The following is a 144,179-nucleotide window of genomic DNA, read 5'->3' as shown; positions in this document are numbered from 1 at the left end:
CCTTGATTTGAAAAAAAAAAAAAAGATATTTCTCTTGTGATAGCTGTGTAAATTTCAATCTGATCCCCAATAAGAATCTTCTTTGGCCCTTCAGATAATTATTTAGTCAGTAATTTGATTTTGTCTTTCTTTGGTCTTTCTTTTGATGATCAAATAAATTTCTTTGTAAACTGCTTTGTGCTCTGTGCAGTACATGGGAAAGTAAAACTCAGAGTTTACTTGAAGAATGGATAAATGTGATTGCAATCCTGGTTTTGAACATATCAGAAAAAAGAAAATGCTATTTTTAAAATTCCTTTTTCTTAGAGTAAGAAACTAAAGTACTACATTTATGACTTATGATTTTCATCATTCCTTTCATAACAGTAATTTATAAGTGACATTTAAATTCTTGTATATCATTGGTTTTTGAAGATAACTGCATCAATTCTAGTGATTTTAGGTCTCCTTACACTCTACTTATTCTAGGCACCTCAGATGGAATTATTCATACTCATAACACATCCTCTTGGTTATTTCTGTTATTTAGCAGAATATGAGCATATTTGCACCTCTGAAGCCTAACATGATAAAGTGAAAAATAGGTATTAAACATCATGCTGCCTGAGTTGATGAAGCAAGTACACTAAAAAGGGATGTTTGCCATATTTGAAATTACTGTGACCATTATCCCTTTCAATAAAAAAACAACAAAAAACACACAAAAAATCCAGAAACAAAACCAAAACAAACAAAGAAAAAACCAAAACCAAAACCCCAAACAAACAAAAAACCCCCAAATAAATAAAAACCTGTAGAAAGAAATACTAGAGTCACTAAACAGTGACTTATTGTCTTGAGTATTATGAATAAGAGGATGACCTAAATTCCAGACCCTTGAATAATTCAGACACACCTTCCAGAATTACACAAAAAATCAGCAATATCATTATTTGTGTAAAAAAAATGAAATTTAAAAAATAGCATGGTCAAATTGTTGACTATCCTAAAGAGGACTTACTATTTGAATCCCCACAGGTATTATTATGCAGTTATATAAATATTATGTATCAACACAGTATGATTATATTATTATTCACTTATATTTGGTTGAGGTGGCTTTCACAGGAGCAAAATTTCAGGCAGACGTTTCTTGTAATTATGTTTGATGTTTTCTTTTGCTATTTCTTTCTGTCCACAGATATGTATGTAAGTCATAAACTACTCTTTAAATTTTTCTAATTATCCCAGCTTAGTATACAGGATATTGGCAATTAGGGATTCTTTACTTGCAGTACCCTTCCCTAGCAGTTAACTCTTTAGGAACAGGTATCTGTGTTCACCTTTCCTAGTCTAATGCTAAGACCTAATCTGAAAGAGCTAATTTAACAACCCACCTGCCCTTGCCTCAAAGCATGCTATTGGCATCTTCCAAAGACAGCTGAATCATTCATCCTTCCCATCACCTACAAAGTTTTTGTGGCTGTTTTTAGTGTAACAAGTGTATTGACCACAGTCTTTGGAAAGTCAAGTTGACAAAGGCTCTGCCCAGTATATTATTTATGCTGAATAGCAACTCAGCAGAAGTGATAACTGTGAAAAATATGACCTCAAATTGTCAGCAGCTGACCAAATGCCTCACATTGCACATAAAAACCCCATAAATTTGAAAAACCTTAAATCCCATCAGGAAGAGAAATTACTTTTCATATTTCTGAAGCCAAATAACTAAGTTGTTGCAGATTTGTACAAGAATAGATCCTCCTAGTTCTCATACATTTTACCCATCACTCTTCTCTTCATAATCAAACTGAGTTTTTAAAGTATCTCTGCAGTAAATAGGATCACATCAAACTGGGTAAGCGTAGGCTGTGAAAGCATTCACTGTTAAAATGAACTTAGAAACTATTATCTAACATTTATACGGGAAAATTTCCAAGTACTAACCCACTGCAGAAAGAGTTTGCTGAGCAAAATATACAGAATCCATAACAACTACAAGAAAAGTCTAAAACTGATAAACGGATGAAAATCCTTTAAACTCTGTAATCTTGAATGGTGCCTGTTTACTGAAAGGCTGATTACTGAATCTAAACATTATTTCACTCATTTTCATATTTCTTTTATCTTGTTAACCTTGCCAAAACTGCTCAAAAAAAAAATAAAAAAAGGTAATTGCACTGAGCTTTCTTCTCCCTGATCTCACTGACCTCACTTCTACCTATGAATTAATATTTGAAGAGGTAATATACAATTATATTTATCTGAAATCATGGGACTAGTTATTTATATTGATGTTGATGTTGTCACTGACACTAGCAGGCATTTTCCTAGTGACTTGTTATTGATGCAGGAGTAGATTATCTGAGCAGCTAAATATTAGAGAGCATTCTTGACTGACCAGGGCAAGAAAAAGAGTATTTCTATGTAGGGTACATTGACAGCATCTTCCAATTTTACTGTTTCAGGCTAAATATTAACTTTTGTTTATCCTCTTCATTTGCCACCTGATCTTTCTTTGTATCTCCAAATTGCTGCCCAAAATCAAGTTCCTAATACTGTCTCCAGGATTTTGCCTAAACTAAGAAATTCAGGTGGTTGTATTTATGTCTGCCCTGGTTATATTTTCTCATTTTTGATGTTCCACTGGTTACCTTGACCTTGGAGATATGTCACCATGACAGACCACAGCAGTGCTGACCCTGATTGTGGTCTGCACACTGGATCCTGTCTCTAACATTCTAACCCCACACCAAAGCTCCTTGCTAGTGAAGGCACTGATCATATAAAAACAGAACATATAAAAACAGATCCTAAGGAAAGGAAGGGCAACCTTCCAGCTTTTTTCATGATAGCCCCAAATCTTTAGATTCCTTCTGGATTCAGCAGAACTCCTAGAAGGTGAGATGTGCTCAGGCCACCACTGTTATTGCCTTCCCATCTCTGATTCTGACTGTGTCTTCATACACACTTCATACATGACCATGTCTTTTGTAGGCCTATACAAATAAACAAAAATATATTTTCTTTTTTTTTTTTTTTTTTTTTTGACAGGGTGAGGTTTTAGGTGATATATAGGATATTTTTCTCTTGCTCAGTTTATAAAGAAAGCAATCTTCCACCTGAAAAACCGTCACTTGCATAACCAATGCCTTGTTATTATGTCTAGTTGTCTTTACATGGCATTATTTGGGAATGTCAGCAGTCATTACTGCAGTTTAACAATCCAACTGATTTCTGAAAATAAGTACTGCTGGAAGTTCTTTGATAGTTTTGCCTGGAATCTACATTACTAATAGATTATATTTATTAGTTATTACTAATAAACCATGTTTCTCAGGTTTGCTTTGCTGAGGAAGGCCATTTTCAGAGGAGTCTTCTGGGCTCAGAAAAAGCTAAGGAAAATTGAGTGCTTGTGAGTCTTTATAAATTGAATAGCTAATGTGGTTTGGGGGCTGTGTGCTATTACTGCTGGTGATGTTATTGTGACAATCCCATTTCATTTGACTATAGAATGACAATATACAATAAGTTAAAATATTTAGAAAAACAAAATTGTTAATATTGCACATATCAGGAGTCACAGGTCTCATTTTTCTTCAGCTATATTATGTTGTACCAAAAAAACCCTATTTATCATTCTTCTCTTGATGTCAAGAGATGTTGCCTACTTTTTCTCATGCAGGGACAAACATATTTTTTATCATGCAGGGACATTTTTAAACAGCACAGCAAATTTGTGTAATTGAAACGTGAAGAGTAACAAATATTTGCAAGATTTCTATTTTTGTTATTGGATGATCTCATTGCTGAAAAAAACTCAGAGCAGCATCTGGTCTCTTAATCAGATTAAAAATGTGTTAATCTTGTGACAGTGAAGTGCATCAGATGTTTCTGTAAATTTTTAGTCCCTTATTGTTTTTCACTACTGAGACGTTTTCTTGATTAGGCCACTCAAACTTGAAAAACAAAAGGGATAGAGAGACATACAGAAGTAAAAGACAGGTGGAGAGCACAATTGCGCAGGATTTGTACAGACACAAGTTTCATCAAACCAGGCTGAAGACAAAGTGATGACTCCAGGATAAGGATGGCCCATACAGTCATTGTGAAAAACAAAAGTAACATGAATAAGAAGGATGCTCCAGGATGGCAGGTGTCCTCCTGAGGCTGTGTATGAGCTGCTTTTCTCTTTGCTTTAAAAATAGCAATCCAAGTATTTCTAAGTTGTGGTTTTATTTTTTTCTTCCAGGAGTTTTTATTGGAGTGTGGTTTTGGTTGTTGGGTTTTTGACTTTTTTCTTTTTTCAAACAGGATCTTAAAAGACTTGAAATGTTTTCAAGTTCAGTCATCAAACTCCTTTTATACAATGATTTAGATTATTCTTAAAAATAACTTTCTTGGGTTTTTTGCCTTGATGAGAGGCTGCTATCAGTATTTTATTTTTTTTTAAGAAAATTTTCTAATTCCTGATTTAAATGTACTAACATCAAGTAATTTTTTCTTTAAGCTCAGATTATTCTTCCTCCTTTCCTTCTCCTCCTCTCCATATTTAATAACAGTATCATTTGAATATACAAGACAAAAACTTTAACATCTTTGGAAGTGTATTATTTATTCCACCATTGTACCAAATTTTCCTGGTTCACAGGCATGTACAGGACAAATACATTTACTTTTTAAAATTTATTTTATTTATTTGTTATATGGATAAGATCTCAGCAGAACTATTTAAGATAAAGGAAACAATTTCCTGATGGACAATTTTCTGATGTCCTATACTACAAGCTATGGCAGGAATGTTCCTCTTTATATTCTGAGATAACATTTGCCATTTTATTACTGAATTATTAGGAATTTTATAACCTATCATAAGATTATGGAAAAAAACAGAATCTTTTCACACTAGTCAGTTGCAATTAGTAGGTTTGTAGCACAATTTGTTATTAATCCCCAAAGCCAGTGATCTTGTCCTCTATAATTTAAATGATTTTTTGACTCTGGTCATCATATTTATGTGGTTCTTCATGCATGGTATCTTAACATTCTTCTAAATCAGTTCCATGCTTACATTACCATAAACTTCCTGGGCTACTGCAGGTTAATATGAGTTACTGCTACTTTTAGGCAGTCAAAGTTTGATTTTTGATTGATTGTGGTTCAAACAAGAAATAAAGAACCACAGAGAGAAAGAGGAATCAAGTGGAAATTCCTCACCTTTGACAATAGTAAAGATTATTTTTAATTATATCTATAGTTGCATTACTATTTGCAACGACCACTGAGAGCCCTAACTCTTTCCCATGTGAACTGGCACTCGGTAAATTTGGGGTTCTTGTGGCAGAAGTGTTTACTGTAAGACAAAGCCACCTTTTTAGCCATAGTGTTTCAATGAAAAGTTTCCAAAAGTGCCCTGAATTATTAAAGATGCATAACACAATGGCAATATGAGGATTTTAAAATAATGACTGAGCTCTGAAGAAAAGAGAAGAATATTAATCCAGACTTTGATCATAATTGAAAGCCAGGAGGTTATAGATGAAACAGAGACACTTCCATTGCCACTGACAGTTCCTGTGATTAGATCCTGGCAATCATATTATTTATTAATTAATTTATTTATTAAGCTCATTAATTATTGAGTCATTCTCAGTGTGATATCTAGCAACACCTTTCATGCAGAAAGTTAGATATATCGATGTTCTCTTAAAAGAACTGCTAATTTGCAAATTATATTACTGAGATTTCTATGTGGTGAGAAAATTATTTGTGATTTTCATTAGTGTTTCTTAATCAACAGCTGTCTAGCATTTCTTATTATTATTAGTTTTTATTGACAAGACACTTTATTTTTGTCTTATTAAATCATACAAAAAGTGTTCCAATCAAAGTTATATTAAGTTTTTTAATCTAAGCATCTTATCACTTTTATTCTAATGGGTTAAAATTAATTCTTATTAGTAAATGTACCACTAAATATACTGTTTATATTTTTACTGAAAAAGAATATTTCACAAGAGAGAAAGCAAAATGCCAATGCCTTTGACACATGCATCATAGTCTTTATGTGATAGAAATTAAAAAATAATTCTCAATGGTACTTAAATATATCAAATTTATGTTTCAATCAGAAACCCCTAATATGTTGCAATTTCAAGTGCTGTTGTTGTCAGAAAACTGGCAAGAAGGATCAAAAATCCCATATAAGAAAACTTTTCTTTTGTTTTGACTTGTTTTAGGGATTTCTTTCCTTATTCTTTGATGGTAGAAACTTTTGATTGATGTTGTAGCATTTAGATGGTTTTTATATTAGGCTGCTATTCAACATAGGTGATACAGATATCAAATATTCCAATGGTAGTTAGTGGTTCACCTGACAAAATAGTTTGTTGTGTATTTCATTGTTAATCTCTTCTAAAATTTTGAGTTCTATGTAGTTCTTCTTCCACTGACCCCCTATTTCAGCATCTGTTATTATATAGCAACTCTTCTTTTCTTGCTCAATGCAATCACAAACATCCTGGAGAACAAAATCTGATTCTTCACATACACAGTTGTTACTGCTCAGTTTCATCATTCATTCCAAAACCAAGCACAAGAGTCTTAAAGTCTCAGGTAAGATTATTCCAGGTTGTGTTTTTTATTCTTCCACTATCCTTCTAATCCTCTTAATATTTTATTTCATATCCTTTCCACTATTTATATGCAGTCTTTTATTTCCAGATAGGCAAAAAGGAAAAAAATAAATCTGTAAACCTATAAGCAAGACCTGTAAGCAAGACACTAAATTTCTACATTTTCTCAAGTTTTCTCAGCTTCCCTGGATGAAGTGAGAGACAGTTTGTGGGTTTATGCAAAGTTGTTTACAAAGAGTGAGATTATAATAACATTGCTAAGAAGAATTTAAAAGAAATTGTCCAGAAAGTACTGACTTTATGTTCAAAAACTTTTTTCAAAAATTATAACCGCGGTAAAGAACAGAATGGTCTTTAAATGTGATTGTAAAAATCGAGGAATAAATCAATTAACTAATTTTTTATAAATTATTTCCCCCTTGTTTATGAAGACAGAACATTTGATTGGCATAGTTTATAACAGGTGTCTTCATGTGACATTCTATGGAAAACACAGCAAAAATTTCCTTATAACATTTCAGAACTTTTTGCTTTTTTGACACTTTTTTATCATGTCAGTCATGTCTGATGTCCACTGATGAGTGATGAATATCTGTGAATCCAGATGTACAAGACTGGCTAGGATTTGTTTCAATGTCACCTTGAAATTGGGCCTTCAGATGGTAATATTACCACTTAAATATCACACAGTGGAGCCTTAACTCTGAAATATATTCTGAAAAATCCAGAATTTTAACATCTGGTTTTATTGTAGTCAGTGCTTCTTTGACACTTTACCTATGGAACAGTCTGAGAATTATCTGAAAGAACTTGCACTGGTTATGGTTTGTACTGCCACTTCTATGAGTTGCTCCCAGCAATTCAGGAGCATTTGAAATAGGCCTTAATTGAATGCATCTGTCCATTCTTGTTGCAAATGGCCCCAAATTAGTTGAAAACTTTAATGATCTTTATTATCTTGATATGAAAATATGTATAAGTGTACAGATTATGAACTGGATACTATTAATCATTATTTCAAAAACTATCTATGTAGCAAGAAGCTATTTTATTCCCCGTTCTTTCTAGAACAATAAAGGACACAGCCTTTAGGCATATTATCTCCTCATAAAGAACATCACACTGAGACACCTGTATTGCATCTTACATAAATACCCAGAATCACATGTAGGTTAGCTGGAGTCTTCTGTCCAGAACTTCACTGTGTTCACAGTTATTTAAGATAGAGATTCCTGTCTTTATGTATTTGTGCCCATGTGTGTGTATGTGTACAAAGGTGAATGCTTAACTTGATCATAAATCTTCAACATATCATGCTGCCCACGTAGAATAGAATTAACCAGAATGATCTAAGTAAGAATCAAGAACATAAAAATGAATAATTTTGGAGTAGAAAAGAAACATACATACACAAGGGGGATTTACTCTGAATAACTGCAGAATCAAACAGGGTGAAAGGTTACACTGAAGTAAATAAATTATAAAGCACAAAGGGCAAACACAAACTATAAAAGATTATAGAAGCTAGTCAATCATACAGATATGTGCATGGAGATAGCTTAAAATTTATTTCCTAAGTCTGAAGCAAGTCTGCATTTGTAGATAATTATAATTTGACACTTCTTTAATTTGAATACATATCAGTTGAGCTTATATGATATCAGTTGAACTCATATGAGCATGATTCACTTGTGTAGATTACATTTAATTCAGTGTTCTGATTTAACAGAAATGCTATTATTTGTGCACATATCTCCATCATTCTGGTTGAAGTAGCTATCTGATTAATGACCTTCACTAAATTACTTTTATATCTTTGAACTGTTGTTTTGCCCTTCAGATATATTATAATATGATTACCTGTGTCTTAATTCAATTTTATACTGTTGAGAATTTCTTATTGATATCTCTACAAACATACTCAATATTCTTATATCTTTAATAGATGAAAAAATTCACTCATTCATTTATTGTTTAAAAATAAAAAAACAGTTCATCAGCCTATAAATAAAACAATGCTGAACATAATTTTTTTCATGGTTATCTCATGCTTTATGATTAAATACAATCAATACACAAAAATTTTCCTTTTCTGACTTGAAAAAGTCAGAAATCACGTTAAGAAACAAAACATAGAGACCAACAAGTACTAAAAAAGTTATTATTTAATTAAATTGTTAATTTAAGATTGTTCTATCTCCTCTTTCTGGTTTGGGGGTTGGTTCTTTTTTTCTTTTTTTTCTTTTTCTTGAATTGATTTCAAGTTCATTTCTTCAGTATTGATTTCCCTTAAAAATTCAAAGGCATGGTTAAAAGGATTCAAGAAATGTCTGATCCTCTGCCACAGTCTCATTTCTCATTTCACTCCAGCAACAGTTTTAGTCAGAACAGCTGCAGGATGCTGCAAACACACCGTGGAGAGGGAGCTTGTAACTAACTTTTGAAAGCTGGCAAAAAGCAGTATAACCACATGAGGGAAAAGATAAACACTGAGAAAAGAGCCAACACATGAGGAGTCTGTAAAAAAGGGTAAAGTTTAAATTTGAAATGCTTATTGCAAATATTGTCCAATGGTGAACAGTCTTTGTGTGTGTATTTACATACTACAGGAATTAATTGCTCTTGGGAGTGAGGAGGATGGATGAGGGTGAGGTGGTTGTAAAAGATAAAATTTATGAGTTGATAACATGAGAATTAAAGTTTATTTTACAGTTGTCCACTACTAGAAGCACTTTAATTATAATTATAATTTAAAGACCTCCAAAGTTGCTCACACAATCTGTGAAAAGACAAAACTGCAATTTTTCCTATTGTTCACGTAGAATACAATTGTGTTTTGGACCCAATACAGTGTCCTAGAAGGAATGTTTCAGCAGAGTTTCAAACTGGAATCTAAACAAATATTAATTCTAGGAGCCTACAGCCAGTGTTTATCAAATTCTTGTTACAATGTCAACACCTTTAAGTGATACATTCTGCTAACAGCTAGCTTTAGATTATAAATTTAGTAGTTTTAAAACGTTGATATTTTTATAAACTTTGATGCCACAAATAAGTTGCAATGATCTTCCAATTTATAGATGCATAATTGTATTTATATTGCATGAATATTAACACTTAAATTTTTATTTTGCTAAGTATTTTTAACAAGATCATTACAAATACAGTATTTTTGCTCTTTGTTTCTCATACATGACAGCTTATTTTATCTGAATTACTAAAATTTCCAACAACAAAACTTTTGACAGGAAATTACAGATTACTTAACAGTATAGTTTTTTAAGAACACTCCTATCTCCTATTGAGCAATCAGTACATTTCATGTTCCACATTCCTTATTGTGCAACTTCTTAAGACCAAGTCTACTTGTTTTAATAATTGCATATTTGTAATTTTGTTTGTGAACACAATCCTAGTCAGTAAATCTTGTCCCACATAAATATCTGGTTGTTAAAATCACAGTTCTGCCCAGACTGAAATGCCTCTTCAGTACTGTTACTAATGGAGGGGGAGAGTTTATACAAATCCCTGCCTTTCCAGTTTTCTGGCAGTAGGCAGAAGCTTTATTGAGGCAGCCAGCACCCCAAAACCTCTTAATTATCACTTATCAGGCCTGCTACAACATGAAATATTTATTTGAATAGGCCAAGGAAACAGAGATAAGACTTAAATAGATTACTTACTACACAGGATGGCACAAAACAGCTACTAGTAAATAAAAAATGCAGTTCACAATAACATTAGTAAAGGTACCTTATGTAACAGCTAGCAAATAAATAATATATATTAGGAGTCGATGTCACTTGCCAACAACAGATAGCAATGTGCAGAGAATCTCCCAGTTTCTCTCAATCCCAGGGAAGTAACTCAGTGCCAACATCTTAACATTGAGAACTCTCCACACACTCAGAGTGTGCATAAGAGATTTCTAATTTCATGAAAATCACAGTGGTCTTTTATAGTTGTAAAAATGTTTGTGTTCTGCAATCACTAATTTTAGGTTTTACTTTCTCTCCATTCAAGCCAGGACGTGTTTTGCCAGCTAAGGAGGTTCTCAGCTGAGATAATTCATCCCATGACAAATTATTCCAGCCTAACCTAGCCATATGTAATGGGGAGATAAGCTTTTGCTGTGCCAGGGGTTAAAGGTCCTGCCTCAGGTACCACCACCTAAGTAAAATTTTCCTCAATGACATCACTAATTTTTCTTGCAGTAATGTTTATGTCAGTGTCATGACTGCAGATTGTGCTCAAGAATATATTTTTCCTTATAGAAAAGCTAGCTACATTATGAAGCATGGAAGACTGAAAATATTGCAAAGCTTAATAAACCTCAAATTAAAAAAAAAAGCTTTATGTTACATTATTTTTCTTCAGTAACTCAATGATGTTAACTGTTACTGTGGAGACATCAAATCTTTCACTCAGAATGAAAATGACATTGTAAATAACATTAATTCCATGCTCCTACAGGAGCTCTTAGAAAAATCTTTAAGCATCATAATCATGAAAAATAATCCCCAAGATGAGAAACTGAATACTGACTATTTTGTCTAAAGACTGATTAAAAATATTTCATCTCTCTTCACTCACTTTTTTGCTATATGGCTACATTAGCTGTAGGTAGGTGTACAGAAGTAATGAGGTTACTTGTCTTCTAATCTTTCTTACCAGGTTGAGAGTGGGGTGGGAAGAGGGGCAAAGGTCATGCAGTCAGAGCCACTAACAAGTTGAGGAATATTTTTTGAAAAATATAATCTTATCAGGAAGATTTTATTATTAGCACCTTCTACACTATAAGTCCACTCAGGGTGTAGCCATTTATCTGATCCTTCCTAAGAAGGTGATAAAGGAAAATCAAAAGAGAATGTCAAGCCATCAGTGAGTTTAAGGGTGCACAATGAAGTGCAGTTTTCTTTTCTTACCTCTGAGGACAGCAGCCTCATGCAATGGAAAATGAAAATTGGTCATGGTCTGCTGCCTTCTGAACTGTGCTATTCTAAAACCCCTTCCTCTCCAGGGACGTACACTAACCAGAAGGAAACAGTGTCCTAGGAAGGAGGATCATATGGCTCCATTTTCCCTGTTAAGCTGAACTACTGCAAGTTTTGATGAACCCAAAGCTTTCAAGATTTAGCTCTGGCAATGTTAACTTGCTGATACCCTAAAAGCCTTATTCCCTCATTGTAGAATTTGATTGTCAGAAATTGCACATGCTCAAGTGTTAGAAGTTCCCAGATTTTCCCAACACAAAATGATTGAGGCTAAATCTCTTACATTTAAAGACAAGTTGGTGAAACCTTCCAATCATTGGATTTCACTGTGCAGTCACCACAAAGCCTGAAAATCCTCTACTGTCAAATATTTTTCTTCACTATTTTTCCTGATAAACTTTTTGTCTTTTGACATTTTTAAACAAAGGATTATACAGTAATGCTTGTCTTCCAACAATACTTAATGTGGATTTCATTAGGAATCTTAAAAACAGCAGATCACAAGCATCTATCCTGATTGTTATAAGGAAGTTGAGCTATAACAACTGAGCTTCTCTCAGGATTTCCACACTACTGGTAAGAACTGTGACCCCACCTCAGGTGATGTTCCTAACACTTGACAGTTTTCATAGTTGTCTTGAATTTGGTACAGAATTTTAGCTGTACTACATACTCTCTATACTAAAAACAGCCTTTCTCTGGTGTTCCTCTTTACTGTTTTTTTTTTCTTCTTCAAGGACAGTACAAGTGAGAATTTATGTGGAATCAAACTGCTGTCTTCTGTATTCTTTCAAGTTACTGATTAACAAAATTATAGAATTCATATAGATGTATATAATGTATTTTTTACTCTCAAATGCAAAATTTGCAATCACTCGGATTTAGCTCTATTAAAGGGGAAAAGTTTTGTTAGTTTGACTTACCAGTGCTTCCCTCATCAACCAGTGTCATTTAGCAGCCATGCTAGAAAGTTACCATGTCATATAGGTCATAGGTAAAAATTTAGAAGAAAAATCCAAAATATATTTTTTAAAAATATGCTTTACTGTTATATTTCTCTTTTGGATTACAGGGAATTGTAGTAAAATTGTAATTTTAAATTACATCTACTCATTGATGTGATAATTACACATAATACAATATTTTTTGAACAAAATCTAATATGCTACTCAAATACCTTGGAGAAATCAAAGTATATATCCTCACAGTAGTATTTATCAGGTAGACCAGGAATTCTATCTGTAAAAGTGTTTTGAAAAAATCTTCATTGTATTATTATTTCATCATGCTACAGACTTGTAACTGGTTTGTAATTCCTGAGAAACTTCTCTCATACTTAAATACATCTATGAATTTGTTTTCTTTCATGTTTTCCAGTTCTTCAGAATTTTCTCATATTTCTCGAACTGAATGAAAATTAAATAGTCTTGTTAATGTATCCTGTATTTTTTAATAATGGGTTTCATTTGGAAGCCTGTCTCTATCTGCATTTTTACAATGTTGGAACTAGGAAGTTCCCTGGATATACTATATGCCTTGACAAACCCCTTACCTAGTATGAACCTTGATATCATCACTGCTGTCTGTATAAGCAACAACACTGCTGTGACATTGGCAATTAGGACAGATTATTTTTATCAATATTTCAGTGTTACTCTAGTGAATTTTGGCGATTATGATGTTGATAGAATGCAAATATTTTTTAACAAAACATATTTTTAAAGAGAATAATTTTGAATACATATGGCACTTTTCAGTTCACTCCAAATTCTTAAAATATGAGCAGGTATACTGTGGATAATGAACAGCTACTTTAGATAAGACAGCTCACTCTGGAAAGCCTTTGGATTTTAGTCCTTTAGAACCATACACACAGGTACACTACTACAGTCCCCAAGAGTAGGTAATTTATAACAGTGTTGACAAACAGTTCTAACTGTATTGTTATTATATGTAACATATAATATTCATACCAAATCATAACCCTTCACTGACTTTGAAATGTTTGTCATATTTAGCAGTTCTGTTATTCATTCTGTTAAATCTCTGATAGATTGCAATAAAAAATGAAACTCATACATCAAGATCTAATTGAATACAAGGTTTGCTATTATATGAACATAATAACTTGAAGCATACAAAGCATCCTTCATTATTTTTTTGCAGCTTTTCTTGAAAAGCAGTTCATCTTCTTTATATGAAACCAAAGAAAATCCTGTGGTTTTGACTGACTCCACACATGTAGGTATAAAGCAGACAAAAAAATAGAATTTTTGTTCTTCCAAAGAAAAGAATTCTAACAAAGTTTAGGTGATTCTTTAATTCATTTTAAAGTGAATTTGAGTCATAGTAAATTTTTACTGACTGAAATACAGCCCTACAAACTAAACTGACATTCAATTTAGAAGCTGAATGAAATACACAGATGGAGTTCTTATGATAACTTTCAGAAGAAGTTATGAAATATGCTTGCAGTATTTAATCTATGACTAAAATTTTGCCAGGCAAATACTTTGTCTAGAGAGAAACTTAATCTTATTGCAGAAGCTACATTTTACCAGAGATTAAAGACACGACTCATCATTAATAGTTTTGCAGTTTTTACAAACATGCCGTTTCTAATACATGGTGATAATTTCATCAATATTTTCTAAACTTGAAAAACGAATGAAAAAACTTTATTACAAACCCATGCAGTATCACAGAATATTCTGAGTTGGGACCCACAAGATTCATTGAGTCATTGAACCCTTGACTTTGGCATTTTTATAGCATGCTCTAAATATATATCTCATAAAAGAAACTCCCTCTTTTTCTTAGTAAACCTGAACACTAAACATTTTTTTTCCTCATTATGTGGCCTTTAGACTTAACAATTATTCTTCCTAATAAATATATTCTTCTTTTCTAATACTGCAAAATTCTCGCTAAGCCCAGGCCTATATTTATTATTTGCTCAAGCACACAAATTAATGAACCTGAGAAATTAATTTGTCTTGTGTATGCCTCTGTCTCTGCATGGCTAGGAGTAACCCAAGACACTTAACTCTTTTAGATTGCTTTTGCCCAATGCAAAGGGTAGATAAAAAGTTTGAAAATAACAAGAGGAGGTAACTAAACAGGCTTTATGTCACTCAATTTTAAAGGAATTACTATCATTTTTAACATGTATGTGTTTGTTTGCCTGGGAGAAAAATACAAAGATTGTTTAAAGAATGAAGCCTAGAGTTTCACAGTACAAAGAAAAAAACAATGAATGATATGCAGCATCAACTCTAAAATTTGTGAAATCTAACTTGTCCTCTCCAGACACCCCTAAATCATGATGGAGTTTTAGATTTACCCAAATCCACACTAAGCTATCTACAAAGTGGTCCCAAAAGTAGGTGGATAAATCTGAAATGAAATTTATCTACAATCTGAAGCATGGTACTAAAGAGAGTTTAGTGCATAAAACTCCAGAAAATAAAAAATGAAGCATTAAAATCTTCAAGTCTTATGTTGTAGTTGTGAATTTTACTTTCTGCATCAATTTAAGAATAAAAAGGTTGTTTAGAAAAGTGCTTTGGTTTTTGTGTCTTATAACATGCATTTTGCTCTTTGCCAATAACAAATATGATCCAAACCATTCTAAAAATTACCACCGGGCTTTCACAGAGCAGATTTTGGCCAAAATTTTAGTTTAGCATCTTAAATACAGGACAATTATTAGGATGAAAACTTAGGATGCAATTTAAACCCACTCCATTTTTTTGCACAAGAAAGCATTGTCTTATTTTATGATATGATGAAAAAAAATGGATATTCCTGGGCTTGAGTACAAACCAATTTTAAATATTAGAACCTAAAAACCATGAAATAAAATATACAGTTCATAAACCTAAGGGCCAGTTATGCCAATATATAGTGCATTAATTATATGCACTTGTATTTTTTATCTAATAATAAAGTTTAAAAAGGATATCTCAGAAGTCAATTAGCCTTTTATCTTACCTCTTGTGTTTCTCCTTCTTCATAAACACTAGTTTAAAAGAGGGAAATAAACTTTTACCCTATGACTTCATTGTGTCAAACTGGGCCTTATTTTCTTGCAACTTTTAACTCACAACTTTGGAGGTTTCATATTGGTTTTCTTCTTTTTTCCTTTACTACTACTACTACTGTTATTATTATTATATGCTGTTGTCATTTTTTTAATATATTTTTAATTATTAAACTGTTTTAATCTCGATTCTTGTTTTCTTTCCCACTTTTAGGCTTCTGATTGTTTCCCCATCCTACCAGGGAAGGGGGGCATGAGCAAGTAGCTGAGTGCTCAAAGGCAGCAATACTACATATCCTCATCCTCTTTCTTGGATGAAAAAAAATCTATTCAATTTCTTTTCAATTCCTTTTGATGTTTTAAATTATTTGAAATACACCTAAATTTTCTCTTACACAATGCCTTCATCACCAAAAAAAGTTATTGTATCAACTCTTGAACTGTATATCAAAATACTAATGAAAATATTTGAAAATCAGACATCTTCAAGCTGAGTTTAACCAAATGTCATCAAAAAGCTAAACCAATATTTCTTAGATATATATATGAGAGATTATAGATGATAGATAGATAGATAGATAGATAGATAGATAGATAGATAGATAGATAGATGGACAGACAGACTAAATGTAAGACAATAGTCACAAAAAACTCCAAACAATCCAAATACTGCCAGGTATCATGGAGCAGTGTTGTGGTTTAACCCCACAGGTGGTGAAACACCCCTGTTGTCTCTTCATTGCTCCACGATGGAATGGGGTAGAGAATCAGAAGAAAGGTAAAACTTATGGGCTGAGAGAAAGACAATTTGTTAGGATAGAAGAGGAAGAAATAATGATAAAAATAATAATGATAATTATAACAAATACAATTGTCAGGCAGTTCCCAAGCACTCAGCACTACTCCCTGGCCAGGTCCTTCAGAATTTTTTTTGTTCTGCTCAGCCTGAGGCCATAAGGTCTGGGGAATCTCTTTGCTCAGCTGGGGTCAGATGTCCCAGCTGTGACCCCTCCCAGTTCCTTGTGCATCCCCAGCCCCCTCAGTGGAGGGGTGGAGGAAAAGGCAGAAAATCCTTAACTTATTGTAGGGACTTCTCAACAAAACCTAAGCCACTAGTATGTTTACCTATTTTATTCTCACCCCAAAATACAGCACTATACCAACTACCATGAAGGAAATTATCTCTATCCCAGACAAAACCAAAGGACTCTTATCACAAAACAGAAAATTAATCTCTTACAAGACAAATTATGAATAAAATGTACTGGTGTGCATTCAGATGTCTACATTGTTTTTTGACAGATGGAGATGCTGTTTTCTTGTAGTACATAGTTTAAAAACAAATTAGAATTTCCTGGTTTCTGCCTTGTTTAAAAAGTTGCTGATTAATCTATGTGATCTATGTATTTTTAATTATTTCCATTCCTCTTTTCTCCTTCTAATACAATTATGTGTTTTGACATGGTTTATAGCATACTCTCCCTCACTGAATTCTAAAATATAAGTGAATGCATCATAAAAAGTAAGCATAATTTATTGAAGATCATATTGAGGTTGTTTAGTGTGCAATTCATTCCTGTGTAAAGAGCAAAACCAAAGTCAAGCAGTCAAATAGCTTGACAGCTTTCCCTCCATTTTCCCCTAAAAAATGTGACTGGTTTAAATCATGGAATCAAAAAATGAACCTTTTAACTTTTGAGCCTTCAAGAAGCAATCACCTCTTGACCATTATTTCTGGTCATCTCTATGTCTGTGTTCCTATAAACACAGCATATTTGGCTTCTAACTACTCAGAAAGAGACAAGTACTTCCTTCCAATTTCCTTTTTCTATTGCTGTGTTTTTACGATTTGTGCCTTTCGTATTTTTAATTATTCTAACAGTTTAGACTCAGCTTCTCTTGCAGTTTTTTGTATATTCAATATTTTCTTGTTTTTCACAGAACAATCCCATCTTCTGAATCCCTTCAATATTCCCAATCCATCTTTTGGTTTTGTACTATATGCATTCTTCTGTTTTCTTAAAATTTGTCTAATTCAGAATATGAAAGAATGCAGCAACTTCTCCTGTCTGCCTCTCAGGGGGGTTTGGAGGGGAGACAGACAAAACCAACAGCAAAACCTCAACAAAATCTAAACAAAAAGAAGCAAACCAAAACCAACCAACAAACAAGAAGAGTCTTTCCCACTAAAAGTACATTTTTCAATGCAAATCAAAACATCTTGACAAAGATCACCTGTGGTTTTTTGAGATGGAAGGGCATTAGTACTCATTTCAAGAACAGTGAAACTTAGGACTTTAATGAAAATTGGAGTTTTGGGTAAAAATGAGTTCATGAGCTTAGCAGTTCTGTAAAAACTATGCTAACATTGAAATCAGCATATCTGTCAACTCTTGAATTATGTGGGGTTTTTTTCCTGATTTTCTTGCTTTTTCTTACTTAGTAAAGCTTCTCTTCATGTCCATGCAAACTGAAAACTACTAAAATAAATATTTTCATATCCAAAGTTAGTGTTATTCCAGAATCTCAGTTCTGAAAGAAATTCCTGTAAGGTATGTAAAATTTTTAATCACATCACTCAGTGAACACACATTATGGTCTTCATTTGAATAGTTTCACTGGCACAAATGAAATGCAGTCTTTGTAGCCATTAACGATCATTTAATAGGCATTATTTAACAGGTAAATAGTATTTTATATAGATTTTAAAGTACACTTCTAGAAATGTCTGTATTAGTTGTACGTCTCTCCTTTCCTAAAATATAATATTATTTAACAGGAAAATCAAACAAATCAAGGCTCATGCACCAGTGTAAGAAGTTTTCACTTAATACTATTTTAAAAATAGGGGAAAATGTGCTGCTGCCTTTGGATTTTGTAAACAAAACACTTCTGTGATATCTCATGTGACCAGACATTAAATTTGTGTTTAAACAAGATAAGCTATCATTACCACAGGAATTGCAGGGCTATCAAACCCTGAAGTCCAAATCAATGTTACTTTAAGAGAATAGAACAGCAGTATTTATAAAAGGATACACTAACAGTAAAAGCTTTAAAATAGAAATTACCACCAGAAAACACCAAAAAAAAAATACCATGGGAAAAAAATAATAACTTACATGATTTTTCCTAGACTGATTGTCATAGCAATGCCAAAGTGACTCTCCAGGCCCTTCACCAGCTCCATTTCCCTTCTCTGGACACCCCCAGAACCTCAATGCCTTTCAAGGTGCTGCCTCACCAGTGCTGAGCACAGGGGACAATCACTGCCCTGGTCCTGCTGGCCACAGGGCTGCTGACACAGGCCAGGTGCCACTGGCCTTCTTGGCCACCTGGGCACACTCTGGCTCAGGTTCAGCCAGAAGTTCACCAGCACCAGCTGGTCCTTCTCTGCTGAGCAGCTTTCGGCCACAGTTCCCCAGGCCATGGTGCTGCATGGGGCTGTTTGACCCAAGTGCAGGACTCAGCACTTCACTTTGTGGTGCCTCGTGGAATTTGCCTTGGCCCATTGACCTAGCTTGTCCAGATTTCTCTGTATGGAGCATCCCTACCCTCCAGCAGATCAACACCCCCACCCAACGTGGTGCAGTTTGCAAATGGACAGTCTGCACTCGATCCCACTCCAGGCTGGCAACAAAGATATGAAACAGGGCTGTCCATTTTTCACCCAGCAAAGACTGCACCCACCTATCCAACATAAGCAGCCAGTTTCTCCAGGAGAATGTTGTGTTAAAGACTTTACTAAAGTCCAGGTAGAAAACATACACAGGCTTTCCTCACTCACTAGGTGGATCACCTTGCACTAGAAGGAGATTGGTTAACCCAGACATGCCTTTCATGAGCCCATGCTGGCTGGGCCTGATACTAGAAAATAGGGCATTTTCCAGAACTTTGGGACACAGGTTTTATCCAATGAAGAAATTGAATTATGCTTTCCAGAGTTAATTTAAGCATATGAAATTTTTTGAGGAGGAATGTTATGAATTGAATGGAAAACAATAAATCATTCTTTGTTTTTTGTCCTGTATATACAGACCTGTACCACTAAGTGCAAAGAGCAATAAACATTGACTCATTTTCCTGGGGGACAGTTACCATCTGTTCTTTGAAGCACAGGGTATATTTTTCACATGGTTGGTATAGACCAGAGTGTCACAAAGGTCTGGGTTTGTGTGTATTTGTAGGAGGAAATGCAGAGTAACATATTCTTAAGGAAATAAAACTTTAGCTGTACTTGATCATGATGGATAGTGAGCTTTTCATGAAAGATCAGCTGTGAGTGAGAAAGGCAGAGGCTTCAGTTCTCATAAATGTTGTTACTTTGATGACAAAAATTATATTTGCTTTTTATGATAAAGCAGCTGAGAGCCACAAACAAAATACAGCTCAAAACTGAAATATATGAATCATGTTAATGTTAAGTTACACTGGTACATGAGATGAGACAAGGTCCCTCAGGTAACTTAGCTTCTAATATAGTAATATACATATTTCTCAGGAAAGCTGGTTGTTCTGGAATACTGAAGAGCTGAAGAAACAAAAATCCTTTGAATGTTTCTTTAAGCATCTATAATCTGCTTTTTTGTTTCCTTGTATTTACTGTCTGCATGTGTTTTTTAGGATTTTTTCTCTGGTATTTTTGAATTTTCAACACTTGAGTGGTTGGAAAACGTAAGAAAACAAAACACCTGTGGTTATTGACATAAAGGGCTTAATTTTCACTTGGACTTTTATGTAAATAAATAAGTGAGAATTAAAGTAAAGCCTTCTGAAGTCAGTCACTTTTCAAATTTTAAGAAGATCATAAATAAGACAGTAGCCTAGTTCACTCTTTAGTTTTGAAGGGGGATTATGTCTCCTTTCTGAAAACTTTTTGGTTTTTTTAAACATAACCTCTGTAAATAAGTAAATAAGAAGGTGCAACTAACAGCAAATATAATGATGCCTTAAATAAGTGGTTCAGCAAATTGAATGGGCATCACTGAAGCAGCAATGCAAAAAATTTCCAAAGTAGAGAGGAAAGCAGAAAGTTTTGCAGCTTTTCATAGGGTAAGGGAAGAATGATTGAAAAGATAGAAATTTTTCCATGAGTTCTTCTCTTCCAGAGATGCAATGTTTAGGTTCTAAACCTGAAAAAAATATAAATTAATTGAGAAATAATGTCTGAAAAATGGTCTGCTAAGGTAAAATTTCAACAATTTACTGATTTAATACTTTAGATCTACTTTATTCATTATCTTGATTCTATTTTAAGATATTGCTGGGCAGACATGGTTTTGGTTGGATGTATTTTCATATTATTTGTGAGCTGTTAATAAGTCTAGAAAAATGAAGGGAGATTTGACTATAAATATTTTTCCCTTTTTTAAGGTTTTAAGAAGATGATAAATGATGTGTGCTGACAGGATCATGCCCTAGAATGAAGAAGTGGGCTCCTAGAAGTATCATTTCACACTTCCTTTAATGAATTGATGAGATGTTATATAGGTCTAAATGTTATATAAGACCAGGAAGACGAAAAATTTACTAATGAATTGTCATACGTTCTCACAGAGAAGGAATTTCAACTCTGTATTTATGCTGACTTCCCCAACGAGGTACAAACCAAGGAAAGACAGAAATGACTGTTAGTTACCTCAAATAATATATAAAAGCCTTGAGTTTTAACAAGTATAGCTGAAGGGGGAATTTCCAGCCTCTTAACAAAAAATCACTAGTTAGAGAGGAATTTCTCTCTCCTGGTGAAAAAAAAAAAAAAAAAAAAAACACCAAAAAAAAAAAGCAGTAAAATTGACTTGAAAGTTATATTTTCTGTTTGATCTGCTGGCTGTCTAGCAATCCACATAGAGCAGCTGGGAGTCTGGTGGAGCATGTGCTCTACACCACAGAAGGCTAGGTGGAATTTGAGGGTGAAATTATCATATTGGTGCAAACTAGTCAATGTTAGGGGAAAGAGAGGAGCCAAACATAGCTTATTTCACAGGAAGGAAGGTCTAGAAAACAAATTTATAAGAAACAAGTTGTCATGTCTATTGCTCATCCAACAATTCATTGATTTTAACTTCGTGTAGCCTCATGGAACCTATTTTCCTGAAGTATCAGGTCAAGTGGGCTGAAGTACAGAAATGACTGTGTCAAGCTCCACATTCTGGGTGTTTGTATCATGTTGCAGTGATTTAGAAAACTCTGAAATTTTCCTAATGTTGCCTAATGTCATGATTATCGTAACCTGAAAATCAAGGATTGCACGTGGGAAGCCAGATGCTCATCTTAGTTGGAGTAAAATATGATTTCTGTAGAGTTACTCTAGATTTATGGTGGTTTAATCAAGACAAGACTCTGGTCTGGTGCAGCCTATAAGAGATCACATACTGGTTTTGGTGTTCTAATAGCTGGGGCAGGGTTGGGAGAAAAAGAACTTTTGTCTTGTTAGCATATCTCAGTTCAGCTTCCATCATGATGATAATTTCCTGAAATGTAGTTAATAACCAGTGAGTTCTGTCAGAGACTTTAAATGTTTTTTTTTTCTTGGAATCTTGAGACTAGAAAATAGCAAGGTCTCCCTGTCCCAAAGCACTAAGCTTTAACTGTGGAGTACACTGCATTTTGCATTTTCATCTCCTATGACCTTGCCAGCATGATGGCTGACATTGGGAAAGGAAAAGGTAGCCATGATGACCAGGCATTTTGGAACACTCAAAAGGTGAAATAAATTCTTAAAGGATTCAGACAATTCTTTCTTTTTCATTATCTATGTCTCTCTCATCCTCACTTCCCTTTCCCCCTCCCCCGTTTTATTTTCTTGAAATACAGTCTTTTTATTTGGTTCTGCAGAAAGCCTTGATGAAAGCCATACAATGCTATTCCAGGTATTCTATCTACAGGTTTAAATGAAATAGACCACATTTAACACAGCAGCTCAGAAAACTATCCTATCTACCCACCCAGCCAATGAAAAAAGCAGTGATCAATAAAGACTATTTCATAGGAACTTCAGTGGGTGAGAGGAAAAGGCTGTGTGAGTAATGCAGTGGGGGAGTAATGCACTATGGGAGCAATACATAAATCAGTGCAGGAAAACAATAAAAATGTGCAAGGAATAGTTTGCTTACCAATAACTTCTGACAGAAATACCGTTATGATAATAACTAGTATCATGAAAGCAGTTCTGTATAAGCCAGCATTAGCTTCCTTTCTTTTGTGTTAGAATATGAACTAAATGAAGTACGAGGGAATAAAATGATCGTAAAATTGGTTTTTATTTTTAGTAACACTTGCCTTATGCATGTGTTTTACTCATGCAAATGCATTTTCCACTGATTCAGGTTATGATGAAGTCCAATTATTCTGTATACTTCTTCTCTTCTTTTCCTCCATCTCTAGTCCAATCTTACACATTTTAACTTTATCATAAGCACAATAGGGCTTAAGTACCCTTTCTCTTTTCTACATTTTGATTAATTCCAATTTTGCATTTTGTCCTTCCAGAATCTTGCACACACTGATAACAGCCAATCACTCTTGAGGGGTCTTTTAGCAGATATTCAAGCTTGAAATTTTGTACATTAAAATTACAAGATTTTCCATCTTCCAAATTTTCTTCTATGCAAAATAGTTTGAAGTATTGAATAAATCTAGTAAATGGATTTTGGTGTCATAGAGCTGTCATCTTTGAATCACGTACATAATTGTAGAAAAGTTAAAAGACGCAGTTATTTCCACAGCTCTGTGGTATCTTTCCAAGTGAGATTGCAAAGTTTCAAAGTAAGAATTTCTACTAGTCATGAGGTGGGCTATAATAAATTAAGATACATTTAATGTCCCCAAAATAAACTGTAAATTATTCAAGGCAGGGATGCTGTCGTCCTTTCTAGTTTTGAAGTGTTTTGATAAATGATAAACAAGTCCACACGTTTGGGTGTTTTGCTGTATTGTGGCTAAACATCTATGTGTGGTTTTGGCATCAAAAGCTACTTTCACAGAAAGGTGATGGCACTGCCTTGCCCAGGAATCAAGACCTTTCAGCCTCACTTCTGCCTGCCACTATGTCTGTGTATAATTGTCAAAATTGTGGTGCTGTTCATCCAGTCAAGGTAGACTGTTGTGTGCTGTAACACTCTTGAGAATCACTTTAAGAGGATCAAAAATTACCTGGCCTGACTGCCTCATTTTATTTTCTAAGTGGTTTAGGCAATTTCCTCATCCTGCAAAAAATGTAGGACGAAGGCAACAAAAGGGAATAAGCTCCATCAGGTCACATATTATGGGTAGCCATCAGCCAATACTGCACCTGGTCTTATGTCCTTTCTTCCTACTGTCACTTTTCTTCTTACAGTTAAGGGTTCATCTGATCTGTTGAAAGTCATAATTTAAGATTATATATCTAAAATATATGGTACACTGTTTTAAATATTTAGTGCCACAAGAATCTTCTTCATCTTCTTGTATGTACCCAAATCTTTGGGCTGTGGTATCACTTTAATCAGTATCACAGAAGTTCTGCTTATATTGGTCAAAGATAAAGAAGTCATTAAAGGAACTTGATAGGCACTGGAATATAATTGAAATATTAAATTGCTTAAAATGTGACTGGTGCTGCCTTGGTCCAGGCCAACAAGAACTTCCCTAAGCAAATCCTGAGTAAATGATGGGATTTATCATGGAGAGGGAAGTTTCCAGAGGACAGTCTTCATGCAGCTGCTTCACTTTGGAGGATGAGAGCTGCAGCTCAAGCATGAGGACCTTTCTCTGCTATTTGTCTCAGTGCAAGCAACAGCCTGGGCACATTCCACACATCTACCTGTACCCACTCCTTTTCTAACCCAAAGAATATTGAAACATTTCCAGGAAAAAGGAAGAGCTCCAGCACGTGGAGTTGTGTGGCCTGCTTCAGAGTACTGCAGTCCTGATGTCTAGGCAGATAGAGACTGCTAATGTGGATTTGAATAGAGCTGTGAAAACACAGAGTTTGGCCCTTTAGTTTCTAATGAATTAACTGATCTGTTGGGAGAAATAAAGAGCAGTATGCTACATTTTCAAGTACTGACTTCCTGAGTGTTTCAAGTGCTTCTAACTTCAGAATTTAATTTGTTCAAGAGGAAAAATATTATTCAGTAGTACATGAACTCTTAATTTTTTTCAGCTATGAGATCTTGTGAGGACCAAAGCTGCAGTCTTTTTCTGGCACTTTGAAGGAAATGTCTGATGCAAGTTCCTAATCATCATCTTGTTGGGAGCAGGGAGTAAATTCCACTTTGAAATGCTCACTGGATATTGTGCTGCTTGGATTCATTACTTGAACATAATGAGTTCCAGAAGCTGTCAGGTTATTTTAAAAATGGGAAAAACCTAACACCTCCCCTAAGTAAAAAAAAAAAAAAAATAAAGAAAAAAAAAAGAAACTGTAGCAGTGCTAAACCACTCTTTTCAGATTTTAATTTCCTCATAGGTATCTAGCTCAGCATTATTATATAAAAATTAATGGGAAAAATCTCTGACAAGGTGAAAGTTCAGTTTGATTGTTTTATTCATGTGGGTCCTGATTCTTCACCACACTGCACAAGTTTTGCTTTGCTTTGACTGTTGACAGGAGTTCAGTTACACTGGCATGGAACCGGTTTAATAAGGCAGATGATTATGCCATCAAGATTCTTAAAAATATCTCTTAAGAAAGTAAGTTAAGCACTTTAATTAAGGGATGTTAGAATTTATGTTACTCAGAAATATTACCTAATACCTTTAACAGTGTTTTGTGATAGTCTGTCATTTCCTGAACCCCATAAGATCCACGATAACTTATAATAATTTAGTGCCAACTCAGAACAGAGACTGATATATGTTTCCCTGCATCTTTTCAAGGCATTCCCACTGTATTTACTAGTATTCATTGAAATGCTATACAATATATAGGTAGCTATTTTGCTTCCTGGAATTTCAAACTGTAGTAGATTTGACATCTCAGTTTTGGATGCCCTTTTTGGTATAGAATGACATTTCAGAAATGAAGACAAGCCTGAGCCAATAATTTCTTATGTGGTCCTGGTTGAGCAGCACATCTTAGACCTGTTGCCACCCAGCAATATGATAATGTGGATTGTTACCTGAGCAAGGCACTCACCCTCCCATTTATATCAGTCATAGGTGTGAATGCATGCCATTACATATATCAAGTTTTGGGGTTGTGCAAGATGTCATAAATGAGAGTTAAATCATTACCAAAAAGTAATGACAAAAGGCTTGCCATGCCATTCATAAGAATACCACAGTAAACTTGTGGCTGAATTTTTGTTGGATTTAAATAATGAGATTTAAATGAGATTTAAACTTTTGCTTTTGCAGTTTTACTTTATTATCTATGTAAGTCTCAATATCTAGAGAAAATGAAGTATTCTTGTCTACACCATCATTACATACGATGGCTTTTTACTCCTTTATCTGAAGCTGATTCTTCAGCATGTTGAATAAATCATGAGTGCTTTGGCTTAAAGCCAGCAGAAACATCAAGTATTATAATGTTTATGTCCAAAGGATTTGTATCAAATATTGCCATTTTTCTGCTGTAGTTTAACCTGAGTTGGTAGCTTAGCTCCACACAGGCTGTTGCTCACTCCCCCAGTGGGGTGTTGGACACAATTAGAAGAGTAAAAACTAGAAAACTCATGGGTTGAGATAAAGACAGTTTAATAGGGAAGTAAAAGCCACACACTCCAGCAAAGTAAAGCAAGGAATTAATTCACAAATTCACAGGTGCAGGCAGGAGTTCAGGCATCCCCAGGAGAGCAGGGCACCATCATGCTTAACATTGACTTGGGAAGACAAATGCCCCAGAGAAGCTGGCTTTAGTCACAGAGTGGATAGTGGTGCTGCATCCCACTCCTCCCCAGCCTCACTGTGACCTTAGAAATGTTTGTTAGGCCTTGGCCTTGACAAACTATAGCTGGACTAAGCCCCTCTAGAGCTTATGAGGAACACAGTCTGCTCCCTGGAACTTGTGCTGTCTAATGAGCATCTGTGTTATTTAACTAACAGCCTTGAAAAACTTATTTTTCTCACCTGAATAACAACCCAAGTGAAATAATACCTTTTTTTTTCTTTTTTTTTTTTTTTTTTTTTTTTAACTTCAGAGAAAGTTACTGACTCAAATTGCAGCCAGGATGGATAGATGCTATTACTAAATCCCACTGTCTTGCATTGGTAAAAACAGTGATGCAAAGTGAGACCCATCTGAGCTCTAAGTTCCCAAAAGGAAAAGGGGCTAATGTGCATATCTCAAACACCAATAGCCAGATTAGCTGTGGAGCCAACAAAGGTCTTTTAGTAATAACAGACATGAATCACTGGTAGTAACCATAGATAATTGGTATTAAGATGCTATGAAAAAGAACAATATTTGTCTGAAGAAGACTGAAGAAGGGGGGACACGTGGAGATAGGGCAGCAATTTTCTGTACAGTATATTGCAAGTGCAGGAATGAGTGGTAGGAAGTGGACATGGACAGTAGGGTGGAATTAAGACTACCAAAGTTCTCTGATCCATTTCCAAAAACACCTGAGAGAAAGGATTGCATATGATAACTAATTTACAGGGAAATCACGAAACTTGTCTGTTGGATGGACAAACCTCTCCATAAAAGGGGCCCTTCCAAGTTCAGGCAGCACCACAGGACCCTGGACAGCTCATTGGCCAGACTGATGCAGCTGGATCAATGCTAATCAGTTTATCAGTTGGATTGTCTCTGAAACCAGGATGGACATCTCACCAGCTGGATTGATGCTGGAAACAGGACTGATGATCTTTTTTTCTCTCTGTTTTCTCTCATTTTTCCTCTCTTTCTTTCTTTATTCTTCCCTTTTTCCTCCCTTTCTTCTTTCTTTCTTTCCCTTTTTCTTTCTTTCTATATTTCCTTAATTAATCTCTCCCTCTTTAATTTCTCTCTTCCCTTTCACCCCACTCCATTATCCAAAATACACTGCTGTATGCTTATAAAGTAGATCAAGGATTAATATACCAATTTCCATACCAAATTTGTAATTTACTAATAAAGTTTCTAATTGTGTGCAAATCCTCTGTCTTTGCCAGTCCTTTCCACCAAATCTGAGGTGCTTCCTTCCCCTTAAGGATAGGTCATCACAACACCATCACTCTGAACATCCTTTCCTTCCTTCTTGCCCCAGCTCTCCATGCTGGGTATGACACCACATGATCTGGAATAGCCCTTAGGTCAGCTGGGATCTTCTGTGTGCCCTCCTGACTCCATGGGCACCTCCAACCAGCTTACTGTTGGGGTGGGATGAAAGAATTCCTTGGTTTATCATAAACACTACTCAGCAACAACTAAAACATCAATATGTTACCAACATTATTTTCATCCTAAATCAATACCAGCAACTAGGAGAAAACTTAACTCTAATCCAGCTCAAACCAGGACACTGACTCTCAGCCATTTTAATCTATGTAGATTTTTGTAATTAAACATAACAAACATTATTTTTGTTTGTTATATTGAGCTGAAAGAGGTAGACACAAACCAGTTTGTACAGCTTTGGTGGAATGCTGCACACTTTAAAATTTTTTACTTTCTAATGAATGCACCTTTCCTTTTGCTGCATTGGCAGCTTGGGTCTCAGATGATCTCACCTATGGACTATGCAAAAATTTTCTCATACTCTCTCTCTGTGGTGACTGTCTAACTTGTGTCTGTTTATGCAAATATGTTTATAATATTTTTTATTTCTAATTTGTAAAAAAAGAGTGCAAGCCAAGAATATGAAATGAACCTTTTGTTAAGAAATTGTGTAAAGAATTATGCTAATCATAAATCTATGTTATTCTCCACATTATATCCTACTTTTTACTTGTAATTCTGTTGTATTTATTATCTGCATACAATAAAGACACTGGTTTCAGCTGTCATACCTTTTATTTTCTCTGCCATAGAAATCCAACTAAAAAATTCTTATTTGATAGGAGTACAGATGCTACGAACATAACTCACAGCTCCCACTAATAAAGAATACAAAGGTATTCTAAAGACTAAAAAGAGGTTACTTACTATTCAAAGTTGTTGAATAATCTGTGAACACTCTGCATAAATTTTTCATCTTGAAAATGTATTTTTAATCATAAATATTCAACAAATTACTTTGAATAAGCTGTTGACTTGGCTCTTCTCAAAGCAGTTGTTTGTACTTACCAAAGTCAACTCTATGTGCTTTACCATGTAAAACATGCTCATGTATTTTCTTCTTTTTTGGATGAAGAGTCTGTAGAAATTGCATGCTACATACCTGTCATGATATATGTGTTAGGAAAATTATTTACATGCTGTGCATACAAACCACATCCTATCATAGTGACATATATTCTCCCTGGAGTCTGAATACTAAGCAAGAAAATTTTAATTGATAATAGAATTTTTCAGGGTTCTCTCAATTTTGGGCATGCTTAAAACATCTATTAATACAATGTTTATTTATTTTAATAGCAAAAAATTCAAGAAAGAGATTTTTATAGGATTAATTTCTTTGAAACAGTTAAACAATGGAATTTATATCAACTTAGGACAAGTCGAAATACTAAAATCCTACTTGACAATCTTTAGGTTTAGAATTCATATAGAAGGCTGGTAATAAGTTCTGTTTCAAATCAGTACAGATTTTCAAGAGATTTTGAGCAAAACATGCATGAAAATTGTTCTCTGATTTACTTGGTCTTCAGAGGTCAGAAGAAACTGGTGATACAGAGCATAACACAGGAAGAATTTGGACTCAAATATTTTTCTGCTTCAGTTCCTCATCAATAGAACATAGCCAAGCACAGGAACACATTACCATGAGACTGTCATGATGGAAAGATCTGAGTATAAGGTGACAACTACCTACCAAGGGCTGTTGGCAAGTGTGGAGTTTTGTATTTTCAGGCACAAAACAGCAAAACCATTTGTTTTGGTATTTAAACCATAGCAAAACTCCTTTCAATGTGCAAATTTCTCTTCAAAGTCACCTCCCAGGACAAAAACATGCAAGCTCTAGGAATTTATTGCATATCCTTGTGTGAAGCATATGTCTAGTTTATTAATCTCAGTTTAGTATTAGGAAATAAATAATGAATGTAGAGTGCTGCTTCTGAATCCAAGTAGAGCACAGTTGCAGTTAATCATTCTTCAATTTAAAAAATCTGCTGTTTTGGTTTATGGCTGGGAAGTGGCTATCTTCCTTTCTCTTTGCTTAGTTGTTCTAATTCTTGTTGAACTGGTGGTTCTGAAGAACACTGGTATTAAATATAAAGTTTTTCTGTCCTCATGTATGGTTTGGTGGGGTTTTTAAACCAGCATTACAACAACAGGTCCTATCATATATTGACCCTGACCATGAGGTTTGCAATTTCCAAAGATGTACTGTTACAGAATTCTCAAGGGTCTAGAAATAACAATAAGTTACATAAGTTAATTTTCCTAAAAGCTGCTCATGATGTTTTTTCAGCCTTTATATGCTTAAGATAAATAGTGTTTTTGCTAAGCCAATAATATAAATCTAGATACTTGTATTTCTCTCTGCTAGTATTCAAAGGAAGAGAACATTCTCCAGTTTCCCAACAGAATAAGGTTTTAATTGTAGATTTAGCTGGTACAAAGAGATTATTATCTCACTGTATCCAGTGTAGGTGCAACCTCACCATGAACACTGTGTGCAGTTCTGGGACCTGCAATTTAGGAAGGAAGAGTAAATCCTTGAATGTGTCCTGAGAAGGACAAGAGAATTGGTGAGAGGGCTGGAGGGAACACCCCAGGAAGGACAGCTAAGGGCTCTGGGTTTGTCTGCTTTGGAAAAAGGAGGCTGAAGGGTGATGTCATTGATGTCATTGCTCTTTACAGTTTCCTAGGAGGAAAAATTGTGGAGGGAGGTGCTGATCACTTCTCCCTTTCATTCAGCAACAGAATGTGTGGTAATGTTCACAGCTGTACCAAGGGACATTTAGGCTGTGTATTTGGAAGTATTTATTTTCTGAGACATTGGTCAAACACTGGAACAGGCTTCAGAGGGAGCATGTCAATGCCCTAAGCCTGCTAGTTGTTAAGAGGCATTTGGACAATGCTCTTAACAACATGCTTGGCATTTTCATGAGCCCTGAAGGGGTCAGGCTGTTGAACTGGATTATCATTGTACATTCTTTCCAAATTAAATGGCTGAAATGGTTCTATTCTATTCCAAGTAGAGCTCTTCTATTTTTTTCTCTATCTTTTACCAATATATTTCTGTTTTGATAAAAAACACTGCTTGTCCCATGTCAAAAAGAATGTATTATTTTTATTTAAATTCCTTTATTGGGAGAAACTTTCTTTTGGCACTACAATATATGAGATAGTCCCTCAGAAAATGGAAAAGTTAATGGATTAGAAAATTTTGGGTTCTTAGGTATTTGTGCAAAAAGTTGGGACCATCATTAAAAATTCTATCTTTTTCTCCCCAGTAATATTTGACAGGATATATTTGAGATTTCAGTGCGTCTCTTCCATTTTTTATTAAGTTCATGGTGATGTTATTGTCATCCTTGGAGGCTCCATTGTAGCAAAAATATAATATTTTAAGTCACAACCACCATGTAATTCAATATCATTCCAGTGCATCTGAGAGTGTCAAATAAGCCACCACAACTCACTGCAGAGTTTGCTGAGTAAAAGTCCTCAAGTGGAGAACAAGGTCATCTGCAGATTAAAAATATTTCACTTGCTCTAATTCTGTGTGGGACTTTCATGTGTCTGTGAACCTGCTAGAATGATGACAAAATGTCTTGAAAAAGCCACTTAAAAATTCTAAAGCTCAAAGAGAAACAATTTGGTGTAGTTCTACATACCTCTTGCCACGAGTGATTGTGTTATTCAAGCAACAAGAAATGACAGATTATGCAGCAGTGCTGATTAATGGACACCTTGAGTGGGTAGTGAGGCATGAAGTGAAGCTGATGCAAACATGAAATACATTAAATCACAAGAAGTTCAGAATCCTGAAGCAACTTATTGTCACTCTATAATGAATAGTTTCTACATATAGGAAAATATTGTTTATGCTTTATTTTACTGCTGCCATATGCATTAAGGTTTTATGGCCTTTTTTCCTATTTTAAAATGTGAATTATACAAGTGGTTTGGAAACAGATTAATAGTTTTGAGCACATACATTTTAAATAGGTAGAGGTTAAAATCTTCAAGCCCTGTTGAAAATGTAATTGTATATATTTTCTACAGATATATTTATACATTGCAGTCTTGTAATAAATACTGTATTTACATATATTTAACAAAAAAAAAAAAAAAGTCCCCTACATATGAGATCGTACTTTAAGAAAAATGTAAGCTTGGCTAAGAAAGCATTAGCAGAATGGAGCCTTCCTTTCTTTTTTCACCTTGAGTGTTCCTTCTTTTTACTTGCCTATACATTTGTCTCCTACTGGCAAGTTGTGTTTATTTGATGGTGAAGTCTCTGCTTAATGAAAATCATTATATATATATCTTACCAACAGAAGAGGAACACAAATTATTTCTTAATTAGCCAATTATAATATTATAATCTTTTACTCACACCCTAGGGAGACCATTATGCTTTAATATATATCGTGCATTTATTTTTTTAATATTTCTCTATTATCTCTCTAAATAAGAGTCTGCTATACAGTTTTGCATACTAAATTCAGGTAAATATATGTACTATTCTATTCATTCTAGGGATGACATTGTCTACCCTAAAAAATAACTTCTCACAGAAAGGGTAAAGGTTCCTTAAATTCAGTCTCTCTGGCTCCTCTCTGATTCAGGAAATACTGAAAAATCAACTTTCCCAAGCAGAAAGAACATTCAAAGACTAAAGTCTGTGCATTGGCTCATGACAGTTTCATTCTAAAAAAGTGCTTCATGATTTTACAGATGTAATGTTCAAAAGTGCAGCTGACCATCTGCATGGCATGTTTTATGCAATAATGTTCCCTTACATCCAGCTCATGACATTTTCTGATGTTCTCCTTCCTATAACTGAGACACTTCTGTGTCATAAAAATGCATTTAATTTATTCCTATTCCTTAACACTGAACAAAGGGATTTGAAAAATTTTAAAAGAAGCTTAAGTTTCTACCTGGGAGCACATCTGTGCCATTAATATGTTCCTGTTTGTATCAGCAAGGTTATAGGTCAACACAGAGTTCTCTTGAGAAATTGCAGTAGATCTTACTAAGGTCACAAAGTTCACCACTATGGCAAGATGTTAGTCCTGCATTTGGGGATTATATCAGGGTTCTTTCATTGTGGTGCTGATAGATTTGGCTCAACCCATCTTACCCCTTGGCTGTACAAATCTTTTTACTACAAATATTTCTTTTCCATCCTCCTTTCACTCAGGTCAGTGTTTGTTTATTTATTAATTTTTTATGATATCTGTCTTAAAGATGAATGTTCTAAGGGAATTTAGATATCCTCTTCAAACACTTCAGCAAAGAATATTTTTTCTGTCAATAGCATAGCTCAGCTAACACTTTTGTCTTGGAATCCATTTTAGAAAATAAAGTTAAGTCATTTATTTAATTATAATAGGGGTAGAATAAGGTACATCAGGAAAAATATATCAATTACGTAAAGCCCTGAAACAAATCCACTCTTTATAGTGCAATTTTGTCAACCTGTATTCAACATTTTCACAATTCTATTATAATTTTATGTATGTTGTTTGTCACCTTCTATTAGTGCTGTCAATCCAATTTACACACTCATTAAGATTTCTATCCCAAAAAGCCTTAACACAAATAACTTCACAGTTCCTTAAATTTATTACATTATTAACATTTTAGGATATTTTCCTTCTTATATTTTCTCTAATTATTTTCTTACCTTTTTTTTTTTCATTGTACCAGGGAGTTTGGAAGTTTGAGGACAACTGAAGACAGTGTTATAAAAAGTCAACTTGCTTTTAGTGTTGATGCTCTCTGAAACTTCAATGAGTCCAGAAATCTGCAAGAGCAAAATTGTTTTACAGTCATAACAAAATCCTTTAGTGAGATTTGGTCCTGTCCTATCTCAAGCAATCTGCTAAAAATTGCTCCTAGAAATTGCTAATATCCAGTTGTGGGGTTTTTTACCACTTCCAAGCATTACAACAGTGTTTTGATGGAACTGCTTTCTGTCTAGTACATCTTTTTTGTTATAACTACTCTGGGACTTTTACCTTTCATTCAAAGAAAAGGGGTTTTATTCAAGTACATAATTGACATTTGTTGATGCTGAATTTAGTTTGATTTTATATTTTCAAATGTGAATTTGATAGTTAATTTAGCAAATATTGTCATGACTTTCCACTTACTATGACTTTATTAGTACTTTCAAAAGTAAAAGCCTTAGAACCAGTCCCTGTAGATCTCCACTGATGACCTCTATACTCTGTGAAAGCAGTGTAATTATTCCTATCCTTGATTTTCTTTCTTCTAACTAGTAATTAACTTACAAGACTAATGGTTTCCCCCTTTATATTTTTTCTCCATTTTTCCAAAATCTTTAATTGAAAAATGTTGCCAAGTACCTTTGAGAAAACTAATTGTACTTTTTTTACACTATCTCTATTGTCCTCACATTTTTTGACTCCTTTAAAAATTCTTTATATTCAGACTTTCTTTTGCAAGAACCAGGATGAGTTTCCCATAATATTAGCATTAATCCTTAGGAAAAATTATCTCATTGTTTCATTTTGTATTACATAGATATGTCTTTCTTGTTACCATTTCATCATGTTCTCCTCAAAGTATTTTGAAAAACAAACCACCAAACACCTTAAACATATTGTCACATTTAAAATTCAAATTTTCATCACATTCCTTGTCATATTGTCATTCCTACAGAAAAACAAACAAGAATCCCTGCACATTATTGATGAGATATTACCATTACATGGCAAATGGTGCTCAAACAAAGGCTCACATGTGCCTCAAAGAGATTGGAAACTACAGACTGAGACTTTGGGTACCTGTGGTCTAAAACAAATACTTAATCCATAAAATTATAATTTGGATGTACCAACAAACCCCCATATTAATGCAAATACAATCAAACCATCTTTTTTTGTGGTTGGATGGATGTGCTTGGGCACAAAGTCAGTGATTCTGTCACAAAAACAGTCTTGCCCCTGTCTACCTCTACAAGAATAGTGCAAGATCATAGAATAAGAGAATGTTAAGGGGCTGGAATGGACTTAAAAAATCATCTATTCCCAACTCCTTCTGTCATGGGCAGGGACACCTCTCACTAGACCAGTTGCTCAATGCTTGATCCAATCTGGCTTTGAGCATTGCCAGGGTTGGGACATTTGCAACTGCCCTGGGCAACATCTTCCAGTGTCTCACCACCCTCACTGTAAAGAATTTCTTTCTAATATTTAAATTAAATTTCCCCTCTTTCAATATGTACCCATTGCTCCTTGTCCTATCACCACAGTTCCTGATAAAGAGTCCCTCTCCAGCTTCCCTGTAGGTGTCTTTCAGATACTGGTGCTGAATTTCATTTGATTTTATCATTTCAGAGGTGAATTTGATAGTTAATTTAACAAATATTTTCATGAATTTCCACTTACTATGGCTTTATTAGTACTTTTTTCAAGATACTGGCAGGTTGCTGAGTGGTCTCCATGCAACCTTCTTTTCTCTGGGTTGAACAGCTCCAATTTTGTCTGCCTCTCATTGTAGGGGAGGTGCTCCAGCCCTCTCATAATCTTCATGGCCCTCCTCATTGCTCCAACAGTTCCATGTCCTTCTATGTTGGGGGACCAGAACTGTATGCAGTACTTTAGGTGGGGAAAGGAAAAGATTATTCAGAATATGTGGAGAGGGAGGGAGGGACCTTTAAAATGCTGCAATGAAATTAATAGTCTTGTGGGCAAGAGCTGAACCAATATGTAGTGGACCAACAATAGTAAGATTCATTTATATGTTAGAAATTAATCAAGGTGAGTACAGATTGGTCCCTTCTTGGCTCAATCCTGCCTCTTAGTGAATTTGGATAGTGAGAATTAAATGGCATTTCTACTTCACTTCAGCAGCTTTGAGGTTTGTAGATATGAATCCTACAATTTCTATAACAGCAACTCTACCTATTTGCATGCTAAGTCTTATGATGTTGGAGGCTGTTGAAGATACAAAAAGATTACCAGCATTTAAATAACGGAATTACTCTGCTTTTTTTTTTTTTTTTTTTTTTTTTTTAATTGAATAAACGTGTTCTAATATAGTCTCTTCAGAAATATGCTCTCTTCAGAAAGGTTCAATAGGAAATAAAAAAGTTGATAAAAAATAACTGCCAGTTTATAAATACAGCAGTTGTTCCTTGCACTTTTTTAAGCCAGGACAAGCAAAATGCATTCAATCATAAACTTGTCCTTTATAAATCATCCTCTGTAGGTGAAAAGCAAAGAACATACAAGTGACCCTTCAAGACTCATGAAGATTTACATTGGTCTCCTGGGGAGTATCATACAGGAATGATACCACCAACTGATATTATTTCTCCCCTGTGAATCTATAAATGAGGAAATAGAAAGGCATAGATTCAATTTTCAGTGAAGAGCTTCATGGTCAGATCAAAAATCACAAAAAGCATCCAAAGGTGAAAGCTGGATACAACACCACTACAAAAAAATCAAGGGATGCCAGATTAATTATGTATGTGCTGCAAGCCTTCCTGCTCTGGACTGTGACCTAGGCTGGATCCGTATTGTCTGTAGAGGGAGTTGGGAGAGAAGCTGTGATCCCTGCCCTTGATTTGTGTTTCATGCTATTGACAAAATGACATATCCAGCTAATCTATAGAGTTAAATGGCTTTATCTTATGAGGTGGCAGGAACACCTTTGTTTGGGTGTTATTTTACTGTGTGAAGAGACTTTGCAAGCAGAGATTACAGTACAGACAGGTAGGAGTGCCATGCCACCCATTTGCTGTTCACATCACACTGTCATCCTCCCTTGCCTTAAACTCTCTTCAAACAGTGATGTTGCATTGCTGTCTTCTGTTTGTGAGAGTTTTTTAGGGGTGTTCATCTTTTAATGAAGACCAGTATTTTCTTCATGAATCCTTGAGTCATTAGTACAATCTCAATGTCCCTCTACAATGAAATTCATCTCATGTGGCTCCAGGTTAAATACTCTTGCACTGCTCAGCAGCACTTTTTTTCCTGTGAGAATGAGTGAAGGTTACACAGCAAGGATTCATGAAATGAAACCATAAGTCACAGACAGGTTATGGTTTGCTGTAGAGCCATTCCAAAACCAAGTTTTCCTACCTCCTCTGGCCAGACTTGGTAGTGTGGGATATACCCAGTCAGCCCACAGTGCCAGTGAGGGCACACTTAGGCTTTTTCCTTTGTCATGTTTTAGAATTCAGGCACTGATTTTTTCTTGTAAAGATTTTTTAATTGTCCTCTGTGATTTCAATATATAATGCAAAACTAAATCTGAGCCTTTGCAAAGAAATATTTTATTTTAATATTTTTTAATAATATTTTAATATTTAATATTAAAAATATTTAATATTAAAAATATTTAAATATTTTAATAATTTAATTTTCACTAATCCCTAGTTTATTGTTTGGAAGTAATTATTTTATCCTATTTACTATTATGTTTTGAAACTATTTTATTTAATATGTCTGAAGAGCTTCTGTTTCATGATTATCAAATTCTTAGAGGAACCTGAATTGGTTTCAATTTTATCATGAATCAATTGACATCATGTATGGTGGGGGGAGTTATAACCTTTATATAAACAGTACAGAAATATCTAAACCCCTGTTTTATTGATCAGCACACTGTACTTAAATGTTTGGAAATATTTCAGCAATGCTGTTATGCAAAAGATGTGCCAACCCCAGAAGAAATCTGTTCCTTCCAAGTCATAGAAATGAAGTTACTTTCTGTAACAGTTCCATAGTTGATAGAAACATTTTGACAGAAAATATTTGGTGGTGAATGCCGTGTAAAACTATCTGAGAATAAATGTACTGTGACTTGGAACACAAGATACAATTTTCTTTGCATAGAGGCAAAATGAGGTGATGACAAGAGTTCAAAAAACCTATTCTCCTCCTAAAATTGCAATTTGACCTTGCTTTTCAAGAGGAGTCTTTCTAAAAGTTAAACTTGACAGTGCAAGAAATTTCACAGACTTGTGTCCATAAACTGTCAGTAGCAATAGGACAATGAACAAATTCTTTTTTAGTGTTCTGTATATTGGAGTTTTTTCCCTTTTGCTCTTCAGTTCTCTCCCCCATCTCACTGTGAGGGGGGTAAACAAGTGGTTGTGCAGGGTTTAGCTGCAGCTTGCATTAAACAATGACAGCTTTGTACCTGGTGACTCCCACTGCTCACATGAGTTCCTTGTAAAATGAAGTGCAAATTTCAAAGCAGGATATTACAAGTATGCTTAACCTCTGTAGTGCAACAGCTTATCAAAGCAATATAAATAGAAGGCTTTGTTTCCATACATTTCTAAGAGCTGCTCATGCCATTTAGATTGCATTTACACAGAGCAAAAATTCAGCATTGTAAATTAAGTCACTGAAATATTGAATGTTACATCTCTCAGCAAGACATATAACCTGTAGCAACCTCAAGAAATAATGAGTAAACTGAGTGGTTTGCATTATAGCACTGAACTATGCTTAAATTAAATTATAAAATACAGGCTATAATAATCAAGCAGACTGCTTAAATCCAATAAAAGGTAAAAACTTTGAATCTGTCTCCATCTCAGAATGTTAAATGTGTTGTACAAAGCATATTGAGGCAAATCCTCACTTTTGTGAAAATGTTAATTGGTGCAATTCCTAGAATTGAATGAATCTACCCCATCCAGTCAACTCCATCCACAAATATAAAATATAAATAAACATATATATATATATAAATATATAAAAAATAATTTTCTTTCTTTATAAGGAGAGCATTGAAATGCTTAGACCTCATATAAGATAAAAAAAAAAAAAAAATAAATAAATACTCTCAAGGAAATTAGCAAGCCCAGGGAAGGGATGAGGAAATAAAATTTTAACACTAAATAAAAAACCAGCCAACCAACCAACCACCCAAACAAACAAACACAAAAAAGGGGAGAAAAAAAAAAAAGAGAGAGAGTTTTCAACTATCTATTTCAAAATTCCAAAAAACTAAGTAAGGGAAGGCAAATATAGTACTGAGGTTGGTAGATTCAAATGAATACATTAAGGATCTGTAAAAGGTCATGCTGGGGTGACAGCTTTCTGATGGCACATTTAATTAGTTGAGTCCAGTATGTAGTGAGATTATGAGGAGTTTTAAAGCCACAGAACAATGGTACAGGAAGTTTTTTAACTTCAAAGTAAGGCAAATTGGACAGAACCTATTGAGCTACTCAAGAAAACCTAGGGGACCCTCTGTAACTGTAAACCCTCTTTAATTTCCTGAATTAATTTAGAAAAAGTCAACAAAACAAAGGATGAAGAATGGTTTGCAGCAAAACAAAAAGTATCATCAGCTAACCACAAATACAGAAAAAAAAGCTGATAACCAAAGCTCTCTGAAAAGGTTTTCTCCTAAGGTAGCATAGCTCATTCCAATGTTCCCCAGTGTAGTGTTTCAGTAAGTGATATATATTAGAAAATGTTGCTCCTGGCTATGTTTTAAGACCACATCTGTGACCATTGCTATCCCCATTCCAAGTATTGACTTCTCCATGTTCAAAATTGATCTTCTGAATTGCTCAATGAGTGCTGTTTTTCACAGGCTATAGTATTACAGGAGAGGGAGGTGAAGGGACTTTATTTATAGTTAATAAGCAAAGACAGAGTTTGATATGTTATGATGCTATTGATTTAAAAAAAAAAACCATCATGTATCAATGAGTGATCTATCCTCTATAGTTCCATATTGGGACTTTTCAAAATGTGGGGAAAAGTCATTTGGTTATATTTCTATTGTCCCTTTTCTCTTTTGCCTGCATCAATATTTGAATTGGGTGACTGTAGCAGGTGGGTGTTTGTCCATAAGGCAGCCAAGGCTGGGGGACACTGGGGCATGGAGCAGTCTGCAGCCACAGCAGCACTCAGGAAGATTCTGAAATCAAGTTTCACACATGCATTAATTGCTCCCACATTTTTATTCTTGCAAACAAGATGAATGACATCTTCGAAGTTCTTTTTCAGTTTTAGATTTTTTTAACATTTTTTTTTCCTTTCCCATTTAAAAAAGATGAAAAACAGACAAAGATATTTTAAAAAGCTGGGGCATGGTAGGCTTTGCAGGTTTATTGTTTTGTTTGCTTTTTAATACATTCTGGGCTGGAGCCCTGAATGCCAAGGTTTAGCCTGGAGCACTTTTTTTAAAACAGTTGAGTTATAAACTTCCACAGAAAGGGTTATAATAGAAACACTGACAGGCATTTAACTATAACAGTAGTAGCAGGGTTGTTATAATAATTGGATTTGGGGTGGAATACAAAGCTAAATTTACAGATTCTTTCTGCCTTGGGGGAGCCATTCATTTCTGTCTGAAACAGCTAAGGCAAAACTTAACATCAGCAATAGGAAAAAGACACTAGAAAAATGAATGGCTCCATCTCTATTAGCTCCAAGAAAACAATTTTTGCTTGATAGATTTAGTGATGCATGAAATATCAAAGCCTACATCTGGGAATCACCACAAAAAGAATAAATTGATTTATATTGACTGTCTTTCATTGTTGTTTTAAGCTAAAATGTGGAAGTTCATATTTGACACAATTTTTTTTTCATTGAAAAGTTCACTGAAGTGTTAAATTAAACAAAAACACCCAAACAAAACTGAAGAAATAAAGGTGGAAGCAATTAAGAGCTTAGCCTGCAGATCATCTGAGGGTCATATGGCTCAATTCAATTTACAGAAAAATACACCTTCTCTTTTTTTTTAATTGTCAAGTTTTGAGATCGTGATAACATCCTAATGTTTATGCAAGTGAATGAAATTGCTTCCCTCTTTCAGATAAATAAATGAGATAAAGTCATCAAAATTACAGCCAGCAGCAGTGTCAATATTGCCTGGGATAACACAGAAATCTTGTAGAAGAGTTTTCACATATCAGGATATGTTTTAGTGTTATATCCTTGTCAAGCCTCTAGTGTTTCTGTGTATCCCAATATCTCATAAAAATACGCATTATGCTGCCTCTTTACTGACTCTCCTTTAACTGAAAAAGTTTAATTTGTATTTGAACTAGGAAGGTATGCCAGGTCATATCAGAATTCCACCCAGTGGACTTCACTGCTCCAGACATGTAAGCAGAATGCACTATAACTCCTATCAAAAACCAGTTTTGATCAGTTGACAAAGGGGCATTTTATATTTCTGGAAATCTGAACTTACCATGACCTAGATTATGATGTTCAGTTATCAGTTAGGCTCACCAGAGCACTTCTAGTAAGATACAGTCAAGCATCTTTAAACTCAGCTTATACAGCAGGACTTGATGAGATAAAGCTAAAGTAAAATTTGTATTTAAGTATTCCAGCATTAAAAAGTGTCTGTAATGACTCTGCATTTTTAAAGTGTCTTTGAGCAGAAGAAAAGTTGTTCAGTGACTTACATGGGATCTGTCCTGTTTCCCTGGACTGGGCTGGCAACTTGTATTCCCTTCACTACATCACCAAGTAAAACAAAATTCTTGCTAGGCAGCATATTCTTTCAACTATAATTAAAAATAGCTGATATGAGCTTTATATGAGTCCATTTCAGTTCTACTCCAATCTTCTGAGAGCATAGCAATGAACAGACACTTGATTAGACTTTTTAAATTATTTGACAAGAAGAGGCATTTCTTGACTCTGTCCTGTTAATTTGGTACCCTACATGTGCTCACTGCCTGCACTGCTGCTGCCCATTAAACACTCAATGACAGATGTGAGACTCAGCAGGGGCTTCCTCCTGCTCTTGGACAAGAAGCTGGAGCAAAGGCAGAAGGGAATCTTCTCTGAGAACAGTTTCACCAATTCACCACAGGAGTCTGCATAATTTTTATAAGTAACTTAATTCAAGTATAGGTAGTGGAATTGTGAGTTGAAATTTTCCACATGATAAATCATGAATTATGAATTCCCTTCTAAATACTTTAAGAAGTAAGCTAAAATTTTTAGGTTTAGGATTAGTTTAACCTTGGTTATATAGGTGCCTGCTGGAGCAGCATAATCTGCCTTTGTATTGTATTAGTTCTGTCAAACTTCGTTTTTTAAATCAGTCTCTGTGTTTGAAGTTTCCTTTCTTTTTTTACTTGCATCCTAAGGATATATTCATAATAATGACAGTGTAGTTATCTGTTAGCATCCCCATAGTGCTCATCATAAGTGAGCACTGCCTTCCTTCTTGGGACTGAATAGCTGCTGCTAGAACAGTATTTCATTAGACAAGTGTTGCTACAGGAAACCTAACTAAAGAATTTTTTATATGGCATTTTCAAGTATCAAACTGCTAACATAGTTAGTTAACCAGAAATAGAAAAGAAATTATATTTATATCCTATGTAAATATTGACTGCAAGCAAAAAAACAAAAAAATTGCAAAAGTTCATTTATCTGACTGTTCATTTAAACAAGTAATGAAAATGGAAATATGTAAAAATCTTCCTGATAATTCTTTCTTATTTTTAATATTTTTCTATAAAGATTTTACTGTCATCTACTTTTCCAGGATTAATGTTGTAAAATGCCATAAAATTTTCTATTAGGAAGTCTCCACTAACAAAAGTGAAATATGTTTCTATGTTTAATCTCTTTTATTTTTCTCATGTTCTCAGTATTTGCCAAGACTCCTTCCTGTCTCATCTAACAACAGTGCCTTAATCTCTGATATTTCTGTGGGTTTTGTGCTTGGCTCTCATTTATCCACAGTGTTAACTTCTACTACAGCTGCTTTCACTGTTCTCAGAAACTATAACAGGAATAAGAACTATGTAGGCACTTTTTATTTTGTTCTTTTATTTCTGTTTTGGGTTTTGTTTATTTTTGGTTTGGTCTGTTTTTACAAAATAGTAATACTCAACTCCTCATCTACAGTTTTGTTTACTATTAGCATGGGCTTTTCACTTTGGATCTTGCAGCAAGACCATTTGTATAAAAGGAAGATAAGGGTCTACAGGAAAAAAACTGATCAGTTTTCTACAATCATTTATGTTCCCTCATTTGATTTGTCCAAAATAGTTCTATCTCAGAGCAATTTCCCAGTGGTTGCCTACCATTCTGAATGGCACATTTCAGTTTATTTCAGAATTAAATTCTCTCTAGATGAACAGAATATAGAATAGCCCTTGTGAAATACTTGGATAGATTCCCTGCATATGCCTTGGCTTCCTAGCATTCTTTAGTTAAATGTAAACTGCACTGTGTGTGTTCTGGTTGCAGAGAGCAGGCAGAGCACATGGGCATGGCCAGGTTGTTGTTCTATACCCTGCACATCACCTCTGGGGAACATGGTTTCAGGAAGAAAGGTGAGCACACTCCTGGAACTGCACCATTTTGTTTCCATCTCTTCCTAAGAGAGGCTGCCCTTGCACACCCTGCCCTTTCTCATCTCTCCTGTGCCTCCTGGTGCTCTGAGAATGCAGCTCTGCAAGTGGCACACACAGCTGGGCTGTGAATGCAGCCCCGAGATGCTGCTCCCAGAAAAGGGGCAGCGAGATCCAGCCCATCAGAACCTGTGCCCTGGGAGCTGGAGATAAAAAGGATCTGCTACACCACAACTGAAAAAGAGATCTTGGCAGCTTATGGAGGGGTTTGATCTATTTCAGAAGTTACCAGTACTGAAGAACAGCTCCTCTTGGCACCCTGACTGCCAGCGCTGGGCTGGATGTCCACAGGTAAAGTCCTTCCCACACATCATGCCACAGATGGCAGAAGGAGCAAGAGGATCTTTTTGTTTACACAGCAAGCTTGGATAAAAAATCCCAGTTATCCAGGGATCTCTAAGATCATCATGAATAGGCCTCAAAGTGAAAATTCCAGGTCATCAGAAAAGGAGGAGAAGGAGGTGGTGTGTTGAGGAGATCACACTATATAATCATCTACCTGAAAATAAAAAGCAATACACACTCCTCACTGACTTTTCCTGCCTTATCATAGGGGCAAATTGAAAATGGAAAGCTGCTGCATGGAGGAAGCCCTATGTGGTGAGTCACAGAAGCTATTGAGAGACAAGATGGATCAAGTCAGGTTGCAGAGCTTAAAGTTGTCCACTTGGCCTTAGATATTTCTGAATAAGGGAAATGGACAAGACTCTACCTCTAAACTGACCCATGGATGGTAGCAAACACTCTATCAGCCTGTGTGGAAAGATGGAAAAAAGCCAATTAGTGGCAGAGAAAAAATCCATCTGGGCTAATAGTGGTGAGACATCACTGGCAGGGTAGAGAAGCTGGCTGTAAAAATCCATCTTGTAGATGTGCACAAACCCAAGGGTCGAGTTACCAAAGAGAATTGCAACAATGGGCAGGTGGATCAAGCTGCCAAGATTAAAGTGTCTCAGACAGATCTTCACTGGAAATACCAGGGTAATAATTTCTGGCTCAGTGGGCTTGTGATGCCTCAGGTCATCTGGGAAGAGATGCTACACACAGCAGGTTGTGTGATCAAGGGGTGATCTTACCATGGACTGTATCCCAAGGTATTGTAACTGTGAAACCTGTGCTGCATTCAGGCAGGCCAAGCAGGTAAAGCTCCTGTGGTATGGGGCACAATGGTCAAAACAGAAATATGGGGAGGCTGGGCAGATTAATCTCATCACACTGCTGCCAGCCTGCCAAGGCAAGCACTATGTGTTGGCAGTGATGGAAACAATTACTGGATGGTTGAAGACGTACCCCATTCCTCACACCACTGCACAGAACACCATCTTGGGTCTTGAAAAGAGAATCTTGTGGTGATATGGCAGCCCAGAAAGAATTCACTTGGGCAGTGTGAATCATTTCTAAAACATAGTTTTCCTTCACTTCCAGATCACATCTTTATTTTTTATGTTGTGACACAATAACTTCCTAGGAACACATATGCACGTAGCAAGTGAACATTAAATTGCCCTTGATTGCTGAAATTTTCATGTAAGTTTTATTCCAGTGTTTCACTACTTGAAATCTATGCTTTCATGATGAGAAATTAGCCACACACGATTATATATGTTAAACTGAAGGTCTATTAAGACTAGAAATTAAGAGAGGATGTGAATAAAACTATAAGGATGGACTGACACCTTTCTGCTATGTATCACATGGTAGTTCTGTGGAAGAAGAAACTCTTTAGAGAGTGAGCCTCAGAAGTGAAAAAGTAGCTCATTCCTGAGCATTCCTTGGGTAGGCAGGTAAGGCTCACACTGAGCACTTAGATGCCTGCACCTTTTCTATAATGATGGAGGAAGCAAGTCCTCTTCAGAGAGGGATCATGTCTTAAATGTTCTCATGTCATGAAGAGCACTTCAGGGGTGATAGGATACCTTCTAATGATATTATTCCTAAATCAGGCACCTCAGGTAAGTGCTTAAAACACAGCAGGATAGATAGCTCCTCTCTTGGATGATTAGATAATCATCCTGTTAAGAGTCCAGAGGCTCTGTGGTGCTCATGGCTGTCCAAAAGCCCAAGGCTCTGAAAAATCAAGTTCCTCTGTGCTTTATTTCTAAATGGAGAGGGAAAGAAAATCTCCTGCAGAATAAGCAGCTGAAATTCTCAGAGCAAATCCCTTGTGGATTGAATTTTCCTCTCCTCTGAGAGTAGCAGGCTGGGGGGCTCTAGTAGAAACTGAGATGTTCAACTCCTCACAGGAAAAAAAAATCTCATTTAAAAGGGTAGGGAGTACAGATGAGGAGAAAAATAATTTGAAGAATTATGATTCTGAGTTGCTAAATGTTTGGATTGCCTAGATTAGAATTTATAGCTTTTATTAATCTGCACAAAATTGGAATATAAGATGATTCAAGATCTTTTATACCCTCTGACTCATTTTTTACTGTTTTCTTAATATAGTCTTTTTACACAATGCATTTTCTGACATTTTTAACATGAAATTTAATGGTTCAGTATACAAGAGTACACTTAGGAATCTAGTTTATCTCTAGAGTCTGGGCATGTGGGTCTGATTTGAACAAAGATAAATGGTCTCATTTTATTACAGGAACTTTCATTAATAACACCAGGTATGTCTTGTACATTATGACAGGTTCATTGCATTCAGTTCTTTTGACATTTTATGAGGCAATGGTAATGAAAGCTGTGAGCTGCTATATAGCTTTGTGTAAAAGAAAATAAAACTGCAGATTATTTACAAAAGTCTATTAAAAATGTCAGATAAATAAATGAGCTGTTTTTGTAAGATGTTACAAATTCAATAAGGAACTGAGAAGAAACTTTCTTAAAACTATGTAACATTTTATAGGACTTCTGAAAATTATTCATGCTAAAATTTTATTGCTCTATGATGAAGACATTTGTTGCAGTTATCAGTAGATATGGAATAATTAATAATCTGGATTTTGTGAACTGCATAGATAAATTCTTAAGTTAGGCTTTAGTGTGTTTCTATTTTCTCTTCACATGAAAGCAAATTTATTAACTGGTAGCTGCTCTGGGATTTAAACATTGCAAGTTTTGGTACTTTTTGTTATAGCTAAGTTCTCATCTTTGGTAAAATACAATAAAAAGAATCCAAGTCATACCCCTAGGAGTAGTACTAGGGGGAAATCTAGTCCTTTGAAATTGACAGAGTAATTTGTTCTTGTAATATTAGACTAAATCACCAATTGGTTTACATTCATAAGTAATGTGTAAGTAGTGAAAGAATGAGGATAAGAATATATTTAACATAAATTTAAGAGGTAAGAGTCTAGTTTTTAACATAGTTCTCTAGCTGACTAAAGAATTATACTGTACTATAATTGTACTATAGTGTTTATATATATGATAAGGAACATAATCTATCAATGTGCTATAATGATCTTTTCATTTAATATCTGTAAATTTCTGTTAAACTTAAAAGTGTTACATTTCAGGGAAGAATTTTCTGGGTTATGACAAAGTTCAACAACTCATTCCATAAAAGAAGCATGACAAGGTCTTGTCATGGCAATGGCTGCATCATTACAGATTGTGGATTAATTGTGCTTCCACTGCCACTTTAAACAAAAGAGAATAATTGTCTGGTGGGAGAAAAATCTTTGCTCAAATCTTGACAGCAAAAGGAAGCTATTAGCAAAATATAGAAGAGGAAATACATACATTACAGAAAATAATTATATTTCAGTTAAATTATGGTGTGTGGATTTGGAAAGTTTTCTCAGTCAGAAAATCTCCATTTAATAGACTGAAGAAGAATAGCAGCAGAAGGGTTTACAGAAATGTCTCTAGTGGGAACTGATATTTGAAAGCAAAGGCTAGTGGGACTGATTACTTTTCTCATTAGGCAGCATCTCTAACAAAATAAATCTAATGTTGCCATATAACATTTCACATATCTGTCAAACTGAAGGATATAATCTGCAAACACACCATGAAATTAGCATAGGAACATGCAGAACTGGAATCAACAAACATTTTTATCTCATGCTAATTGACAAAAAGCAGTGCCACTGCTGCACACAATTTCATCTGCAATTATTATTAGAGGGACAAGTGGAAACATTCTGAACTACAAATTTCTCCTCCTCTTTTAATGTCAAGTTCTGCCCAAACCAATGTCTGCAGGAAGTAGGGTTTCTTTCTAATACTGCACAATATATCCTTTGGCAGCATCTTCCCCTTCCCAGAGCAAAAGGTTAAACGAGATCCTTTCCCTTCATAGCTCCCTGCAAAGAGTGTAAATGTTTCTCAGGAGGGAGTGAGGAATGGTCTCAGCATGCTGCAGAGACTCCAGGGTGTGGAGAGCCAGGTGGGGACAGGACACAGTCCTTTGCTCCAGGGTCTCTGTGTGGGAGCAGGAAACCTCTTCCAGGGGTGGATGAGGGCTCCTGCTCTGAAAATGTTCTATGCTGAACGAGTAAGAAAATAATCACAGTGGGGTGATGTTGCATTTGGGGCTAGGAGAGTGGTGAAAAGGATGTAGCAACAAACTTCTTCATGCCATGGAGAAGCAAAAGCCCTTTATTTAAAGAAACACTACACTTGTATAGAGTAGTTGGTGGATCTGAGCATAGACATGATCTAATTGGTGCAAGGGAGGTGACACCCCAGTAAACATGTTGTCATGAAAACATCACATCTCTCACACACCCCACATGTGCATTATCATTGTTATAATTCTTTCTATGTTTTCCTTGAGCAGCATGAGAAATCCAAGCTGCCTCCCTGGTTCCCAGCAGCATCCAAAGGCAGGGTGAGGCAGAGGGAGAGGTAAAAGGGCTGTGCATGGGGCTGCTTGTACCCAAAATGAACATTTAATTCTTTCAAGCAGAACAGCATTGCTTTAACTGGCAACATGAAGAAAGTCTCTGTGATAAGTTATTTTGTTTGCACTACAAGCATTTTTGTAAGACCTGAGTTGAAATCACTGCTTTAAGTCAAGAAAAGGAGGAAATCTTGCTGTTTCTTCTATATGCTCTATGAATGCTCAGCAAAGTACTGTGCTTATATGTGGCAACACCAATTTGGCCATTTGGGAATGTAGCTGCTTTATTGACACTAGTTCTTCTGTTCTCAGCAGTGTACCAAACACTCAGGAACTCTGGGCAAATGAACAAAGTCTCTTTGTTATGTTCCATTTTTGATGTGCTCACCAAACATAGAAGCAGCAGCAGCTCTTCTCCCAGGCTTTCTTGAGTCCCTTCAGCCTCACCTCTCCTTAAATGTTTCCAGCTTTGGTAGAAGATACTGGGACTTGAATCTGGGTAGTGATTACCTCATTGACAATGGGTGACATTTGACAGATTTTTCGCAGTTGCTGTTTATCAGGCTGGCACATACCTGAGCGTTATGCAAGCTTTCTGGGTTGGTTGAAGGTTTTTTTATATTTTATTCTTTGTTACATGAAGCATATCTTTCTTGATAAATTAACTGTAAACAGACAATGCACTACACTCTCTCCATTATCAGGCTGTCCAAAGAAGCATGACATTCAGTTTCCTTGCAATTTCTATTTTAGCATAATTCATACTGAGTAGTCACCAGTGTTTTAGCCTTTGTAACGCTATCCACCTTTCTTCTATTTCTGCTAATTTATCCACCTTCTGTAGCAGAGAACAGTAAAATTTATTATGTACTGCCCAAGGGGCCATCTCTTGCAGTTCACTATGAGATTGGACTTCTTTTGTTTTGTTGTTTTCTTACTGAAAAAAAGAAAAAGTGCTATGGCAAAACATCCTGCTCCATCACAGCCCAAAGCATGTGTGGGTTGCTCTTATAGAAGGGGTCACATAAGTGACTACAAGGAAGGGAAGGGCTGCAGACATCGTTTATCTGCACTTCTGCAAAGCCTTTGACATACTCTCCCACAATAGTCTTCTCTCTAAATTGGAGAGATGGATTCAATCAGTAGATTGGTAGATGGATTACAAATTTATTGAATGGTTGAATCTGGAGGGTCCATATCTCAGATTCCCAATGGACACTAGTGACCAGTGTTGTCCCTTAGGACTTCATATTGAGGCCAGTGTTATTTAATATCTTCATTAATGGCATAGGGGAAGTGACTGAGTGCTCCCTCAGCAAATTTGCAGATGACACCAAGCTGAGTGGTGGTGTACACACATCTGAAGGATGGGATGCCATCCAGAGGGACCTGGACAGGCTCAGCAAATAAGCCCATAGGAAACACTTGAAGTTCAGCAAGGCCAAGTTCAAGGTGCTGTTCTGGGGTCAGGGCACCCCCCTCAATCACTCCAGGCTGGGGAATGAACAGATCCAGAGCAGCCTGGCTGAGACCTGGGAGTGCTGTGGGTGAGAGCTGGACATGACCCAGCCATGTGCCCTCCCAGCCCAGAAAGCCAAAAGTGCCCTGGGCTGCATCCGAAGCAGCGTGGGCAGCAGGGCAGGGAGGGGATTCTGCCCCTCTGCTCTGCCCTGCCCTGCTGAGACCCCACCTGCAGAGCTGCACCAGCTCTGGGTCCCAGCACAGGAGGGACATGGAGCTGTTGAGTGAGTCCTGAGGACATCACCAAGATGATCTGAGGGATGGAGCACCTCTCTTGTGAGAAAAGGCACTCTCTCATGTGAGAGTTGGGATTTTTCAGCCTGGAGAAGAGAAGGCTTCTGGGACACCTAATTGTGGCCTTCTAGTACCTGCAAGGAGCCCACAAGAAGGCTGAAGAGAAACTTTGTACAAGAGCACGTAGTGTCAGGACAAGGAGGAATGGCTTCAAACCAAAAGAGTGTAGGTTTACATTAGATATTAGGAAGAAGTTCTTTAATAATGTGAGGCACTGGAGCAGGTTATCCAGAGAAGCTGTGGGTGCCCCTCCTTGAAAGGGTTCAAGGCCAGGGTGGACAGGGCTCTGAGTGACCTGGTCTAGTTGAAGGTTCCCTACTCTGTTCAAGGGGTTTTCAACTAGGTGATCTTAAAACCCAAAATATTCCATTATGGCATGATCTCTTATTCACTGGCAAGGGGTTACTGAAAGGTCAATCCCAACTGCTTCATGTACCAATATTCTGTTTAGTGCATGCAAAGGTACATAATGAAAGAGAAGGCAATTATCAGGGTAACATTTCAGATTATAACAATTCTCACTAAATAATTAAACACCCTATTTACTCTAATCAGTGACTGTGCTGGTGGTATTCTACCATGATGCATCCTGTGGTTTCAAAGAAAAGATCTCCTAACTTAGCTAACATTTACAAAACATTGGCACAAGCTGTGCTGCAGTCAAAAACAATGTGTGTCCTCCTATGTAAAGGAAAAAATGCAGGATAGTAGCTGTATATATTTTCACTGGTAGGGAAAGAGGATAATTAAAAGATAACTAGGAAGATAATTAAATGAAAACAGAGACTAACCTGATGTGCTTTAGGCTAAGTGAAATAATTAATCTTGATAGATGGTATATAATAAGGGCTTTCAAATATAGTCTTCTACACTAGCTTCCTATTGTGAAATCACAGCCCTTTGTGCAGGAAATAATTGTTCTAAAGTGAAATGTTCCTGTTAGATTTAGATCCTGTTAGATCTTCTGTGGAGGTGCATTTTAGAGAGTAGGCAGGAAGAAGTGAACTACTCAATTAGCTATGGAATTTCCAAGGCTTGAAAATACACAGGAATCCTCTGCACCTTCCTGCTCCTGGCTTTAATGAAAAATGCTGGGGTGGTTGTTCTGGAGAGTGGAGAATCTCAGTGGAGGGAAAGGGAAAGGTCCATTGAACAGAGAGTGGCTGGGCACTGAAACAGGGTCCCCAGGGAAGTGGTCACAGCACCAAGTCTGCCAAGTTCAAGGAGTATTTGGACAAAGCTCTCAGGCATGTGATGTGATTTCTGGGGTGGTGTTCTACAGGGCCAGGAATTTGGCTCAAAGATCCTCCATGATTCTGTGGTTCTCTGAGCTGCAAGGTTACTTTAATCCTATTTTAGAAGGGAACACTTCTTGGGAGGAACACTTCTTTCTCCTCCAAAATATCAAAATATGGGCTTTGGGGCATTTTGCAGTTTGCTTGTTTATTTAAACAGATTAAAATATTCATAATCAGAATCCCTAGGCAGGAGAAACTGAGTGACACTCTGCCAGTTTGTACCAATATGGAATGCAGTTATACTTGACTGTCTTTGGCTTGCCTGGCCCCATGCAAATTGCTATTTTTCAAGTTGCAGTGACCTTTACCTCAATGCCACTTTACCATCTATATGGCATATACATGTAGGTATCCATATAATGGAAAGCAAAGGGAAGGCTCAGAGGATGCCCTGTAGCAAGGGAATGAAGGGTGCAGAATTCTGTCTGGATCTCGTTCAGAAAGGTGCAGCAGCAAATCATGTAATCAAATTGATTTAAGAAAAGATAGAAATAAGAAGAGAAATATAACTAGCACATCAGTCTTATGTCCCTTCAGATGCTGTCCCACTTTTGTGAAGCATCAGGGAAGTTCCACAGTTTGCTCCACAGATTCCACCTGTGGAGAGGTTCAGTATTCCTCACATACATTCCACACATTTATTGTGTGTTAAAACAACCATTTATCTTCTGGAAAGGTGGGACAATGTCCACCAGAGTGCCACTGAGCAGCCTGGGGCATGCCAGCACCTGCCCTACAGTGCTGCTTGCCGGGGCTGGGGATTCACCAGCTACTCCTGCTCAGGGTAATTCAGCCTTCCCAAGCTGAATGAAGCACAATACCAATAGGACAGGAGTGACTTACCTGAGACCATCAACTCCTCCAGTCCAGGGAACCCTCTACAGAGAGCTGGTTAGCTAGTACAATATTGGGTGGGACTGATATGTGTGTTACAGGTTATTTCACCTAACAAGATGCAGAAGACTTCTTGACTAAACAGATTTAGGTGTAAAGATAAAAAAAATTTGAAAGTTTTGCCAGCAGGTTGTGCTTGTATATCAAAACATGATTTCTCTGAACAAGTGAGGTTAGGGTGGGAAATTTATTTGGAGAAGATACAGATTAGATGGAATAATCAAAATTAGACACCTAATATAGAGCCTTACATACTCTATATATAGTCTCATGAACATGTTTCCTAGCAAACCACTTCTCCCAAGATTACAACTAATCTAGCCATTAATTAGACAGTTGTTATTTGTTTATTTACATTGTTACACTAGAAAACATCACAACTGTGATTTTCAAGGCCACAGGCAAAGTTCTAAATTCTTATTCTGTCATAAAAAATAAACAGAAAAGATGCCTGACTCAGAGTAATTGTTCTCCTGCATCTGATGGACCAAAATAAGAGAGAGGTGGGAAAAGACAATTGAACCTGAAATGACTCCTAACATTCACTATTTGAGAATATGTCACCAGTCAGTTAAAAGAAATCTTTATCAGTTACCAGAAACTTCCATCAAAAACACTCTTACTTGTATAGAGAATGATTTGTACTTCCTTAGTAATAAGCACTCCTTGCTCACCTCAAAGATCCAGGCAGTCTATATCCATGAAAGAGGAAGCATCCTCTCTCTATGAGGCTGAAATGCTCATCAAAATAATTGCCATGAAGCACAAACTGTACTTGAGATACACAGTGCAACCCCATTGGAGCCAATATTGATGCATTTTTTTTAATGACACACACTGTAATTTTTCTTAGGTAGAAGAGAAAGCCCTTATAATTGCATGAAATGCTTTGCATTTTTAGTATCAATATGCCTCAGTGCCATTCTACAGGTGAAGAACTGATACTTATTCATGTCAAAAAGATAAATGTAGGGATAAATACAGCAGCTGTAAGTTGTACATACAGTGATATTTATTGCTTGCATTACTGTATCATGAACGTTTGTATCATGAAGGCATTATTGTATTATGGAAAGATCCATTAGCTGGAAAAATAGAACAACCAGATGCAGTAATGTTATAATTTCAATATTTTTAGATGCTATAATTTCACTTGGCTTTACAATGCTCTGGAACATTTTCCTTTTTCTTTATTATTCCATTCACAATTTTCATTCAAAAAATTAACAAAGAGTTCATTTAGACTGACTTGTGGTAAAATAAAAATGATGAAAATTAATAAATTAAAATACAGTGTTGATGACTGATTTGCAGATTTGTAGCTCTGTATATTTGTTAATTAATTACTATTTGTTTAATGTTTTGAACATGACAAACACCATGAAAGCACTAAGAAAAATTAGTCATGCTTTTGAAGACTTTATTTGAAAGAATTAACTCAGAGGGATTAGAAGGGAAATAATCTGGCTAAGTAGATGGATTTAAAACACGGATTGGATTTCATTAATCGTGAGGATAAAAAGCAATTCTTGCTTCTTAAAAGTAGACATAAGGATCACAGAGGCAAATGAGGGACTGTTAAGGACATCATGTGTGTAGCATTGTCTTTAGCACCTACATCAGTAGATGCATCTCCCTGTCCCTATCCTGACCCACGAGCCTTTCGTGTTTTCTCTTCCCCACCCTGTCCATGAGGGGAGCAATGGAGAATCTTTGCTGGGCATCTGGAGTCCAACCAGAGTCAGCACCAACATTTTCCTGTTATGTGGCATGGCAACAGTGATGTGGCTGTGCAGCTTTTCGACTGTGCCTTTCATGTCACACCAGCCATTTGTTTCACTGATCTTGTACTCTCTATTCTTTCTTTAGTCCTGCTGCTGTGAGTGTTGATCCCTACTCTACTTATTCACCAACTCAGAGCAGTCACTGACATTTGGTATATGTAAGAATAAAATTCAACATCCTTGAGTTTAATCTTCTGCATCCTACAGCCCAGAGAGTTTTCCATGACTTGCTGCAGCCACACATTATTGCTGAACTGGATTTTCTACTTCCTTATTAAAATTGTGATAAAGAATATGTCTTTATCCTGTCCTCAGGATATTCTCAACAGAATACTTACTTAGCCTTATCACACTTAAAAAAAAAAATAAAAAAGACAGATTGCAGCTATCCCAGTACCAAATCAAATAATAAATAAGTGTATTTTCCTGTGAGTGTTAATCCAGAGTTTCTACAAATTCATTGTGAGAAGGATGTGAGACGAACGGCATGCTCTGGATGTTATCCTGGGTGGACAGTGTTATAGTAGGGAAAAAAATATGAAACTACATCTGTATTTAAGTGTAAACCACTGTTCTTTGTTAGAGAGAAAAGAAAGAGGCATGTATAAGGAATTGAAGAGAAAAAGACAAACTTTCCAAATACCCAAGACAACCACTGTGATTTTGGTTTATCTCTTTGTTTACTGAAACTGACTTATTAATGTTTAAAATGCCCTTATAATGTCTGCAAGCAGTTCACTAGAGTTTTAAATAATGTATATGGTATTTGGCTAGAGCTATACCCCATATTTCTATTTGATGAATCTAGATTATATTTCCTTCATGGTGAGACCATGGCTGAAAGTGCTATATTGATCAACCAGAGAAAAAGGAAATTAAATAGTACTCACCATCCTAAAGAATGTGAAATTACTGATTGGTGTTTTGCATCTTCCTACTTGTAATCTCCCAGGTGGTGGGATTCAGTGTTTTCATATAAATTTTAATCATCTGTTCCAAAATTACAGATTTATTTCCTTTTGGGAAAAAAAATTTGAATGAAGACCTCAGAATATTCATTCTTCTGGGCAGCCCCTAGGAGTCACTATACACTAAATGCTGCATTAGAAATGGTATCAACCTGCAAATCTTTTTCAGGATCAAATGCTAACCCATCCATGTTGATAATCTGCTCACTGTCTGGTGAGTCTAAAATAGGACAAAGGGTTTGTCTCACAAGAACATGCCACCATGCACAAAGCTTATCACAGCTAATTAAAACATTTTTAAGAACCACTTTGTATCTGAAAAATTAGAAATATGTGAGAGTTAGGTAGACACTGCTACACTATCATATGTCTGTGACTAGGAGGATTTTGTTTTAGGTGCTTCTGAATGAGTGTTAGGTCACAGGGAAAACAATATAGTAACATCTTGAATTATTTTTGCAAACTTTAAAACAATTACTTTGATTTTAAGTTGCTTGTCTTGACGTTGTTTATTCTAGCACAGATGTCATTACTGGCTGACAGATTGCTGACGTGTCTCTAACTCAGGATCAGCCTGCAAATTCAGCATTTATCCAGCACAGACAACTGACCTTCCCCTTTCTCAGCACAGCCTGTTCATTTAGAGATATCTATAAACAAACCTGATAGTGGGAGGCAATCTCACTTAACTGAAATTACCTCATGATAATAAAGCTGTCCTGCCAAAGCAGCCCTTGGAGTTGTCTCAGATATAAAAATCTTTTAATTTGTTTTATTAATCTTCATCAGAATAAATGGAAAATATCTGGTAACAGCTTTCTTTGCCAGTTACATTAAGTTGGTCTGATGTCTCTCTCATTGAATTGCTACAACATCAGATCATGCAAACAATATACATCAGTGACTGTCAGCACTGGGTGCCCCACAAAAAAATGATCTTATGAAAGAGTAGAAGCCAATAATTTACTACTGCTGTTCAGTGGGTGACAATGGTGCAAAGGAAAGAAGGAAAACAAGAGAACAAAGAAAAATATTACTTACTAGAGTCAGGTCTGCCTCCAAGTACTGGTGCTAAAGTCACAGTTTATTTGCCTTGCTGTAGCCAGTATCTTGCTGTCAAACTTGTTGCCTTATGTATGACTTTGTGTCATGGATGGAAATTGCTGTCTTGCCTGATGATGTAGCATAATTTGCAAGGATTTTGCAATATTATTAGCAGTTCTACAATGTAGTAGTTATCAAGTAAAACTGATCCCTTTTCCCTACTCTCAAAAGTCTGTTTTACCTGAAGAAACTGCACAAGGATCAGCTGATCCTTCAGAGGACTCTTGGAGACAGCTTAAGAGTGACAGAGTGGATGTTAACACATAGGAATAGACACCTCAAATAAAAGTCTCCACTACTGTTTTGTTCATAAGAGAATAAGATGATTATTTTAGATAAGAATAAAATTGAAGGAAATTTTCCATTTTTTGAAGTTTGATATATTTGTGTAAGAATTTTTTCATTGCTAAATATATATATAAAGAAATTATATTATTCAACTGCACAAAACCCCCCAGAAACTGATTTAAAATATATATGTACAGGCATATTTACTACCCAAATGGAAAGGATTTTGTTCATTGTTTTCAATTTGGAACAAGAACATCTAGCTGAGAAAAAGGTAGCATACAAGTGTAACCAAAATGGGAAATCATATTCCAACATCAGATCGGATACACGTGGCACTTAGAGACATGGTTTAGTGGTTGACTTGGCAGTATATTTTAGCAGTGGGGCACAATGATCTCAAAGGTTTTTTCCAACCCAAATGATTCTCTGATTCTATTAAAAATAAAATGTGTCATCCTCCTGTGATTGTCTGTTACAGTACTAGAGCTAATGGGATGCTTTGCATGCTCAGTTTGCAGTATTAATGCAGTGTAGCAGCTGTAATATGTGAGGTGGTCTGGGACTGCACCTGCCACCTGCAATGGGCCCAGAAACACATTTTGAAACAAACATTGTTAAAGTTAACTGCTGGAACTGCATTGCAGACTGGTGACCCAGAGGCATCAAGACTTCTGCATGTAAGTACAGAAAGCTCTGGCATGGAACTACTTTTTCTTAAGAACTATAATTTAAGAGAAAAGGCCATGCTGAATTTGGAAGATGATGAAAAATGAAAGGGAAAATTCACTGCACAGGGAAAAGGGGAAGTAAGGCAGGACAAAGTGGAGGCCAGTTGAGAGGCACAGAATCAATGTTTTGCCTCGTGGCTCCTATTTGCTCTTTACACTTGTCAGCCAAGCAGTGGAGTTCAGACTCCTGGATCCTGATTAATGTTCCAGCCCATCTGGAAAAACAGCACTTCAGGGGTGCCAAAGAAAAATCATGAGCAGCCCGGAGAGCTCTCACAGTGACCAAGAGCCTGTGTAAAGCAGCTGAGCTCTGCAGTGCTGTGTGCTGTGACACCTCCCAGAACTACACCACAGCCTCCAAAGAAGCAGGAGATGATGCATCAAAAGAGTGAGAATGAGACTTTTGTTGCCACTGACAATTCCTGGTGCTGGAAGGGAACCTTGGCACACTGTGCTGCACTGCAGAGCAGCAGCTCAGCACCAAGAACCAGCTGGGCACACCTGCAGTGCTGTGCACAGGACTGAGGTCAGACATTCCTTTCAACCCATAAAGGATATATGCTCTCAACCTATAAAGGATCTGGCAACAGAAGTGTCTGGGCAGCTAATGTACACCAACCTGAAAGGCAGAGGCTGCTCTTTTGCTAGTAAGAATGAGTATGCAGAAAAAAAGAAATTACTTTTCTGGAGTAGAGGCAAAAAGATGACATGACCAAGGTTGACAGATAAAATTATGTTCTATCTGAACATCTAATGAAGATGCCATCAGAAATTGATAAGAGATGAAACACAGCTTGAAGAATTATGGCTCTTGAGAACAGAGAATAATTGCAAGTCGAGGCATAAGATACTCAAGAGCAGAATGATGACCACCATCTCTTTTAAAAGAATATAAGTGGCTCAAATGCTGTGTGGGCTCTTGTTTTTAAACCAATCAACATTTCAGGATATAGAAATCACACTCTTAAAACTGCCAGCTAATTAATAAACTGACTGGGAAGAGGAAAGTAAAAAAAAAATAAAAAAATTAATCCTTCAACTGAAGGAGCTTACATTGTGAAAGATGGTCAGCTGGAAAGCCATGGTAACCCATGGATGAGCTAACTGTAGGCACACAAGGTTCAGACTTCAGTTTATAAACTAAATTGGTAGCAAGCATCTGGAGATGTATTGTTCCTATGCAAGGCATAGTCTTAAAGAGCAATCTGTTATTCCCCAAGGCTGTTCAACAGAAAGAAGATCCAGAGACACCACAGATGGAAAAGCAGATTGCTCTGGGTGTACAAAAGACATTATACTGAAGCAGCATACAGTGCATCTGCCTGCAGATGGGTAAGGCCCCAGAGAAAATGTATGTTAAACTATCCCTGTGATGGAGCTCACAGTTCATTAATCTGTGACTTGGTTGCATCTTAGTTGAGGTCATGAGAGGAAAATATCAGCAGAAGCTCACTGTGTTGGGGGATACACAGACAGACCATTCCCTGCTTCAAGAAGCAGGAATACTCATTTTGCAGAAGATAGAAAGAGTCTGAAAAGCCTTTATCAGGATAGTAATAATACCTTTGATTATAATTAGTTTTCTAAATAAGAATTAGTGTAGGGACAATATGTTGACTATTTCAGAATTAATTAATTTTTCTAGGAAAAAATACTGAGAAAACTGACCACAAAATAGTATTTGTCCTATAGATGTGAATGAAACTCAGTACAGAGATGTTTAATATGATTTGCCATTATTAGAATTATTAAGGTGAGCTATTTTTACTTCATTTTACATTTCAGATAATAAATATAGCTTGCTAAAAATAGACATTAACATGTGAAATTTACACAGACCAGATTTTGTAAGTTTTTTGATCTTGGCATGTTTTTAAAGATGTTCTAAATAAGTTTCTGATGCATATTAAAAAGGACAGGTATTCAAGGTTTTCAAGATACCTAAAGAAAAACCTTTTAAAGGTCTGATCACATTGAAAACTAATGTAACATTTTATAAGTTATATTAACAAAAGGTCCTTTCAAATCTTTAGAGAAGCCAAAATTGTTCTGCAATGGTCACAAAGAAAAGGAACACTTAATTTGTATGGAACTAACAGAGATTGTTCAGATGGACCCCATAGCCAACCTTAAATTAAAGATGTGGATTTAAAACTCCTTGGGATCCTTTGCACATTTTTTCCCCCAAATAGCTGAACACCACAGCAATTGAAGCTTGGGACAAGTTATCTACTTGCCTACTTTGAATGTTAATAGTCTTCTGATATTTGTGATTTTTAAATGTTTCAAGATTTAATAAAAAGGAGCATTAGTTGGCCAGGAAAATCCACATTTAACTCATTTAGTAATCCTGATAGTAATTTAGCCAAACCTGCAGCTTTAAAAAAGTTTATACCTAGTAGATATTGCTTAATATCTTTCACAGTTACTAATGGTCTGGAAAACTGTGCTTGTTTGTTGTAATCAATCATCCTGTTATTTCTTAAATTTTGGGGAAAAAATTATTGAGCACTTGTGGCTTTTCTGCTGTATTTTAAGCAATCTATGTCCATCTACTAATGAACTCAAATTGTTCTTAATTTTTACAATTCAATAAGCAAAAAATAACAGTTCCTCTTATTGTCATTACTAGTCATGGATTTCTTTGTTTATTTGCTTATTATGGGAAGATGACTGGGATTAAAATTAGAGGAAAATGAGAAATTATATTCACATCCTAACAAAGGTAATAATGGTACAGAAATTATGGGGTAAATTACAGTTGCTGCTCCCTGGATGGGATGCAGTTGCCATGCTCCTAATCTATTCCATGGTGATTCCCCACACCCAAAATCTGCAGCCACAGCTCTGCTAAAGGGGATGGAACAGAGAGTGGAGCAGAGCAGAGACAGCACGACCAGGCTCTGCTGGAATCCTCACAGGGGGGGAATTCAATGGCACTTTGAGCTGAAAACCACACAGCACCTGTCAGCCAGGGCAGAGAGGAGGAGATGTCCTGCTGCTGAGCCAAAGGCTGGGGTGAAATCACTCTCCTCAAATGGGCTTGGTTCATTATAACCTGATTGTGATATCAACACACACCTCCAACCCAAGGGTGCCACCTCCAAGGCACAGCCACTCCTCACTGGGCTCTGCTCTAGATTTTATTGACTGTGTCTTTCACAGCCAAGCAAGAGAATCTTACATCAATCCTTAAAAAAGTAGGTATTACTAGGATCATACATCCTCCACCTAAACACAAAGAAATAGGATAAAAGTAAGTTGAGAATAGAGAAAATTTAGGCAAGGCTCCATTGTTACTGCTAGGATCAGTCAGGGGGCTGAACCTGTCTCCTCCCTTGCAGGGACACCTATTGGGTAAAACCCACACTCTCTGAGTGCTGAATGCTTTTATTGGGGATTGCAGCTTCTCTGTGAGTTGCTTTGAACACGTTTTTGCAGTCAGATACTGTGAACAACAGCCCTTGAACCCCAACCTGCCACAATTTTATGTTGATAAAGAGTGTTATTGCATAAACTGTTGGTGTGAGCTCTTCATGAGTGCTGGCAGTCACTGGCAGCAGGGCACACACCTGAATGAAGAGAAAGACCTGCTGAGGGGTCATAAAGTGGAAAGAGCCTCTAAAGAGGGGTCATAACCCTTATGCTGTTGGGGTGTGCCCCAATAAGTCAGTGGAGCCTCCCTCCCACTCAGCAGGACTGTTCAGTGAGGTGTCCCCATCATGGGACACTGACAGACTGGTCATGCCCAGAGAGTCTCAGCTTTCCTGGGGTGCTGACAGACACATCAAACTCTACAGACACAGAAAATCTCTCCACACTAAGAGTCAGGGTCTCTCCTTTTCACATGACATTTGTCTTCCCTTATCAAAATATTAAAATCCTTAAACTTTAACTTATATATCTTGTTGAACACATCTCTGCCTATTTATTTCATAAAATATTATGATTCCTTATTGATGCTTTTGTTTAATTAAATTTTATCTCATGTTATCCTCTCCCCCGGTTATGGAGTTTTAGGTGTGAAGACATGCAATGAACTCTATCTAAAAACCTGAAAATTCATAATTTTTTTCCCTTTTTCTTGGTTGAGTTATCTCAAGATTTAGGAAGTTTTCCTTTTACAAGCAATGATCACATATTTACAGATTATTAGGATGTTTCTTTGTTAGTCCATTTTAAACACAAGTAGGTCAGGATCTCTTATTCCTAGGCAATACTGAACTGACCTTCCAAGCTATTAATGTGTCTTGACCTCTCATAATGAGATCCTGAGATGAGATTCAGTGGCAGAATGAGCCAAATTAGGCATATATCAGTTCCCAAGCAATATAGAAAATAAATGCATATTAAACCTGCAGCCAGCTTACTTTTGTCTGTACATGTGCACACTTGCTGGGCAGGAAAAAAGTAATGAATGTCAACAGAGAAGTCAAATTTTTGTATTTTTGTTTGGTTTTTTTTCACCCCTCAATACATCTTATTCTGTAATCTCAATCATATTCTGTAATGAGTAGTCATGAATTTTTATTATCAATAATTTCACCTATAACCTTTTAAACATAACTGCAAAAAGGGTGTTCTTATTACAAGGTCAAAAGTTTCATCTTTTACTGAAAGGAAATATGTCACTTTAATAAAGTCAAAATAATGATGGTTTAACCTACATAGTCTTGAGGTAACTCCATCATGGACTGCCTGATAGTTCCTGGCAGACTATTGTTATTAAAAAAGTATTGAATTAGAATATATTAAGGACTACATCATGCTACATCAAATGGATATTTTATATGTATAAAAATATAAGTATAAAAATAATATAAGAAGGTGCAGTGCTTAACACCTCCAAAACCTTCTCAGATACAAGGAACAAGTGATGCAATCTCTCTGTGCTTCATTTCCTCCACTGCAAAGATTTTCTTTTCCAGTTTGACTTGTCTATTTAGCTGGAAAGCTCTTCAGGGCAGAGGCTGTTTTCTGTGTACCTGTACTCACAAGCACAATACACCTTGATTTTCTGTATCTCTATGCTCTCTGATAATACTAATAATTAACTTATTCACCTGATGTTCAGTGAGAATGGTTTTGAGTTTTATAACATTGTTTCTGTTTAAATGAGTTTCTTGTACTTAAATAATCATCAAAACAACTTCTTTCCTATGTGCTGAAGCTTGGGATAGTTAGATGCCAAATTTTCAGCAAACTAAGATCTGATTTTTACAATAGATTAATTGCAGGGGCACAGTATATTAGAAGTGTTCTAAGGCAACTATAGGTTTTTTTACAAATAGCTTCACAATATTTTTAAAGGTTTTTTAAGAGGAGCTGCTATACTTTCCTTTTATTAGTAACTCATTGCCAAGTATTTGTGTAAAAATTTTGGGTTTTTAAAATTAATTTTATGACTAGTATGCCTTTTCAATATAAGGTGTAAATTTTAAGTCCATAAAGTTTTTTTTTTCTATTTTCCAGTTTATTAGTCATTATTTCCTTTCATCTAAGATATGCTAAGTAGTGACTTTTCAGAAAAAGAGCTGGACCCCTGACTTATGTCTTGAGAATGATATTTGCAAATCTAAGAATATTTCTCATATAAAGTGCCAACTTCTAATGGTGTAATGATGTATTTATCCCCTTGGCCTGGCACACAGGTCTTCTCAGATGGGTTCTGAAGCTTAATAGGGTCTGACTTTGTTATTTTGCTGCCCTTAGCTTCTTCTATGCATAATAAAGAGCTTAAGCTGTGAATAAAGCTCCAAATATGAAAAATTTGCTCTTGCTGAAAGTTACTTAGCCATATGAATATATATGTCAACAGCAACAGAACTGTTGCCAGAGCAAGGATGGATCAGCATATGGAATTGTTGCACTGCTGGCTCAGAACTACACTGAGAGTGTTCTAGTGCAAATGACTAAAAACATATTTAATTCTTTCAGAACATCTGACTATATCACTTTGTCCAACTGCAAAATTTCAGAGAAGATTTTTTGTGAGATTGTGTCATTAACAGATTATGAATTCTTGCAAGCTTTACTGAATGGTTGGGTCAGAGAAAACACAGAACTGTAGCAATAGTTCTAGACATCTGATTGACAGAGCCCTTTATTGTGCTGCTGATTTCAGGGGCTGAAAGGAAATATGCTAGCAGATGATACCAGATGTCTCTGTTTTTTCATACTGAATATTATTAAAGGTAATATAAATATTTCTTTTAATATTACTTTCCCAGCAAAGTAATTGTTGTAATTTCCTTTAGGCAGTGATAAGAATGAGACAGAGTAGATGGGTTCAGGGAACAATCTCCTTTTTAAAATATGACCCTCCCCGTAGAGAATGTGCCTTTGCAGCATAGATGGAGAAATACACAGTTTTAAAGTTTGAAAAATTTTCCCAGTCACACAGAAGGCTCAACTTCCAAGTGTTTTTACAAGGATATTACCACAGCTAGTCACCTCATTGCAAACTTAATTACTTCAACAGAAATCATTTCTGTTTTGTCCTTTTCTAGATGTATACAGCTTCTGCCACATCTGCACACACAATAATGTGCTTAGAGAGTGCCCATGCATTTTGAGCAAGGCCTAATTAAAACTGCTGGAATAATAGATGCCTCTGTACAAAAATTCAGTATAAATCCTAGTTTATAAAGTCCTTCTGTGTCAATGTAATAGCTGCTAGTATGGGAAATGTCACAGTTGGAGGTGAATCAGCAGCAGCCTGCAGCATGTCTACAGACCTCCCAATCACTCATAGAGACAAGACAAAACCCAGTAAAAAAACCCAAAACAACCCAAAATGTTTTCAGGGAAACAAGGCAACATCCATACTTTACAAATGAGGCTTTGCTTAAGGATCTGGAGTAATGATTCATAGCATCCTGGCAGGAAACCTCCAGGTGATGCAGCATGCTCCCTGCACAAGACTGAGAACAAGAGCTGCTTTAATAGATCTCTGGACTAAGAATCTTAGTTTTAAGACCTAGACCCCTGAAAGTTTGGAAGGGGCAAACAAGCAGCATGAATTGTTCTGTGCAGGCAATGCTACACTCCTAAGCAGATGGCAAAAGGCTCTTTATGAGATTTGACACGAATGCATCACTCCCAGTGAATCCATGAAACCTCATAACAGCGTGTGTGGCATTGCTATGAGAATGTACTTATCCTGGTACTGTCTGGGTTGAAGTCATTTAAAAAGAGCAATGTCACTTGTGCTCTCCTCTGTTGGTGCTGTGCTCTCTGAGTGCTCCAAGCACTATGATCAGTGAATTCTGGGCTTCTTCTGAAGCCAAATTAAGTTATTACAGTCTTTAACATGGAGCACCTCGGGACACACACTGTGAATGAAGATGGGACCTGGCCCTTGTTAATTAAGGACTTGATATATTTTCCTACTTGTCAGGAACATTTTGGATCAGTAAGCAATATTGTCCCTTTCTTTCTCTTTCTTGCTGTATTTGTAGGCAAAGACCTCTTCTCTTTCCCCCTCTATGTACTGCATAGTTTAATTTTGTGTAGTTACCAAGTTTCTAATTAACATGAGAGTCTGTGCTGAACTAATACATTTTATTAGATATGTTTTTCAGATATTTAATCAGAAAATAGTTTTTAAAAAACAAAATGTAAGTGCTCTCAATAGCCAAATTCAACCACAACCTTTTGAGGTCAACTTTATCTTCTGTTTTCCCCCTCTACATTTATCCTTATACCCCTTTTAACCCTCACTGACCAAATGATTCTATTCTACTCTTCTAAACTGCAACCAGCTGCAGGGATTTCAGTAAACAATTTTCTCTAAGTGCTTTCTCCTGTGATGCCTGCACCTTTTGTACACAGCTCCCAACCTTTCCTACTGAAACAGAAGGTTTGTGACCACTCTGCCTAACAAAAGCACAAATGACAAATCAAACCTCATTTTGACAGTGTGCTTGCTGTGGGAGATGCATGTTTTCAGAGACAGCTCTGCACAAAATCCTACTTCACCCTTACTTGGAAATAGCTCCCTGTAAAAAACCACTGCTGAGCTAGGGCATGGGTGTACTCAAAATAATTCTGTAGCAGCAGACTGTACAAGGATAATGTCTCTGTCCCGTGGATATCTGCAGTTCTCCACTGCAGCATAGCTAGAGCAAGCTAAAACAGCAGAGAATGTCAGTCTTGGGACATATTTCTATCCCAGATTCTCAAGTGATTTTGAAAGTTACATGGCAGTTTTGGCCATGCTGTGTATGAAGATTGAAAGATCAACCTGGATTATTTTGTAATATCCTTAAAATACTACTAAAAAGGCAAAAGTGTGCCTCTAAAATATAGTTTTGACATTATTTCTGGCAACAACTGAATTTCCACTATAGAAACCTATAGTATTCTCTAAGTATTGGTAAGAAAGTTAAACCATATTTCTTTCAAGTCAATCAGGTGTTTGCATTTGGATCTCATCCCAGTATTAAACCTTGAGGGACACCCCTTGTGCCAGCCTCCAAATCAACCCAGTGACACTGATTACAGTCCTTTGGGATCTGCCATTCAGCCAGCTCTCACTCCACCTCACTGTCTGCTTATCCCATTCACACTTTCTGAGTTTGCCTGTGGGGTTGCTGTGTGAGGCAGTGCTGGAAGGGTTGCTGGAGTCAAGGCAGACAATGTCCACTTCTCTCTCCTCATGACAGACGGAAATCAGGTTGGAGAAGCATTCACCTTTAGTGAATCCATTCTGATTACTCCTGATCACCTTCTTGTCATTCATGTGGATAGAGATGGCTTCCAGATTGATTCATCACATTCTTAACTGACTAGAAAAAAATCTGGATTATTTTACAAATACTGAATAGAAACTGACAGGTGTAAATGATTAACGACTGATGGGAATGACACTAGGATAATTTTTCAGATTTTTATATTATTCAGTATTATTTCATGCAATTTTTAAGGCTGAAACACTGGTGAAAAGCAGAAGATTAGAACCCAAATTAACATCCTTGTGTTATATTTAATGTTCTGATCCCTCCCAAGGGAAATACACATAATATGTAATAATAGTTGACTTCACTGGTAGTTTTCAAATTGCTTTGAATGTGGGGGTTTTCTTGGAATTATTTGAATCTAAAAGTATTCAAGTACATAATTCTGCAGATGCAGATTTACTGGAGGAAGGGGAGGAGAGATGGACAGGACAGGGATATTGACCTCCCCTGCCACGAGCAGCTGGTTCAAGCTATTTTGCTTGTGTTGTACTTCCATCCCTACTGTTGTAAAGGTCACTAGTAGCTGGCCAGTAGGCAGACAAACAAATCAAAGAAGTTCATGCTATTACACTCCCACATGATCTGCTGAATCAGGAACTTCAGCAACAAACTGTGCAAAACAAGTTTGAGGGAATGTGGGAAGCCAGAAATCAATGAGCCTTGAGTATGGGTCATAAATATTTTTGTAGTTAATATAATAGTACCTTGCAATAAAGCACTAGGCTGTGGTATTTTTTACTCTACCACCATGTGCTGCCACCTGCCAGACATTGCCACAGTTATCCTAACCAGCTGGACATTTCTGGAGCTGCTAAACACACACCTGCTTTTCAAGTCAAGGATTGCTTCCTTTTGCAGGTGCATTGACAAGATTGTGAAATCTCAGAGGATGTAGAAAAAGGATTTTTTGCAGGTTACTGGTCTCTGAATAAGCACAACACATGCTGTTTCCTCAAGTGTGTTTTAAAGGTCAGTGTCAAGTCAAAAACTGACTCAGATTCTCTATTTTTCTACACTGTTGCATTCACAGTCTTAATCTCATATACCTCTTTGAATGTAAGATGGTGAAAAACTGTTTGTAGGGATCATTTTTCATCTTATTGTGATTTTTCTTCCATGTTCCTTCTTCCACTCTTCATCAGTGAAAGAACCAAAAAATTATAAGAACCAAGCAGAGAAAGGGACTGTTACATTTCAAGTACACCAGGACACTATTTGCAGACACTGATTTGCCTTCTGAGAAAACTTCATGACAGCTGTGAAAGAAACTTCCTGTCCCTGTTCCCTTTCTCTTGCCCTTCCTGCCTCATGCTCTATGTGAAGAAGGAACAGAAATGGGAAGCCTTGTGCCATTTCTGTAATGTGTTGAATTCTGATGAGATGGCAAAAATGGAGCTCTCATAAAGTGTTTGCAACACTGCCACAACAGGTATACCTTGGAAGGGACCTGAGGATAAGTGCATTCTGGAGAAGGTACGTCTCAAAATACTGAGAGTTCACGTTGTAGCACCTTGAAGAATCAGTGGCTGTGTGTGAGACTAGCCCAAGGCAGGTCAGGAATAATCCTGGAGAGACTGCAGCTTATAGATAAAGCTTCACTTGGAGCAGGTACAACCCTAAGGGACCTACAGACCAGAGCAAGGGCAATGGGAGCAGCTCACTGCTTGTTAAACTCAGTCTGGTCCAAAGGGACCAGTGGTTGAGGTTTTAATGGATATAACTTCAAATGGTTGTAATCCATGATTTGATTCACATGTCATGAGAATTACTGTAACAGGAGCCACCTGAGCCCGTGAGGGACAAGCCTTACAGGAAAGAAATAGTGCAAGTGCAGCAGAAATGCCACCTGAGATGGCTTTGGTAAAACATTAAGAACTCTTCAGGCATAGAAATAGCTGTAAAGATGCCTACATGGTGCCTCTCAGGTGTTCAGATACTATGCATGGACCAGAGTTCTCAGGAGGGAATGCTTTGGGTTGAAGGGTCACAGTCCCAATGAGCAGTTTGATGTCCTCAGTGACTGAGAGAAACAGCATTTTGTCATGGGTTTGCACAGTGGACTGAAGAGAATTTTCAAAACTATGTGTTTTCTTGTTTTGGTTGGCATTGGGCAGGGGTTATAATTTAAAGGCATTCCAGCCAAATTTAGCACTATAACTACTCAATACTCTCTCACTTACCTGAATCTCACTGGTGAGTGAAAATTCTCATGCTCTGGCACATCCAACACAGTCATTGTGGTCTCTGCCCCTTGCTCATGTCTGAGGTTCACAAACCCATAGCAGTCCAATTCAGGCTGACAAATTCACGGCAGGATGAGCTGAAGCCTCTGTTGTTTATCCCTGAAGCTACTGTGATTCTGGGAGGGTTTGCTGACATCTGTGAGACCAGAGGGAGCCTTTTCCAACTTCAGCCTACCCAGCACCCTGCAGCACATAATAGTCCTCCATAGTATCCACACTGAAAGATTCTTTCAGGGAGAAAATTACCATTGCAAAGGAGCTGGCAGTTGGGAGACCTTAAAGTGGAACTCCAATTCACACCAGGCTGAATTTCAGTCTTTGAAACATTACTATCTTCCAGATTCTTTGCTCTCTGTCATTTATTGGAATAGTGTCTCTTCCTTAGGAAGTTTATTTATTGGATGAACCTGCTTTATTGTTGCAAAATTGTATTTACTTAATGTGTACCAGCCAAGAGAACCTCTGCTCAAATTATATTAAATAGTGGAAATTAATCCCCAAGGGATAAATTCTAGCAAAAGTCTGTTGTGAAAAACAAAACTTTTGTCTTAGAGACCATACATAACCTATTCATTACAGGGAATGAATCTTGGAATGACATATTTCCCTCATCTGTGTGACAGAAAAGCAAAGTTTTCTGAGCTTCTACTGATAGCTGGAAAACCTTTTGTGTATCTTCAAGAAAAGGCAAAAAATTGAAGCATTAAGAAAGGATTATCTCTTCAACTGCCACTAAATTGCTAGTTTAACTTGCTGTCAAGTTCATTAGAAGTCATGAGTCAGGCCTGCTAATCTGGTCTGTATTGCTTTCCTGACATAAAACATCTGCAAATCTGACTAAATTGATACTATTCCATGAATTATTGTTGAATAATTCAATGAGTGATACCAATTTGCTTTAGGGAAAACAGAATGATTTTTCCCTCGCTGATTAGTGAAAAAATATGTTATTTGCTTAGCCCTTCATAAATTAAAATAAAAACCAAATCCACAAGATCTCCTTGTGTTTCTATAACCTGAATTTACCTCATTCCACAGACACTTATAAAAAGAGAAGAGCATGAATTTCTGATGAATTCCAGTATCAAGCTTCATTCATGGTGTCTTAATCAGCATCACAAAGCTGTTCTTTTATGTGATTGTTAATTATTTTCTACTCTCATATTTGAGACTATTCTCCTGTCTTCTTTGCATACGATTAAAAGAAAAAAAATATGTTATTATTTTTCATTCTCCCTTTAAAGCCTTTCACAGGAAGAATGCCAATGTGATCACAATTCAAATGAAATGTTCAAGCAGAGCTCCTGCCTTCCACATCTCTGAGTGGAGCTGTGTAGAGCTGGCTGCTTTAATTGAAGTAATGAATTCAGCCTTGAGTATCCTGTGCAGATATTCCTTTACTTTAACAGTTATATTAAAGGTGTTCCATCAAAAATTCCATTACACTGAGAAATTTATTTGTCTGCATATTCTGAAATATCCATGTTGACTTCTCTAGTTATTGTCTGACTGTATCACAGTTTGTATTATTTACAGGAGCACTCACCAAGTGTTGAAAATCACAAGGATTTGTAGACTTTGGGTAGAAGAGCAATGTTTTTTGAGGTAAAAGAATCTATTTATCCTTTACATTGAATCTTACTGTGCTTTTTGTTTTCTGTGCATACTCCCTGCTGGTATTGCACTAAGCAGCACTTTGCTGGTAAGGTTCACAGAATGGCCCAGGGCTGAGGGCAGATTCAGCTGCTATTAAGCTGACATGATTTGGGCTGTGGCTGAGATGAGCTTTTTCTTTTAGAGTTTGATATAACTCATTTTTTAGTCAGGCCTACCCTGAAGGTCCAATTCAACTATAAACTGAATTCCATCAAAAAGCAGACATTGTCTCCAGCAGGGCTGGATTGGGTCCTGAAGGGCCTGCTAAGCATGTTTACACCATGGGCACAGAGCACATGTATTTTTTTCTTTGAAGAAATAGAGGACTTCAACTTCCAGAAGAGGCAGCTAAGACTGATGTTCGATAACACTGTATTAAAAAATAAAAATGTGAAATTGTTCTCTGAATAAAGTTGGAATCTGCTTGTTCTAGGGTTTTTTCAGATAAGCTTCTTATATAGATATCTATATTATTCATATTTATAAATGGAACTATTTAATTTGGCTAATTTGTTGAAGGAAAGAAACATCAAAAATCTTGTAAAATGTAAATCAAGCAAGTTTCTTAGTACATTTTTTAATGTAGATAGTAAACACCAATTAATTCAGAGCAAGATGAATTTATTTTTTAGAGTACAATGTATCTAGCTGACACAATGCAACTAAGGGATTTTATTTGACTTTACATTATTTTATATTATTTGGCATCCTGTGCTGCCTAAAGGCTATAAATAATCTCAAAGCTATGGTTTCTAGGAACTATACAACAAACATCAGGAACCAGAAGGCAACAGAAAATCTTTGAATCAAGGAGAATCCAGTATAAATAAAAGGATTTTTTTTTTTTTACTCTGTGGAGTGCACAAATTTCTGCTGTGATGTATGGGAACTAAATACACCAAAATTACTGTAATTCACAGTCTTAAAATAGCATCATGGAAATGCCTTGCTGCATTTCTTCACAGCTGTGTAGAAGTATATCCCACCCTCCCAGGGCTACCTAATTCTCTCCAGATATGGAGAGAGATGCACACCTTGTATATTGAGTTAGGTATTTGAAGATGATATTAAAAACTTGATCTGTAACACCAGCCACTTTTTTTTTTTTAAATTTTATGTGATTCACAATTCAACTTGGACACTTTTCTTAAATTAAAAAATAGGTATTTATTAAAGAGTGCAAAAGGACAAAAGAATCATGATAAACCTCTAAGCATTTAAAATTTTTAATGGAAAACTGAAAATTAAATTATTAATCACGCTGTATTATATTTATTGTATGTTCCTGAACTACTTTTTTTCAGTGTGATTAAATGTACTTAATATTAAAACATCTTCTCATTTTTTGATATGAGGACTTACATTCAGCTGCTTTTCATAAAACAATGTTATACAGCTTGTGCCATTTCCCTCATTTGCACCCAAAATTTTGTCTTTTTCAAATAACTTTTATTTCCATAAGGTCTTTGAAAACAAACAGAATAATATGCCTACTGTATTAATTAAGGTTTATTTCTCTTTGATTGATCAAATTCAAGAGTTTCTAGAAATTCTCAGTGTCCAGGATAAAAAATGTAGGATCTCGTTTTGAAGAGTGTTTATATTGCATTTTATACATTCAAAGCACAATTTCTGTTGACTGCATTTGCACTTTAATAAATCAGACCCTACAGACTCAAGTTAGACAGGTAGAAAATGAGAAATGTGTAGCTGGCACTGTTCTCTGAGTTTCACTGCCTTAAGTACAATCAGCAGATTTATTCCCATGCAAGTTCTCAGCTGCCTTGGTCACCAAGTAACTGCTTTAACTGTAAGACTCTTCTTGCTTTTTATACAGAGTTTTAAAGGTGGAAAATTTAGGTCCACTCTGTGGATCACATAAACTAATACAAAACAACTAGAGGCACCTGTGAGTTGTCATCCATTATGAAAATTAGCATGCTAGGCAGTGTGACAGATGCACACTCACTAAATGAGTTTCACAGGTATTTGCTTACAGGGGAAAGATGCTAAAGATGGCCAAAAGTTCTTAGGAATTATGCAAAAATCTAAGGACAATTCTGAGCAAACTGAGTAATTTCACAATTTTAGCAGATTTTAATGGGGAATTGAAGATTTTTCTTCAATTAAATTTCTCTATTAATACAGGCTGTCTTTAAAAAGAGAAGGAACCTGTTAGTAGAATCATATAATTGTTTCATGGCTTTATCTTTGTAAAAGTTGTATTGCTTAGGCTCCCCATTTGGGAGCAGAGAGTTTTTGCTCTTTTTAATAGAATGAGATAACATGCATTGAAAATGTCAATCAGGTTTTTTTTGTTTGTTTGGTTTGGTTTTTTTTGTTTGTTTTTTTGTTTTTTTGTTTTTTGTTTTTTTTTTTTTTTGTTAAACTGTAACCAAATATAAATATCTAGAGATCTAAATTTTTATTGTACCCTGATGACAATGTATTGCTGATGTGTGCCTTCCATGCTGGAAAGCTGGATGACTCTAGCATTAAATTAGGAGAGATGATTGGCAGTGCACAGCTTCCAGGCACCATGGCAAGCAGCTTCTAGCTCTTTCTTGAAGTTATTAGGAACAGCTTGATCACAGCTCCAAGTGGCACCTTATAAAGCTTCTGTTTTTGTCATTTCTAGTATTTTCTTGGGAAGTGTGTCTGGAGTGGGAAAAAAAATTTTTGAAGACAATATAGCTCTTTTATAAAAGCTACAAGAAAGTGCAGATGAAAACCTAGGACAGTGGCATGAGGTTATATGTGAACTGTTTTTAGTTAAGTTCAAATCTTCTCAGCAGTCTACATATTCCATCAAAGGAATAAAATCTCAGTATGGAAACTTGGTCTGCATTGGTCAAGTTTAGGGGAAAGAAATACTTCTCTCAGAGCTCTTCTTATATTAATTAATAATAGAAAGTAACAGTTAATATAATAGATTTTCAATATACAACTGGAAAATGATGGCAATTCAGCCACTGAAAACATCTGGGGACATATCTTGCTGCAAACTTAAAATATCAGGTGGCTCCTAGCTCTTGCTTATGTGAAGCAACATCATGAAAAAGAAATAAGATTATAATTTTATTTTATGTCTTCTGTTTTATTGAGTCTAATAAGTCTGTTACTCTAGGATAGAAAATAAATAGGATGTTACTCTTAGTTTCTATCTGCTGCTATTTATTGTCAGACTAGGTACCTATTATTTGGAGAAGAGCACTGACAATAGTCAATATCAAGTTAACTTTCTGATCTAACAATGGCTTTTTTATGTAATGCCTTAAAATTTAGGATCTTTAGTTTGATTTAAATATTGTGGGGTAATGTGGATAAACCTTTGATAATAATAGCCACTACCTACTGAAGTTTAGTCTGATGAACTATTCCTTTAGTGGCTTCTGGGAAGAATCAAAATTGTCTCCTAATATTCACTGGTAAGGACTTGCAGAAACAGCCTTGTGACCTAAAGGTTTACTTGTGTCATCAAGCATTGGGTCATGCACTGCAGGTCAGTGGTTTATTTTGCTTTTTCCTATGTTCCCATTACTGCTCTGTAATTAAAATAAAAAAAAATTAAAAAGATTACTTATAACAGTAAATTTATGTTCCTGTATTTATCAGCCCTATCTACATATATTCTACCTGTTTCTCTTTGTGTTCTCTGTACTCATTATGATGAATGCCTTATGCAAATCAGGAATTTCTAATCTCTTTACTTCACCCAGAAAGAGCAAAGTAACATTTCAGAATTCTCATAATTAGTCGCTTCAAACCTCAGAAATGGGCACATTTCTATTTTTACACAAAACATACTCAGCTTTCTGGAATTTACCTACCCAGAACATGTTCTTGAGGCTAAGCACTATCTATGCAAGATTCATGCAGCCCCTGAATTTTGCACAGCCAACCTAAATACCCACAGTGCATTTAATATATCTTTGTAAAAGAAAGGCTCTGGGGGAAATCTCATTTTCACTCCTTTATTATGAATTAAGGTTTTCCTCACTAAATATTTTTCCACCCAGTCCTGATGCAACCTCCTGAACTTTGTATGCTACGTCTGCTGTGATTCCACAATTAATAAGACACCACAGTGTTAGACAGTGTGAGAATACTGGTGCTTGCTGATCCCAAAATGCTGTCAGAGCTGTGCTAGTGAACACACAGCTGTCCTGGCAGAGAACATAGATCTGTGAAGAGCAGAGGAGATGTTTTGTGCTGGGATTGGAGATCCATGTGGTGTGGGAGCTAAAGGAGACCTGTGGATGATGACTGGGTTATCATTGAAAGGACACTGAGGGTGGTTAAGCTGGAAGGATGCAGAAGCTGAAGCTCAGGAGAGTGGTGGTACAGGAAATAACATGCACCCTATAAGAAAGCAGGAAGGAGAAGTACTAGCCACTGTATTGAGAAAATCAACAGGAGGATGAACAAAACATCATCCACTGCCAAGAGGTGGCTTACATGTATGGTTTGAATGATTCAGTGCTGTGTGTCAGTGTCCAGAAGCATCATCACCTGTGAAGAGCTGAGTGTGTTTATGGAGCTGGGATTCCCTTCTCTGCCCTAGGGGTGTGCCCCAACTAAAGCTTTTTCTCCCATTCATTTTTACAGTGCTTAGTACAAATCTGGATAAGAATAGTTTTGCTACTGGTAGCAGCTGGAGTTGTGACTTAACTATTCCACTGCACACGAATTACATGCCATACCATGTCTTTTTCTTTTCAATTATTTCTCTGAAAACATTAGAATTAACTTAATGCAGTCCATCTGAAGTATTTGCCCTTTCCAAACTGTTCTGAGAAAAGTCAGAACTGCTCTAATAAGATCCTAGCATTCAATCTTAGAATCATGCTAACAGCTACATCTGGTGTGATTTTTATTTTAAATATCTCTTGGTGCATTTCTAGACTTAACAACCTCCTTTCAACAATTTAAATTGCTGTTAGATGTAACTATGCTCCCACTTAATACAGAGCTGCTTGAGCAAGCAAGCACCCCATTAATGGAGCACACTCTTGGTCAGAAGTGGAACAGAATGTTCTTTATTTGAGACAGAAGTTTGGGCAATGCTGACTGGCCTACATTTCTGCATAGAAAATAGTAAAAAGGATACTGTAATAATTTGTCTAAGGGCTACACAGACTTAATTAGAAATTTTTAGAGCCCAAAGCTGTACCTGGAAACAGCTATTTAAATATTCATTTCTAACCCCTCAATAAAGGAAAGAAAAAAACAATTTAATTTTGTAAAAGTTTTCACATCACTGGAAAAAAAGATGATCATAAATTTACAAATTGTCTGTGATCATTCCAGCAGATATTTTAAAGTTAAACTCACCCTCTAAGTGGCATTGGATTAATAAATGTGAGCTGGAAACAATGAATGTGCTTTACTGTGAGGCTGAGCTTTTCTTTCTGGATTATGTGTAATATAAACAATACTTAATTTAAGAAGGGAAGGTTTTGTCACTTTAATCCCTTTAGGAGATGTTTTCCTTTTGAGCAATAACAATTTTGATATGTAATAACGGCTTTCCATAAATTGCTGATTTTTTGTTCTTCATTTGAATTTTTTCTTACAGGTGTTAAAATAACCATGACTGTTTTTGGTTTTCCTTTTCTTTTTTTTCCCAAATTCTCTTATGTGATGTAGACTGAACTGAGAAACTAGGAGGGAAAAGTGCTTTTTGAATAATTTCTATTATTTGCCAACAGCAAGTTCTTTTTCTTTCTGGTGATATTAAAAAGATAGTAGAAGAAAGCATATTATTTGATACTGAATGCTGTCAAGTAAAATTGAGTAGCAGCTGACAGATTCATGTCTTCTACTAGTTAGTAATCATACAGTCTAATTCAGCCACTAGAGTTAAATATGCAGGTAGCAATAATGTTGGCCTTGGTTTAATACTTCTATGACTACATTGTCAGCATTTAATATAAGACACTGTTAAGTCATTCCCTCTCACCAGCCTGTTTCTCCCCCCTCCTTCTTTCTTTTCCTTCCAGTATATTTACACTTTCTGTAATGACAAAAGTAAAAGGTAAAATGTGTCTCCATTTCTCTCTTTAGAATAATCCCAAGGAAATTTTATGTTTTAACTCAGGAGGTTTGTCTCCAAATTCTCAGTTTAAATTTGACCTCAGGCTTAATGGGGCTTACATAACTGTGGGAACAATGACCATAGGAGGCAAACAGTTTTTAATGATGCTGTTCATGGTGCTGGTACCATTAGGGGCACCATCCTTAGATTGCAGTGCTTCAAATGGTTTTGTTAAATGCTACATTTTACATAAGTCATGCCATCCAAATGAGGAGTAAAAGGAATTTTTTTGGTCAACATTTTACTGACAAAAAGCTATAAACCAGTGAGATCTGAGGGGGCTTTTAATGCACTGTAATTATTTCACCTTAATGTTGGCACTATGCCTGGGGTACAGATTTCTACATAATGAGGTGTTCTCTTATTATTAATTTCTTCTTCTTCATCATCATCTTCTTCTTTGTCATTTTCATAACCATCTATTGTGATTTGCAGGTGTTAGTTAACACTTTTGCAAAAAACAGTGTCCTTAAAGTGATCTTTCTTTCCCATCATTACATGTATTGCTTTCCATTTGAATTGACTCAATTTAGAAAGGATTAGATATGCTTGCAGTTTGTCTATAATAGCAACATCTCAAAATTTGCTGAAATCTCTTATTGACACTTTACTTTGTGTTTCTGGTACAGTTGCTGCTGAATTTAAAGTACAGGATTACACATGCTTGCATCAGAACACATTTGAAATTGTTGTGTATATTTTGAGAGGTTTTTGGAGAAAACTGCTTTCTTTCAAATAGATTTTTCCTTCCCTTGAGCCCTTTAAGTTTTCTTCTCAGAGATAGTCCCAAGAAGAATCAGGCTACTGATAACTTGTAGCCAGAAAAATGCCAGGGCACTGGTGCAAGTCTGGGAACTGGACTGTCCTGTAGGTGATTTTGGCACTGTAAACAGTTCTCCGTGCAAGGGTCAGTGTTGAGAGGTCAGGTAATTTTCCCAGCTTGTGATTTAAATGCTGGCACTTTCAGAGGTTAAAATACCTTTTTAAGTAGGCCACAGGTCCAGGAATACTTCAGTTTACCTTAAAGCTATGGCCCTTTTCTAGCAGAAAAACAAAATTCAAGTTGTTTTCTACCCGGACATGGGAACTGGTTATTGATATACTTAGTAATATCAACAGTACATCATATAATTATATGCTCCAAAATGTTAAGAGTCTAACAATCCTCTGAAAACATAATTGTCTATTTCCTGCTCCTACACCCATATCTTTTAAGGAAGGTTGAGTTATTCTGCAAGACCCTGTATAAGCCTGAGCTATCTACTCTGTGAGCAGCTCTGCTCGAGCCAAAAGAAGACCTGCTTTGCTGTGCACTGTAAACTGCACATGGACCAGAACACATCCTCCTCTTCCCAGCTCTTACTAAAGCAGCAAAGGAACTGATCACAGGAAAGAGCTTCAGCTTGAAGAATTTATAGATAATTAGGAAAATTACATGTGGTCATGGATGTGTTGCAACCTTGATCTCTTAACACATGATCCAAACAGGTTTATAGAAATGAAAAATTGCTGAATTCTTCTTTTTCCTCCTTCCTCTTCTTAACAGTGAATTCACAGTGTCAATGCTCAGTTTGAAAATAGAGGAATGATTAGTGCTACTAGCAATAAGTATAATGAGAACAAGATATTGAATAGATCAGAGGTTTTTTGTGTGCAGCACCTTTGATAAACCAACCATAAAACAGGGCTCTTATTACTGTGGCAACTATTTTAAGAAAAATGTTCCCCTGCTGAATTTGTCTTTTGACTTCAAACATAACAATAACCTCACACATTCAGCAGAATTCACCTCTCAAAGCCACAGCCATGCTTTCTGCTTCCAGAAAATAATACACTGAAGTGTTCTCATGGACTTGGCAATCAATTAGAAGAACCTATTCTCAGGGAATATATAAATTTATATATAAAAGCCACTAAGTTGCCCCTTTACTGTTCCTTTAGAAAAGTGTTTTATTGGTTACACTCTGATACTATGACAGGAAGCATTTTCTTTTTTTTTCAGTGTATCTACTTTTTTATAGACTTCACTTGCACATGGCACTCAATGAATGCCATTGTAAAAGAGCACTTTTTCAAACAAGAGCTTGGGTCATTAAATTTTCCACACCACAGAATTTCGGTGTAATGAAAACCACTTGGCTGCAGACATTTGGTGGCAATATTCATAGCTAGAGATGGACAGCAAATTAGGCCTGCTGTGTTACTTGCATTGTCCTGCTAGAGTGAGGCACATTAACTGAATTCAACTGTGCAGTCAATAGATGTCTTTCCTCCTCTTAAATGCATAACTCACTGGTGGGCAGCAGAGAAGGCAAGAAGCAGGAGGGCAAATGGAAAAAGAATCTAATAATTATGCACAATACATTTTAAATGCTTAATATCGATGAACATTAGCTCATTTTGCATTTTAGATCTCAACACCTAGTTTTGTAGTAAAAATAAGGTTTAGAGTTATACTTAAAAGATATATCTATTGATTATGATGTTCAGAAAAATATAAGTAGTCATATCTATCTAAAAACATTGCCATTAACAGAAGAGCAAAAAAATCTGTGTGAGAATAATATTAAAGCAACAAAAATTTCATTAAGTGGCTGAAGATTATTATTTGCTTTTTATAACTGCCTTAGAGAAGAAAATCTAAATTCAGATTTTTTGTTCAATTACACTTAGTAACAAATGATATTACATTTTGGAAGTTTCTAGCAGAATTTCTCAGTCATATATTTTCAAAATGAGGTATTTTAAATGTTTATAAATTTGCTAAGTTTGAGTAAATTTTCATGTCAAAGCAGACCTCACATTTCTTATATCAAAATGGCAGCCAGTCTCTCTTTCAAAGGTTATGTTCCTTCTCTAAGAATACACATAATTTTGTTTCTTATTGTTGCTACTTTCACAGTTTCAAACCAGTTTCACAAAATCTCAGATGGTGACTTGGACAATATCTTTCTATATCTATTGTTGGGCAAAGCTGCCAGCAAACAAAAAGAAATAACCATCAGAGAGAGAGTCAGGAAGCTCAGATATAAGAGAGAGTTTTTAAGACTGCCCTGCAAAATTCCATTGTGAAGTTTACACCAGCTTCCATCTTAAGGATATTACCCTACTAGTGGCTCTTCCAGATGCCACTTACCCATCCCTCTTGCAGTTAAGTCCCTTGAAAACCAGAGTGCAAACCCCCTGGGACACAGGGTTACCCTGTCAGTTTGTGTGCTGCTCACAATACTGGGAGCCATGCCTGGCTGGGAATTCCAGGTACTCCAGCAGTGGCTGTCAGCACAATTTGAAATAAATAAATAATACATTAGGGATTATTTAGTAATAATATTGCAGGCAGAAAATGTTGTACTTTTGAGGTCAGTTTGCCCACATAATATTCTCCTAAACAGCTTTCTTCTTTCCTCAGTGCATTTTTCCTTGTCAATATATTTCCTGCTGCAAGATCCACATGAAAGTATATATGAATATATGAAATCAATGAAAGTACTCATTTCATATATTTGATTGCTTTTCAGTGAACAAATAAATAAGAAAAATTTTTCAAGCCTGACTACTTGTACTATAAAACTAGATTTTAAGGTGATACAACTTGTGTAACATACGCAGGATGAAAAATATTAATTTTAAAATAAAATCCTGGTACAGGTGTACTTTTAAAAGGGAAATATTTTCCACTTATCAGCTTCTGGATAGATGTTTAGAGCTACAGATAAAAAAGAAACATTTTTATTAGTCTAATTTCTTTCATGAGTGCCATTTTACAGCATTTAATTATTCAAGCAGTGAAGGATCCTCTCACCATTCAGTTTACAGAATGGATGGTTGTCTCAGAAAGAATTAGAGGGGAAAGCATGACTCTACAAGGATTGGTCAATCTGTTATAGAAATTGAGTAAAACATGATTGTCATGTAGCAGAAATTCCATAATGTTGTTTGGTGACATAGCAGCTTCTAAATTAAGGATATCATTCATCACATAATTTGAGATATTAAGTATAAAGCTGAAACCTGTTTTGTTGGCCTGACTTTAGTAAAGTTAACTCATTCAGGACATGTGGTCATTTTGGTTCTTGAAGGTTTTTGAGCTCTTTTCTACAGACATGAGCATGCTGCAATTCAAAATGCCCTGGGAACCTCATGGTGTTCCATCAACAGGGGGGAGGGTGATTCAAGATGTACTCCTAAAAAATAGGGGTTTGTTCACCTCTTTTTCATCTTGGTTTCATCTCATGTGAAAGTAGGCACTTCTATCTGACTTTTTGTATTAATATAAACCCACTTCATAAATATACTTCAAGTACAGGTCTGCCAAAGGAATATATTGCTTCACCTCTCAGTATGAGCTATAAATAGTATAGAATTTCAGCAAATAAGACACAATGTTAGACAAAGACTGTTAATATTCACCATAAATCTTTTTGTTTTTTTCAGCTTTCTTAAGGTATGATTTTGATATTCATGTTGTTGCTATTACTCTAGTGATTTAACTATGGTTGTGGAAATAAATATACTGCTGCAACTACTGTTTCCAGCTTAGCACAGCAGTGTCTTTTTTTCTGGCCAAGGTATGGCTGGTTGTCTTCTGTTGAGGTGTTAGAGACATTTATAATGAATGAAGGCACATGTACGTCCTCAGTCTCTCTTCAAAAGCCATAGTGGGGCCCTCAAGCAGATGATGTACTGAGATAATTTGCTCTATATTAGGTTTTAGTGGCTTGAGAGCAGGGCAAAGCACGTGATGGCAGGATCAACACATGGTACTAACAGTAATTATGTGACTGAACCAATTATTTTATGAGCAAAATGTGAGCAATTTTTTCTTATCTTGATGTCACATTGCTCCACAATAGGAAAACTAGGTTGAGTTTAAATCCCATCCATGTTCACAACATTATGGACTTCCTCCACGATGATTACTCCCTGCTGACTATGATGAATTACTTCAATGTATTCAGAAATTAAGTTAGGTACATTCCAGACTCAGAAATGAGCTGCTTCTATATCACAATCAAGTTACACAGATTTGCTTGGTTAATGGTCGGACTCAATGACATTCAAGTTCTTTTCCAACCTATATGATTCTATCATTCATGAAAAAGTTGTTTTTTAAGGTCAAACTAAAAAGTATCCAGTTGCCCTTCTTATTTAAATTCAGCCAGACTGCAGCACCAGAGCATCCTAAAGTACCCAGCTGTGATCTAAACACTATCATCTTCTAAGTGGAAGGAAAGAAAGACAGAAAAATTTCTAGTATGGTTTATAATTTAAACTAGCATTGACAAGAGAAGTACTGTGCCCCTTCCTTCCTACCCCTTTTATTAGTGAGGGATTGAAACACCAGAAATAGGCCTAGGTCAAGAACAGCAATCCAGCTGTATCAGCATGATGTCTACACAGATATGTCAGCCTAGAAGGGCCAATGAATTGCTTGTGGACACTTGCTCCAGTGTCCTGTGCTCTGTGCACACACCAGCAGATTAAGCATCAGAAGGGACAACCCACTGCCAGAGCAATCCTTTACTGCTCCTGCCTCAGGTCAAGTCTCCCAAACAATTCATAGGCACAGGGACAGACTAAAAGTCAGCTTCAGAGACAGAAAATTGGCCTCTCAAACTGTTTATTTTACTATTATAGGCATATTTGCATAAGCCTGTTTAATAATATACTGAGAACTTATGAGAATCAGATGGGAAGGATTCTCTCATTTACTAATTCTGGGAATACTTCTTTAGCCATAAAACTGAACAAACCAATTTTCTTCCCCGTGGCTCTTATCTGTTAATGCCATCTCCCAAAAATGGAGAGTTCTGTTTGAATACCAACAATCAGTTCCTTCCTGTTAGTTTATGAAAACTGTCATTTTAGAAGTCCTCTGAAGGGACTCATGTTATTGAGAAGTATCAGGAAAATAACTTCACCAGCAGCAGTGTTGTCTGGGCTTGACATTAGACAAAAGAGGTCAGGAAGTCAAAACTCGATTCTCTGGGCTGTAAGTAAATTCAGTCCAAGCACTTTGATAGAGTGGTGGGTCTAGAGTTAGATCTGCTCCTGAAAGCTTTCAGCTGTGCATTTTAATGCCTCATGCACTCAATCAGACTCACTGAAGAATGAAGAAACCCTTACCTTTCTTTTGAAGTGAACCACAGAGGGTTTCACCATCAAGGTCTAGCAAATGGCACATGAGTTATTGAAAGACTTGATATTTTTCCTTCTCTTCCAACTTGAATCCTGGCTAAAGTAGTTATGAATTCCAACCCTTTATCTCTACCTGAGGCTTTGTCCTTTATAATTCTTAGAAATATGAAAGCTCCTATGGAACTTTTCTCTGTTGTTTCATCTCAAAGCTTACTTGTGACTAACCTGCTTTAATAACCCCCTTTGTAAAAAAAGCATTATTTTTTTACTACATAGAAAGAAAGGTTGAAAAGATATTAATACATTCTCAGATATTAATCCATTCTCAGAGATATCTATATAAAGCTGTAGGAATATTAAATGAAACAGTGAGCACAAAGACTTTTGTTTATGCCTTTAAATGTGAAATTAAAGTAAACTTGTGGAAACAGGTTTGCAACTCATGACAAGACATCTGTTTTTCACACTGGAAATCTGTTTAACTGGTAGAAGTCATTGCCTTAATATGTTACTGAGTTCAAGAGCTTGGTAAGCTTTAAAACAACTAGCCATTTACATGGATAATGAGAACACCCACTGTTACATTAAAATAAAGATTTTGTTCAGAATGGTAATAAATCTTCATGTTTTTATACTGAAACGTATCATTAGCTGTCAAGCAGTAAGAAACAATTTACATACAGCCCAGTTATTTTAAAAGAAATGTCCATATAACTAGGATTTTGGTTTGTTGATGATTAAAATACTCTAAAAAACAACAGAACCCCAAAGTATATCTGCAATAAGTCAAACATGAAAAACAACTGAATGTTTGGTGAAATGAAAAGAAAATGTGTGTGTATCAAACAGAACCTCCAGTTTTATTTGCAGCAACATTTAAAATTAAATAGACTGCTTAAGAATATTTTAAACAAAAAGAGTATTTAAAATATTGATATATTTTATATATCAATATCTCAATTATATATTTATTAAGTTATTAATTATTTATTATAGTAATGATAATATAATAATTATATATTACTTAATCTATATATTAATATGAAATATTAATTATATTCAACAAGCATCAACTCCTAGAGACCCATCTCTGAGGCTGACTGCTGAGGGTGCCTCAAGGGCAGGTTGCTGGCTCCTTCCTGAAACCAAGGCTGGCTGCTGTCACATGTGTCCCTCCCATGGCACACAGGATCCCCAGGGCTGAGGCAGCTACAAAACAGCCCAAGAGGCAGCTGGGGATGGGTGGGATCAGTCCTGCCTACCTGCACAAACTGCTCTTACACAGCATGTCATGCTTTATGTTGATTTACCAAAACATGAGCATTGGTCTAATACCAATACTCAACTGTGGCAGACAAAAGACTCTCTAACAATTCAAAGTTAGACAGTGAATGTTTATTCAGCTCTGGGCAGCAGGGTGAGGTGATCCTCTAATACACACTGCAAAATCACAGGTGATCACAGAGTCTATTTATTGACAGAGGGTTCAAACAAATACATATTCATAACAACAGCCCCTCCCATCCCCCACCCCCTATGGTAATTAGCTGGAATAGCTATTAAGCATGAGTGATTAACTTCCTAAATTAAGTTTTCATGGGGAGGGGTCTTAAAAGGAGGAAGTAAGGCAAGTCTTCCTCACCCCAAACTCTTGACCTTTTCTATCAAGGACAATACAAATGGTTTCTGGGGATAGTCCAGTTTTTCAAAGAATGGGTTTCTGGTTGCATTGTCCATGCTCCTTTGGGTCTGCTCACTAGTTTTGTCTTTTCCCATTGTAAGCACAGCTGAGCAAACATAAGTTGATAGGCAATCAATTATTTAAGTTTCAGATAACTATCTCAGGCCAAATTTTCTTCTAACTTCAAACTTTTAATTATTTTCAGCAAGGCCAATCTATCCATTTGCTTTTTATTTAATTCTAGTAAATAACTAACTTTTAACTAAAATCCTAAATTTTCTAAGATTATTAGGCACCTTAAGCAGATCAGTGGGACATATCCTAAATATCCTTATTCATCTGTACCATTTATAGAATTTAGGGTTATTTTAGAAAAGTACAAAAATAGATTTACAGATATCCACAGTGTTATTGCATGGCAGTGAACATACATATTCACTTTAATTTCAGATGCTTACTTTACTTGCTGCTAAGTAACAATTACTCCAGCACTAGTCTGGTTCTGTTTCAATAAGGTATCTTCAACCACCATCATGCATTCACCACAGTTTTGTCTGCATGAGAAGGCTGCAATGTACAACATTTTTAAAATGTAATTATAGGATCATCTGTTTATGGGTCATAGAACAATAATGAATTCTTCTTCAGCCAAATCAGTTGATACAAATTTTAGAGATGATATTCTGCCTGATTATTGTCTGACTGGTCACCTGTTACCAGTGTCCCCCTTCATGAGGTTGTCTCCTGATTCCTCAGTTCCTCAGAGAAGGCCCAGATTTGGGCCAGGATTTAGACATTTTAACATAATTTTCTTTAAGAACCCAGAGCTCAGTCAGGGATAGCATTGTATTCCTGCTAAAATTATGGACTAAAACAATCTAAATGTTAAACAATTTATGGTTAAGTAATTTCTTCAGGCATGAATGTGGTTTTTAAATTCTTATTTTAATTGGGTTTTTTTCTCTCTTTTCTCTTTGGTCATCTCAAAAATCGTGTGATTCATGAGAAGGATATTTATTAAACTCTCCATAGGAACATCAACTTGCAAAGGATCAAGCTGTCTCTTCTGGCATCTCTCTGAAGCTTCTCCAGTTAGATATTCACATTTAACCATAGTCATTAAAATAAATTAAATGTTATTGTGTTGTGGGGATTATTGCTATTGTTGTTATTATTATTATCATTATCATCATCATTGAAATATGAGGTAAAGCAAATTCTACATTGTTTGCTTTAACATATTTTTAGAGGAATTACATTGAGCTTAAAATGCTTGTGAAGTTTATATCCATCATTAGACTGTTCTTCAAGATGCAGTTTAATTTTCTTTAAAAAGTGAACAAACCAAGATCATTAGCATTTTGATGAAATTAAGAAGAAAGGTCAAAGAACTTGATTGTATTCTAATGTAAAATACAAAAATTTAAAGAAGAAAAAATGTGTTAGAATAAAAATTAGTACAGATTCAGAAGCTCAAAATTTGCACTGGAAAGGATCTATACTTCATTGTGCATGATATACCAAGTACCTTTATGATAAACTATTTTATAATTGGGTTTGAGACCAGGAGTCAGAACATTTTAAAAAATTAAACTAAATTAAACAAATAACAGTCCTAATCACCAAAGTCATTAAGTATAACTTAATTTCACTTTTGAAATAAAGTGCACATTTTAAAATCAGAACTGCTTCAAATAAAGTCCAGTTCAGCAATGGCTACATGCACAGTCCAAATCAAACATTAAGGAAATCACATTGTGAGAATTCTTATGTTTCATTACATACAAAGATGAACAACAGCGTACATGAGGGGTTTTTTTGCTTGTTTGTTGAATTTTATAGATGGTTTAATTTCACAGATGAACTAAGAAGTAAAAAAAACATTGCACTTTCATTTTTAGACATTTTTCTAGAACTTTTTTTGTTTCTCCCAAACATGAGAAAGGAGGAAAAATCTAGTTTTGTATGACAAAATTACCTTTGCTTCTTTCACCACAAAGGTAATTTTCAGCCCATTGGTTAAGACATTTTTCAGAGATGTTGAGAAGCAGGCAATACTTTCCTTATCTTTTACAAATCATGCCTGATCTGATCACGACTGTAGCCTGAATTGGCTTGTTTCACGTTCCCAAACACTGTTCTTTCTTCTAACTCAGTTTAAATTCAATATTAACTTCAGGCAACTCAAAGATACATTTGTTTTATAAAATAGTCATTGTAAAATATTTGTTCAGACACAATGCTGAGCCCTCAGGGTTCAAACAGAGCTGAAGACAAAGCAAGAAATATAGACAACATTAGTAACTCACTCTGCTGTGTTAAAGAAACACCCAAATATATATGAATGGTTACTATAGAGATCTATTCTAAAAGACCTGACTGGTCTGATATAGTCTAAGCCTTCCTTTATTCTCATTAAAGGCAGCAGAAACTCTGGAATCAACTCTTTTCAAAACAGTATTTTAGAAATCCCCCTTTTAAAACAGAAATCTAAATATATATGGCAGCTGATTTAGCTGACAAAAAGGTGTGGTACTGAAGAGGGCTGAGTTTCTTGAACAGCTGTCTTCAGAATCAAAATGTTCTTTTTGTTCCTGCACTGAACCATTGTTTGGGCTCTTAAATGTCAACTGCTAAAGAATAGCATCAGTCAGGACAGTCAGAAGTTCTGATTTATTTCAGCCTGCTCCCTTTAACTGTGCACTCATCTGGAAATGATTTTCAACACAGTCTCCTTCCAACTTTTCTTTTGAGTCTTTTAAGTAGAGACAGCCATTGTTCATATTCAAAGAAATCTGACCTGACTGAAGATTTATATGTTGATATGAAGACACATACATCCACAAAACTATATGTTCTGCAGTAATTTTAAACCTAGCTAACAAACCAATCTGGACACTATTGACTCAGGTTCCTCTGGGGAAAAAAAAAAAAATTATTTGCAAGATTTAGTCGGTTACAAATTCATATGTGCAAGATAATATTTAGACTAGAAATAGGAAAAATAATGAACATTCTTTCAGAATATCAAAAGCAAAATCCACAGAACAAAATAAAAAGAAGAAAAAATTGCTTCTGAAAGTATGTTATGAAAAATTACAAATAGGGAATTGCTACAAAAAGCTAACAGATATAAATCTAGTGTTAATCAATTCTCCTTTCCAGTCATATTCAACCTTAATATGATAGTCTTAATAGGCTCATACCTTTCTGCCAATTTCAGGAAAGACTTCTACTGATCAATAGCACTTGTTTCAAAGGAGGGAGCAAAGTGAGGGGGACATGCTGGTAACTGGAGGCACAGTTTTTGTCAGAAGGTGGCTGAATAATGCTACAGGATGGTGTGAAACAGAGGCAATAAACCAGATCATGTCTGTCACTCGTGAGGCTTCCATTTCCAATCTACTCTTTTCTTTATTTTCCTGATCAGTGCCTTTAAGAACACAGACTAATTCCTACTATTTAGAATAATGTATTTCTTGATTTTGGGATTGCAAACTTTGTACAGAATTTGCCTCAGAAGAGATTTCAGTAGCATTGAGATCTGAAGACAGGACTCAGGACACAATACACTACAGAGCATATTCCCTACTCTGAGAAGCCTTTTTGTCTCAAATCCAGGTGACAGACTGAGGCACTGCAAGTCCTACTTTTATGTCTGGCTTTCAGAAATGAGCTTATATTGCTTCTGGTTCTGCTGCTCCAGTCCTTGGGATCTCTGTTTACACAGAAAGCCCTGTGCCTTTAAAACAGTTTTTCTTGATTTCTTTTTCTTAAGGTTTTCTTTTAAAACAGTCATTGTTATTTATTTCTCAGATCATGCTTCAAATACTTGGTGGTCTAAATAGAGAAATAATTTTATGAGCTTCATTTACTAGTCTCCAGCCAGTTCCCATGGCTTTCAACATTGTTTCTTTTTTTCCTCATCCAATATTTCCTTTTATTTCTCTTCCCAGGACAAAATTACACCATTACTCAGTATTAGCTCATTGAATTCACAGCTGTACCAGTAAATAAAAGAGGGCAGGGAGAGCTCCCTGGCAGAGAGGTGACTGTTCCATGTCATTGAAATCCTTTATATCCAGAACAAGGTGGCCATACTCAGGCTCTTTATTAAAAGTGATTGCTGGGCTAGGAGCCTGGGACAGTCCTAGCTGAAACCAGCCAAAATGAGGTAAGGACCTCCACCTCCCTGGAGGATCAAGTTCTGGGGCCCAGGCCAGGGCACTGTTAAGATTTGAGCCTCCTGTTCACCTCCTGTTCACATGAGAATGGTGATGGGATTTGGGTGTTAATAACACTTTTTTTTTCTTTCCATTATCTATTTATTAATGATCTCAGGAAAAGTGAAATACTCCCCATGACCCAGGCACCACTTTCTGCCCTTCCTGGGAAACAGAGGCTGCTGCCACCTCTGCTCATTCAGGGATTATAGCTAAAGGAGGAGGAAAGCACAGATCAAAACAGAGTTTATAAAATCCTTAAGCTAGGGTGTTTCTTATGTCCAGGACCAGGATTCACTCACAGATTTTCTGTAATGGGTTTTGCAAAATCTGGGCAGCATTGTTGTGTGTTTATGAGATTTTGCAGTGCCTCCAGACTGCAAAACAGGCAGCAGCACATGTGCTGTGTCCAGGGCTGGCCAGCCACAACCCATCTTAGTCTCCAGACAACCTAGCAGTCATAGATTTTGAGATCACATACCCTGACTTTTAAAGATTGTACCAATCATAGAATTGTTTGGGTTGGAAGTGATTTTAAGATCATCTAGTTCCAACCTCCTGCCATGGGCAAAGGCATTTTCCACTAAACCAGGTTTTTCTCAAAGCTCCATCCAGTGGCCTTGAACTCTTCCAGGGATGAGGCACCAGCTTCTCTAAAACTTCTCTGGGCAAACTGAGTTGCCCAGTTTGACCTGATGATGCTAAGGTTTCTCCTAAACTGAAGCTAGTTCACATCCTGACTACTCTAGAGTCAAAGGAACTCAGATTTGCCTCATGCTGCCATGCATCTTCAAGCACTTAACTCAGGATACCCCCAGCCAGTACCTGGCTCTGAGAAGTCCAAGTTCATGGCAGGTGTAACCAAAACAATGCTTGGAAATGCATTGGATCAAAAACCTGAAAAATTCTGATACTGAGTTGCTGCCAGGCAGAATCTGCTGAAATGCTAAATAAAAAGCTATGGCTGAACTAAATAACACTTTCAGGGACATTGAGTATTTGTGTACATATCACTCATACAGGTATGTACTAAATTTTTTTTAAGCTTTCCTGATGGCAGATGCCTATTTTTCCCAAGCTTTTTTTTTTTTTTTTTTAATTTAAAATTAATTTTTGCTGCCTGTTTGTCTGTACAGTGTTTCCATTGTTGCAGCATAGTTGTTTGATGACTGTGAAATAACAGTTCATCAAAAAACACAGTGTAGATATTTGTAAATAAAAAAGCAAACAAGCAAACAAACCAAACAAACAAAAATTTATTCTAAAGACTAAATGTAGTTAACTCTCAATGAGAAGCAAACTGTGAGATTTAGAGGGGAAAATGATGTGCTAAAATATGACAGCATGATCATTCTTCAAAAATATTTGAATGAGGAATGAGCAGCAATGTACCCCAAAAGCCTTAAAAATAATCTGTTAGTAACAGGTAACAAAACCCTTTGGTGTGTATGCTACATGCAGCAAACAGCACTTTTTCTTTTATAATTTGTAGCATGAAGCAAATGCAAATGAAGCTAAAATAAAAGGCATGAATGAGTGAATAAACAAAAATGTCTTAATGCTTATTTTGAAACAGCTGCATACAATAACACTGGAACTATAGTTTCAAAAATTACCTAACCATTTTCACTGACTTCATGTCTTGATAAACTTTCATATCTTTATACATTGTAAGTCTTTCAAGCTTTAGAGCAATCTAAAGGTATCCTTTTAACACTGTCTTCCAAAATATGGTCATAGTCCTCTAGCCCAGATGAGTGAATGACCAAATGCATGAAAAAATGGTCAGATGTTTGGCTTCAAGAGTAGTGGGTAGTGGATTAAATCCAAACACAGAAAGTAGTGGTATAACACAAGATTTTGATACTGGATAAAGCACTTGCACTCATTAATCTCCAGGTCTAAATGTTCTTTTTTTTCAAATTTTCCAGATACAACCTGTATTTAAATTGTGTCTTTGTTTATGTTCCTGAAAACTATTCAAAGAAATCTATAAACAGATATTTCTCTTCCTGAAAAATTCTGCTTTAATATGAGAGATCTGCTTTCCTACTCCAGGCAATGTAACCTTGTGCAACTCTGTGTTCTTACTGCAAGCTCCAAGTCAACAGTATTTGCTCAAGCTGCAAAGCACACATTGTAATTTATTGCCTAAGTGATTTACCAATGTGTTTATATCCTGTCTTTGCCTAGTTTAGTAGGTACAAGAACATTTAGTAATTATTGCTATTTAAAGATTAGTAGCTGATGGATGATGATGGTATTTTAGTAAATTGCTTCTTTACAGGAGAGTGATGGTGTTGGAGCTTTTGTTCCTCAGCTATATAGAGTTTATTTTGGTTGGAAACATGGACTGTAGTAACTGTCCTGGAAATAGTGAGTAGCTGTCCCAGTGTGGGTATGGATGAAGTTATATTTATCAGATGATGATTAGGGCAGGCATAGATATTTCCATAAAGGATACACTATTTATAAGTAACTTCTGTATCAGTGGAACTGCACCCATCCTACATTTGTGCCCAAGCTGTTCTTGCTGGTGTTGGGATCTGGCATCATAACACAACTGAGGTTGGAAGAGATCTCAGGAGGATTCTGGTTCAGCCTCATGCTCAAAGGAGAGACACTCTAAGGTTGCTTAAGGCTCAGGGTAGCTGGATTTCAAAAATTTCCAAAGATGGAGACAGCCCCTGTTCCACTGCATGACTGTCTTATAAGCCACTTATATAAATGCTTTCATTTCCTTCCTTCCTTCCTTCCTTCCTTCCTTCCTTCCTTCCTTCCTTCCTTCCTTCCTTCCTTCCTTCCTTCCTTCCTTCCTTCCTTCCTTCCTTCCTTCCTTCCTTCCTTCCTTCCTTCCTTCCTTCCTCATCTGTTTTCATGGCACTTACAATTCCTCTTTTTTTTTCACAAGTTTTTTCTAATTACTTTCTCCCAACAACCTGTCACTGCTGCATCTTCATCTATGTTTATTGTTATATAACAGTAACAACACAGCCATGCTTCTTGTATCTATCAGACATATTATGTATATTGACTTTCAAATTATTGCATTCATTTAAAAATCTGTCACTTTTTTTGGGAATTTGAAAACAGCATTATGAACACTTCTCAGCATTTAAATTATTTTTGTTGCCTTCCTTCTTTTCTGCATAGATTTTTGAAATTTTACTTTTTCTCATACTTGTCTTAAGTAGTAACTGAAATAATGGTGCAACCTTTCTCTAACCATGTATGGGCTGCACTGTTTTAAACAGTAATGTGATAATTAAATTCAGTTTAACACAATCAGAGGCCAAGCACCATAATTTTGTCATCAATTGCAAGTGGTTTTGGCACACCTTTGGCCTGGGCCAGTGACCATGCTTCCATGCACTACATTTGCATGTTTCTGGAGATATTACAAGCAATTGTGGATTTGGTTTGCATAGCAAGGTTTAGGCAGTGAGGGAATACAGGGGTGGCTTCTGTGAGAAGCCCCCCAGAAGCTTCCCCCATGTCCCCCAAGCCAATCTCAGGGGGCTCCACATGGGATCTGCTGCTGGCCAAATCCATCAATAATGCCTCTAGGATAACACAGTGAAGGGGGAAAATCTGCTGCAGAGCAGTAGAAGGAGAGAGGAGTGAGAGCAACAACTCTGCAGACATCAAGGTCAATGAAGAGGGAGGAGGAAAATGTGCTCCAGGTGCTGGAGCGGAGATTGATTCCTCTTCAGCCTGTGATGCAGCCGTGGTGAGGCAGCTGTGCCCTGCATGGGGTCCATACAGGAGCAGAGATGCACCTGTAGCACATGGAACCCCGTGCTGGAGCCTGCATCCCCCATCCCACATCCCCTTCATCACTGGGAGTGGAGGGGGTAAGGAGAGAAAATGAGCAGTGAAGAAGGAGAGGGACAGGGGAAATGTTTTAAGAGTTGTACTTGTTTCTCTTTATCCTACTCTGACTGAATTGCAATAAATTGAATTTAAGTTGAATCAAGTCAAATCTGTTTACCCTGTTACACTAATTGTTGAGTGATCTCTCCCTGATCTTATCTCAACCCATGAACATTCCATCATATTTTCTCTTTCCTTCCCAGTTGAGAGGAGAGTGATAGCATGGCTTGGTAGCAACCTGGAATCCAGACAAAGTCAACTACCACATAAATGATTAATTTTCCATGGATATTTTGAAATCTGTCATCTTATTTTAGAAGGTAAGAGCATCTATGTATGGACATCTATCTTATAGACATGAGCAGAGCTTGCCTGCTATCTACAAACCCAAAGTGATACAAAAAGTGCTTGATGTGTTAATATTTGACACCATTTAGAATCTCAGGTTAACACAAGAGAGAGTAATGTGTATTTCTCCCACCTTCATTATAGCATGGAAGGCCCACAGAGAATTGTTTTTCTGATGGATGATTTTTTCTTGTGTTCCTTCAGCTGCAGTGCATAAGGTGCTCACATTAATGTGAGCTGTGTAGACACATTGAGTATGGTTTGGTTTCTGATTCTAATTCTAATGTCTTGCTCAACTCTTTTTGCTTTTTGTTTTTCATAAAATTGTATCTCTGGAAGCTTGCCTTAGTTTAAAATCCCTAGTCTATCAAGCATAAGGTCAGTTGCTAAATTAATTTTTAAAATTTTGAATGATATTTCACTACAGTCATTCCATTCAATTTCATTCCATCTCTTTACTATTTTTACTAGGGCTTGCACTTGTTTCTAAAAAATGTTTGGAGGTCTTCCTTTTCCTTAGGGCAAAAATTTACTGATTTGATTAAAAATATTTTCTGTCATACCCTCCAAAGAATCAAAACTTGTAAAATACAGGGTTGGATCCACAAGAATCTTTAAATTCTCATAGTTTCTTTGTCTATAAGGGTCTAGTCATACTACCAAACAAACAGGGCAATTTCATTATAATCACAGGATAAAATTAAATAAAACAAAATGAGATTTCTGCAGATAGAACTTCATTCAGATGTTAACCTACAAATTACCTACAGGTAATATGCAATGCATGGAGAGAGGTCAGATTCCCTCTCTGGAAGCACCAAAGAGTTTTTGATAAACTGGTCAGCTCTGCTTGGGGATCTAACAGTATCTGTGGAAGCATCTTATTCAGAAAATGCTAATAAACCATAGTTTGTGAAAGCTGAATTTGAAAAACATCTCTAATTACATTGACACTAGGAAGGCTACCCCAGTGTAAACCTGCAGGGAATGTGACTCAAATTCACATTTCAAGGCAATTTTTATTTGACATTTCTAGCATGCCAGGTAATATTTCAGGTCCAGCTAGTTTAATCAAGTCTTTCACAGGAACTGTCAATACATTATGTCACTCTAGATGTGTTTTTATATTAAAGAGCAATGTGCTTTTCTTATTTTAATGCAGCACGTAGGCAGCCTTCTCCTAAACTTGTGAGTGAGTAACTCCTGCTACATTCAGTAGAAGTTATTTATCTCAAGGAAATGAAAAACAGGATTCTCTTTGCCTGTTTCAGCCCTCATAACTAAGCTCAAATCTGCTATTGGTTGCAAAGGTCAATATGGAATGTGTCAGAGGACACAAAGCACTTTTACCTTCCTAGCTGGGAACATAGAAATTACTGCAAATAAAGAATTCATTAGTGCCACCTATTTGTGAGAGTCTAAAACTGCAGATACACCGTGCAAAACTGCATCCAGTTAATAAGAAAATACATCTACCTCTGTCAACTCAGGTGAAAGAACAAGACATGTAGGCCAGATCTCAAAGGCCCCAAAGAATTTCTTTCAATTCTATGTTGTTCAAAATACAGCAGATAAATATTTAGATGTTAAATAGACACAAACACAAGTGGAAATTATATTTATTTATTTATGCAATATAAAAAGTATATATTTATATAAGATTTCTACTTACAGCTTAATATACATCTCTTCATTTACAGAAACCCTGATGAAAGAAAGCCAGACAGGACAAGCCACTAAAGTTAGGGGAATGTATTAATATGTAAAAAGTAAGGATTTCTAAGCAAACTTATATACTAAAGAATAAGCTGGAAAAACATTTTAGAAAAGAAATGTTTTTTCTCTTCTTTATCAAGTACTGTATTAGATGAAGAAGGATTATGCAAAATGTGATGAAAAAAAATAATCAAGAAAACCCTTGGAGTATTATTAATGCACTTGCCTCACCTCACTGTCGAAGCAGGTAGATATTGCTGAAAGTGATGTATTTTTTGTTTTGCTAGTTAAAGTCCAACTGTCTGGAGAGTATTTTTTATTAAGTTATCTTCATTTCATTCTGAAATTAGACATCATATTTTCGAGTTCCTAAAGAGATCTAAATCTTTGTGTGATAGGAGGGAGATTTATCATTAATGCAGAGTAAATTTGTGTTGACATACAGCTTTAAACTTCAGATGGACATCTTTAGCCTGAGGGATAAGATCTGGAAGCATAATTGTTATATAACTATATGTACACATGAAGCATTTTTAAATAGGAATGCAAACAGCCACAGATTTTTCAGAAAATAGATAAACAAAGGATAGATTATCAAAATATTGTTCATTATTTGTTGATTCCTTTGTTGTCATTGACTTCCCTATGAGAAGGACAGTTCAATTTGAAAACAAGTACAGGCATGTGTTGTAAAAGTCCTTTGGCTGACAATATGCCTGCGTTGGCACAGGTATGTAAATAAGTAACTATGTAAAAAGGGATGAGGCTTTGGGGGCAAAAATCAATTTTAAAACAGTCTGTAATTTCAAGCACCTTTCAGTTGAATGATTCCTGTAATACAGCTTGAACAGAGCAGTTCAGATTTTGAATCCATATAGAAAATTGCACATAGCTCACGTGTTGTTTCCAAGACAATGAAGATAGAGGGAAATGGAAACAGAAGGCTTATAAAAAATGCTGAGAATTTTGCAGGTCGTTTCTTTCAGAAGTTCTAACTTTGCCATAATAATTGCCTGTGACAAAAAGAAAAAAAAAGGCAAAAAAAACCCCCTGTATTTATTATTTTTAATTTATAATTACTATCATTTATTATTATTTTACCATTATTTAAAAATATTTCAAATTCAGATGTATAAGCAAATCCAGATTAATTTCATTTGAGATATACAAGGGTTTTTTTATCTTTGTCCCATAAATAAGCCTTAGAACATAAATAAGCTTACTATAAGGCTTCAAGACCAGGTTGGATGGGGCTCTGAGCAGCCTGTAGAAGGTGTCCCTGCCCATGGAAGGGGGTTTGGAACTAGATGATATTTAAGGTCCTTTCCAACTCAAACCATTTTATGATTCTATTCCTCTGTTGAGACATTAAAAATTGCTCATGCATCTTTTCTTCACATATCTGTAGATGCATTGAGTATATCAAATATAAGGGTTTATTCAGACATTTTGCTGTCTCTACAAATATGTTCTTTCAAGCCTAAATTGTATTCTTTAGTTGAGTTAGCTGAAATCATGTTATTTTATATCCAGGACTGGTTGATTGTGGTATGTGATCTAAGGCTCAAAATCCTGACTGAAAACTTTGTAACAAAGCTCAGTCAGATGACTGAAGAAAGCAAACACAAAATGGTGGTATATATACCAAAAGGAATGAATTTTAAAAAATGTGATGATGATGATCCAAAAAATGTACCTCAAACTTGATATGTACAAGTTCAGCATACAATGAGAAAATAAGCACTGACAGTCCCACAAGGATCTGAAGACATAGAATGTTGCAGGTTCTACATGCTAGCAATAATGTCAAGGTATTTGATAGCAGAGATGTAAATCACAGTAATATACCCTAAAACTTAACTAGGTTTTGTCTTACTGAAGATAAAAAGTCCAAGTCAGAAACTGGGAAAAAAATGGAAAGTTTTTAGTTTCTCTTATGTCTACTGAGGTTTAATGATCTAATCAAATTGTGGTTGTATTTCTCAAGACCCCTGACTCATTCAGTGAGTAGGTTTGCTGATGATCATTTGGGAACAGCTGTTCAAGATTTTGTTTCTTTTCATTGTTACTATGCAGTTCCATGTTTTATTATTACATTCTAATCAAGCCCTCTTTTGAAGACATGATGCATACTCATGGCTTCAAAGTACTATTCTAGTTTTCAAGGCTGTTTTCCACCTCCAAATCCCATCAGAAATAATTTTAAATATTCATGTCCACTATTTTTAAATGCCCTTTAAATACCAGCTAATTATTCATATCTTTTAATATGTAGTAGATATATATATATGTCTTAGCATGAATTCAACTCCTAATGAGATATACTTCAGTTGGAATGTTGGATTTTTAAAATTCTGTTTCCCTGGCTTTAGTTGATTGGTTATATGAGAAAAAAAAATGGCAGGTAATTTTTTTTTAGAAAATGGATTTTATATTTTACCTTTTCAGATAGAATGTAAACACAATGAAGATGCTGAACAACCTTTTTCCCCAAGACAACTTAGAGACGACATTGACATCTCAGGAAAAAATTAACCTGTTAACACATCAATATAAGGACTGCAGCATTATTTTAATGATCAAACACCTAACTACTCTCAGCTGTATAGAAATAATAGCAATGGCATGGCCTACAGAAGCCACGTTAGTTATGAATCCAATGTCTAGCATGGGATAAGAATTTGTCTCTTTCAGCACAGTGAAAGATTGCTTAGATACAACATCCTTTTGAATTCTCTAATCATTATCTGCCTGCTTCTTAGAATCCCTTTCACTCTTACAGTGCATTATCTATCAGAAATTCCTAAGATCATTAAAATTATCTAGTTTTTACTACTGTTATTGGCACTCTAGTGATTAAAGAGCCTTTTGTGTAACTTTTTCCACTATGCACTCTGATCCAGGAAGATACCTCAATTCAAGCTGATCCATACTTGAATTGCCTCTGAAGATCAAAATATACAGTGTGGCTGTGGTAATTCATCAGTGGCACACCTTCATCTAAATTACCCTCACCCATCCCTCCAGCCTGAAATAACAATTCCAGATGTATTTTCCAAGCAGCTGTGCCTAACATTTATAGATGTGCTTCCTACAAAGAATGAAATGCTGCAAGAACCTGATGTTCCAATGATGTTCCTATATCTTATGTAGAGGGAGAAAAATAATTTTCATTTTTGAAACTTTAAATGGACTGGTGTAATCTTATTTATTTATACAATTATTTGCTTATTTATGTACATTTACATAGAGCTGCAGGCTGCCAATCTTTCAGATTACCTTGCAGCTCTTTTGAAACTGGAAGTTGTGTAATTAAAAGTTTTTCATTCTTTTGAGAAGTTGCTTAGTTTCAGAGCAGAATGAAGTTGGCTTTCCTAGTTTCTTTCTAAGTTAACTAAATAGTTGTTAGAGTTCTGGTCTGCTCTGAGAACCTCTAAGAATAAAAAGTTCCACGCAACAGTTACTTATAGTTTGTTTAAAATTAATTTATATGGTATTTGTCTTGTATTTAAAATTCAATATTTATTTTTTATTGCCCTACCCTAGGGGACAAAGTTTAGCATAAACCAATAGCACTATAATAAAGTCAATTACATTTATTATTTTAAGCATTAGAAGTCCTATAACCAAAATGCAAACATGAAGTTACAAGAGGGGCCATTATACTGTTATATTTTCTGCTACATCTATCACAGAGCAGCTTGCTGAAACAAACTGAATAGACTCCTCCTTAGCAAGGGTAAAGCTCTCCCACGGTGAAACCCACATTTTTTTCCAGTACAGTGTGTTTAACAGAAACAAAAAATCCCCTGCAAATAAAAGATATCTTTGTTCATATCGCTTGTCTTTTTAGCAGTATGTTTTACTAAGTGCATGGTCAAGGTTTGAGACTGAATACTAAGGGCAGTAAGGTAAAAGAGGATGGTACCAGAGAGCCTGTGAACTCTGTGATGTATCTCTTGCATGAATACCCCTCTATAATCTTTAACTTCAGGCAAGTCTGTAGGAAGGTGATAGCAGAACACACATTGTTATTTTGTAAGCAGATTTCTGTGATTCATTCCACTCTGGAATGTTCTGCCAATCTTTTTCTCAATAAGTAGATGGTCACTACAGAAGCTGTTCAGGTGACACAATATAAAAATCTTACCTGTTAGACATTCATGAATAAATCACCCAGTCATGCAAACTTCAAAGAAAGATGCTGTCCAATCTGTGATTTAATCTGCTGCCAAACTTACAGAAAAATCTTTGCAATGTCACACACTAAAGCAGAAACTTCAAAGAAATGCTGATTGCTGGGAACTGCCAAAGAGGGCGGTTTTTAATATGCTTTAAGTTTCAGAAATAAAAACCAAGGTTTTTTGGTTTTTTTTTTTCCTTCAGATACAGTCAGGAGTTTGATATCTAACCACAAAGTTACTGTATGAGTAGTGCATATGTAAAGAAACCAGTGCCTAAGTGTAGGTCATCACAGAGGGAAGTCTGCTAATTTTTTCTAAGAAAGGACCAGACAAAATGGTTTTGCACCGAAATACTCTGGATTGTTGGAAAGAAGGACAAGGGAATGAACAGCAAAATCATTTTGATATTAGGAAGGCTTAGGTAGGATGTTGAACCCTGGTTTGTTCAACTGTAGAACTTTAAATTCACATTGATCAGCTAGAATTGCGTAAATCATTGTCACGGTGTGACTTGAGTTTGCCAACCTTAATATATTTAATTTCTTTTAGAGACGGGACCCAGGAGTAGAGACAAGGCAGGCTTAAAACTTAGAAAGGTACAAGAAGAAATTTATTAATAACACAAAAAAAAAAAATATTCAGAATAAGATCCCTAGATTGTTTCCTCCTCCCCTTCATTCAACATTTTTTACCAACAAACATACAGAGAGCACTTCAGTCAGCGATACATTCAAATAATCAGTTCAGTTTACTTAAGAGAGAAAAGTCCCTTTTTGGTTCTGGCTTAGGGGGCGTCTTCACCTTCATAATCCACATACGCCCGGGAAAAATATTGCAGATTACGACTCCTCCCATTCTTTCACAGTCCTTCCAGAGCTGTGCAATGGGTTATGTTACACACATGGGGTAGTACTTTTAAAGGCAGGCTGCTGAAAAAAAAACCAAGATTCTCTTCATCTCCTTCACTATCAAATGTCTCTGTCTTTATTCCAGTCCCAGGATAGAGAGAGCTTCAATTCCCGAGGCAAAAAAGTCATCTCTTTCTCTATTAAATGTCTCTGTTCACATTTCAATCTCAGAATAGAGAGCTCTTATTTTTCCAGGGCAAAAATAAGGTTTTCTTCTCAAGCATCCAAACCTTCCCAAGTATATTTCACAGTTTAAAGGAATTTTAGTAAAGTCACCATCCCCTTAGCCCACAAAAAGGTTTTCAGCTACTTATCAGTTTGCATCTTTTCAATCTCTTCCCACCAGGAACTTTATCTTCATTGCGCTGACTTCTGAAGTCTCCAGGCTTTATTCCTTCCCATTCAGGAGAGCTTAGGAAAAAATCGAGGATCTTATCCAGGCATGAAGCAGTTACAATTGTATCCAGAACGTGAAGAAACAGCAGGGGCAGCTGGAGGCCTCTTCTCTCAGAACGAGGAGGGAAGGGGGAAGGGAGAGCCTTTGCCGGCTCCCCGATCCCCCCTGCTCGGCCATGCCCCATGGAGAGGGGAGCTCCGGGCCACGCGGGGCCATGCGGTCAGGGAGGGGGGGCCGGGACCATGCGGCCGGGCCAGGCCCCCTGCAGAGCCAGGGCCGGGGTCCCAAGCCGGGCCCCAGCAGAGCCGGGGTGCCGAGCTGGGCCCCCCGCAGAGCCGGGGCACCGGGCCGGACTCCAGGCCGAGCCCAGAGCCAGGCCGCAGCCCCTCCCGCGGCCCGGGGACCACCACCCCCGGAGACCGGAAGCCGAAAGAGCCATTACTAAGCTGATTCACTGTGATTTGTGAAAGAGAAATAACTTTTCATTGGTTTCCCGAGCTGTCCATCACCAAATCAGCTCTCTGATTGGTGGCATCAGCCCACAGGGGTAGCTCCTAGAGACGGGAGAGCCCCTCCCACTTCCCAGCTCCAGGGGGCCTGCTCGGAGGTGAATCCACCCCTCCCCTCAAGCATGTGAAACCAACACAATCGTGTAGGCACAGGAGGCACAGTGCTTACCTAGAACTTCTGAACATTTTTAAAAGATGTGTGCAGATTTGCTGCAAGGATTTCATTTGTTTGCTAGTTGCCCATAAGCAAAGTTTTCATAAGATTGGTGTTACAGTCACAGTACAGCAGAGGCCAAAAACATTTGACTATCGTATCTACAAGTGATAATAATAACCTGTGGAATTCAGCTAGATTTCAAAGAAATTAAATAGCAAATACAAATAACATCTGGTTCTGTTGGAGTCCTTCTTTTCCAAATTGGAAATCAACTGGCAAGCACTAAGCAAAAGGTAATTTCTTGGCTTATGGTGACTGTGAAAGAAAACATATTAGAATAAGACATAGGACATTTTTGCTACTTGCAAGATATTTGGAAGAGATGATCCCTTTCGTCAGTTGTGAACCCATGTAGGATGCAATCAACAGAATTATATAATAGAATATTTGTAGAGTTTGAAATACATAATGAAAATATACAAGATGTGGGCACAAAGTTTCTATTGTGCCTAGGAACAAACATGATTTGCCTTGCTGCTTGGGCAAGAGTCAGTGAGAGTGAACAGCAGCAACAAAAGAACTTCCAAAACATTACAGGGCAAGCCTTTATTCAGTGAGAGGTTTGCACAGGCAAGAATTGCCAGGTCAGTCTCTTTGAGACAGTGAGGCTGCTTTTGTCCTACATATAGGAAAGTGTTTTTAGAATGAAGTAGAAAAAGGAATCTATGTGTAATAAGCATAGGAAAACTTGATATTCAGTTTAGCTGACTGAAAAGACAAGTTTGCACCTATTATCAGTTGAAGTGAAGACCTGACACTCAGAAGTTTATTTGATGCCACATGTGAAATGTCCTACAACATAATCATTTATTAAACAAAGTTAGTTGAAATGGGGAAGGAAGATCAACTTTAAGTTGCAGTTCCAATTTTACCAGTGATATCTATTTTATTTTTACAGTAAAAATCAGAGTCTGCTATTTTTTCCTATATCAGACAAACACTATTGCCTCTTTATCTCAGGGTAGAATGATCTTATTTGAATGGGCTAGAAAAAAATAGAATTATTTTCATAGGTAGCTGTGAAAATGTCTGAAAATATGTTCGTGATTTTGCTTCCTGTTTCCAGTGCAGAACATAAGATACTTAGGAAGTGGAAAACAAATAAAACAAATAAAACAAATATAACAAATAAAACAGCTGTACTGACATTAACCAGACAAAAAAAAAAATCTGTATTATAGCTCTTATGATAGCTCTTATGTTAATATTCAGCTTTTTTTCTGTAGTTTGACTTCAATTTGATACCTTTTTGTAAAACCAAATGACAAATTGTGCTAATGAAAAAAGGCATGCTGCTTTATATATCTGAAACTTTTCAAAGCAGGATTTGAATTTGTGATAGTTTTTCTGACGAGCTGGGAGACAATACTGCATCTTATTCTGCAGAGCAAATATTTTCAGAATTTAGTCTCCTCTCTTTGAAAATCTTGCATAAAACTTTTTGAATTTGGTTTTAAATATGAACTTATTGGAAATCCCCTTTAGCTGATATTTATGCTAAAAAGTTGAAACTTAGCATGATATTCAAAAAGTGATTTGACAAAGCAGTAAAATTTCAGAAATAGGAGAGTGAAATTTATGATCCTTTTAACAACACTGATCAAATCTGCACAAACCCATACAAATCAAATCTGGATACCACTGGAATAACATGGGATTTTTTCATCTTTGTTTTTTTTTTTTAATGTAAACATTATGACTAGTAATTTAAGCAACAGGATATTTATTTCTAACTGATTAAGACTTCATATATTTGGAGGTAATCTATTTACATTTTTTAATGGACACTATTTTTGTGCAGATAGCAGAATAAGTATTCAAAATTAAAGCTGATTTACTCTAGACCTCCATGCATTTGCAATAGGAAAATGCCAAGCTGAGAAGTCTGTGTATTAGAAGTGTAATTGCAGTCAGAGCAGCCTGCATGGCCCTCATTGGTATTCCTGTGTACATCTCCATCTCTGATACACCCTGTGTATAGTGTATATGTGCAGGCTGACTTATGGAGGCTGCCCACTCCACTCTGAATATCTTCAAGGCATCTTTAATCTTTGACCTCAGAGACAGTTGGTCAAGACAGGATCTTGGCTGAATTTTTATTTCAGGAAAGAGTAAATCTTACCATGCAGCACAGGCCAGTATCTCGTTGGGGCTAGGAGGAGCAGGGATGTCCCAGGAGCAGCATCTCCCCAGGGATGTCAGGGCAGTTCTGGCAGCCAGGACCATCCCACCAGACCAGGGGACACCCAGGGACATTCCCAGCCTTGGGCATCAGGAGCTTCCCTGAGGCTGGGGACAGACTGAGGCCAGCAGGATGTCAGCCCTGGGCTTGAGGCTGGCTTGCTGGTAGATAACACACTATCATATCATCACAGATATCTAGCACAAATATCTTTAGACAGGGAACAAGGAGAGCCAAGAGCTGACAGCCCATCTTGAGTACTCAGTTTCAGAGTGGTACAGACAGAGCCATGGTGCTCACTGATGCTGCTAAAGTCTGGCTGTGCCCTCAAAGGCATTAGTCATTTAATATCTTTCTGTCAAGTGACACTGGTTTGAGGGGAAGTGAATGATTATGTGGGCAAAATGGAGAGAGGAAAATGGGAATATTTTAAAGCTGCACATAAGAGAATTGAGAAAAGGAAGGAAAAAAAAAAAGGCCTCCAAAACTATGGAACTGAGACTTGTAAGTTAAAACCAAAATGTCTCATGATGGGATCTGCCTTCCTAAAGAGTGCCTTTCCTGTGACTGTCATGACAGTTTCCTGTATAGGAAACTCTTAAAGATTTTCTAGCTTTACATTTTCAACCCAGAGGAAATTCTCAGGAGGATGGCCAGGAACTTTTGCAAATTCAAAGTCTATGAAATCAAAATGCTAGTGTATGTTCCATGAATTCTTGTCAGGAAGAATTGTTAGAAGAGATAAAAAAGGACATCAACAAAGTTCAGTGCTGACACTAACTTCCATGGAACTAAAGTACTTTGTAAATTGTTGATTAAAGCAATGAGCATTCTGAAGTACACAAAATATTATTTTCTGTAAGATGCTTTATTCTATTTGAGAGCTTAATTATCAGTGTTGGATAGCAGTAATTTTAACTGGAGCAGTAATTTTAACTGGAATAAAGTTTATTATTTTTTTAATACAAAATTGCGATTATTTTCCATTAGTGTTTTAATGCCAGGGGACACAAATCACAGAGTTTATGGATTCTAAGGCAGATGCCCTGGGTATATTTCTATCCTCTGAATGAAAATAAACTAAAACTGTAAGGGTGATTGGGAGTCTATGAAAGGAATACAGAGATTAATTTATGAGTGGGAAACCTTAGGCTGTATTTCACAGATATGGGATAACTGAAAACAATTAATATTAGAGGACAGCTGCTTCTTCTTCCCCTCAAAGAATAAGTGAAGCATATTTAGCAGTCAAAGTCAATAGCTGAAATTATCATGCATTACTAATTTCATAGCCAAAGGCAAAACTTACACTAATAAAACTGTATGGTAGAAATTGAACAGCCTATTTTCCTCACATCATAGTTATAGTCTTTAGTCATATTGCTATTCTCTTTCCTAGTACCTTTTCTCTTGGATTTATGACTGGTTTTCAGTCTTAACTTTTAATTATCATTCTATTCTGAGGAAAATTTATATTAAATAAAAACAAAACATGTAATTAAATATTTTCAAATAATATTTTCAGATTTTCTTTCCATAAATTTTGTGTACTTATGTGTGTTGTTTGATTTGTAGGTGTTTTTTTCAGAGCCCTCCTCACAAACTGAAATCAGACATTTCCTTTGAGATCTGTTTGCTTTATACTTTCCAGATTTAGTTTGAAAATATGACAAAAGTTCCACACTTTACTATCCCAAAAGAGTGAAGAAATTGTTAAATCTTATGATAGAGTTTGAATTATAGTTTCTTTCCACCCTTTCATCCTATTTCTCTTCACTATCAGGATTTAACCTGTTTAGTATAATTATGCATCATTGCTAAACTTACCATGAAATAAAATGTAGATGCACTGTCCAAATATATTCATATAAACAGCTCCCCACCTGCAAAACATTTTTTCAAATAAGCTATCACAAAGGGCTTTAACCTTCTGCAACATCTATATTTAATGACATAAATGAAAGAGGATGGCATTAAAACTTCAAAGCAGCAAAGATGATACGTTTCCAACCATGTGTCACAGTGATCTACAAACAGCAGATTGGTACTCAAAGAACTGCTGTTTCATTTACTGGAGCTCAAGCATGGCCTCATCTCAAATAATATCTTATTCTGGTACTTCAAACCCACCACAGGCCACTAAAGTGCCATGACAAATATATGTGGTATTTTGGTAGATCGATCTCTTAAGACAAGAGAGTTAATTTGTTGTTTACTCTTTGTCTCAGTTTGCCGATCTAAATTTACAAGACTAAGATGTTAATATTGTTAATCATCTGACATGTCTGTATCAAAAAGACTGTGTGTGTAACAGAATGCCAAATGCAATTTAATTGCTTCAAGTCAAGATTTTAAGTAGAAACTGTCCTCTATCTTGTCAGTAATTGAGGCTATGGGTTGTTTAAACCACTTAATCTGATTGGACTGAAATTTTGAATTGGCTTCATGTCACATAGGTGTCTCAAGGGATGTTGTCTAAGGCAAAACAGGTGGCATGAGATTGCCATGGGTTTAGTCTATGTGGAGAAGCAGGTACTTTCAGATGCCAATTCAAGTTCCCTTCAGATGGTGGCACAGAATAACTGAATTGATCCTCACAGGTCCTCTTTGCTCTCCCCATTGTTAATTAAGAAGCCAAAAGTATATAATTTGAAATTAGACCTCAATTTACAGATGTCTGAAATTAGATGAGATAAAAATAACTTTTAAAAACCAGAAAAAAATGATGAGAACTTTCTTAAATAATGCTGTGATGACTATATATCTTTTGAAAAGGAAGTGAGTGCCATGCAAACTCTTCAATATGCTTCACTTTCCATTTTTAACCTGCCTTTTGTTGGGCAGAATTTCAACCTGTCTATTTCTTGTCCATAAATTGATCTCTGTACAGCATTTTATTACCTCTGTGGTGCTCAAGTGCCATAATTGACAAAATAATCACTCTGAATCTTGTATTACTCTCTTAAGTATTGAGTGTGAGCACAGTGGAAGCAGTTGAGAGTATAAATTGGACAGAATCACCTCAGGACTGGCACAGCATCTGACTTAACAATGAAGGCAGTTTCATATAAAATGACGTGTTTTTCACCTAATGGCTTTATTATTTTATGATGTTCTTCAAAACCTATAAAATACATATATAAAATAGGACAGGCTGAAATAGCACACTTCTCTGGAACAGAGAAATTCCATATCTGGGTGTCTGAGCCAAGTGTACCTTGTAGATAATCCTTCTCCATTATTCAGCACTGCATTAACCTCTGTTAATTTCGGCTTCCTGTGTCAGTAAAAGTTGTGATTAACAGAATAAACTTCAGAAGAAAGATCAGAGTTCTGGAGAGTGTGAACAGTGAGGAAGACTGAAACTTTTGCATTTTCAGTTTAAAGAAAATTCAAAGGGGAGTGTGACCTATAAAATGGGGGTGATAGTGCAGAATTAATAATCCTTAAATACACATTAGAAGTGTTTTAAAGTGTATCCTCAGACTTCTGTGTAATTTGTTTGGACAAGAATAAACTGATGTAAACTGATATATAGAATAATAATTCATATAGAGATAAAACCTGGTAAGACTAGTGGTAGATTGCTTTAGGGCATCATGGGACCTCAGAAAATATGCATCTTAAAGAAAAGTCTGATCAGATGTCTATTAATAATGGAATATATAGAGCATATGATTCTTAAGCCTAAAAATAGACTAAGTGATATATGACAGGTCCTTCCTCATGATATGGTTCTGTGATTCTATGCAATTTAAGTGTTGTAACTTTATATATGCAAGTTATATTTAAATATTTAACATAACTTACTAAACATATTTTAATTCCTTTCCAGGTTTTGCAGGTCAAATGAAATTATCTCTAGCAAAGAACCTACAGCAAACCTTGCTCTGATAAAAGACTTTCATCATTAAAGACTGAATTTGATCAAGTTAATATGTATGAAATAGACAACACAAAGAGGAAAAGAAATCTTATGGATTTGCTCATAGAGTAAGGTGCTTCTCAGTAAGAATAACAGAACTAGGCTCAAGAGAGCTTTTCACTGTGTCACTAGCTTTAGAAAGCTTAAATTTGCAGTTAAAGGAACTATTCTTAGGAATCTCTTTTCATGTTTGGTCTTCTATGATTGCAAATAATTTTAAGAATGGTTATGAAATTTTGAGGAAGAGTCAGCAGCACATATATCTGATTTGAAAGGGACTTCATTCTGAAAGTGTTTGGTAAAAATATATAAGGGTATCTAAGAATAAAAAAAATATTAAGTAGGAAATGGTCCCTCTTCTATTTAATTTCAAATGCAGAAGTAATGTATGACCCTTGACAAATTCCAAAGGAAATCATTAATGGTCACATAAATGCATGAAGGTCAATGAGAGGGTATATTCTTCCTAGAGAAGTGTAAATAATGTGATATGACTAAGGGATAACACTGTGCAGCTGGCAGTCAAATTGTTTCCAGTGAAGAAATCTGATGAAGCCTTTTCTTGTACTGCTGTTCACATTGTAGTTTATTCATATGTTTATATGTTCATGGACTATTGTCAGTATTATTTGGCAGCACTATCTATACTTTTTTCTTCTGTAAATTTCAGGAAGCACATCCATTGTTTTATCTGAGTGGTATCTGGCTAGATTTCATGGCACTAACCTTCCCCTCTATGCTAACTACTGTTCTCCAAAGATTCGAAAGAAAAGTATATGAAACACTGTTCATATAATAGCACAGACACAGAAAACATTACAGTACAGATCCTGAAGCAGAAGCATTTGAGCATTCACCAAAATTGTATGCAGATAATAGTTGTTCACACACAATTATTTTCCACACAGAAGGAAAATACTGAGTGCATTTCAACAGCCTGCCCTACCAAATGGGTCATCCATCAGGTTCTGTTTGTGCATACCCTGTAAAATCAGTCTCCACTTGTTAACATAAGAGCTCTCAAGACACCTCACAATGTAAGGACTGAAACAGAATTGTACACAGAGTTAGACAGATAAATACCTGAGAGCTGCAGGCATAGACAAAGACCAAAGTGAGTAGCTTTTATAGATGAAATTTCTTCACCCAGGACAGCAGCCATACTCACTCCAACTAGCATGAAATCTGCTCCCAGACAATGACCAAAATAAATGCCTGGAGTCAAGTGTAAAATGAAGGCAAGGACACTTCTACTGAGGACTAGACTAGCTTTGAATAATGTGCAGCTTAGGAATTTCCTCTTCCAGAATGGTTTGTCAGTATTTAATAACCTACAGTAGATTCCTATGCCACTATTTTTTCCAATCTTCCTATGAAAAATATAAGCTCTTAACAACAAGACCACCCAGAGATAAAGATCTCTACAGCTGTGCATTACATTAGAAATTGCCAATACAGCTAATGCCACCCAAAATCACAACAAGGGTCAGAATTAATATGTTTGGAAAACTCAGTCTTACTGTAGTTTGGCTATTATTCAAAACAGTTTTGCACCATAAATCTTAGAACAAGATCTATTTAAATGAAATTAGAGGCTGTACTCTGAAATTATGACACTTTATGAGAACTGTATAGAATGCAAAATAAGCAAATGTTTCAAATGAAATTGCTGTCACAAGGAAAACAGCCCATTTAAATCGTGTATATTTTCTTTATCATATACTCTTGTACAGCAGCTTTATTGTTCTGTAGTGAGCATTTAGGCTGTAGAAACACCTAAGGCTGTGAAAAATCCTACAGGAAAATGTTATGTCACACAGTAATATTTACAGAAACAAGCCATTTTGCAGCTATGTGGAATTTAATATATCAGTAGCATTATTCTTGTAATTTCTTGTAATTTTCTTGTAATGCACTAACTACAGATAAGTTGTAACAAGAAGCCTTCTTCACCTGTGGTGCATCTGACTTGAGACAGCATCAACATCTTGTAGCACCCACAACATATAGAATATAATGATATATGGAATATATAATACATATAGAGTAACTGATCTGCTTGCACTCCACAAGGGAGAAACCCTTGCCTGACACTTTTAAAATACTTGATGAAAGTCAGCTTGGAAACCTTTCAGGTCAGCTACCTCTACAGAAAAAAAAACAGGATTTCCCATTCTTCCCATCCCTCCTCTGATATTCCCTCAACAAGGCTTTTAAAATATCTTTAATGCAAGTGAATTTCACATATTAACTGCTTCTTTGGCTTGCTCAGACTGTTGCCTGAAGGGCCCTATCTTAAATTTTTATTCAAGTCACATTTTAGATCCCCAATGATATTAATGGTGCAAGATGAAGCATTAAAAGTCTTACCCTTTAAAGTTATTTCCTAAAATATTACCTAAATATTCCTCTACGGTGCATTCAATTTCCAGATTTTTTTCTGATTTTTTTTTTCTACTCAGTTTATATTTCTCAGAGTTAATAGCCTATGTTGATGGTAGAAGAGACACTACAATAAATAATGTTATAATAACCTCTGTAACTCTCATTCTTTACCTCTGAGGTATTTGTATGCAATCATATCACTCTTTTATAGTCTTTCCTTCAAGCAGCAGCATAGTATATTAAATTGTCTTAATCTCTTCTCACATGTCACAGCCTCTAATCCTTCTCTCTAGATTTTTTTCTAAGTTTATAAAATATTTCCATATTGTGCATATTCACAGAAGATTCAAAGTGCAGTAGCAGCAACAGGCTACAGCTTGCTGGGACCTGTAAAGGTTCACATGTTCATCCTCATTTAAATTCACTGAAGAATGACAGTTACATTTTGTTGAGGCAACACACTGGAAAATAAAGTCTTATCTGCCAGTCACAGTGTCCATGATTCTCTTCTGCTCTTCCTGCACAGTGTTCTTTGATATGGCAGAGGTACAAAATCAGGTAATAATTCTGCCTGGCATCCACCCACTGCATTTTTACATGAGATTCATCTAAATCCATTCTTGTGCACAGAGACTTCTGTTTTTCCTGAAAACAGGTGTCCCTGCCCCTGAAAAGCAGAAAGAACACTTGCAAAAGTGATCTACATATCTCCATACTTTTCTCCCCTTTATCCAGTTCCTTGAAGATATTTAAGAGCTCAAAAGTTGATTTCTGGCACCATTAAATACATGATGTAAAATAATGTTAGTAACAAAAAAAAAGACAGGATTATCCATAGAAACTCTTCCCTTTTGCTTATAGTATTATGTGAGATTGGATTGGGTGGTTTAGAATATGGCAGATACCAAAAGCAATATTGCACATGAAAAGAATTGAGCAAATAATCCCCAGAGATACTGAGAAAATAGTTGGAAAATACTTGACTGAAAAAATCTCCATGAGGCAACACCCAGGAAATTGCAAGGTTGTTTAACTGTGTGATCTGCTGACATCACTGCCCAAAATACTGCAGCTGCAAGTTAAGGGTCACCCAACCTGATGTGAAATTTGCCAGAACTTGCTTGCAGCAGTGCTTGGTAATTTCTGATGCATCCATCATCAGAAGGATGTAGGACAGTACTAACACTTTCTCTGTAATTGTGGTCTTCTCTATAAACAAACTAGCTTCAGATACCTCGACAATTTCAACTGTCTACAGATTTTCCTGCACAAAGAAATGGAGAGGCTTACAGGGCTGTGTTGGTGACACTTGCTAAAAGTCATATGTCAACTAAGAAACTTGATCTTACTTTAGCAGTACAACTAGAATATTGACCATTTTAATAGAAAATCTGATTTCTGTAAATTCCAGAATTAGACCATGAGGTGGTTTAAAACCATCTGAGAATTAAACTCAAAAGATGCTCCCCTTCCCCGTGCACTCCACCTGGTGAGAGAGGGACAGAAACAAAGGCAGAGATCATGGCTTGAAATGATAATTTACTGAAAACAAACAGGAATGGAATAAGAAATGCCTAGTAGCAGCAACAATAGTAATAACAAAAGAGAAGATTTACAGACAAAAAGGTTTTCAGCACCTGTTTTGCATTTGAGGCTATAGCAAAGCAGCAAAAAGGATAATGCAACATAGTTCCTGGTGTAATGGAGAAGCAAAAGAGAGCTTTATTTAAGGAAACACTACACTTATATAGGGTAGAATGTGCAAAACAGAATAGAAAAACTCATTGGTCCAAAAAGGCAATATCTCCTTGCAAACATACTTTCTGCAAAACATCACATCTCTCGCAGGTGTTTAATCATTGTTATAATTTCTTATCCTTGAGCAGCCTGAGAAAAGCTGCTTTCTGGTTCCCAGTAGTATCCTAATGACACACCTTGACTCAGTTTCACGTGGCCAAGAAGACAAAAACCACGGTACAGCTAATCCTGCAGCTCTGCAGAAACACGCAATTATTCTCGAGACAAGGACAAGATGATGGGTGTTCTCTGCAGTGGGTGCTCCCCTTCCATGAGCCCAAGACAGCAAAAACATTGAAGAAACCCCCCCCATCCCAGAAAAAGCAGGTTGTGTGCATTGAGATTGATCTGCTCCCCTGGGCTTGGCTCCACTCAGCTCGGCTCAGTCTCAGCTGTGCTCTCCCAAGAGCTGGGAAGGAATGGGCAGCAGTGGGAGAGGGACAGAGGTGCAGTGCTGGTCCTGGCAACCTTCCTGAGGAATAAAGGGGCCAAAATGATGCACTCTGGGTGTAGAACCACATTTTTATTCCCCTGAGCCCAGTCCCCCAGCAGTGATGTGGGTGGTGCAGGATAGCAACTAAGCCATGCTCACAAGGTTCACAGCCACCTCCCTTTCTGCAACCAGGAGAAACCACATCCCTGTAAAGTATCTGTTAAAACAAACTGAGTTTGCTAACAACACCCAGCACATGGACAGTTTCTTATTTCACCCATTTTACAGTCCTTTTGTTCAATTCCTCATTTTAGTCACCTTAGTTTCCTGAATGGCATGAAAATATGATTACTTTATAGTAGGAATAAGGAATGTAACTTATTTCCCTTAAAAATTAGCTTTAATTTAATTAGTGCCATTCTTGATGATCCTATTTTTGTTTGATTGTTTGTGAGGAACTTCCAAATAACCCTTTACAGATGCAACAAGGCAGAAAACAACCAGTGAAATGAATGCTTTCTTTTCTACAAATAAGTTTCTACTTTTCATGACTAGTTCATAAACAGAAAACACTACATGTTATTTTACTCCTAAAAGTCACTAAAAAGTGCTACTACTTTTAATACACTTCTATTTTTACCATTTTACCTCTCACTTCAGTTTTATGTTAGTAGTTCAGAAGTAGTCTCTCCCTTGTATTGCTTGTTTTTAGCACATTCATTTAACCATGTCTGTGGTTATTTCTGTCAGTCATGATTGAAATATATTTTCAACTCCATTATTCACCATTTTTAGCAGCTTAATGTCAACAGTGCATTAAGTCAGTATGAAACTGTGGTTTTCCTAATACTCTTGTTTGCTTCCTGTGCTTTGATTGATGCTCCAGTGGTCTGCTGGGCTCTCTTTTACTTTTTCCATTCTTTTCTGTACATACTGTATATGCCTCCCTGTCATGTTTCAATTCTTTGATTAACTCTCTCTCTATTGCTCCCATGTTCCTCCATTGCATATTCTTAGTGGATTGCTTTACTTTTCTGTCTTCCTTGTGAGTTTGTCCATTCTGAATTTATCCTTTTATTGCTTAACATGTCTGCTCATGGGATTTGGGCCATTTTTAAATGTCTAACATGATGAAATGTACACTCAATTAAATGAAAGTATTGTAAACAACACATCAACTCCAGAGACAGTCCAATATTTACCTCACAATGCTTTATGGATTTGGCTCACTGCCTCTCATCCTACACATTCCTTGTACTGACAAAGAAGTTTTAGATTTCTAATTCTTTATCTTTTAAACCTTTTGAAGAGAGAATCAGATTAATCCTATCCTTCTCCTATCCTCCCTTGTGCAGGGGACAAGGATGGGTAATTTTCAAAAGGGAGCTGCTCACTGCCTAAAACTTCCTTCTTCAGCTGTGTTACAACTTTTATTTACCGATCAAAAGGCAAAAATTAACATTATACCAAGAATCAGAAATTGCATAAACTGGAACCACATAGTCCATTTCTTCTGTCAGAATCAATTATTTTAATGATCTATAGTTCAAAAGCAATCTTTCATATAAATTCCTAGAACCCTGGGTTTGATCAATAGGAAAATTGCATAAAAGAGATGTTCACCTCACGCTTTGCTCTAATTATGGAAGCAGCTACAGTTCACTGGCATTTATGGATTTAGTTTCATCATGTTTTCATCTCAGAAATGCCCCTCTGTTCTACAGGTGAGCCTGCTTTGTGCCCATCATCAAAGGCTTTTTGTAAGGAGATAATGGCTAAAACTAGAACAGCTAATATGCTGCAGCAATAAAGCTGAGCATTCACAACACATGAAGAACTAAATGTCCCCATCCTATTGAATGTATTTTAAATGACTAGATCAAGAAAAACTTCTTCACCCTTTGAAACTCTTGCCATTCTGTTTATACATGGCTGGTTTTACAGAATTCTCCTCTTTCATGGCTTAAACTTCATATTTTCATTCATTTTTCTTTGAAAAAAAAATCACTTCATGTCCATTTATTAATAGAATAAGCATAAATATTATTTTATTTAAGGAATGAGATTTAAAAGAGAGAGTGCAAATCTGGATGGGAATAGTTTTTCTAACTTTCATTATTTTTTGTTGTTTTTTTTATTTGTGGAAAGGAATGAGAACCATATTTTATGAAATACTTCCAGGCAGGTCTACTTTCAGTTCTCTGCTGCTTCTGCTTAGGGCTAACATTCATTCTGGACAAAATCTGGCTGCAGAATCATTTTGGGCTAGTTTATCGCCAATGTTATATCTCTAAAATACTTATTCCAAAAAATGGAGAATTTATTAAGGAAAATGATAGGTCTTTAATATTAACAGGGTTGAAAATTTAGCTTATGACTAAATCCTTTACCAACAGAAGAAACTGTCATAGTCAGCTGAAACTGTGAAGTCTATCTGGATTTAGATTTTTTTATCCAGTCAGAGCTTGTTTTGCATATAGCAGCAGCTACACATACAGTTTTTGTAGATCTGAAGTCTATTTATGTATGAGTTTAAAATAGCTGACAAATGGATGGAGAGACAAGAGGTTTAAAATAAATGGATAAATATTTACTGCAAATTATTGAAAACAATTAAATAATTACAAGTTTTTTGAAAACCTTTATTCTTCTACAGAAATGGCCAAAGCAGGTCCTTGCCACCAATTGTCTGGATACAAAGGTGAATATTTATGTTGAAGACAACATATAAATTCACGTTAATCAGAAGCCTGAGCAATATGCCTGTGGTTTGTCCAGCCAGGAGGAAGCATCTCCTCTCCCCAGGCTGGAAGGTACAGCATGATGTGTGTTCCACATTGTTTATTTCTGACACATGCATAGCCAAAGTCGTTGCCAATATTGGACAGTGAAGGAATTGCAAAGTGATGCTCTTCAGATTCTTACTTGGTTCTTGGATAAAGGCCAGATGCTCAACTCAATTGAAGCTCTTCAAAGACAGCTCTGAGTTCTCTTACTTCTAACATTGTCATTTAGGAAGCAGACAAAGGAAACATTTCTTACTAGAGAAGGATTTTTTCCAAGATATGATTTTTAAAAATGAAATTGGTCAACACAAAGAAAAAAAAAAAAAAAAAAAAAGTTTTTATTTAAATATCATATTAAGGACTGTGATTGAGCAGGATTTATATTAAGGTACTATTGATCTTTGCAGGCTTGTGTTTATGTCTTGTTGCCTCTTCCAGTCTGTGTAAGTAATATCACTTAATCCTAGTTATCAGGAAAGTTTAGATCTCTAAAGGCTTGTACATTTCATTTGGTTCTCAATAAACTCAAAGTCAACACCATTTCTACGATGAGCTAAAATAGATAAGAAGGCATTTACTGGGACATTTAAAGTATTCCTGTTCAGATAACATCCAGGTAGTTAATCCAGGACTCTAGATAACTTTGAAAATTGTGATTGAGGTAGATAAGAGCCCTGAAAGGCAGCAGTCTGATATGGGGCATGATCCAAAATTAATCCAGGTTGCAGATCTTCAACATTTGCAAAAAAGACATGGCCCTGGGAGGATATCAGAAAGATACAGAAATAAAAATGAAAACACATTATTCAAATAAAATTTTGAATTCTTAGGGATCACAAAAAGAAAAAAGAAATACCTTTCTGTGGCTTTCTTAATTGCATAGTGTGGTATAGAAACTATTTAAAAACATTTTAATTAAGAATTCAGGCTTAAAGAAATATATCTTGACTTATTTTTCAGCAAAGACTATCAAACAGCTGGAGAATCTACATATGTGTACTCTCCTGTCACTTTTATAAATTGCTTTTGAAATAATTTATAGCTCGTACATGTTGCTACAGAAGTTTTCATTAAATTGCCTTTGGGTCAAACTGTTACATTAATTTTTATCTTGTTTCTTAGTGGGAATATTCATACTTTTAAAGCTGAAATGTCATGAGGAGAAGTATTCGTCTGAGATTTAATGTGTAAAGCAATATCCTGATTTTCCTTAGCATTTAGGAAAGGACTGGAAGTTCTACTCAGATATATTTATTTAAACTCTTTAAAATTCACACATATAAAAAAGGCATATGGAATTTTTACCTACAGTGTTTAAAAATAATTTTTTCTTTTTTGTTGGTTTTTTTTTTTTTTTTTTTTTTTTTTGTCTGATAGCTGAAATACAAACTGAATAACATTATTTGATCCAAAGCTTTTTACTCTGGAAAATCAAAACAGAATCATTGAATATGGTGTCAATAAACACTCTGAGATGCATAGCATATATTTTTATGACTCTGTGAGAATATTTTATAACTACTACAATTCATTTGGTTATAAAAATTGATTGGAAAGAATATTTTGTATATCTATCAACACTGATATCAATTTTTATCCTTCACATTTATATATATGTATGTATATATATATATGTATAAAATTTATATTTATATAAAGTACTCAAAACCTTGAAACGTATCTCATTAGCTGCGTTATATTTAGAACAAAAATTATACATCTTGGAAAGAAATGTCATGCAACATAGTACAGAAAACATATTTAAATGTGCTACTTTTACAGATATGAATCTAAATAAGGAGATAAAAACATAAAACTCTGATCAGACAAATTTATAGAGTCTGGACTGCCTGGTTTTGACAGTGGCCAGGGAATTTGCAGAAGAATAGCACAAGTATTGTTTGATACACCCAAAGCACCCATTTTCTGACAAATTGCAGTTTAAGTAGAGAATAACATTTTTCCTTTTTTAAATTCAATAACCCTTAATAATTTTGGCACTGTAAATTGTCTTAGTCATTTTCTAAAATTCAATTACACTTTTGGTGTCTGTAGTGTTTCAACGGTTCACTATAAAAAGATTAATCATGTAAAAGAATATTTTATTTTGTGTTTACTTGTTGTTATTCCTACCTAACTAGCTAATCTTTACGTGGCTTACCAACTGTGGACACAGTAAAGGAACTGGAGACTGGCATTCAGCATATTTTATTTGATAGATAGTGCAGGTACACTGCCATGGACTTAAAGTCAGCTGGAGCTGTGAGTCTCAGTATCTCCATAAAGGAATGCACTGATGTCATCCTGCATTCATAAAGTGAGATAATAATGATTGTTTACTACACCCCCTGGAAGCAAGGTATGAAGCAGTCATTAACTTTATAGCAGGAAAATAATGAATAGCTTAGTTGTGAGGAAAACTGAATACCATATAAAGAGCTGCAGAAATTAGAAAATAGGGAGGATGCAGAATGTTTTCACTGAGGTCCACAGGAAAATGGTAGGAAAAAAGCTAAGAGTCTTTTTCTTGGCAGATCTATGCCAGAGCACAGAGATTGTCTCAGTCACCCCATAGGGTCCCTTTCAATCCCACAGACTTGTTTCATAATACCTTTTAGTGAGCTCAAGTTGTTCTTCATGCTCTTTAAAAAACAGCAGTAAAGGAGTTGTGATAGTGTACTTTGATATTCCAGAAACCCAGTGAGGTGCCTACAGAAAGGGAAAGTTTCTATTCTTTTATTCTATTCTATTAAATCAATGAGGATTATCTATAACATTTTTCACAACTGTGTAATTAAAAACCTGATGTGTGTTCACTCAGCATGGAATGAAAAACACTTGATCCTAAATACCTCAGCACAAGACCAACATTAATATCTAGTACAAAATTAAATGAGGGCAAATATAAGCTGTTGTTGTTACTTTACTACTAGAAAATTGGACTCTCTTGGCACCTTCCTGCAGAGTCATAGCTTTGAAGGTGAAGGTTAATCAGAAAGTGTTGCTGAGTCAGATTTCAGGGTATCAGGGAGAGGCACAAAGCAAAAGTGTTAGTTTAAATGAAGGCAGAGATTAGGAAAACTTCATAAGTGCTTACCTTGTGTTGTTGTAACCAATGTTACTCTTATTTAAAGAGAATAAAAAGTTACATTCATGGTTTATGAAGGCAACTCTGCACATGTTTTGCTTTAAATTTGCACCCGAACTCTTTGTTTACACTCACTTTTTTGGCAGCATGATTATATAAGTCCCTATGTGTTCATCTACTTTGAGGCCTCTGGCTCAAAAAAAAAAAATGAATTAGCCTATGACAGCTTCTTTACAATGAAAATGAAAGCTTTAATCAATAGTCTCACAATTAGTATCATTAGTAATCATCATAAAACATCAATACATAAAAAAGTAGCAGTCCACAATAAAACAGTTCTCATAATTTGTTATTTCACAGTTCTGCATCTTCAATAAGGAATTTAACACTAAATTAGTAACTAATGCTCAGTCTACAACTTTTCATAATGTTGCTTAAGTGATGAAAGTAGTAGTTAATACTAGAAAAGGAATTGTCAAATTCTCACTTCATCCAGCTCAGGAAAAAGTGAGCAAGAGACTTCTGGGCAAGTGTTGTGGTTTAATGTGCCAGGTACTCACAAAAATCATTGGCTTAATCATTTCTGCTACAGCTGGGCAGAGAAAAGATGGAAAAAAAAATTAAGCTGAGATAAGGACCAGGAGGAAATATTCCAAGGGCAAAACAGGCTCAAATTTAAAAGATATAAAGAAAAATATTATTAACAGATTTAAAGGGGGATAATGAGAACTAAAATAAACTTTCAGAACACCTTTTTCTCCCCTCCAACCCCTCCCTCCTTCCCACTGAGAGCACAGGGAGACAGGGTGGGAGTTTTGGTCAGTTTTTCATTCAAAATCTTTCTTCAGTTTGCTTAGGGAGAGGAGTTTCTTGTGCTGTGCCATGGGGTCCTTCCCATGGGAGACATTCTCTGTCACCTTCTCCAGGGTGGTTCTAATTTTCATGCACAGCAGTCCTGCTTCTGTGGCTGGCTTCTTCCCTCCTCACCAAAACTAAACCATGCAAAATCAACACAGAAAGTTAATTCTTCAGGCATCCAAAGGAGAGAAGTGTGGCAAAGATTATTAATCAGGTGCACCATATACTGAGTATTTATGGTGCACTTTATATTGAGTAACTAACCCTTTATTTTGGCTGCTCAGAATGGCAGTTTTATAATCCCTTAAAAATGTTTTACAGATAGAGTCCTAATGTCTGTGATCAGAAACTTACATTGTTATTGTTAGAGCAAAAACTTTAATTGCTGCTAATTTGGCTAAAATTATATGAAGCTTGCAAGCAAAATATTCAGTTCAGTTACAAATTAAAATGCTCAATTGCCTACAAGCTATGGTCATGCATGTCAAAAAAATAGGCATATTGAAAGTTAAATGGAAATTGTCAAGTAAGCATAGTGGTAACAGAGTAAAAATGCAATTTTTTATAGGCAACCAAAATTATGTATTGTAAAATCCCATTAACCTTTAGAAAATTTATTAAAAGAACATATTTTGATCTCTTAATTTCAGGGTAGATAACTGGCTATTTAAGAAGATTTACATTGTGGCAGACAAATAAACATAACAATAGAGGTAAACTGAGGATATGGTGAAACCCACTTTTCTGTATGACAAGTAAGTTCAAAGTAAGCTTCTTTACCTGTTTCTGGAATTATAGAGGCTAAGATCAGTTCACTGATGAATCCCAGGTAGTGCTAGTAGAAAGGCCACACAGCTTCTATCCTAACTCTGATATTAAACTGTTATTGACATCCCAAATGGCTCAAACTGAGGATGAAAACTGGCACTTTTTTTCTCCTGCCCCCACACTTGTTTGGTCTTAAAATGGATTTCAGATACAGAGTGGTTTTAAAATCCCTTGAGCCAGAAAGTTCAGAAAAGAAAAACTGAGTTTTATTTTAATCTACATGGAGAAGATTTAAAATTTAAAAAAAAAAAAAAAAAAAAAAAAAAAGAGAGAGAAGAAAATTCCGTATGAATTTTCAGCTTGTGTGAAGATTTAACTTTAAGTATATGCAGTTATAGTCCAGCCTTCTGAACTACAGCTGCACTCACAAATCCCCAGTCAATACCAGCTCACATGTCTAATGGAATAATAAAATGACAGTGCAGTGAAATTATTTTTTTTTTAAATGTACTGGAAGAGTTTTAACTTCTTAGCATGAAGGACAGAACTTACTCTTATATAAACTTATATAAACTTATATAAACTTATATAAACTTATGTTCCTAAAAATAAATCTTACATCAGATGTTTTTAAGCTCCTCTTGCTCTCTACCAACTATAATCTCTTTGTGCCTCTGTGGGACACTGGGGATTGCTTTGGTCCCAATGCCTTGTGTTTGAACTTGCACAGAGCTGATTTGGGGTGAGACTGCAGTGAATATGCCAGATAAAGTAGAACATGCCTCTTTTCCCTTCTAAAAGTTTTCCTAGTATGGGCAATTGCTGCTGTTGGAGTACTAGAAGGGCTAAAAATTGAGAAAATAAGATTTATAATGGGACTGGAGGCATCCAAATCTCCTTGCGGAGGGTCAGTACAGTAAAATGGATGCAGCAAAAGTTGCTTTGACTTCTTAGCCATTCTTAGAGCAAAAATACCTATTTTGCTCTGTTTTTAGACTATAAAGATCATTGGAAAATTTTCTCTTATTTCTTCTCTTTTCTGCCGTTATCAGCTTCATGGAAATAATGATTACACTGCCACTGCAAATGCAAAGACCATACATAAAAAATATTCCAAATATCTGATAAACTGATGTAAGTACATGGTATTCCATTTATTTCAGAGGAATAATGGTAAGTATCTAATATAGAATTAGTTCAACCCCTTGCTGCATTCATGTAGAAACCAAAATCTCAGAAACCAAAAGACTCTCAGGGTCTGAGTATATGTACTGAATGCATGATTTTGCTAAAAGCATGTACCAAATTTATGAAACACTACATCAGAGACAGCAGAGAAAAATTAGTTGTTAATGACCATTTCTCAGTCTTGAGGCATATGTTTTTCTCCAATCTGTCTGGTAGCCTGATTTGCTTGTGCACAAAATAATTTTATTTCTTTCTTTACTTTATGTTAATGTATTGCACATTCTTCTTAATGATAAATGCAGCTAGATTTTAATAGCATACAAATCGAAGGAAAAAAAAAAGCCAGGCCATTAAGGGGATGCTAAATTCAGATACAGACTGATGATATAACTAAACCCTGTAACTAAGCACTGAACCTAAGGACAACAAGGAAACCAATTTCTTCTGTATTTACTTTGTGCAAGCTTTGCCCTTATCTGCTGTGAAGAAAATTATTTCATGTAAATACTGTCATACAGGTATACTTGCAAGCAAAAGTTAAGGCTGAAAAGAAATTCTACCATAACAACAAAGTAATGTGGTGTTACAGAAAAAGTGTTTCTCGTCTTGAACATAAACCATAAAGACTACAGAACCCTTCTTAAAACATAAATTTTTAATATATAAAATATTTATTTTACTTATTTTAACCCTTGTAGTTTATCACAATACTGTAGGTTTAACTGAATTTGTACAGTTTAGCATATTAAAATATTAGCCATAAGATTTAAACTTGCAGAAGTAATTAAAGTGCTGCAAGATACTCTTTTTGTGTTCTGCCTACTTGATATTTCTTGGGATGCCATGAAAAGATAGAGCTTTCCTGCTAAACCAGATGTGTTTAAAATTTCTTTTTTTCATTAGAAGGGAATATGTAAGCAGGTAAATATCCTGGGTTATCCTTACCACAATCTTGAAAGAATACATATGTTCCAGCAGCCTTATGCAATGTAACCATATAGACACATTTGTAGATTTACTTGCCTCTTCTATCTAGATTCAGTTTGTTAGATTCCTTGTAAATGGAAAGGTTAGGAAGGAAATATTTAGCATTCTGCATAATATTTTCCCCCTGTTTTTACAGAAATTCAGATTTCAAATGTCTCTCATCAAAATAGTCCACTTAAGCAGCTTTCAGGAAAGTGACCATCAACATTGTGAGGAAATGGGGACTGTTTGGTCCTACTAAAATTGAGAGGATATGATCTTTCTTCAAAATGGCCACTAAAATGGTCACTTTTGACTTTTCTTCTGCAAAGGTTAGAGAAGTGGAACAGTTTTGGTTTTGTTTTTTTTTTTTTTTAATTCAGTTTCATATAATAATGTTGTTCTTTGATATATGTATTAAAGAAAAAAAAATATTTTCCCAGAATTATTTAACCAGTACTTAGTTGTACAGCTCTATGTTATCCTAATGCTAACATAATAAAAACTACAATTTTAACATGTTTCCTTTTGTCTTCAAATCAACATAAATTGGATATATGTGACAGGTAGCATAGGTCTTGTGGTCTAGTTTTAGACCACTAGTTTTGACTGCTACAACCTGAAGAAGGGAGATCTCTCTCTCTCCAGTATCTGAAGTATAAATCTTACACACAATTTTATGCACTGGACTTACAATTTTATGCACTGGACTTACAATTTTCAGTATACAGTTATCAGTATGTTCATCAGTGTCAGACTGGAAAAAGGTAAAAGCTTAGAGAAATGAAACTTAAATGCCTGTAATGATAAATTTTCAGATAATTCCTTACTATAATTTTTGGCCTGGGCCAGTTGCTTCTTAAAAAAAAGATTCTAGACATGGTTCAGAGGTTAGGAGAAATATGCTGGTTGCAGACTAAGATAATTTCATAGTGTGGATGTAGTGAAATTCTGCCAGCTGGACTCAGAACTGGAGAAAAACTCTGGCACTTCTCTGATTCATATAAATATATCTATGAATAAATATTAATAATCCCTTTTCCCTGCACTTTTCAAAACTGAAAAAGGAAAGAGTATAGTTAAATTGTATTCTTGGTACAGTGGTGCCTTAATTCTAAGGGCAAGTCTTAGCAATGTCAGAAAATGCTGAGAATTGCATTGGTATGAATTGTAGGCAATCAGGAATGACCCTTCTTCACAAATGTACCTGGTATGATATGAGATGATGTAAAGCCCTGCTCCTTTCTTGGCAAGTTTATTTAAAACAGGCTTAAGGTACAACTTTTCCTTGCAGCAGTGCAAAGGAAAACTCAACAAAATTTCTCATGAGCTTGAAAGAGCCCAGACTTTACTGACAAGCTTTTAGAACATCAGAAACTTGGCAAAATTTAAAGCAAACATTCAATTGAGATAAAGAACCCACCCAACCTTAACTTACCCAGATTTCAAGAGGAAATTATAAGTAAAAAAAGAGAGAAAGAGAGGAAAAGTGAGAGGCAAGATATAGCTATGGCCTTGAATCCAGTGTGGTGTCCACTGCCACAAAATCCAAGGGCAGTGGGGGTGTGACCCTGTGGGTTTGCAGAGGTTTTTATCTGCTCTGGCCTCCTGGGGGATGTGGAGCATCCCCCAGCATGGAATTTGCCCTGCCTCCTCCTACACACACTTGTTTTGAGCAACTAATCATTTCTTCCAGTCTCTCACAGATGACAAGAGGGAAAATTTCTCTGAAAAGGCTTTCCTTTAAATATTACCCCATCACATACTTTTTGTACCTTCTTAATAGGGGCTCTTGGGACGATTACTTTGTGGTGCTGCACTGAAAAAATGTAATGGTGTCTTTTCCAGCTCTCATTACAGCTCAAGATTTCTAAAATTCTGAACTCATCTTCCTCATTTATGTTTATTTAAGCAGCACATTTTTATTTTAAGTAAGCAGAACTCAGTATCAGCCAAGAGGGAAAACGCTTGGGTTTTTGTTTGTGGGGTTTTTTTCCTAATCCCCAAACATTTTTTTTATCAGTTGTACAGCAGAATAACAATGTTTCTTCTACTGGGAAAAAAAGCAGCATTTAGAGTGATTGCTAGACAGACTTTTGTTTTGTACCTCCTAGTATTTTATTTTGGCAAAGATGTCGTTTCCAGTGCATAACCAAACCACAAATCTGGTCTGACCCCTCATTGAGGTTAATCAGATGCTCTGAGATAAAGAGGATTGGAAATCATTTAAACCCTGTGATAGAGCATGGCAAAGACAGGGTTGCAGTCTCTGTTTGGAGACAGGCATGGAGCAAAGGCCATGGCAGGCTCTGTCAGAACAGAGATAAATAGATGTGTGAGTAAGGTAAAGTGTAACAGCCCAAACCATTGATGAGCAAATCAACATCTTGGGTACTAAAAGCTGCTGTTTGGGGGTGGGGATTATTGTCAGTTGTGGTACCTGCAGTACACAGAGACACCCTCAGACTGGCTCTGGGACTCTGCTGATCCCTCAGGCTGGTACCAAAATGTGCACACTGGTTTCAGGCACTGTGTTCTCACACAGGCAAGCTCTCATCACAGGCAGCAAAGGATGGCTGGATGGCTGGCTCCACAGAATGATGTTATTTATGGGTTCCCTGGATGACAAATAAACACCTCAGTAAAATGCTTACACAGAAATCCTTTTACTGCACCTGATTATTCTGTATGTGGAAGTTTTGCAGTTTATTTTGAAATGGAGAAGGTTAGAAACAGGAGCATAACAAAGTCATTTTTCTTCCCAATCTTTAATCATAACAATGGACAGATTACCTTTGACCTTGAGTGTGTTATTTTCCTAATGCTCAGCTGTTTTTTTTTCCTTTCCCATGTTCTATTAAACAGTTACTATATAAAGCAATGATTTCAGAAGAAAAGAAAGTAAAGATTTTGAAAGGCACCCTTCAAAATGTTTCCCTCCCACTGAATTCAGAAAGCGCTTTTGTCCCAGAAGATCTGAACAGTGCTGTGGGCTGATGCAATTTGTTTTAAAGTTACTGAGTATCCAAAACAGTTCCTTGACAAGAAGGAAGGGATTTACCCTCCTGCCTCTCTTTGCGCTGTTGCACAATAGAACCCTTTTCTCTTCACCTTTGATCCAACCTTTTGGGAGGCTGGTTTTTGCTTTTTTTTTTTTTTTTGCTTCTTTTCTGCTGTGTGATTTATCTGACACCTCCCTCTGTGCTCTTCTCACACCACATACAAATCCAATACTGACAAGCCAGCACAGTTTAAATTATTCACGCTTCAGTGTACGTGAGCTGCAGCGCAACAATCACACGAGCAATCATTCCTCTCATTGCTCTCTTCTGAACTTATTGACAAAAAATTGCAAGAAGACAAGAATCCTGTTTTGCTAACAAAAGCCTGAGTCTAAGTAAAATAATTTCCTTACAAGCAAACAGACAAAAAAACCTTAGCAAGAGTTGTAATAAATGCATGAACGTGTAAATAAACAAAAATTTAATATTAAAAGACTGTGTAGCAATTATTCAGAACTATTTTGCCTATCTCATATGATAGCATAAATCCCTTTTGCTTTCTCAAAGTTGCAAGATCATCACAGCAAGATCATTTAATTGAATTCTGGTATACCTGTCAGAGGTAAAATCAAACTAGTAGGGATTGTAAAGGAGAGAAGTAAAAACTCTATCTTTTGTGCTGTTTCCTAGAAGAAATAGAAACTTCCCCTTTCCCCCTTTCTCTTCCCCAGTTTTATAATTGCCTTGTTTTTCTAGAAAGCCATTGTCAAGGAAAACTCTGTTAATTACTTCATGGTTACAGCTTGAAGCTAAAAGTATTGCAGATAATCACAAAGAGTTATATAGAACTAATTTCCCCAGTAATTTTAAACGCTGAAGTTTAGTCCTTTTACAGGAAATGTACAGTTTTCGTAGCTCCTCTCTGTTTCAGGATTGCCAGGAAGTGGCAGGTGCTGATTGTTCTACCTTCAGAGAGTAAAATCACACACTGAGCTCCTTGTAGGGCTCTCCTTCAATCTTATCTCTTACAGAGTGTTCAGCCCAGACAGACAGCAAAGGATTTTGTACTGCTAACAATTCCTTCTCCCCTTGCTAACCCTACATTAGATCACTGTCAGGTCTCCTTGACAGCCTTTTAGACGGAGAAGGGATCAAACTCACACAAATGTATACAAAGTATTTTAAAGTAACAAGTTATTTAAAAATTATCATACAATATTTTCAGAAAATAGGATTCAGTTGCTTTCAAGAATTTTCATTCACTGCTGAATTATTTCAGGAAACAGGAGGGAAGGATGGAAGACAAGGAGGTTATTTTCAAGCAGTTTGACACACTATCTTTAAGAAAGGAAAGATATTGACTATTTGACTGCTTCTCATGTGAACACAGCAAGATTTGGAAATGCTTCTATCCAGGTTTAGATTCCATACTAAATTCCATGCTAGGTGGAATGCCAGAAGTCTAATTTGAGTACTCTGAGGTTTCCCTGAAGACCAAATATCAAGTACCAGACACAGGCCTGGATACTCTTTTTATGTATGGACACAGGGAAGCATGAATCACATTTTCTGGAGTCTGAGAGCACAAGCTAAGCTGCTGCACAGCCAAAGGGTTTTATATTTTCCCAATAGATCTGAGCACTTCTGACTGAGGCACTGTTTGGCAACAGAAGGAAACACTCCTGATCCATATGTTTGTAGTTAACAAATATGTCACTGGATTCCCTTGCTTTGACACGGATCAGTTCTCCCAGGAATGCCCCTCATGAGAATAGAGAGCTTGCTTCAAAAGAACCAGGTCACATACTAGAAGCTGTCTGGCCTTGGTAACATGGAGCACCTCTCAATGTGGAAAAATACCTTCTCTGCTGCAAAGAGCAAAGTTAGTTCATTGAAACTTAGCTCTGTACTGCTGCCTGGGAAGCACAGGTTATTTCCAGCTGTGCTAGATGCCAGCAGTAGCTATTCTAACTTGGTTCTGATATATTTCCCTGGGCCTGACTCTTTCCATTTTACAGAAAGTAGGTGTTCTAAACCATCTGGTGAGAGAATCTGATAATGGTGGCTTAAATTCTTCTCTTAGGCACCCACAAATTATTGTGCAATTATCATAAAGTATTTATTGGCTGTGTTGCCATCTACATTGTTCTGACTTCTTTCCAAGCTGATCATATCTGAAGGGCATTATTCCCTGGTAAACAAATGAGAGACTGAACCAATGGTGCTGCCCTTGGGATGACCCATGCACTGACCCATATTTCCCTGTGTCTGTTATCATCATGAATACCTTTTGGTTCTCCTAAACAGAGAGCAGAATGCACATTTTCTAGAGCCACTCAGGAAAGCATGGGAAATCATCCTTCTGTCAGGCTTGGCTGAGATATCTCAGTCATTAGCATGAGACACATTTAGAAGATGAAATATCCCAGAAAACTGGAGTATATTGCATAAGGGAAATAAGTGCAAACTAAGAAGATTCAACTCTATTATCTTAATCTGGTCACAATTTCTTTACATTGCTGTCTGTGGAAAAAGAGTAGAAGATTGTTTTGAAAAAGGTTGTATAGGTGCTTGAGTCAGTCCCTGAAAGATACCACATGCATGTATATAATCTCAGGATATTCTACAAAAGAAACTGAGACAGGTAGGATGAATGTGTTGAGACATCAAACAAGACATCTAAAAATGAAGTCTAAACAGTCAGGTTACCTGTCACAGTTAGAAACTCTGTTTCTAATCTTTGCATAGCAAGAATTTAGAAGATTATTGAGACCTTGTTAGATTGAGGCAGGCCCAGAGTTCACTTTCCTCGACTCATCTTAGAAAACATTTTAGCTCTCCTCCTGTCTGTTTTAAAAATTGTCTTAAAAACTATTTCCAGACATAACTAGGCTGGAGATTCTGTTTCCTATAGAGAGAAAAACTGCCAAGGCATAAGGATTCCCACCTGTTAGAAACTTGAAGTGCATAGGGCTCCCTATCCCTCATATTCATCCCTCAAAGACATGCAAAGATTCAGTATTGCCCTGTGTATTTATCTGAAAATTATCTGATTTATCTGAGGTAATTTACATCTATATTTACAGGTGAGGTGAGCAAAACCTAGGAATTTTATGTCTCTTCCTTAAAGAGAAACTATTTTCACTCAAATATAAAGTCCCTTACAGCTTTTTAGTTTTATTTCTATAGCTACTTATTAATTGATCCTTATTAACACGTGATACTAAAATTAATTTAAGATATGCAAACTTTTTTTTTTTTAAATAAATACACAATATTTGCTGGTATAACTCTGAAGTACAAAATTAACAGAATGAATGATGCTGTAAGCCATCTATGCTAGCAGATGTAGACTGGATCCTGCCTGAGTCAGGATCATGGGCTTGTTGCTGGGAAAACCTGGTTGTTGTACACAGATGCATCCCTGAGAACCTGCTGATTATTGATGAAAAGAAGGGGAAAAGAGGAAAGACTAATGTGACAATGTACAGACCTCCTATGCATGAAGTCATTCTAAATAGTCAAAAACCTCAGCTCAGAAATGTCAGTCATTGTTACAAAAAAAATATACACTTGGGAGGAAAAAATAAAATGAAAAATAAAATGAAAAAGAAAATGTCAGCTTATCTTCTGAAAGTGACAGAAGTGAAAAAGTGCAACAGAATAAATATCAAACACAGCCCACAGAAAAAAATGTTCTATTCCAAAGCTCTGTTGCCTGAAACAGAGGGTAATGTGGGATTTCTTAGCAGAACAAATTGTTGTAGTATAAACACAATTGAGCAGGTCAGTCAAATTGCTATATTGGGCAGCTGAAGTGCAGAAAACAATCTCAACTCCAGAAGAACAAACATGCCAATATGTTGGTTGAGTCAGCAGGGCTTTGGACTTGTGCTTGAATGGCAAGTTAAAGCACATGGAAGAAATCTGGTCAATTTTGTTGGTACAAATCTTTACTAGTATTTTATGTCATGAAAAAAATCAAAATTGCCAATGAAACACTTTTTGTTCTTATTGGAAATGTTCTTTTTTTCCTTATTTGTACAGTCTCGACACTGTTCTAAGAGCTCAAGAACCATATTTTCAAGGTTTTATGGCAATCTATAAATTTATTAACAAAAAATTGAGAACCTGACACAATCACATGAACCCACTGAAAACACTGAAGGGTGAACAGCTCTATACAGAGTCCTGTAACTCACAGCTTTGGCACTGGCAGAGCTCCTCTGGACATCAGCAGAACCATAGTGGTGTACATCACAGAACAGTTTGACCCTGCACATGTAAGTGCAAAGATATAACTGGAATGATTTTATGAGATGGAACAGGGAAAATTTAAAAAAAAAAAAAAAAAAAAAAAAAAAAAGGCTATTTCTGCAATACTAAAGAAAATAACACCAGGCCCTCCTCTTTTGTCCCCAGCTGTCACAATCTGGTTATGTCCATTCTGTGAAAGCCTCTTAGCCCCCTTCCCATCATTCTGGATGCATTTCAGCTGTGCACTTAGCCTGCAATAAGCCTGTACTACACCTGGAAAATAATTGTGAGAGTGTTAGTCTGCCAAAGTGAAAAGCAGGGTAGGGATTATTGCAACAATCAAATAAAGAGCATAAGCAACTGATTTCTAGTGCCTGCATAAGAGGAATATTACTGCAGTTCTGCCCTGGCTGGGATCTGCAGAGGATGCTGTTGTAGCTCATACAGCTAATGATGCTCCAATCATCTGTGCAGCAAAGCAAAGAGAAGAAACCCAACTACAATGTGGAGATGGTGAAGGAGGGAGAAAGGATGGGAATGCCCCTTATGGAAAGGGGAAATGTTGATTCTGCTGAGCCAGTACTGTCATTATTTGCCTCTGCTCTCCCATCTGGCTGTCAGGGAAGAACAGAAGAGCTCAGTCTGCAAGTGAACAATTTTCACCAATAGATGAAGTCAGGGTTAAAGTTGTAATAAGAAGCCAGCAATTCTTTGAGGAGCCTGAAACTGAGGAGCACCTTTGGGAACAGAAGAAAAACAGGAGTTGGTAAGATGAGAGAGATCCTGAAAATGTAAGGGAGCAACGAAGCTGGGATGGCCTTTAGGACTGAGGAGATAAACTTTAGATTTGAGCAGTAATTATTTGAGATTTGGAGGGTTAAAGGGGCATTGAGACACAGTCAGAAGTCTTGCTCAGGGAAAAAGAGGAAAACAAAGAGCTAAGGAGAGTAGGAAAGATGCTAGTTGTGGCTAAGGGTTCTTAAAATAATTCATTATATAAAAGAACTCTCCCACAGCTTGGAATTTCTTCCTATCAGGACCTAGATGTGTGGAGAAAATAGAGTATCCCCCAAACCATTCATACTACTAATATTCTACACAGACAGACTGACCAGTCTGATAATCTCCATGTATTCAACACAGATGATAGAAAGTTCAGCCAGGGACCTGGTTAATATTTTGAGAACAAAGCAAAACTCTGTTTTCATTACTCTGGTACTGTGGTTCTTCTCTGATGGTTCGGCCAGACAGGGGGGAGATTTTTAAAACAAAACAAAACAAACACATTATATTTCATGTCTTGAAAAAGAAACATAGTAAAAAAAAATAAAAAAAGATTATTTTCATTGCTTGTGAATGTTAATATATAAAAACATGGGAATAGTGAAACAGCCAAATCAATTTGAAATGCTTGGCTGCAAAAGTTATTTTCAAGTTGGATATACAAGAACCCAATTCCTAATCTCCTGACAAACTCTCTTCTGACATGGTCAAGAATATGCTTTCATCAATATAGAAAGCTTTCACTGAAATAGTTGAAAGAAAGATCTGGATCCAAGCAGTAAAGGAAAATTGTAATGTGTGCATTCAATGCAGCCTTAGATGGGCTCCCACAAGTCCTCATGTGTATTCACATAAAAGCTGGATATTTTTATAGCTGTCTGTATGCTCAAACGAAGCTGCCTTTACACCTAGTTCACTGCCCAGATGGGATCAAATTATACAGCTTTTTCAATAGAACTAACTCTACCTACAACCCAAACCAGGATAGTGCAACCCAGCTCTGGTCCCAAAGCAAATGTGTTAGAAGTGCAGGAATATGCCTGCAGGCTAGTAAGCCACCTGAGAGACAGAATGCATTAACACTCTCCCCAGTCATGTCATGTTATGTCAGTGTATGCAAATTTATTTAATGGTATCAGTGCCAGGTTTGTCCTATGCCCCAGTGCTTTGGGACACCAGGGAACTGACCTATGACTGTCAGCACTTAACAAACTGCATAGGACTTTTCTTATCTAATTTGAGTACCTAAACATTTGTGTTGGTCAGTAGTAATTCCCAGGGATGATTCAACATACATATTTAGGAGCCTAAGGTAATTAGCTTGAACTGTAACAGCTAATGCTTAGCTACCTAAATTAGATTAAACAGTATGGAACTGCAAATATCTTTTGAATATAAAACAGTTTCTTGCCCTTCTAATAGCTATACTTGCATCTGAAAAGCCAGTGCTTTTTGTTTCTGAAGGAATTATCACTTTGTATGTTTTATAATGAATTTTTAATGGGGGTGAATGAATTTATAGGAAAAAAAGGAGAGCTTTAGAAGTATCTGATAGTACATAATACTATTTTCTAGAGTCATTCTCTCCAGGGTGAGAATCTAACTCAGGTCAGATAGTGCTTGGCCTCTCTAAGGAAGGCTGCCAATTTACCATGGTGTCAATTAAGGTGATTTTTACTGAGCATATTCTTTGGGAACTGCAGCTCATTTCCTCAAAACTGAAGTCAGGCTGGAAAATCATTTCATTGCTCCATCAGATTGAAAGAACAATCTGTTAGGAATGGCCAAAGATATCTTCAAATTGGTGATCTACCAGTAAAATTGCAGTGAAAAGTCATTATGCAAATGGAAGAGCAGAAATTTTTAACTACAGGCTTTGAAAATTAAGAACTATGTGAGGAAAAGTTTTAAATCTGTGGATGCCTAATAACCTCAAACAAGGAATGCCTGGCTTCTATAAGGCTGTCTGTCTACTTTTCAGGTGTCCTCAAAATGCAGCTCATGGAATCAGCTAAAAGAGGGTTTCATAGGGTAAAATAAGGACAGGCATTGCTGAAAATACACATTAACCTATACTGATTGATCCCATCTGTTTAGGAGAAAAATGTTCTTCTGGTTTTGCATCCTTCACAGGAAAATATTGGCTTTGATTCCCCATCTTCTCTTGTATAAATAGTACGTTCACGTAATAGTTCCAAATGTAACTATTTATAATGGTGACATGGATTAGGTAGAGAAATGTCAATGGCTGCTGCTTGTAACAAAAAAAGTAAAATTGTGTATCAAGTCCCTGTGACAAGCTGCATCACAAATGGCACCTCCGGAAAAAAGAGAGGATGTGCTGAAGTAACTTTTTAGAGCTGTGCAGGAGAAGTTCCCCTCAAGATTAACAGAAATTACGTGCTTAGGCTACCATAAATGCTGTTGAGATTTCTTTCTGTGTTATAAGGCAAAAGCCATTGATTTCCACTAAAAAAATAAAGCTCCACAGTGAAAGGAGTGGATGCAGAATGTATTCCTATGTTGTCAACAGTCACAGATTGTGAGCACCAAAACAGTCACAGCTAAAGAGAAAGGAAAAACTAGCTTTTGCAAGCGTGGCTATAACACCTTTTACTCACAGTTTACTATCATTTACGATTTAGTTAGTGCTGGAGCTAAATTCCCAGCCTTCAAGTAACATCTAAGTCCTCACCAGGCCTTCTTAGTTCTTTAGACATAGACATGGAACTAAACTGCAGAAACTAATCATATATCAGCAATAAATTGTGAAGGCTTTTTACTAATAACCAGCCTCTCAAATGAAGACTGTTTCAGGAAACAACCTAAAAAGTGTGGTATAGGTGAAAATCACATTTAAAGGCCCTATTGCATAAGATGTATAATCTTACATTTCCCTTTTCAAATGCAATTTCTAATGGTTTTTGTCGCAGAGGTAACTGAAGATGTAACAAAATTATCTATGCATTTAATTTTCTAAAAACTCCTGACTTCAGCAATGTTATCCACAACTTTTATTGATGGGAATTTGAGCAAAATCTGCTTTCTCTAGGGAAGGCAGGAAGTCTGCCAGAGATACCTAGGAGCATGGATCAAGATCTGCCACTTTAGCCTGGTGGCATTTACAATCCCAGCAATTTTCCTTTCTTTGCTGGCAGTTTCTTGGGTTTGTGGACAGTTTTGGAATGCAGCTTTGACTCCTGAAGATTAACTGTGCTGCTGTGACTGTCAGCTTCTTTGATAACCTTGTAATCTAAAGGCAGAGAATGATGGGTGTGGCACACTGGCATTATATGTTCTCAGAAGCCTGTATTGATCCTTCTGCTGAAAAAGTGTACAACTATATTTTTGGGTGATATTGTTATGTGATGTCATTGTTTAGTTGCTATGTGTTCTTTTGTTCTGTAAAAAGGGGTTAATCTGCAAGAGCTGTCCCAGGTGAATAAGCATTTTTGACATTCAGGCAAATAATAATTAGGAATAAATTGCAGTGTCACACAAAACACTAATTTTTATATTTTGGCTATTAGTTTTCTTTATTTGATAATTAATTTTCCAAGTCTCTTGTTACAATTGTGACACAACAGGAGTCAGAAATGTAGACTTGAGGATCTCTAGTTAATCCTACCATTAATTTTGTGCTTTTGGACATAATCAGGTTCATAACATTACAAAGGTGTCATTTCAATTGTTCTGACATGCTAGTTTCTGAATTTATAAGCAAAACTATAGAAGAGTTAAGATTACTCAGTGTATGCCTCTGAAATGTGCAAATAAAAGTCATAATCATTCTGAATGGGTCTTCCTGTTGTACAATGTGGCAACAGCAACAAATAAAAAAATCTCAAAAAGGCAGAAAATGTTATTTAACAGTAATTAACGACAGTGGTGAGGCACTAGAACAGGTTGCCCACAGAAGTTGTGGATGCCCCATCCCTGGAAGTGTTTGAGGCCAGGCTGGATGGAGCCCTGAGCATCCTGGTCTAGTGGAATGTGTGTCTGCCCATGGCAGGGAGATTGGAATGAGATGATCATTAAGGTCCCTTTCAACCCAAACCATTTTATGACTCTATGATTAATTAAAGAGAACTTTCCTTCCATTATTTTTGTGGTTTTCCAATAAGTTAGGTATGAATTTCCTCAGCTGAAAATGTGTCTGCACAAAATACAATGTAATTATGATAAATTTACCACAAATTATAGAGATCTCCTTGTTCAGTGATGATATATGTTAAATAACAATCACTTTTTAATTCCAAACTTACTATTCACATATGATATAATCTAGTCCTTCTGCATACAAGTTAAAACTGTCACAACATAACAGTACACATAAGTAAAAGGAATAAATTCATCTTCCTAACTGTCCTTGCAATATTCTGTAGCCCTGTCCCCTTTGATGTGCAGGCATGGCAGGAAAGAAATCCATAGGTTACTTAGGAAAGGAGACATTCCATTTCATCTTTGCTCCTAGTAAAATTGCCATTACACAGGTCTAAGTCATTTGCTGGTCATGCCTTGTCTAGCCCAGTTCAATTAAATCACAATTTTGCATGTTTTTAAAATCTGGGTTAAAGATTGTGTTACTACAACATAATAAATTGCCATTGTTTAGACAGCATAACCTCAGCAATTCTGTTCTAGTCACACAGTGTCTGATAATAAAGCCCTAGACTTCCCATGTAACTCAAAAATTTGCCAATTTCACACTTGATTTTCCACCTGCTCTGCTCTGCAGTTTTCATGTGTCTTGTTCATGTTTATAATTTTTTCAGAATGATTTTTGATCAAACCATTAAGAATCAGTCTTTAAAAAGTTTCTTGATGTAAATGTTATAACCCTGAAGTCAGATTCTAATGTTTCTGAGTTTGCCTTTCTTTGGATCAGTGGTTTCCAGCTATTTCCATGCTATAAAGAAGAAATCTTTCATGTTTAACTGTAAAGAGCTTTGGTTCTGACAACACTACACTGTACCAGTGGACATACAACATTCCTGAAAATACAAGTCCTAGGAGCTCTTTTTTTTGTTGAATCACATAGAGACCTGCACTAGGCATCCTTGTGCTTTCCACTCTGCTCTCCTCTGCTAGAAATCCTAGCAGAGAAACTAAATGATAAGGAAGTTTTAAGCCAAATATACATTTATACTGTCAAAGCACTTAGTCCCCTGGCTCTGTCTCAGAAACTCGTTCACTTGTCTTGGAGTCTCTTATGGAGTGAGGCAGCTAGTGCTTCCTGAGATGAAACTCAGGTGTGCTTCAGAGAATAATTCACCCTAGAGCCATTTGATTGGTGATTTGGATACCTTTCTTACTATTTCAGGAACTTTTGGACCCTTAATGGGTGTATATGCCCTTGTGGGTATTCAGGAACTGCATAAACTGATCTTAGTTTCAAGTACATATTTAAAAAAAGGCTCTCAGAGGATTTCAGACATTTTGGAACAGATAAAATATATAAGCTAATAACTGTTTCTCACACACCAAGAGATACAATACACGGTGCAAAGCAGACTCCTGCCTTCATTGCTAACTTTGCCTGCAGCAATGCTTTGGACACAGTCACAGCATCCATGAGCATATTTTGACCAGAGTGTCCTTGTACACAAACTAAGGAGAGTTGGACTGGATGGATAATCTATAGATTGGGTTGAACACTGACTGAACACAGAGCTCAAAGTGTCATGATCATCAGGAAGAACTCTTTACCAGTAGGACTCCCTAAGGGCAGTGTCTAGGGATAATATTGTTTAATAACTGGGTCACACACGACCCAGTTTGCAGAGGACACAAACTGATGTGGAAGGTGATAATACACTGGCAGGCAAAATGCTGTTCAGACTCATTGGCTGCACATGGCAAAAACTGACTGCCAGTGACCTCATGACCTCAGCAAAGGCAAATGCAGAGTACTGCACCTGATGACACAAACCCATGGAAGAGAAATGGTCAGAAAGGGGGCTCAGTTTTGCAGCCAAGGAACTGGGAGTTTTGCCAAAGAGGATGAACTAGAATCAAGTTCTCCCTTTCAGCAAAGGCAAACTGCACAGAGGACTCTGTTAGCAGAGGTGAAGCCAGAAGGATTAGGATCATTCTTCCCTTCAATTCACACTTAGCAGAGGACATTTGGGTGCTGAGTTTTTTCCTCAGGATTGCTCTCAATCCATTCTCAGCCCAGATCCACTTGTGACTGGGATTTCCCCAGGCAGGTTCAGGACTTTGCACTTGGCTTTGTTGACTTTCACAAGCCCCTCTCAGTCCCACTTCTCAAGCCTGTCCAGGTCCCTCTGGATGGCATCTCTTCCCTCCAGGGCACTGACTGCACAGCTTGGTGTCATCTGCAAACTGGCTGAGGGTGCCCTCCATCCCTTTGTCTGTGTCACCAACAAAGATGCTAAAGAGTGATGGCCAATTACTTATTCCAGCAACAAAGAGTTCAAGGCTTTGTGGGATTACCAGGAAGACACCAGAGTCTGTGGGATTGATGAGGCAAAAAATGAAAGATTTCACACAACCACAACTGAGTTGGCAAATGAAAAATATTTGAAATAATAGGCCTTTGCAGTCATCAGTGAAGATGACATGAGAAGGAAACTAGAACTTTTGGCAATCAACATATTAGCTTACATTTTCTTACAGAATAAATACAAAAAATTCTTTTAAAAATGTCCCTATTAAAGTTATGATTCAAAGTCAGACTACAGAGGCCTGTAGAGGAGGGAAAATAATGTCTGAGTTAGAATTATGACAGTATTTATGTATTGGAATTAAGCTATGTTTTAATTATTTTATTTCTTATAGAGATGTTGGGAAAATTTAAATATTTATTTCAGGGAATAGAAATGGGACCCAAACAGGCTGCCTAGGTGCTTCTAAATTAGAAATTTAATTTTCTAAATTAGAAATTTTCTAAATTAGAAAACTAAATTAGTTTTCATGATATCTAAAATTAATCTCTAGGGTGGATCAATGGATACAGTCAGACATACAGGCTCTCCAAAAGGCACATGATGAAAGAAACATTCTGCAAACAGCACAAAACATTCCCACGGCACAGAGTCCATGAGTGAAGTGTTTATGGCAAACAGCTACAGGAGAAACACAATTAGGCTTCCCTTCTGCCAGAAGACATCTCATGTCTTGTGCTTTTGAAACACAAAAATTCTAAGGGTGACTGGTCACTTCTTATGAAATACTCAAGTGTTGTAGAGGAATATGGTCCTCTCTTGGAAATAAAATACCTTGGATTATTGTTTATTTTTTATATAATACCCCTAGTAGGTCTTGCAGATGCTCAAGCAGAAATCTTCAGGATATTTTTTCTTTTAAATAAATTCTAAGTAATTTTAGAGCAAGTTAAATAAAATTAGAAATAAATTTCATATATGCCCTATTTTTAGTAAATTTCTCTGGGAAAATTTTTATTTGGCATAGAAGAAGGAATCACTGGGATTATTGTACTTTTTTTTGAAACAGAGGGAAAAAGTTTTACCTACTGCCTGAAGGATGTAATTTCTTCAAACTAAAAGGAAAAAAAAATAAGCAAAGTTCAAACTTTCTCAGTACATCTCAGCATTACAAAATATTCCTATAGTGATATGCAGATTTGATTTTTCTAAATTGTCTTTCCACATATCAGACATTCTTGGAGAGTGTTAGGGTTTGCTGACTGAGGAAGTGGGTCTAAGATAATTCTTCATTGCTAAAAATAATGTTAATGTGCTCCATCTTTTAACCTATGTGTTTTAACTCATTGAAGTCAAAGAGTTGTGTTGGGAATGGTTGTACCTTTGCATCCTTTCCCACTCTGCAGCCTCAGGTTTATGTTAGTGAACTCTAGGTCACTTACTGCAACTTACTCATCTACTGTTAAAATACTTTCATGTTTCTTAAAAAATTTTTTGTCTCAGCCACTTTTCCAAACGAGTCCTTAGAGTAATTCAAAATTTAGCTGGGACATATTTCAGTTGATTTCATTACTAGTAAACACACAGAATCAATGCAACCATCCTATATTTTTGTTCTTCAGAGAGTTTATTAGCATTTATTCAAAAAGTATTAGTCTTGCAGTCAAAAGATGAATACCTAAAAATTTAATCCTGTATGCAGTTGGTTGCAGGAAGAAAACAAAAAGCAAACTAAAACCACACCACAAAACAAACTGACAAATAAACAAAAAATCTCCTTTCCAAGGTGTTTATAGCTGGGGTACAGAACTCCTCTTCCTTGTTTAAATAATGATAATGGATAAGTGCAGTTAAACACAGGGGCAGTACTGCAGACCTACTCTCACATTAATGGGTGCTGGAAAGGTTCTACAGAGGGAGAACAGCATAAAATCACAATTGCACCCTCTGCAACTCTCAGTTAGAAGGACTGGTTGCTTCATTCCCATGAAAGCCCTGGATTTACAGCTGTCCCCCATACATAATTTTTATGAAATTTCAAGCTGCTGAATTATCAGCCTTGCAAAGAGCACATATTTTAAATAAATTCTCCCTCTGGTTTTGGGTGCTGTGTCTGGGATCCAATAAGCCCTAAGACTCCCTCTGAGCTTCACCTAAATAGCACTGAGATCAGCCTTCCCATGCTGGCAGAGCACAGTCTAGCTGATGACAATTTGGGTATGAGTCACTCAAAAAATATGTTGGATCTGCAATTAATTTTTTACTAGCTTCAGTCCATGAAGCAAAGTCTTCTATAGTATCCAAGACCTTTCCACTGCTATTTCTTAGAACTGTTAGTTTGAGAAAGCAGAGAAAGGCTTTTAATTAGAAAGCTTTCCCAAGGTTTTTGAATACTTGAGAACAATGTGAGACCCCCAAATGTACTGAAAGGGCTAGAGTTTGACAAATGTTAATGCCTTTTATATATTCACATACTTAATTGCAAATGAGCAATATTGATTGAAAGATTTCTTTAATGACAATGCCAGGCAGTGGAGTAGAGGTGACATGTAAATTGTCTTTTCTTCACTTGATCTGAAAATGGATTTTGCCATTATGAGCCATTGTTTCTATTCAGTAGGCAGTTCACAGTTGAATGCATTAAGATAACTGAGTTATCACAGAATAATGGTGACATGAACATGTTTCACCTTTGTAAGATTGCACATTTAAGATTTTTTTCTGAATAAATTGTATTGATTTAATATATTTCACAAATGTTCTAGCTTTAAAAGATTAATGTAGTCAGTACTTCCATGATGTGGGTTAACTGAAAGCTTTTTGCTGTTAAAATTATAGAAATGACCTTTGCTTTCAGAGAACTTAGCTTTTGAATGCTTATTATAAGGTACAGAAGGTATTTAATAGGTAGAATTTAATTTGACTGGTTTACTCTTAATAGTTCTACAAATCAATTGGCATTTTGACCTTTTTTTCCTGTTTATTTCTGTCTAATTTAATTTGCTGGAGGTTCTTTCAGTTTTGTTTTGTGGAGTTTTTTTAATCTAAGATTGAAGACCAAGCTACATAATTTCTTAGCAGTGAGTTAATTTTCATGTCATGAGAAAACTTATGGATCAATTAACTCACAGTCATAAGTGCAAGGAAATGCTGCTTCTTATGGAACAATACTTGTTAACATATATGTTTCTGTGTCTCCCTATTTTTGGAATATTTTCTTAGAGAAAGACCTAATTTTTTCTAAGTATTGTCAGTCAGTTGGCAAAATGCTTTGCACCTCTATCTAAAACACACTAAAATTAATTGCTTGGTCTTAATTGTCAAAATCTGCTCTCAGGCCTGCCAGGTTAAAGTCATCCTATATTGTTATAGTCTGCCCAGAAAAAAAAAAAGAACATCCACTCATGGAGGTATTTAAAACAAGGTCACAAGCAATGCATTGGATCAGTCCTCATCACACTTCAGGCTTCCAGAAACAATTCCATTCTGATTCCTCCAGAGAAACTCACATCAACAGGGTTAATGTTTAAGTTAATGACTCAGGAAGAGTAGTTCCAAAAGTTTCTTTGGAAATGAATAGCCAAAACTTCCTGATGAATACTTCTTCCTATTTTTATCATAATTCCCCTCAGAATTACAGTAATATCCATAATTCAGATCAAACTGACAATCACCAACAAGAGATCTGGGAGAGCAGTTTACAAGAAATTTAAAAAGAATTATCCAAAAGGAAGAGGAACATATGATAAAACATGAAGATGCAAGCTGAAGAGGTTAAAAAAATGAGGGGTAGGGGATATGACAGGCAGAAAGGCTAAGGAACATGAAAATGCAATAGTTGATAAATAATAGTCATCCACCTAGAAAGGAAGAAAATGAAGAATTGAATGGAAACTGCTTACTGTCATCACCTTTGCATTCTAATCTTAGTAGCTGCAGAACTCAGAATTAGAGCACATTTCCCTGTCTCTACTATCATCACTCTTTTAATCCACTTTCTGCTTGGTTCTTACTCTTTCACTCAAAAACTTTGCCCCTGACTGGCTGATTTGGCTTTGTCTCACTTAAATGACCCTCTACCTTTTTTCATCTTTTCCCATGGACCAGATATGTCAGTGTGTATGGCAATAAAGGAGGAAGTATATATAGTTACTGAGTTTTACCTACCTGCCTGTTCTAAATTTAGTATGCACATTTCAGAGTCTGAAATATCTGAAATACCATTCAGTATTGTCTGGATCCTTAATGGTATTCATAGAATATACAAGATGAGATTTAGGAAGTTACTGTTCAAACAGCTGAAATATTAAAAATTCTAGCATGCACCTTGCTCTTTTTCTTTACCCCATTCCAATTCCCTTTTTGTTTTGATAGATGAAACATATCAAACACACTCCCTGGTTATATCTCCACTTACTTGAAACATAATCGCATTAGAAGGAGATTTACTCTCCTGGTGCCTTTACTGCTAATCTCAGATTATCACACACAGAGAAATAAAAGAAAGCAGCATTAGGGCTTGTGCCTATCTAAGTAATATCTGCCACAGGAAGCCATAGAACTGTCTTATCTATACAATAGGTGACACACTGGCCTCAAAGGTCTTTCACTTAACATGCCTAATAATAAACTTGCAAGAGCAGGGCTCATTAAAAATATGTTTAAAGACTCAAATCCTAACTAAGAAAAGAAACACAGCATGGTGTTACTAGAAGGGAAATTCTAAAATTTATTTGTAACTGCAGAGACAGTACTGTGCACTTGTCTCCAGCTGATAAAGTCCCCTTGAAGAGCAGAATGGATGCCTTTCACCCACTGGCATAACATACTGGGATGCAATGTAGATATAAAGCACATCCACACTTGTAAATTAAACAATCCTGCATTTGTTGTCTTGCCCTTCCTTCAGGCTGCATGCTGACTTCCACTTTGTACCAAAGGACAAACTGGGTAATGCCAGCTGGCCCCAGTCCTACCCATGGAAAGGACTGTTCAAATAATTTAGCTGTCTAGATGTGGGTATTTCACTGCTCATGCAGATGACTGTTTAATTTATTAATACAATAGCTATGGATTTAACATCAATTTGAAACATAATCAGCAAAAGTGCATTTTTCTGACCAGATTCCCTGAGCTTCTCATAGTAAATCAAGAAATAATTTCTGTGTGTTGTGCATCTTATCTGGAAATAGACTTATTAATGTGCTAAACTGATCAAGTTCTAAAATGTTTTCTTTGAGTAAAAAGGGAGATGAAGTTGGGTGTCAGAAAGTCAAAGTTTACACAGCAGATTTCTAAACTGCAGTGGAATTAATCCTATTCCAGATATATGATATCACCCACACTTCATTCAGAGCTGGAAAGAAACTGTATGAGATCATGAACATTTTTTTGCTAATTCTGGGAAGTTTGAGGGAAAAGCTTTGCTTATTTGCATTGTTTAATGTATTTAAACATGCTGAATTTAGATAAGATGTCTGTTGGGTATAAATCAATGTGAAAGCTATCATCTTATTCTATCACATGTGATGGAATGAAATAAAATGGCAAAAAAAAGCTCAGAAAAAAGCATTGCTGTACTTTAGAAGGTCCTTGTCAATGATTTGTAAGGCAATCCCTTCTACTCCTATTGACCAGGATATAACACATTTGCAGTTACAGGCCACTGCCAAAAGATTAGTTTATGGTTTCCTGTCTCAGTGAAAATACTTTGACAGCCTACAACTGCTGTAACTATACCAACAAAATGTTTCTATAGCAATTTGTTGACTATATTCCCAAAAGTTATATCAACAGCACTTAAATAAACCTCAGAGTGAAAACCAGAATTTTATTTGGTGTCCATAGGTATATTCACTGAGATATCCATACTGTATATTGAGTACACAGAGCTATTTTCCTCAAATTCTGTTTTACTCTCAGGAAAAAGATGGATAGGGAGCCTGCACTGGACTGCACGAGCAAAATTAGGATGACAGGAAATGAAATACATCTCTCATGCTAAATTATTTAGCATTATGAATAGATTATGAAAAAATAGGCATAGGACTCAATGAATTGGAAATATATTTTGTCCATGTTTTTCTTGTATGACTCTTCCAAGTTAAATAAAGCAGTCAAGAGACCAGGTAAATATTACATAAGCAATTTCAAATGTTATTTTCCTGCTTCTTAGGGAGATATAAATTTTAGCCAAAAAGTCAGAGTAGTTTTTGTAGCCCAAATTTTTAACAGGAAAAGAAACAAAGAGACAAAGAGAGGATGAGTAAAGAGTGAAACAGTCAGAAATGCATAAATATCAGTTTTATAGATTCCAAAGGAAATATAGTGAGATATCTTTTTGCATTCAGATTTTGATGCAGCCTTTAATTACAGGTTCACATAGAGTTTTTTTCTTTACTGTTGCTCTCAGGGCAGAGAATGGCAACTGTCCCTGTAATGAGCAACTATTCAATTGCTGTTGTTTCATTTATGCCCAATGAGTGCTTCAACAGATTACTTACTGCATGTTATTTAAACATGCTCTGAATACAGAGTTATTCATTTCCTGTGGCTTTTTTTTCTGGTACTTCTCAGTGTATCTCACTCAGTATCTGAGTGCTCTTCTTAGACTAATGACTACTTCCACAACCATTTGATGAAATTATCATCCCCATTTTACAGACTGAGAACTGAGGCACACAGACAGAAACGTCCAAAGTGCCCACTAATTTTCTCATTCAATCAAAGACACAGAGAACCTGATTTTTTGAAGTACTAAGAATTACACAGCAGTTCAGATGTTCAAAGCAGCATCCCACAGACAGTCATGGCAGCTGTGAGTGTACACAATTTCTGCAAATCAGACCCTGGAGCTTCAATAGAGGAAGTTAGAAAATAAGGATCACACAATTATGTGTGTCTACATTGTACGTTGCAGAAATCTGAGAGATATCTGGGGCAGCAATGAACAATTTGGATACAACAAGCAGCATGGTTGTGCTTATACAACATTCTAAATTAACTATTTAGCTCTGAGAAGTAGGATATTTCAAGTCTGCTGCATCATTTTGCTGCTTTCCTCCCAAGACCTTCTCAGCCCAGCTCATGGCCTCACTCACTGTCCACCTGACATCTTCTGCAGCAAATGACTCTGGAGGGCCTGTGACAATGACAAGGAGGGTTTTTGTAACTGCACAGTCCTGGGCTAGTCCCTCAGGGGCCTCCTTATTCTGCAATGCTCAGTGGAAAAAAAACTAGTGTGCAATTATGCAACTCTATCAAAAAAGTTTAGTCACTAAGAAGACAAATTAAAATAGCACTGCCATTTTTCGACTGCTTCATGGGCAGCAATCCTAAGCACAATATTCTGGTTTAAAAAATAAAAATAAAAACATTCCCTTTTTCTAGTGGAAAAAAACTAACTAAACCAAACAAAACTGGCTGCATGAACATCTCTGGGTAATTTTAGCCCAAGCATTTCAAGCTTGGCAAAATTATCAGCAACTGAAACTAAGCCCAACATTTAGCAGTCTTGAAATTCAACTTTTATTTTGTACTAATTATTTTTAATTAACAAAAATAATTAATATTTTAATTCAATTTTTAAGTTTTAGAACTGCATTTAGTAATTTGATATATTAGACATAGCCCTTTGATATGGACTAATGCTTATTGAGATGCAGCAATCATCACTACAAACTAAGGAGATGAAGAACAGTTCCTTTGCATCCAGTTAAACATAAGTTGGTTAATGATGGTCTAAAGAGTAAAGTGTGATTAAATATGTGACTTTCTTAAGTATATTTGGATGAAAGTATTCTGAACAGTACATAATTCAGAATGATTTTAAAAAATTACTATTTTTTGTTTTTTACCTACAATTTTGTTTACAAAAATATAGAAATAAGTAGAAAATACAATCTTCAGTGGTTTCTTTTTCCTTCACATTTTTCTTGGAGTCTCATGACATATTAACATGGAGTTTTCAATCTTGCTTCCTTTTTTTCTCTCAATCTTAAATCAGGAAGCTGGCAAATGTGCAAAGCAAATTCATGAATTTTAAACAGGATCTAGATCAGGAATTTAGCTAAAGTAGTGGCCTTTTTATTGTTTAAAATTCATCTGTTCCAGAGCAGTTTTAGACAGGAGGATCACATGGATTATCTAACTCTAGAGAACATTAATAAAATACAAAAAAAAAAATCAGCACTTAATAGCACTGTTTGCTTCAGTGCTTGAGACCATTAAGGAAATACTTCAAATACATGTTAAAGTATTGTTAATTGTCACAGCAAATGGAAACAACAGCAGATAAACACATTTTCAAGGAGGAAAGAATTAAAGGAAATACTACAGGTAATAGAAACCTATTTATAAAGCCTATTTATATTAAAATCTACTTCCCTTAAAAGTAGATTAGATTTTGGGTAGAACTCAGCCCAGGTAAGTCAGACACCAGACTGGCATGCAGTTTTACAAAACTCCTAGGTGCCTGCCTTGAAGGTGAGTTTGGTTTGATGTTCCAGTCTCCCTATCATATTCTCAACAGATGGAGAAAGAAACTGCTGAAAGAAGGGGGATCTCCCACCCCATTTCATGTTCTTTCCCCTGTATATCAGAAATCTCTGTGTATATACAACCACTTCTTCTTGGGGAAGTAATGGACAAAATAGGAAAAATTAGGTTCTTCTGTGTGTTTGGGATGTTTGAAAATGGTATTTTTTGCCTCTTAGTCAAATTCTAGATTAGATAATGCTAATTAAAAATAGACCCATTTGCCAAAGCAACTGCAGAAGACCAAACCCACATCATTCAGTGCAGCCATAGTGACAAAGTGTCTGTGCCACAGTGCCAGTGTCTGTGCCAGGCCCTTCCTTGAAATTGGATCCCTGTCCAAACAAGCAGCCCATTGAGTGCAGCCTAGATCTGGGCTCTCTCTCTTCCCTGCAAGTGGCATGGCTGACAGGTTAACTAATTCCTTGAAATTCCTTAAAGCCACTCATTAAGGAATGTGTCTACAGGGTTTAGCACTGGTGCAGCAGGTAGGCTGCATTATTTTCTGGGTTTCGAGTGGATTTCACAACTACAGCTCAGTTTTTTCAGCATTCAGGAGATACCACATTTGTTTGCAATTAGAAACACTTATTGATAAACAAAATAGTGTTTGATAAATAATGGGAGAATTATGAAATGTAGTCAAAAATAACAGATATCTGATGCCAGAAAAAGGTCCAAAGAATGTACATAAATACGTCTCCTGATATTTACAACTCCTTTGTACTTCCTGTAACCTTCCTGGAAATGCTGTTTTGACTGCCCCAGCTCATGGGGATGTAGTGTAAAATAGGCAGTATTCAATTTCTCATGTTTTGCACCTGGGACTTAAGGGAGTGAAGAGACAGAAACTCAGCTGAGGTTATGGATGGGCCTCGAGTGGCTGCCTGGGTCACGAGAGTGAAGGGGAGGTTTTATTGTCTGGAAAGGACACTGGGAAATTGGAGGAATTCTGTGAAAAAAGTGAGAAA

The sequence above is a fragment of the Oenanthe melanoleuca genome, chromosome 3 (genome assembly GCF_029582105.1).
Source record: "Oenanthe melanoleuca isolate GR-GAL-2019-014 chromosome 3, OMel1.0, whole genome shotgun sequence".
NCBI classification, from domain to species: Eukaryota; Metazoa; Chordata; class Aves; order Passeriformes; family Muscicapidae; genus Oenanthe; species Oenanthe melanoleuca.
This window is presented reverse-complemented; position numbering follows the sequence as displayed.